Below are 144,179 nucleotides of genomic sequence, written 5' to 3' on the forward strand. Positions count from 1 at the left end.
TCGCCGTAGGTCAAGGCCAAGGCCTGGGGTTCCCACTCCCCTGAGGGTGAAGGCAGGTCACAGGAGTGATGATCTTGGACACAAGTCCTGTGGGGTTTCACGGTTACAAGCCTAATAGTCCAGACTGTGGCGGTGCCATTACCTGCGGCAGAGCTGCAGGGACCCGAAGACCACCTGGTTTTGCTACACGCTGGAAAGCTCAGTGTGTACTGTCCTCGGCATTCAGAGGGAAGCAAGCGGTCCCCACACTGTGCTGTTTCCTTTCAGGGAGAAATGTGTAAGTAAAGAGAAAATCCACACTCTAGATTTTGACTGATCAAAAGCAGACAGGGGCAAGGAATATTTGTGTATATATATATATACGCTTATACATCCTTTGTGTGTGTGTGTGTCTACACTTGGCAATAAGTTGGTACCTGTTGTTGCAGCTCTAATTCTTTGTTCTGCTAAGTTCATGTACTCATGAACGTGCCCCTTTGTTTCTCATTTTTTAAAGCAACAATTCATTTGTTCCATCATTAGAACATAATTTCATGCATTTCCTTCTATGTGCCAATGCTATGTCTGTTAGACCCCATAAGTTGGAAGAGTGTTTCCAGACCCACTGATCTAGTACGAGAATTAATCGAAGCCCAGCCCATCACTACTTTAAGACAACTAGGGTGCATCTTCAGTGGTAGCCAAAGAAGCCAAAGGAATTAAAGAAGCTCCCAATGGTACCCTCGTGACCCCCAAACCAGACGCAGTGCTGAGGATGAAAACATCATGTTTCGGTTTACAGGTATCAATACACTACCACCTGCATGCAACCTGGGGAAAAGATTTCAGGGAATTGCATGGAGGCATATTGCCACCGATGCAGTGACAGGTGTTTTCAGGTAGAATGAGACCAGTTGTCCAGGTTCACAAGTTGAACTCCACTTGTTATTATTAAAACCTTGGTGATGTTCTGGGTTTATTCATGCCTAGGTTATCCTGCTTGGAGGAATTTGCTTATGTCTGGGAGGGATTCATGTATGAGCCAGTGTCCAGTTTATATTTGGCCAGAGAAGTGAGCTTGTGCATGGGATGTCCTGGCTAATTTATAAATGAGTTAGTTATAAATTTGAGGCTCAGTAGAGTGATTCTACCACTAGAAAAATTAGAGGTGAGTGCCCTCAAGTACTTCCAATAAAACTATTAAAATCCCCACACACTCCTTGTCAGACTGTTGCAGGCCTAGTTCATCATCATGAGAAAACCCTCGCACTTCCCCAGTTTTGGAGACGTGCTGACAATTTATTACTTTTTGTTCACCTGTTGATAGAGCCTGGTATATTCTCGCTCTTCTGCAACAATGGGATTATAGATCGTCCTCTATGCAGGTGTTCCTATATCTCTGAATGCACGCAGTCGTCCTGTTTTTGGACAGTCTTCTTCATTTCTACCATAACAAAAAGGGGAAAATAGCTAAGAGAGCCAACAGGAGTGAAATTATATTGCATGCATATGACAAAATATTTTACAGCCATCATAACTATATTTTCAAAAAATTTTAGTGACATAAGAAATTCTTATGCCGTAATGTTCAGTGACAGACATTCAGTGTGACCTCCACAATGTGCACGTCTGTATCACTAGAGAGATACACCAACCCACTGACAGCGATGACATCCAGCTGGTAGGTTTTACAGATGACGTAAATTTTTCCCTCTTACTTTCCTGTATTTTTTGAGTTTTCAGCAAGGAGCATATCTTTACTCATCTGACACATTTTTAGTGAGAATCTACTAAGTACCAAACACAGGGATGGGTATGGAATAATCATGGCTTTTGTACTCAGGAAAAGAAGCAATGAAAATGCATTTTAAACACCAAAGAAACAAATTATTTTGGAATTTCCGTATACCTGAAATGATCTGAAGCCTGTGATTGCTGTGTTCAGGGAAGTTCTCTTTTCTATTCATGGAGAAACAATGAAAAGAGAAGTGTAAAATGATGGGAATTCCAGCACAACTTAATTTTGCATGCTACTGGCTGGAATTGCTGGCCACGGCAGTCAGATGTGAGGAAGTGGCTGTGAGACCTTGACTATGGGGGCCACTCATTCCTTCCTTGCTTTACTTTGCTCACCGGCAACTTCCTCTGCTTTTTCTTGTGCTGAAATGCATACGCAATCGCAGGAACTCTCCAGATAGCTGCTCTCAAGGGCCTAAAAACCAAACTTTGGTCTCTAAAAGAAAAAGGCCATGTTTTCTGCAAAAGATACGCATCAGGGCTGCAGAAGCCTGATTTCACTTCCTCCAGAAAGAGGTAAGAGGGAAGTCCCACGTCTGCTTTCTTTCTCAGTTTGAGCACGTGCAACCTTCTGAGCCAAACCATGATTCACGTCTGAGGTTCAGTTCTGTGTGGGCTTGGAGCAGGCCCAGCTGTTTCCTACTTCTGCATTTCACCTGAGGTCTGACATGGGCAGGAAACCCTGGCTGTGTTTGTGGGGACCAATCCCTTTCTTATTTTTAGCAGGGATCCAGGAAACCAGTCAAATGGTCACCAAATGGGTTGAGGAACAATGACTTGTATAGACTCTGGAATAAACTCGGTTCTGGAAAACCCAGGAGGTATCAGTTAACAAAGTGACAGTATTTTCTTTTCTGAACAGTGGATTGCTAACCTGATGTTTTGAGAGCTACTTTGTTAAGCCCTTCCCCTCTGAGACTGCTCTTCCCACCAGGATTGTTTGCATTCTGACCCCAAAAATAAGAACACTGTGGTTCCTTGAGTCCTTTTAATCTTGGTAAAAACAGAAGGCCCATGTGAAATGCCGCACATTCCCACTGAAATCTAGGTCAGGATTTAGCAGCCTATGCCATTTTTTTTCTTTTCTCCGTTAACGTTTTTCCCTTCCCTCTTCCTCCCAATTTTTCTAATGCTTTTTCGCTTCAACTATTCCCTTTCTGCTCTTTTTTTCTCTTTGCCATTTCCATATGTAGGTTTGAGGGACACAAGTCTGTGATGTAAGGTGACATTTCCACTGCATTGAAGAAGAAACAAACACTGACTCCATCTTTAGGCTGCGCTTCCTTATTCCACATCATGGCAGACATCACTCATCAGCCATACCATTCATTCCCGCTGAGTTCTGAGGCTGCTTTCATACCCTTCCCAACACGGTTCTCCAGGACATTCTAATGGAAGCCTGTTTCATCCACCCACTAAATAAACACTTATTTTCTTAAATTTAAATTCATTAGCCAACATAGAGTGTATCATTAGTTTCAGAGGTAGAGTTCAGTAATTCAACAGTTGTGTATAACACCCAGTGCTCATCAAGTCATGTGTGCCCTCCTTAATGCCCATCACCCAGTTACCCCATCCCCCCAACCCACCTCCCTAAATAAATACTTATTGAGCATCTATTATTTGTTGGGCACCCATTGTAGGTGCCATATTTGGAGTAGCCAATACCAAATTTAATGCTCTTTTAAGAGTCTGGGTGAACAAGTGAACCCTCCAAGCTCTCTTCCCTTTCCATCTCCTTTCTAATCTAAGCTCTGCAGAGACAGAGCAGTTAGGACCAACACATTCCCCCTCCCCATCTGCCTTTGAGGTTCCTAATGACATGAGTCTAATATGAAGAGTGCTTCTTGTATTCTCCTTCAGCTGAAAGCATCTTCACATGAAGGGCTTTGTACACAACGGGACTGGAAATACAGTGGGATTCCTCTATGTCCTCGATCCTCAGTCCCCACGTCTTTCCTGTCATGTAACTTCCTCTTTGAGGAATAGCTGAACAAAAGAAATAACTGAGTGGCATTTGACCTCCCTGAGTCAACAGCTGGCAGATTTCATATTTCTATATTTGTTTCATTATTGGGTAACAAAACCAGTCTAACATTCAATCTTTCCCTCTTTAACCACAGGATCTTCAGATGGGACTTTGAGCAGAGACATTTTTCTTTCTACCCAAAATAATCACGAATAGGTTAAGGTAAAACAAGCAAATTAGGTGAGGTGGTTCTTCCAAAATTATGTGGAATTGGGAGCTTGGGGTCCTCCAATGAAATATTCCTATTGTCTCAGAGGTGCCTGGGTGGCTCGGTGGGTTGAGCTTCCAGCTCTTGTTTTTGGTTGGGGTCATGATCTCAGGGTTGTGTTATTGAGACCTACACTGGGCTCCTTGCTCAGTGGGGAGTCAACTTGAGATTTTTCCTCTCCCTCTCCTTCTGCATTCTCTTGCTCACTCACTCTCTCTCTAAAATAAATAAGTCTTTTTAAAAAAAGAGATATTCCTACTGTCTCTCTCTCTCTTTTTTTTTTTTTTTGGTGTTCTAAATATGACATGAAGAACATGGGCTGGGTTGTGGGTCTATTCAGTCTACATTTTGTTCTGCTTAGTATTGTCACTCAAAATATCTCAAGTCTGGACTGATAAACATGGATGTGAAACAGAGTTTTCAGAATTGAAATGTAGGCAACATCCTGGCTCCATATGTGACTTTGGGCAAATTCTGGAGCCTCCCTAAACCTCTGTCACCTCAACTATGAAACATAAGCAGTAGCATCTACCTGTATGTAACAGGTGAGGTTGTAAATCGTCCACGTAAATCTCCATATGACCCAGGTAGGAGCTCAGTGTGTATCTGCTTTCAGCTTTGCTGAGCTTGCTGCCGTGTTCAGGCTGACTCTGTAGTTCAGTCCTCTCACAATGGAAGTAGGAGAAAAGGCATGTTATAGCAAATCAAGAGCTTGACTTTCCTCTTGTTGTCCATTTGACAGCATGGGAAGCCGTACCGACCCTGAGGGATCACCTGAATATTTTTTACTAAGATCCTAAACAAAGATAGGCATCTCTTTAAGGAAAACAATCTAGTAGCCATGCCATCTGGATTAATGACAAAGGTAAATTAGAAGTGATTGGTTGCTTTATCAAAGAATTCATCCTAGGAGTCTTTCAGAATGGGGTTCACAAATTTTTGCTGTAAATGGCCAGTGAGCAAAAAAATTGAGGCTTTGCAACCAAATGATCTCTGTGGTAACTACTCAATTCTGCCCTTGTAAATCAGAAAGAGATGATATGTAAATGCATGGGCATGCTGTGTGCCAATAAATCTTTATTTACAAAAATGGGGTGGGGGCGGAGCTGAATTTTGGCTGTGGTCTGTAGTTTACTGATGCCCAATTTAGAATCATAGAATTATAGAAGCCCATGATTGGAGTGGACCTGCCCTCCCAGCCAAGGCTTGAGCCACTTCCAACTCTTACAATCCAATATAACACAACCTCTGCTTAGATGCCTCCAGGGCAGGGTGGCTCCCTACCTACCGTTTGCATACAATTCTGGTTCTTAGAAAACATTTTCTTCAACTGAACCCAAATTGTCCGTTTAACCCTCTGGTGGCTGAGATCAGACTTTGTGCTATCGCCATCTTGACAGCGATGCTGTAAACCAGATGCAAGCAAGAGAAGGTGGTTGGCTTACGTGCCCACCATCCTGGAAGTCCTGTGGGAGTATGAGTAAGTCTATCTTGTTTAATGACTAATCCGAATGGATTCAGACCATAGTGTGAGGGTCCTAGAGGCCTCTTGTTGGCCCAAGTATTCCTTTATTGGTGGGTCATGAAGAATTTCAAGGTTTCCAAGGCAGGGATCAGAGCAGATAGGGTACTTGATAGGCTTGGAAAAGTACCTGTTAACCTACAAGGAGAACATATTTCAATTATTTTCACAACCTATCCACATGAATACCAGTCTTCCGTAGAAAAGTATCTGACACACAGTAAGTGGTTGATAAATATTTGTTGGAAAAAATAGCTGAATAAAAGAACAAATGTAGTAAGAACTTTGCAGTCTTAGAACGCTATTAATGAGGTCCCAGAACAGTCAGTGGTAGAGACTTACAGGCCCCAAGGTGATGGAGCCAACAGGGCAAGACATTCCATTTATGACGGGCATCCGATTTATGTTTGAAGTTGAAGAATTCACATCCCAGAAATTATTTTATGCCAGTGTTCTGAGGCTTGTCAAATTTGGGACTAGACAAACAAAAAAGGACCAATACTGTATGATTCTGCTTATATGAGGTTCCTAGAAGAAGCAAATTCGTAGAGACAGAACACAGAACGGCATTTACCAGGGATTAGGGCAGGGAGACATGAAGAGTGTGAAGACGTAAGAAAATTTTGACCATGTGTACTTGTTAGTGGATGTTGTGGAGGCAAACCAAGCTGAAGAGTTGTCTTTTGACATCCTATGTTGTATCTGGAGACCATAAACACTGCTGGACCCAAAGAGACTTTGGCTCCTTCCTCAGTTTTGAGCTCAGCGGTAGTACTGGGCCATGTGGGATATGGCTTCTCCAGCAGTTGGCAAGAGGAAGTGGATAATGCAGCCCTGAAGTACAGAGGACTTAATTCCACATGCCAGTGAACGTGAATGAGTTAGAGACAAGAGATAGGTGGGATCTGGCAAATAATTTGCTCTTCCTTCTAATGGACCGTTTGGAGAACTGGTGGCTTCATGTGATCTGTCCAAAGATACTAGACGACTGTATCTTTCCTTAAGCTGTGATCAGCTCAGTGATATACCCCCTTAGTTTGCTTTGTCTCTGTCCCGGCCTTAGCTCCCTTGTGCCTTTACCTTTGCTGCCCTGGGATTGTACCTCTAATGAAACATTAATTAATGTAGAACATCGGTTAATGTTATAATGTCTCTCTCATGTGCTCCATAGCATCCCTTGCATTTGTCATGGTATATTTTAATGACCTTTTTGTTTGACTCTTTCTTCTAGTAAAATGTGAGCTCCTTATGGGAAGAGACTGTATCCTTTCACTTCATTGTTGTATTACAGGGTCTAGCGCAGTATCTGGTACTTAGCTGATGGGCAACCAATACTTGCTACTATTGAATGAGTAAGTAAATGAATAAAGCAGACAAAGCTGACCACAATTCTCAAACACACCCCGGGAAAATCAGGCCATGAATGGTTGGGAATGAATATTCAAGCTGAAGCAACATTATTATGGGATTTTCATTACAATGTACACCAATATTTCTGAGCACTTACTCTGGGCCTACTGTGTGCTCTTTGTTACTTCTTATTATAAAATAATTTGGTTTTCTTTTTTTTTTTTTTTTTTTTTTTAGTCCTGAATGGGTTGGATTTCATTTCTTTTTTTTTTTTTTTTTTTAATGATTTTTTATTATATTATGTTAGTCACCATACAGTACATCCCCGGTTTCCGATGTAAGGCTCAATGATTCATTAGTTCTGTATAACGCCCAGTGCACCATGCAATACGTGCCCTCTTTACTACCCATCACCGGTCTATCCCATTCCCCCACCCCCCTCCCCTCTGAAGTCCTCAGTTTGTTTCTCATAGTCCATAGTCTCTCATGTTTCATTCCCCCTTCTGATTACCCCCCCTTTCTTTATCCCTTTCTTCCCCTACTGATCATCCTAGTTCTTATGTTCCATAGATGAGAGAAATCATATGATAGTTGTCTTTCTCTGCTTGACTTATTTCACTTAGCATTATCTCCTCCAGTGCCGTCCATGTTGTAGCAAATGTTGAGAACTCGTTCTTTCTGATAGCTGAGTAATATTCCATCGTATATATGGACCACAACTTGTTAATCCAGTCATCTGTTGAAGGGCATCTTGGCTCCTTCCACGATTTAGCTATTGTGGACATTGCTGCTATGAACATTGGGGCGCATATGGCCCTTCTCTTCACTACGTCTGTATCTTTGGGGTAAATACCCAGTGGTGCAATGGCTGGATCATAGGGTAGCTCAATTTTTAACTTTTTAAGGGACCTCCACACTGTTTTCCAGAGTGGCTGTACCAACTTGCATTCCCACCAACAATGTAGGAGGGATCCCCTTTCTCCACATCCTCTCCAACAATTGTTCTTTCTTGCCTTGTCTATTTTTGCCATTCTAACTGGCGTAAGGTGGTATCTCAGTGTGGTTTTGATTTGAATTTCCTTGATGGCTAATGATTTTGAACATTTTTTCATGTGTCTGTTAGCCATTTGTATGTCTTCATTGGAAAAGTGTCTGTTCATATCTTCTGCCCATTTTTTGATTTGTTTATTTGTTTCTCGTGTATTGAGTTTGAGAAGTTCTTTGTAGATCTTGGATACCAGTCCTTTATCTGTAGTGTCATTTGCAAATATATTCTCCCATTCCGTGGGCTGCCTCTTAGTTTTTCTGACTGTTTCCTTGGCTGTGCAGAAACTTTTAATCTTGATGAAGTCCCATAAATTCATTTTATCTTTTGTTTCTCTTGCCTTTGGGGATGTGTCATGAAAAAGGTTGCTTTGGCCGATGTCGTAGAGATTGTTGCCTATGTTCTCCTCTAGAATTTTGATGGATTCCTGTCTCACATCGAGGTCTTTCATCCATTTGGAGTTTATTTTTGTGTATGGTGTGAGATAGTGGTCAAGTTTCATTCTCTTGCATGTAGCTGTCCAATTTTCCCAGCACCATTTATTGAAGAGACTGTCTTTTTCCCACCGGATGTTTTTTCCTGCTTTATCAAATATTAGTTGCCCAAAGAGCCGAGGGTCCATTTCTGGGCTCTCTATTCTGTTCCATTGGTCTATGTGTCTGTTTTTGTGCCAGTACCATGCTGTCTTTGTGATCACAGCTTTGTAGTACAGCTCGAAATCCGGCATTGTGATGCCCCCAGCTTTGTTTTTCCTTTTCAACAGTTCCTTGGAGATTCGGGGCCTTTTCTGTTTCCATACAAATTTAAGGACTGTTTGTTCCAGTTCTTTGAAAAATGTCTTTGGTATTTTGATCGGGATAGCATTGAAAGTGTAGATTGCTCTGGGTAGCATGGACATTTTAACTATGTTAATTCTTCCGATCCATGAGCATGGAATATCTTTCCATCTTTTTATGTCTTCCTCAATGTCTTTCAAGAGTGATTTATAGTTTCTAGAATATAGGTCCTTTACGTCTCTGGTTAAGTTAATTCCAAGGTAACGTATGGTTTTTGGTGCTATTGTAAATGGGATGGATTCCCTAATTTCTCTTTCTTCAGTCTCGTTATTCGTGTATAGAAATGCAACTGATTTCTGAGCATTTATTTTGTATCCTGCCACGTTACTGAATTGCTCTATAACTTCTAATAGTTTGGGAGTGGCTTCTTTTGGGTTTTCCATATAGAGTATCATGTCATCTGCGAAGAGAGACATTTTGACTTCTTCTTTGCCAATTTGAATACCTTTGATCCCTTTTTGTCGTCTGATTGCTGTTGCAAGGACTTCTAGTACTATGTTGAATAATAGTGGCGAGAGTGGGCATCCTTGTCGTGTTCCTGATCTTAAGGGAAAGGCTTCCAGCTTTTCCCCATTGAGAATAATATTTGCAGTAGGCTTTTCATAGATGGCTTTTATGAGATTGAGAAATGTACCTTCTATTCCTACACTCTGAAGGGTTTTAATCAGGAAAGGATGCTGTATTTTGTCAAATGCTTTTTCGGCATCGATTGAGAGGATCATATGGTTCCTGAGTCTTTTCTTGTTGATATGATGTATCACGCTGATTGATTTGCGAATATTGAACCACGCTTGCATCCCAGGTATGAATCCCACTTGATCGTGATGGATAATCCTTTTAATGTATTGTTGGATTCTATTAGCAAGTATCTTGTTGAGGATTTTGGCGTCCATATTCATTAGGGAAATCGGTCTGTAATTCTCCTTTTTGATGGGGTCTTTGCCTGGTTTGGGGATCAAGGTAATATTGGCCTCATAGAATGAGTTTGGTAGCTTTCCTTCTGTTTCTATTTTTTGAAATAGCTTTAGGAGAATAGGTATTATTTCTTCTTTGAATGTTTGGTAGAATTCCCCAGGAAAACCGTCCGGGCCTGGAGTTTTGTTATTTGGAATGTTGTTTATCACTGACTCAATTTCTTCATAATTAATTGGCCTGTTTAAGGAATCAATTTCTTCCGGTTTCAATCTTGGTAGTTTATAGGTTTCCAGGAAGGATTCCATCTCTTCCAGATTGCTTAGTTTATTGGCATATAGCTGTTGATAAAAATTTCTAATAATCCTTCCAATTTCAATGGTGCTCGTCGTGACCTCTCCTTTTTCATTCATAATTTTAATAATCTGGGTCCTTTCTCTTTTCTTTTGGATAAGTCTTGCCAGTGGTCTGTCAATTTTATTGATTCTCTCAAAGAACCAGCTTCTAGTCCTGTTGATCTGCTCTACTGTACTTCTGGTTTCTGCTTGATTGATTTCAGCTCTAATTTTGGTCAACTGCTTCCTCGTGCGTGGATTAGGCCTGTCCCTCTGTTGCTGTTCCAGCTTCTTGAGGTGAGAATATAAAAACTGCATTTTAGATTTTTCTATTCTTTTGAGTGAGGCTTGGATGGCTATGTATTTCCCCCTTAGGACTGCCTTTGCAGTATCCCATAGGTTTTGGACTGTTGTATTTTCATTCTCATTGGTCTCCATAAATTGTTTAATTTGATTTTTGATTTCCTGGTTTATCGAGTCATTCCTGAGCAGGATGGTTCTTAGTCTCCAAGTGTTTGAGTTTCTTCCAAATTTTTCCTTGTGGTTGAGTTCCAATTTCAGAGCGTTGTGGTCTGAGAATATGCAGGGGATAATTTCAATCTTTTGGTATCGGTTGAGACCTGTTTTGTGTCCCAGAACATGGTCTATTCTTGAGAATGTTCCATGGGCATTAGAATAGAATGAGTATTCTTTGGTTCTGGGGTGTAGTGTTCTATATATATCTATGAGGTCCAACTCGTCGAGTATGACATTCAAAGCCTTTGATTCTTTGCTTAGTTTTTGCCAGGGTGTTCTGTCTATTTCTGATAGTGGAGTGTTGAGGTCCCCTACTATTAATGTATTTTTATCTATGTGTCTCTTTATTCTGGTTAAGAGTTGGCTTGTGTATCTTGCTGCTCCCCTGTTGGGGGCATATATATTTATAACTGTCATATCCACTTGTTGAATACTTCCCTTAAGAATAATATAGTGCCCTTCTGCATCTCTAACTATAGTCTGTAGTTTAAAATCCAATTTATCTGATATGAGAATTGCTACCCCAGCTTTCTTTTGAGGTCCATTTGCGTGAAAGATGGTACTCCATCCCCTTACTCTCAGTCTGAATGCATCTTTGGGTTTGAAATGAGTCTCTTGTAGACAGCAAATGGATGGGTCATTTCTTTTTATCCAATCTGCAACCCTGTGGCGTTTTATCGGATGGTTCAAACCATTTACATTAAGACTGATTACTGAGAGATATGATTTTAATGTTGCCATGTTGCCAGTAAAGTCTTTGTTTGTATTGGCTGTGACTTTCTGTTCTGTATCACTCTTGGGGCCTTTTGACTTTTATAGAACCCCCCGTAATATCTCCTGTAGGGCTGGTTTCGTGGTTACAAAATTGGTTAGTGACTGGCGATTCTGAAATGTCTTTATTTCTCCATCAATTCTGAATGACAGCCTTGCTGGATAAAGGATCCTTGGCTGCATGTTTTTCTCTGAAAGAGCTTTAAATATGCTCCCCCAACCCTTTCTCTCATTCCAGGTCTGTGTAGACAGGTCTGACGTAATTCTGATGCTTTTGCCTTGGTACGTGAGAAATTTCTTTGCCCTGGCCGCTTTCAATACTGTATCCTTGCATCTAATATTTGCGAATTTCACTATGACGTGACGTGGCGTAGGTTTGTCATGGTTGAGCTTGGGAGGGGTCCTCTCTGCCTCTTGGACACGAATGTTTGTTTCCCTTGCTAGATTAGGGAAGTTTTCAGCTACAATTTGTTCAAATATCTCTTCTAGACCTCTGTTTTTCTCCACCCCCTCGGGGATGCCGATGATTCTAACATTGGATCGTTTCATTGAGTCAGTAATTTCCCGTAACCTACATTCGTGGGCATGGATTTTTTTAAGACCATCTTCTATTTTCATTTTTTCCTCTATTAACCCATCCTCCAATTCACTAACCCGTTCCTCTGCTTCTGCGACCCTGGCCGTCAGGGCCTCTAGTTTTGCCTGCATTTGGCTCATAGAATTTTTAATTTCTGTCAGGTTCGCTCTCATTTCTGTCCTTAAGGATTCTATATTCTCAGTAACCTTTTCGTTAATAGTTTTTTCAATTCTACTCATCATTTTGACCATCGTTACTCTGAATTCCATTTCTGATAATTTGGTTACATCCGTATCCATTATTTCTGTGGCAGAGGCCACAGACTCACTGTCTTTTCTTTGCTGGGGGGGGCTTCTCCTTCTTGTCATTCTGATGAAGAGAGGTTGCGGGGTTTCCAGAGCCCAAATTCTTGACTGGGTCCCAGGCCGTGCCCCTTGTTTTATAGGGATCTTAGGGATGTGGGCTTCTTCTTTAAAGATATTATTTATTTATTTATGTGGCAGCCAACCAGCGAGAGAGGGAACACAAGCAGGGGAGTGGGAGAGGAAGAAGCAGGCTCCCAGCGGAGGAGCCCGATGAGGGACTCCTTTCCGGAACGCCGGGATCACGCCCTAAGCCGAAGGCAGGCGCTCAATGACTGCGCCACCCAGGCGCCCGGGTTGTGGGCTTCTTGATTTTTCAGCTTGCCTTCTGTGTTCTGGGGGAGGGGCCTGCCGCGCCGATACTCAGGCAACCCTGTTTGGGTAGAGTCTCCGCGTCCCCTGCGAGGGAGGATGGGGATGGGCACTCCCTGAGCCGGTATTTCCAGGCTTTTGTTCTCTGGCGGCTTTCCCTGGCGGTTTGCTGTGCCTCTTCTGAGAGTCAGAGCAGCAGCGGCCGAATTTCAGCCTCTGTCACAGAACAGAGGGATTGTGGCCCGTTCTCTACTAATGTTCTGGCCACTTTAACTCTGTTTCTGTTGGTGCTGCTCAACCCTGCAGCGTCCCGGGATGTGCGCCCCACACCCGGCGTCCCAGCCCTCACTTCCAGGGCCGGCGTCTCTGTCCTTTGTGTTTCTAATGCCGCCAGCCGCCAGCCGCCCCGCGCGCGCTCCGGGATCTCCCGGTCTCAGTCTGGATCCAGTGAGCGCACCGGGATTCCGGGGTTCCGTGAGATGCCTGGTGGCGCGCACCCGGCTCACGGTCTCAGTCTGCTGTTTTGCGGGTGCCGACCTCGAGCCCGCCCGCTCCCCCGTGCAAGTGGCTACCGCTTCCCGGTGCCCGAACGCGGCGGCTCCCTCCCCCTTCCGTTTATCTTCCGATATCTGTGCACAGTTTCATGGCTCCCCGCTTCGTACCTCAATACTCAGCGCTGGAGATGTTCATTTGTAGAGATCCAGATGCGTCTTCCTGCGTCTCAGGCTGGTTCCGTGGTTGTTTAGGCTGGTCTGGTACCTATCCAGCTCGACTCGGAGGACCGGCTGAAAACCATAATTTGGTTTTCTGATCTATAATTATATCCTGGGTGAATCTGGGATTGTGTGAGCCTAGTGTCTTATGTAACAAATGAATTATAAGAGCCCAGAGGGAGTACTCCTATGTGCCAAGAGCTTTTGCCTTATTTATGTTGGAACCAGCGTTTAAAGCTCTGTCCCTGAAGGACTGAACCCATATCCACTTCCATACCCACCTTTATCCCCATCCCTGCCAAGTACCTGCAGCTAGTGGGGCTGGCTTAAAGGTACCAGGTCTCACCCCTCCCCCCCATCCTTCTGCGCAGTGTGCAGGCAGGGTCTGCCTAGAGGGTAGGGTAGAAGTTGGGTAGGAAGGAGGAACTATTGGAACTGACTTGCCCCAATTCTGATGACAATTCCTTCATGCTGACAGGACAAGGACTAAGAAAGGTGGAGGAAGAATAGGAAAGAGAAACAGGTCAGCATAATGCAAAAGAAACTAAGAGGGGTTTTATTTAAAATTTCTAGTTGTTATACAACCAAATCTGAGCTTGGCTAATGAGACCGAGGGCCTTGGCTCTGGTTTTAAGGTCTTAAGAAGGTCTTTCTGTCCCTCTTTCCTCTTGGTCCTCTCTTGAAGCTAGGTTTTTCATGTCTAACTGGGAAATTAGGGCATCATTGGGGTAGTAAAAGTAGCACAGGGTTAGAATTCTGGAGATTTGGGTTCTGTTCCTCATCTGCCACTAACCTGCGGTGACCTCAGTAAGTCCCTTCCTCTCTCTAAATCTCTGTTTCTGAATCTATACAATAAGAGTTTGTTGAGCTCCTTTGCAGCGTCTGCATGGTGCAGGGTCCACGAGTCTACAACCCAATTAACTTGCTCCAGCTGATAACTACAGCTGTGATCATTTACTAATAGATGTTGAGGCGAGTCTGTCCCATAGGGGTCTTGGCATGTACATTTTCCCACTTGTTGTTCCCACTGCTACTTCCTCTTGCTGGCTTGTTTCCTTGTGTGGTTTGTAACTTATGACTCTTGAGCTCCTTTTCCACTGGGGTTTGCTGTGGGAGGCCAGTTTGTTCTGGTTCGTGCAGTTGTCCCTCCAAGGTGGTTCTAAATTTGTCTCTGCTGAGGCCTGATACCTCCTCCTGGACCAGTGTTTGGCATCAGTGTGAAATAAAACCTCACATCTGCAGGCACACAGGCCTGGGGTTCTGGTAGATCTTAGAAGGTGGCAAGCATCTCAACTATTTCCCACAAGCCAGTGGGTAGAATTTTTCTCATCTGCAGGTGGTGGCTGAGACAGATGGCCTCTCTTGACTGCCAGTCCCCTGTGAATATTGTACACAGGTCCAGTGACCTGGATCACCTCCCACAGCCCCTGATGTCCCAGTACCCCGCTATGACTCAGAAAGCCCCTTAGCCACAGAACTTCAGTTCCCACTAATCGCTCTGATTTTGAGTTCTCTCTTTCTGGCATCCAAATATTTCCTTTCCTTGGTTTTGAGCTTGAATCTTTGTGTTTGAAGAAATGTGTCCCTGCCTGTGTGTCCAAGGGGCAGGGGAGTCCTCCACTGGTTGACTCAGCTCAACCAGCCACATTCTGCCTTGTTGTGGTTATTTTGTATGGCTGATTTTTCATAGATATACTGGGGGACCACCCATGCACTGTGGTATCAGGGCTCCGGGAGGCAAAATTTCCTGCTATCACACCCTTCCTCCCAGTAAGAGAACTTCTACTGGAGTCCGAAGTCCTTTCTCCAGGGGCAACAACTCTGTTTCCACTGGAAAAGCTCAGGTTTCCAATGTGACCTGCCTTTCCTGCTTGCTGCACCCCCAGGAAAAGATGGAGAATAGCTATATGCACAAAGGGACAAGAACAGAACTTCTCCTGAGCAGGAAGAGGGAAGGAGAGCAGCTGGTCACTGCACAAGTAGGATGGAGAGAGGGAAGAATGAAGCAAGCCAAGCTCCTGGGGTGGAGAAAGCCCTGAGCCCCACTTTATTGGTGTCAGGATGTTAACAAGAACCACCTCCTCCCTCCTTCCCCTTCACCTCCATGGGGTGTGTGTGTGTGTGTGTGTGTGTGTGTATTTATATGTTGTGTGATTGTGTATGAGTGTATTGTGTGTGTGAGAAAGTATTGTGAGTATGCCTATGTGAGTGTACATGTGTTTGTGTGAGAGAGTACTGTGAGTTTGTGTGAGAGTGTGTGTGTGTGTGTGTGTGTGTGTGTACGTGAAGTGCACAGTCAAGGCACCAGGAGTCAGGAGAAGTAAGCGTGAATCCCAGTCTTGTCATTCTCTTGTGAACTGCTTCTCTTCCTCAGCCTGTCACTTCTTCACTCACAAAATTAGAGAACTGTATTAAATTTACAGATTATAAGCATAATTTTAGCAGTGGAACCTTTATTTTCAAATGCAAGTTTACACAGAAACTAATATTTAAAACATGTATGGTGACTAACATAATATAATACAAAATATTATTATAATAAAAAAATAAATAAGTGAAGATAATAAAGAAAAAATATTTATTTAAAAAAAATAAATAAAACATGTAAAAAAAAAAGGGGGGGGGGAACTGCCTCGATTGATTGAACAAGGGCCAGGGCCCCAAAGCCCAGTGGTTTCCTCCCTGCCTCTTAGAAAAGGCCTGTACAGATCCCTGGGACCTCTGGAACATGGCATGAAAACAGCCAGTCCACACGTACTTTCTCCAGTTTCTTCCAGTGAGGCATTACAATTATGATCAGACGGAGAACAGTTTCCCTAGCCATGAAATTCATGCAACAGAGCTGGGTGGCATGATTTCCCCGAAAACAAGAAGTCAGAGTTACCAAACTGTGAAGCAAAGATCCTTGACCTACACTGTGTTCTTGGTTCAAGCAGCTTCAAGCTGTTGACACGCCACCGCCAGCTGTTGTGGAGTGCTCGGAAGGCTGCTGGGCTGGAAAGGGGGTGCTTTCACTAACCAGCTGGGAGCCATTAGCAAATTACTCCCCTCCGCCCCGGAGCTTCAGGTCTTTATTTGTGCAAAGAGGGGAGTGGAAGAGATTAGTCACTGATAGGTCCACCGGCAGCTCTAAACCCTTTCTGAGATACAGTCACATGATTAACGTACTCACAAAAATTAATTGTGCATATAGTACGTGTCAGGCACCACGTGCTTTGCCGTGGAGATTGTAGTCGAACGGGAAGACAGACATTGAACAAGGATGAATTGTATGAGAGGGAAGTACGGAGGTCTAAGAGAACATTTGGGAGGACCTCAACTTGGACCAGGGGGTCAGGATGGTTCTCCAAGACGGAGAGAGAGAGAGATACACAGAGGCTCAGAGAGAGACAGAGACAGAGACTGAGAGGGAACCGGGAGAATTATGGGGAAGAAGTCTAGAATGACTACAAAGTAGGAACATGGGTGGGATTGGAGCAGAGGTCAGAGACATCAGCGACTACATGAGTAATTCACTTTCAAATGCACCAAACCATTTCTTGACTGGGTTGGTCTAACAGCACAGGTAAAACTGTTCCACATCACTCGGCATCAGGGAAATACAAATCAAAACCACAATGAGATGCTACCTCACACCAGTGAGAATGGCTAAAATTAACAAGTCAGTAAACGACAGATGTTGGTGAGGACGTGGAGGAAGGGGAACCCTTCTACACTGCTGGTGGCAATGCAAGCTGGCACAGCCACTCTGGAAAACAGTATAGAGATTCCCTAAAAAGTTAAAAACAGAACTACCCTATGACCCAGCAATTGCACTACTAGGTATTTACCCAAAGGATACAAACATAGTGGTTTGAAGGGCACCTGCATCCCAGTGTTCATAGCAGAAATGTCCACAATAGTCAAACTATGGAAGGAGCCCAGATGTCCATCAACAGAAGAATGGTAAAGAAGATGTGATATATATGTATATATATATATAACTAAATATATTTATTAATACAAATATATATAACGGAATATTACTCAGCCATCAAAAAGAATGAAATCTTGCCACTTGCAAGGACGTGGATGAAAGTAGAGGGTATTATGCTGAGCAAAATAATTCAGTCTGAGAAAGACAAATACCATATGATTTCACTCATATGTGGAAAGAAACAAAACAGATGAACATAGGGGAAGGGAAGGAAAAATAAAATAAGATAAAAACAGAGAGGGAGGAAAACCATAAGAGACTCTTAACTGTAGGAAACTAACTGAGGGTTGCTGGAGGGGAGGCGGGTGAGACTTGGGGTAATTGGGTGATGGGCATTAAGGAGGGCACTTGATGTAATGAGCACTGGGTGTTATATGCAACTGATAAACCACTAAATTCTACCCCCAAAATTAATAATATATGTTACCTAAATTTAATTTAAATAAAATTTTTTAAAAAATGCACCAACCTGGTGTGTAAAGCAAACTCTTAGACATTTTTGTATTCTACTTTGCTCCCAAATATTTGAGCAAGCAGTTTGCAGAGATACATAAAATATACATGGTAATAGAATAAAGAACAGTGAGAGACACAGAGCAGGGATACAGAAGAGAACCAGGAATAAGAATCGGAGTGTGTGCCAGATGACCCAAATTCTTGCTACAGATGAGTCACAGATTTTGATCAGAACTTTTCAGCAGCCAGTGTAGACGGAGTTCATGTGTCCGTGTTCAGTGATACAATTCACAGTGTTAATAAGGGGAATACAGAGAAGTTGTTGCTATGAAAGCAGTTGTTGGTATATTTCTTCTAGAGTCCTCCAGTAAAAACAATTCATTGTATATGTATATATGTATAATTCATTGTATAATTCATTGTATATGTATATATGTTGTCTCTCTTCTTATCTGGCATATACAATTCATTGTATATGTATATATGTATAATTCATTGTATATGTATATATGTATATACATACATGTGTATATGTATATACATATATGTATATGTATATATGTATATGTATATATGTATATGTATATGTGTATATGTATATATATGTATATATGTATATGTATGTGTGTATATGTATATATGTATATGTATATGTGTATATGTGTATGTGTATGTGTATATGTGTATGTGTATATGTATATGTGTATATGTATATGTATATATGTATATGTGTATATGTATATGTGTATATGTATATATGTATATGTATATATGTATATGTGTATGTGTATATGTATATATGTATATGTGTATGTATATATGTATATGTGTATATGTATATGTGTATATGTGTATATGTATATATGTATATGTATATATGTAGTCTCTCTTCTTATCTGGCATATACAATTCATTGTATATGTATATATGTATAATTCATTGTATATGTATATATGGATATATGTTGTCTCTCTTCTTATCTGGCTTAATCCAGGGTAGACTTTAAAACATCAACCCTCCTCCTCCCTTATCACCCTCTTCACCCCAGTGTTTTGATATTGCTGCTCGAGACGGTTCTCCTTCACCAGAGACTCCAGCACAACTGGACATTTTTCGTCTAAATCTAGATGTAAATGACCTAAGTTGGGATGGAGCGTCATCACCACTATTACCTTGAAAAGCATTACAAATTCATTATTAATTCCATTCTGTTTTTGTTTTAACATTTTTGTCTCTCCCTTGTTTCCAGGTCACTTGGGAATAAAACCATTTATAAAACTGTCCCACTGAGAAATCTATTTTTGAATAATGCTGTTTTAAGTAAAGCCTGTCATTCCTGATATATGACACAAGTGATGATCTTATCAAAGCTGGCCCTAGCTATTTAACAGAAGTCAGTTCTCCTTTCTTTTTCTGCACTTAAATTATGAATGACTTGAGAAAATAGTTTTTGATAGGATTTGCTTTAATATTTTCTTCTTCATTTCTGGACAATGCCAAACATACATGTGAGAATGTGTATTTTCAATTAATTTCTTAGCGTTGTGTAGATATGCACGTAGGATCTCCTTCACTTCTTAGTGTGTGCCTTTATGTTTGCTTGACCTCCTTCCTGAGCCTTAACTATTTCATTTCTTGGATAAAAATGGTTAAAACCTCTATTTTGTGTTAATATGTGGTTGTAAGAACTGAAAAAAAGAGTGTGTATAATCTTTATATAGTAGGTAGTACATTGTATGTACATGAAAACAATAAACAATCTTATCTAGCAAGATCATTTTAAGAATTAAGAGAATATGGGGCGCCTGGGTGGCACAGCGGTTAAGCGCCTGCCTTCGGCTCAGGGCGTGATCCCGGTGTTATGGGATCGAGCCCCACATCAGGCTCCTCTGCTATGAGCCTGCTTCTTCCTCTCCCACTCCCCCTGCTTGTGTTCCCTCTCTCGCTGGCTGTCTCTATCTCTGTCGAATAAATAAATAAAATCTTTAAAAAAAAAGAATTAAGAGAATACGTATAGAGAGGTTATCAGGTAAGAAAGAAAGTTAAGTTTTGTTAATATCGTCCTTCATCTAGGGTATGAGGAGACAGGTGCCCTAGAATGTTGGCAGGAATAGCCATTGGTAGCCACTTTAGAGAGAGTTTGGCAGTGTCTGTGAAAGTTTAAAAATAGACAGACCTTATAAATAGCAATTCAACTTCTCTGTTTCTACCAGAAAAATTGGGTATTAGCACGAAGAGGTATGTATAAGCACGTATATTGCAACACTGTTTGTAATAAACTAACAAAAACTGGAAACTACCTAAATGTCCATCAACGCAGAATAATTACATAAATTTTGGTGTGACAATTCTGTGAAATAATTTTAAAAAACTGAGGTAGATTTATATGTGGAAATATATAGCATGGAAAGAGCTCCAAGAAATAACATTGAAAGAAAAAAAAAGGGGTATGGAAGCATCCTTCAGTATGATACCATTTATGTAAATACAGAGCCACATGAAGTAATATTATATATTGGTACATACATGAATATGCAGAAAAATTGTAAATTTACATACTAACATAACAGTCGTTACCTCTTGGGGAGTGCAGGAAGGAACTGAAACTGAGAACTATGGTCAAAGGAGACATTTTCTTACCTCTAATGTTATAATCTCTTTTTCAGCAAGGAATCTGTGCATATGTTATAGAATTGAAACAGAATTTTGGGTCACAAGGGTGGCTCAGTTGGTAGAGCATTTGACTCTTGATTTCAGCTCGGATCACGGTCTCAGGGTCCTGGGACGAGCCCCATGTCAGGCTCAGCACCTAATAGGAGGATTTCTCTCTCCCTCTGCCCCTCTCCCTTCTCTCTCTCTCCCTTTCTCTAAAATAAATAAATAAATCTTTAAAAAAATAACTGAAACAGAATTTCTTAAAAACTGCTGGGCACAATGCCTGACATATAATAAGCATCTATTAAGTGTTAATTCCCTTCCTTTGGCATAAAATCTCAAAATCATTTGCCAAGTGAATTTGGATTTTATTCATTTATTAACCAAACATTAAGCACAGAGTTTGCCCCAGTCATGTCTTATGTTTTAATGGAGAGGAGTTTACACAGATGTTAACAACTCAGGGAGAAGACTAATAACTGAACAAGAAAAAATAAGAAAGCATCACAGGTGCTGGTAGAAATAGAGGATGTGATGGGAGCACATTGCTATAACTCTTTTTTTTTTCTTGTTCAAAACCAATTTAATAGCGATGGAAAATAAAGCCATCTGTGGGAACTTGTAGAGTAGTAATTGTCTGCCACATGAGCAATATATAAAAAGCACCAAATGAACCCGAGCACATCACACTCAAAGAAGAGTAACAACAGCAGCTTAAATGAACTGTCTGAGGACATCAGGCCTCAGAGTGTCTCTTGCTTACATGTCATTCCGATGAGCATTCTGGCCACATCCCGATGTGAGTGGAGTCCCTCATGATGGCACCCAGCAGCACTGACTGGAGGCAGGTCGCACAACAGGGAAGAAAGCTCACCTAGTGGAGGGGTCAACAGCATGGGTTTGGGGCCAAAGAGTTGAGGTTTGCATCTGCATTCTGTCAGTTACTAGCTGTGTGACATCGGGCACGTCACCGTTTCTCACTGTCCTAATGCATAAAAATGGGATAATATGTGTTTGTGTTCTCTCCAAACCCAGCTAAGAGCATTGGTTTCCTGTTCTTTCTTTTTTGTTGTTGCTGTTTCATAGTTTATCACTTATTTTTAAAAGCTTTATCAAGGCACAACTTACATGCATTAAATTCACCCATTTTAAATGTACAGTTCAATGAGTTCTTAGCAAATTTATATAATTGCACAATTACCTCCACAATCCAGTTTTAGAATACTTCCATCACTCCCCAGGGTGTCCTCATTCCCATTTATGGCTGAAGCCTGCTCCTACCAGTCTAGGTGACCACCAATATGTTTCCATTTCTACAGTTTGTCTTTTCTAGAAATCTCCTGTAAATCAAATCATACAACAGGTAGTCTTCTGTGACATTGCCGTAACTCTTAACCTGGTTTGGAGAAGTCAAGGAACAAGGAACACTTTACAAATAATGCAAGTGGTCAGAGACTAGATCAAATAACAGCATGAATTGAAAGAAGGCTTGAGGCAGACTATTTATAGCCGACGCTGATATGATTTAGGGATGGCTGTCATGACTCACTACAACTTATACACACAACCATTAAAGAAGCAGGACTTCAGAAATGTTTGTCCTTTGCTGAAGAACCATCCTGTAAAATAGGATCAAAGATGATTTAAAATCCACATTCAATTCTGCTCACTGACTCGGTTGTCCCATCTCACGTCCTGGAGTGGGGTCCCTTCTGAGATAATGTATAAAAATGAAAGCAGGGATATCAGATTCGTGGGACAGGCTGAGATTAAATTCCAGAGATACAGGAGACAAGATAAGAACTCTAGAACACGAAGTGAAAGTAAGCTGGGGGATGGGGTGAGGACAGAGAGGAAATATCCATACAGCATCAAGACTGAGAACTATCCAGGGAGCAGATATGGAATTAGAGTTTCCAGGGGAAGCCTCTCTTCCCTGATCCTATTCCTTAAACCAAGTGGTCTCACCCAGTCACTAGGTGGTTTCAGTCATGAAAGTGAAATGTTTGGCACTCTACTCTCCTTTAGAATTTCTTACTTAAACTTATCTCTGCTTTTTGCTCACTGTGACTTCACAACTTTAGATCTGCTGGTTTGGGCTCCTATTTCTGGCTCAGTGGACTTCATGACCCCACACATGTGACCCTTGGCTCATCTTGGACATAGCGTAAAGGTACCCTATTGCTCTCCTGGCCCTGAGCAACCATTGCTAGACCCAAACCATTAGAGCTCTCAGGATCCTGAACCAGGGTTAGCCTTCCTGGTCAGTATCAACCCTTGGATAGGTAGGAATCCAAGGCAAAGTGATGAATGGATTGGTATGAGCCATATTGTATTGTGAAGAGGTCTGTAGTGGATGCTTGTGGTCCTGGGGTTATGACCCAACTGGCTCTAAGATATGGCATCCTGGACCCAGCGCCTGATGCCATAAAGCTAAAGAATGTCATCAAAAAGAATATTTGTTTTCTATCACAAGTGACCAAAATCAAAGCTGCATCAGTTCATGACAAGAAAGATAAAGGGAAGAAAAACCTTTGTTGAGCCTAACTGTGCAGTAGACATGTAGGTTGGGGATCTTGCTTGAAATACCTTCTTCATTACTCAAATTCTGTGACCTACTTAATGTTATGCCTATTTGCATACAGTAGAACTTAAGTTGTTCTTTCTTTTTTTAACTCAAGGAACTATAAGACACAGAGAGGACATCTGCTTCTTTCTGTCCTTGAGTTTTTTCAGTGCATCTTTGATCTCCTTGTTTCGCAAACTATATATGATGGGATTCAGCATGGGAATCACAGCTCCATAGAACATGGACACCAGCTTGTCTTGGTCCTGTGAGTAGCCAGCACTAGAATGGAGATATGAGAAGAGACCAGAGCCATAGAAGAGAATCACTGTGGTCAGATGAGAGACACAGGTGTTGAAAGCCTTCATCTGCCCTTGGGTTGAATGAATCTTCATGACAGCAGCAATGATGTAGCCATAGGACACCAGGACAAGACTTGATGTCCCACCAACTGCACACACAACAAGAAAGTTCACTACCTGGCTGAGGAAGGTACTAGAGCAAGAGAAGACAAGCAGAGGTGGCAGGTCACAGAAAAAGTGGTTAATGACTCATGGCCCACAGAAATGCAGCTGGAATATGGAGCTCATTTGGACCAATCCAGTGAGCAACCCTCCAGTGTATTCTATAATGACCAACCCCAAGCAGATGGTGGGTGACATGAGGGCTGTGTAGAGAAGAGGGTTGGAGATGGCAGCATACCGGTCATATGCCATGGCCACCAGGAGACAGCATTCAGTGCCCCCCATGCCAATGAAGAAGAAAAACTGAGCAGCACAGCTCACAAAGGAGATTGTCTTCTGTTGCTTGAAGAAGTCGCAGAGCATCTTGGGGGCAATGGAGGATGTATATGAGATGTCAACAAAGGACAAGTTTCCAAGGAAAAAATACATGGGAGAATGGAGGCATGACTCCATCCTGATCAAGACAATGAGGCCCGGGTTCCAAGCCAGAGTCATGGAGTAGATCCCCAGAAACAACACAAAGAGGACAACCTGTAGCTCTGGATGCTCTGAAAATCCCAAAAGGATGAAACTGGTTGTCATGCTGACGTTCCTTCCCATGGCCATGGATCTTCTCTCTGCTGCCAGCGGAGCCCCAAAGGGAGATTCCTGGGGAGTGAAAAACCAGGTGAAGAAAACACTTTGTTCTGCCATGGAATCATAGCATCCCCGAGTCACAAGAGACACAGGAAAGCAAATGTCCAACCTCTACCTTATGCAGAATTCCTCTCTACAGCATTTATTGGGTCTTTCATGGAGAGCATTGTCATCCCGATTCTGATGCACTATTCCTGCAAAACTGACAGCTCACGAAGGACTGGCATTTTTGCATTGTCTGGATCATGACCTTCACTGCCAATGCCACCACTTTACTGAAGGAAGTTATTGATAGAACTTGGACTAAACACCCCCTTTTTTTCTCTTGCTTCTAGGCACTGTGGTTGGATTATTGAGCCACTCAGATTTATGTTAGATACTTCTTTCCTTTTTTAAAGAAAATAAATATGTCAGCAGTTAGAATACCCAGAGAGGCAATTCTGTGTTTCTTGTCATCATAGTTTGTTCTGACCAACTTTTATGGGGTCAAAGTGTTCTCCTTTAATCAGTGGAATGAAGCACATAGAGGTGTAAAACACTGGCATCCCCTTTAGAGATTAAAGATAGGAGTTAAAAATAAAAGTTCAGGGGCGCTTGGGTGGCACAGCGGTTAAGCGTCTGCCTTCGGCTCAGGGCGTGATCCCGGCGTTATGGGATCGAGCCCCACATCAGGCTCCTCCGCTAGGAGCCTGCTTCTTCCTCTCCCACTCCCCCTGCTTGTGTTCCCTCTCTCGCTGGCTGTCTCTATCTGTGTTAAATAAATAAATAAATAAAATCTTAAAAAAAAAATAAAAAAAAATAAAAGTTCAGGACACCTGGGTGGCTGAGTTGGTTAAGCATCTGACTCTTGATTTCTGCTTAGGTCATGATCTCAGGGTCATAAGACTGAGTCTCACACTCAATAGGGAGTCTGCTTCTCTCTCTCTCCCTCTGCCACCCCCCCATCTCTCTCTACTATAAATCTTAAAAAAAAAAAGTTCAACACTGGAAAGTGCCAGTGTTCATTTTGCACAAATATTATCATTTGATCACAAACCTTGCACCATATGTTTGATAGAGCTAAATGTGGGTGATGTAGAAAGTAATAAAACATGATTATTAAGTTCAAAATGTTCAACATAAGGCATGGGACAGACAGGAAACGGATAAACCACAGCACAACGTGACAGGTGCCCTGAGGGAAGTATTCGTACATTGTGTGGGTCCTGGGCACAGCAGCTGGAGACTTCCGAGAGGTGTGTTTGAGGAGGTTTCCAACAGTGAGTAAAGGGTTAGCAGGATGAAAATCTGGTGTGTGAGGGGATTGGTGGCAGTTGGTTCAGAGAACTTTATGTTAAAGATGGGAAAATCATTTGCAAAAGTGAAGGAGAGCATAGTACTTGGGACACCTTAAAAATGTCATCATGGCAGAAGCGCGGGGTGAGCAGGGTGAAGAGAAGATGAACAGAAGTCTAGTTTTGAAAGGCAGTGGGAGGTGGGCAAATTGTGAGAGATCCTTGAAAGCAAAAGCAAAAATGGCAAAAACATTTGTTTAATTGTTTCATATGTATGTATGTATATAATTGTATCTACTATGCATGTAATTGCATATGCTATATATATAATTGCATACATGTACATACATATTCAATTTCAGCCTTCTCTCCACTTCCAAATTTCTGTCCCCTTTACCCTGTTCTGCTCTTTTTATAGGACTTATCACCTTCTCCCATTGCATGTAATCGATTGGTTGTTGATAGTTGATTATCTGTCTCCCTTTACTAGAATGCGAGCTTAAGGAAGACCAGGATTTGTAGGAATTTTGTCTCTTTTGTTCATTGAAGTATTGCAAGTACCTACACCAATACCCGGCACATAGTGGGTGCTCAACAAATATTTGCTGGGTAAATATCATGCTAAGGAGTTTGACTTTTCTCCTATGGGCAAGAGGGAAAACAGAAGTTTTGGTCTGGTTTGTTTTTAAATTTTTAATTATTTCTTTGTAAACAGGGAACTAGTCATCAAATATGATTTTAACAATATAACAGAGCAGTGTTCCAGTGTGGAAGCAGGTGTGGAAGCTGGATAGCAGTGAAAAGAAACTTAGGAGACCAGACAGTTGCTTCAAAAGCCAGGAGGAAAGCTATTGCTGATTTAAGATGAGACGAGTAGTTTTAGAAATGCACGCTTCCCTGAGATGCAAGAACACCATTCTTTCTGCAGTGCAGCAGGGGAGAGAAACCATAAATGGCCAGACAAGTAGTCCCTGCTCCCTTATTTCTCACATTCACGGTCACCATCAAAGGTATATGTTAGCGAGATGCACCATGATTCTTTCCCGTATCAAGCCAGAGTCTATCATATATAGTCTAATACATTTTTGAGAGTGATAAAAGTGAATTAACAATCATTTTATATGATGACTACATCAATAACCTGGTTATTTTGGCCTGAATTATCTGGATGTAAGATATAGAGTATATGGCATGCATTAAATGTCCTTATAAGGATAACTATATATAATGTATATTACATGAATATATTGCATATTATATTTTATATGGATGTGTATATATGTGTATATATAATATATACCATAGTTTTCATGGTCTGAAAGCCACCACCACTACTTAGACAGCTTTTTTGAGTTGACACAGCCTCCCCACACCTGTTACCTCATCTGTGGGCATCTAAAGCCGGGCTCTGATGTCAGACAGAGCCAGTCTCTAATCCTGCATCCCCACTCGCAGGCTGTACAGCCTTGGGTAAGTGGACACATCACTCTTAAATCTCCTCTTTTCATTTCTCTCAACTGCAAAATGAAGACGATGATAGTATTGACCACCTCATAGAATATGAGGATTAAAAGAAATAAGTTACATCAAGTTTTGGAGAGAAAAAAAATAATTTTTACTGCTTACAAATGATCAGCACTGTCAGGATTTGAATCCAAGACTCTCCATTCCTAATCCAGAGTCTGCTCTTCACTGCACCTGCTGCTTAAAGCCAGGTGCACGTACTTGTACATAACAATAGCTACATTGACCATATGCCTTTTACTTATGTTATTGCCAATATTTACGGCAATATGTTGACTTACTTCATAACACTTACCGCGCTTTGTACTTCCTTTTGTTTGCGGACTTGTTCTGTCTGTATCCTTAACTATAAAGTCTGGGAAGACATTATAAGCTCAGTGCCTTCTACAGTTTCTGGCACGGAGTAGACATAAAATAATATTTGCTGAATGAGCTCAATTTACAGCAATTTGAAAAGACACCTATTACAGACCAGGAGCTCATTGAGGTTGTAACAAGTCAAGGACTCAAGTGACCAAGCCAAGATTTAAATCACTGATTGACTGCGGAGACTGTTCCCTTTCTTGAATGCTATAAAAGAATTTGGCAGATGGTCTGAGCAACTTACAGGACCATATTATGGGTGTGGCTACATTAGGTGTTTGATTTCCCCAACCTAACTGACTAGACAAGATTGGTTATGTGGAATCTGAATTCTGAAAATCACTGTAAGAGTTTTCTTATCCTCTCCTGGGAAGGTCTGCTTACCCTTTGACAAGGTCGAAGCTACATACCAAGATAAAGAGAAAGGAAGTTCTAATATGGTAACTCCCAAATAAATCCTATAACTGAGGTGCAGAGGATATGTGCAGTTCAGACGATTTTGTAGGGTATTAAAAAGAAAACCTAGAAAGACTAGCTTGTAGGGAAAGAAATAAGTTTTCTGCTTTTACCGATTTTTTTCTTCTCATCTGTTATAGTGCTTGGCACTTTATAGGTGCCCAGTAAATATTTGACTGGCTCAATAAAGGTTTATTACATATTCACTATAAACCTGCCCCAATCCCAAGATCATTGGACCTATGTTATTTTAAATGCTGCATGGATGTCCAGAAAATTCTGGAGATATACTTAAAATAATAGAAGTAGAAACCAGTTAGCCTAGCCTTTCCCCCATTATAAATAGTAAAAGTAAAGCCAAAGAGAAAGAGTGAATGTCTATACAGCTGGTTGGTAGGAGAGGTGAAACTGGGACCTGTATCTCCTTTTCCAGGAGCAGCTCTTTCTGCTTTACCTTATTCTAAAAGCTGGAGTCTCAATGGTAACTAGAGAGCATCCAAGGAAACTAGATGATTTGTTTTGAGGCAAACATATCCTCATGCATATCCTCATGAGTCTTGAATAGTATAAAAAGCACTGGACTGAAAGCTTTAAAAACAATGCTGATTCAAGTCCTGTTTCTCCTGCCTTTTTGCTGTGTGACCTTGGGAAAAATTTTTATGCCATTCTGAGTCTTCATCTTCTTATCTCCTGTCTACACAATAAAGAGTGTTTTCTAGTCCACTTTCCTTCCTTATTTCCACTTGAAAAGAGCAGAACCTTTTTAAAAACAAAATTTTCTGCAGAAGTCCAGAATATAAAATAGGTGAAGTCCAGCTCCTCTGGTTAAAGTCAGAGCAGTAGGGAGAGCGGATGCCAGCATCCTGCCTGCTCCATCTTCCCTTCCTTCAAAAGTCTTTCCGACTCTCCCATTCTGTGATTCCAGGATTCACCATTCTTAAAGAAAGACAAAGTGTAGACTCACCTACAACTCCTTAAATTCTGGGCTTCAGTCAGACGGCTAAGACCAGACACTTGGAATTACAGTGAAACCATCTCTGCTGGCGCCTGAGGTACTGGTCTTGGACAAAGAGATAAATAAAATTTAGGTGTAGCTACTTTAAATTGGCCACCAAGGGAAGGACTTGACAGGGCTTTCAAGGAAGGCCAGTTCTCTCCTAAGTACCATTGGGTCTCTCTAGGTTGTGGGATACGACATGTCCCAGAGAGCACTACTGGCAGCCTGACTGGCCGTCTGGGCCCAGGGGTAAGGAAGTGCCAGCTTTGGTTTGGTGCAGTTGATTTCCACTGACCCTGCTTCCATTATAATCCTAGTCTCTGGTCCGGTTCCAATAAGATGTCTCCAGAGGCAGTGAAAGCCAAGAGTGCCTTTTGGCTTCAAAATGATGTTTCAAACAACAGTGGTTACCTTTGTAAATCATCAGATATTTTACAGAACCTTTCAATGTAGAAGTATCTTTTGGGTGACTCCAAGGTTTGGAACTGGGACTAAATGAGTAACATCAAGGGAGAGGGAGAGAGAGAGAGAGATTATAGGAAAGCAATAGGACAGTCCAAAGGTGGAATGGATATTCTAGAAAGGCATGGATTTTCTATCACTGAAAGTAAGGAGAAAATATTATACTCGACAGTGGTGATCTCATATGTGGCATTAGAAACAAACGACCTCACAGAAACAGAGAACAGATTGGGGGTTGCCAGAGGCAGGGGGTGGAGGGTGGAAGGAATGGGCAAAGGTGTTCAAAAGGTACAAACTTCCAGTTATATGATAAATATATCCTAGGAATGTGGTGTACAGCATGGTGAATATGGTTAACAACACTGTATTATATATTTGAAATTTCCTAAGTGAATAGAGCTTAAAAGTTCCCATCACAAGTAAAAAATTTTAACTGTGTGAGGTGATGTTAACTAAGCCTATTGTGATAATTATTTCACCATATATAAAATATCCAATCATTACGTTAAACCCCTTAAACTCATACAATGTCATGTGTCAATTATAATCTCAATAAAACTGGGAAAAATTTTAAGATAGGCTATCAGAGAGAGAGAGAAAGAGAGAGAGAGAGGGAGAGAGAGAGGGTCTGCACTAGTTGATCTTAGGGGTTCCATAAAATTCTAAGATTTTATGATTCTGTGAAATAAAGAGGAAAGAAGACAGATATTACCATTTTTGGTTGTGTGGATTGGGCTTTTTGCATACTTTATTTCATAATATCCTCACAGTAGCTCTGAAAGGAAAGCATTCTTTTTTTTTAAAGATTTTATTTATTTATTTGACAGAGAGAGAGACACATCCAGCGAGAGACAGAACACAGGCAGGGGGAGTGGGAGAGGAAGAAGCAGGCTCCCAGCGGAGGAGCCTGATATGGGGCTCGATCCCAGGACTCCGGGATCACGCCCTGAGCCCAAGGCAGACGCTTAACGACTGAGCCACCCAGGTGCCCCTGAAAGGAAAGCATTCTTAAACGTATTTTCAGATGAGAAAATGGAATTTTGGAGATGTGCTTGCCAAAGGTCACAAAACAGATTGAGGCAATGCTGGAATTTGTGCTCAAGTCTTCTAGAAACCAAAGTCCATGCTCCATCCTCTACATCCCATTTCCTCCCAGAAGGACATGAAAAATGGATGGCAATGGGGGGAAATCATTTGGTAGACCTCATTTTTCAAAAGATCTATGTGAAGGGGGAATGAAACATGAGAGACTATGGACTATGAGAAACAAACTGAGGACTTCAGAGGAGAGGGGGGTGGGGGAATGGGATAGACCGGTGATGGGTAGTAAGGAGGGCACGTATTGCATGGTGCACTGGGTGTTATACACAACTAATGAATCATCGAGCCTTACATCGGAAACCGGGGATGTACTGTATGGTGACTAACATAATACAATAAAAAATAATTAAAAAATATTAAATAGCAGTATTTTCTCTTCAGAAATCATTTTCACCATAATATCCACCTCTTTAAATGTACTTACTGATTATTTTTATTGTAAATCTTAAGCTTGTAGCTCTTAAAATTCTTTAAGCTACTACTGATTGTTTTCTACTACTACAATCAGCTACTACTGATTGTTTTCCAACTGTATTTCTCATTAGTTTTCAACTTATAGTTTACTTTTTTTGGTCAAGTTAATCTTTCTTCAATTCCTAGAATATGGCTTTTGTATACTTCTTTTTATATAACCTGGTACACCAATCTCTTCTCTGCCAGTTATTAGATTCCATTCTTTTTAAAATCTAGACCAAGGCTCACCTGGTTCGGGAAGACTGTCCCGATTCATCTTAGCTAAGTAATCACTCTGTTATTTTCCATTTCTTCTGTAATGTTTGTATTCAAGCTCTTTCATTCATTTATTCATTCATTTTCTCACAAATATTTATGAGGTGTCCACTATGTGCCAACCCCTTTAATAAACCCTAGGAATACAACAAAAAAATAAAAAAATAAAAAATAAAAGAAAATAACCTTTAGCTGTTTGATTAGGGCCAGATTTCCCTCATGTATGTTCTGTTTATGCTTTATCAAATATCCAGCTTGAAAAGACTTGAATTCTATTTCTGTGTCCTCGGGAGGGACATGCAAGGAACAGAAGGAAGTGAGCATTGTGCAAACCCACAGGACACGTGGCTTCCTTCAAGGATTTGTGAGAGATGTAGGCCACACCCTATTGATGTTGGCAGCTCTGCAGCTTGCATCCAGATGAGAAAAATCTGCTATAGCTTCCCTTCTCCAACCACAAACCTCACCCGCTTCTCTTCTACCAGGGCCATATTCCCCCAGTATGAGGCTAAAAAATTTAGGTCCCTTCCTTGAATTCCCAGCTCCTGACCTTATGCCTACCTTCTTGGAGTTTCTCTAAGGCTTGATACTGGGGAGAGGATCACCATGGCCAATGCAGTAGTTTGTATGCAATTAATCTTTTCTAGATTAAAAATAATAAAAATAAAATCAAAACACTCCTTCCTGCAGATTGAAGGGTAAAAGGACAGGATGCTGGAAGACTGTGATTTTAAAAAAAATTCCCACCTCTCTCCTTCCCTCCCCCTGTCCCTCTTCTCCAAGACAAAACTTCAGAAAGGACTCTCTTTGACATTTGCAGAATAAAAATACCATCAATAGAATCAAGGCCTCCTTTTGTGACATCTCCACCCCAGTCCCTTTTTGTCAGGGGGTTATAACCTGATTTTTCATGATTGGCCACTTTCCCTTTAATGGATCTTTCTGACTTTAGACTCTCTAATTCAGTCCTTCCTCCTTAAACTGCACATGGATTTCCCTAAAGCACAGATCCCCAATCACGTCATTCCTTGCTCAAGAATATTCATTTGTTTGTTGTTCAATAATATCCTGATGACATCCAATTTCCTTATCCTGATTCTCAGAGCCCTCACCATTCAGTGATGCTTGGTGAACATGGCATGGTAATCAAAGAGGAGAAAACAGGAACAAAAGGCCATTGGACATGGCAAGTAGGAAGGAGGCTGTGATCTTCCCATCACAGTTTCAACAGAAGCCCATCCATCCCAGATGGGGTACTTGGAGTGGGGACCAGGGCATTTGAGTAAAGCCAGGTGCCAAAGAAAGTGAATGGTAGTTTGGTAGTTAAAGAAGAGAATGAAATGAAAAGTAGGTACAGTGGCTGGCAGTGTCAAGTGAAAGAATCCTCAAGATTGAGGAAACTGGAACAGATTTGGAGACTGAAGGAAAGGCCATGGCGAGGGATCTCTATAGCAGTTGTCCTCAGTTGTGGCTGCTCCCCAGATCATGACCAGTAGTTGGCATAGCCATAATGGAAGCCTGTGCCAATCACAAGAGATGAAGGAAGGCTGCATGAGAACACAGAGGCAAGCAGTAATGAGAAAGACAAGGAACCCAGAAATAGGAAGGGAGGGGTTATAATGGGAGGGGGTGCACAGAGGGCAAAGTTGTAGGAGGCTGGTCTTGTCTGTCTATGTAAATAGTTGTTTTAGCTCATTGAAAACAGAATAAAATTTTATTTTTCTGGATCCAGGGTAAGTGGTGAAGGTGGTCTCTTGGAATCTATTCTTAGTCTTAGACTAGACCTAAAAACAAGCAAGGTGGTGAAACCTAGAAAATAGTCACCCAACCACATGTGTCAGGCAGATGTGGCCCTCCCCAGTGTCTACTGTCTGTTCTTTAAAGAGATTCTGATTTTTCAGTCCTGTTTGGAGTGATGGGAGGGATAGAGCCTCTTCTAGGAAGCCACATTGCTATGTATCCCCTGCTGAGTAAGCCCACCTCCAAGCTTTTCCCAAGGAAGCCTTGCTAAGACCAGGAACACAGGCAAGCATGGAGCCTTTGGGAATCATGTATCCAATTAGCTGCTGTGCATTAAAATACTGAGATGTCCCTTAAAATAGATCTGAAAAAATCCAGAGCTGATGTGACTTGGAAAATGCACAACCACCCTGAACTTGATTGATCTTAGTACTTCTAAGCATTTTGTCAGTGGGGCTCAATTTCAAGAAGAGGCATCTGTGACCAGAGGCAGGCCATTAGGCTGATGAATGTCTACTGGAGAGTACTATCCAGCTGGATCCCAGATGGTGGGAAAGGCCTGGTTATGAGGCCATAAAAAGCCAGACAAATAGGGGACACTTCAGTCTACATGGATGTTGATGGTTTGGGGAGGCAAGAAAAGAAGAGAGGGGAAGAGAGCTATGGATTATCAAGCATCCTTTCATTTTACTGAATTATTAATGAGACTTGAAAATCCAAACTTAGTGTTGAAATTCTGTCAGGTGTGGCAGACAGAAAGGTAGAGGGGAAAACCCAGTGGGTTCCCTCTGTGCACTACCTCTAGTGTATCTCTGATGTCTCAAGACAGCACTCTTCTCAATTTGGTCAATGAATGGGTTTGGGCAATCAGCTACACATGGCTAGGAATGACAAGGAATGACCTATTGCTCACTCATTTATTGCCTCTCCCTAAGACCAAATTTCTTTTTTTTTTTTAAAGATTTTCTTTATTTATTTGACAGAGATAGAGACAGCCAGCGAGAGAGGGAACACAAGCAGGGGGAGTGGGAGAGGAAGAAGCAGGCTCCTAGCGGAGGAGCCTGATGTGGGGCTCGATCCCATAACGCCGGGATCATGCCCTGAGCAGAAGGCAGACGCTTAATCTCTGTGCCACCCAGGCACCCCCCTAAGACCAAATTTCAAGTTCAATAATGCAAGAAATATTTCTAGATTGATTTCATCTCACTGTGATTATCTCATTCTTCTGCATGTTTCTCAAGTACACATTTATTTAACCCTCTGTGTTTAAGGTCAACCAGAAAGATGAACTAAATGGTTTCAAGATTGATTCCCTAGCTTTGCATTGTCTTGACCTCTATACCCCCACCAACTTGAAACTCTATGCTACCTCAGTCACATGATTTGGCAGCCCTAACCCAGACCTCACCAGAATGGGAAACTGCTTAATTTCAAAATCTTGAACTCTAGTATTTCCCTTTAACAAAACTTCCTGTTTTTCTACTGTGCAACTCCCAGTGAATCTATTCTTGGTGACTTCTTGCTCCTTAGACCCTCCCAAAATCATGGGTCCATTGCTCTGTCTCTGAGTGGTTCCTACCACCACCAGTCACCACCTCCTTCTCTTTCCAGGACTAGTCCCAGATTTAGGTTGCTGATGGGATCATCTATTTAAATGTGGTCTCTAACTCCACATAGATAGTCACTGCTGCATGAAATCCTTCCTGAGCCTCTTGTTGATGCCCTATCATATTCCCCACAGCCATTCCAGGATAACCTTTCTTGACACCCTCAATTCTCCCGAACCTAAATTCTCACAGCTTGTGTCTGTTATTCCTTCGTGGCTTCCAACTCTTTCTGACTCAGATAACAGTTATGCATCTACTTGTATTACTCCTCTTTGAGGATTTTTAGAATTTTAACCTATTCAACTTTGTGTTCAGTGCCTGGCATCAAATAGATAATGACTATTTACTGAATTGAATAGGACAACCTTTCTACAAAGAAACCTTAAGAAGATGATAGCTTCATTGAGATATCAACTGCAACGTTTGCAGGGGGTAGCTTTACAAAGAAGCAAACTAAAACTTGCAATGAGAATATTAGTTTTCTATTACAGCATAATGAATTAACCCAAATTTAGCAGCTTAGAACGACAGACATCTCAACTTCTTGGGTCAGAGGTCTGGGCCTAGTGCAGCTGGGTTATAGTGCAGCTGAGTTCTCTGCTTACTGTCTTCCTCCTGAATAGGGTAAGACAGGGTATTGTGTTGTTTAGCTCCACCTACCTCTTTCTGCATCTTATGAAGTAGGGAGAGAGGATAGTTAATGTCCCTTTTTGCAGATGAGAAGTAATAGGTTGAAGTCACTTGAAAAGAACTTGTTGCTTCATTCAAGGAGGAATTTTCTTACAGTCAGAATTTTCTTATCTTTATACAAATATAAAAGAGACTGAGAGGTTGTGAGTGCTTGGGATGAAGAGAAGTGTCAAAGAGAAGTATTCCTATCTCCTGTGCACAACACAGAGGTGGATGTATTCAGCCTCTCACAGGTATGCATGCTAAGGTATTTGAAGGGAGCGGTAATCCCAACTAAAGTGGCAACTATTGGGGAAAAAGAGTGTCTTTTCTGACCACTATAGGAGAGGTGTTAACACCCTGTCCCCTTGGGTGATGCTTGTAAACACGCAAGCCTTGCCCTTCATCCGCTGCTCATTTGCTAGGTCACCTCGGCAAGTGGAGCTGAGGTTCTGCCTCCTCATCTATCTGCCAAGCTGTCATGAAGACCAAATGTTTGTGGATATAAACTGCAAAGAGTTACACACCCTAAAGTCAGTATCATCACTGTCACGAGTCAGATCTGCCTAAGGCCATGTCTGTGTTAACTTCTCAATCACTACATACTCTTGCAATGGATCTCCCTCTACTGGTTAATGAAAGTCTAACAGGATTTCACATTTTGATGTCTCATTGTAATAGATACATCATACATATGTAAGAAATATTCTTCACATATTACAAAATTTAGTCCAGTTTACTTGCCTTTGGCTAATGTGGTCATCTTCATAGCCATGTAACATATTCCTGGCAATCCATATATAACTCTAATCGGTACAAGCCATATTTTAATTGCATAAAGAGAGGGAAAAAAAGGCTATTTCTAGGAAACCTATGGCGAATCTCTTCATTTCCACTTCTGATCAAAGGGGCTGCCCCCTCCTCCTTCTCAGTTCCTCACTTGGCTCAGTTCTGTCCCAAGAGCATGGAGCTATCCAGTGTGTCTTGTTGGTGAATGATAATCTGTACCATGCCACAGCACAACAGGTGGGGGGATTGCTAGGATCCTAGGAGTATTAATCAATCATGGTTTACCAGAGCCTGAGGTCTGAGAGTCTGAGACTGTGTTGGGCTATGCAGGAATCACGTATGGTTTTAAGTGTACTATGTTTCTTAGTAAAAGTGTGTCCTCTTATGTTGGTATAAGAAGGGCAGTTCGTAAACAGAAGGGGAAATGAACCATGACAGACTATGGACTCTGGGAAATAAACTGAGGGCTTCAGAGGGGAGGGCGGTGGGAGAATGGGATAGGCTGGTGATGGGTATTAAGGAGGGCACGTATTGCATGGTGCACTGGGTGTTATATGAAAGTAATGAATCATGAAACTTTACATCAAAAACTAGGGATGTACTGTATGGTGACTAACATAACATAATAAAAAACTTTACTAAAAAAAAAGAAAAAAAAGAAGGTCAGTTTCTTTTATATATGATGACTTAGGAATGGAGATAGGGTTATGTTTTACTTGAGTTTTAAAATTTTCTTAGGACCTTTAATTTCCATGGTTCATTTCCTTTTTCACTACCAAATCTCTATGGGATACCCATCACAGAAACAGTGCCTTTCCAAGAGATTCACCTTTGGTCCTAAGCACTTTCCATCCTCATTCTCCATTTTTTTAAAAAGCTTTATTGAGATATACTTCACATATTATAAAATTTACCCATTTAAAGTGTGCAATCCATTTAAAGTGTGGCTTTTAGTATATTCACAGTTTTGTTACCATTACCACAATTTAATTTTAGAAAATTTTCATCAAAACAAATTCCATACCCATTAGCAATCACTCGTCTCCCCCTGTCCCTAGGCAATCACTAATCCACTTCCCATCTCTATAGATCTCCCTACTCTGAAGATTTTATTAAAATGGAATCATGCCATATATGGTCCTTTGTGACTATTTCACTTAGCACGATGTTTTTGAGGTTCGTCCATGTTGTAGCATGTATCACTACCCCATTCCTTTTTATGGCTGAATAATTCCACCACACGGATACACCAAGGTTCTTCCCTTCGCTTTTTTTTGAGATTATAATTGACATACGACATTATATTAATTTCAGATGTATAACATAATGACTGGATGTTAACATGTTATTGTGAAATGATCACCGTTTACATACATCTAGTTAACATACATCTTAATTTTTTTCCTGTGATGAGAACTTTTAAGATCTACTCTGTTAGCAACTTTCAAATATACAATACGGTATCATTAACTGCAGTCACCATGCTGACCTTTACATCTCTACAATTTATTTGATAAATGGAAGTTCATGCCTTTTGATAAACTTCACCTATTTTGCCCACACTCCATTCCACTCCCTCTGGAAACCAGCAATCTGATCTCTGTATCTATGAGTTTGGGGTTTTGTTTCTGTTTTTTTAGATTTGACATATAAGTGAGATCATACAGTGTTTGTCTTTCTCTGACTTATTCCATGTAGCATAGTGCCTTCAAGCTCCATCCATGTTGTCGCAAATGGTAAGGCCTCCTCCTTTTGCTGCCCTTGTTTTCAGCGCTCTGATTGGCCAGGTCTCAGATCTGTTCTCAGTATTTCTCCCTTTGAGGAGCAAATATCTTCCTTCTGGGGGAGATTTAATCTGTTTCACCATGGCTAATCCTTTTTTTTTTTAATGGTTTTTTTATTATATTATGTTAGTCACCATACAGTACATCCCCGGTTTCCGATGTAAGGCTCGATGATTCATTAGTTGCGTATAACACCCAGTGCACCATGCAATATGTGCCCTCCTTACTACCCATCACCGGTCTATCCCATTCCCCCACCCCCATCCCCTCTGAGGCCTTCAGTTTGTTTCTCAGAGTCCATAATCTCTCATATTTCATTCCCCCTTCTGATTACCCCCCCCTTTCTTTATCCCTTTCTTCCCCTACTGATCATCCTAGTTCTTATGTTCCATAGATGAGAGAAATCATATGATAGTTGTCTTTCTCTGCTTGACTTATTTCACTTACCATTATCTGCTCCAGTGCCGTCCATGTTGCAGCAAATGTTGAGAACTCGTTCTTTCTGATAGCTGAGTAATATTCCATTGTATATATGGACCACAACTTCTTAACCCAGTCATCTGTTGAAGGGCATCTCGGCTCCTTCCACGATTTAGCTATTGTGGACATTGCTGCTATGAACATTGGGGTGCATATGGCCCTTCTCTTTACTACGTCTGTATCTTTGGGGTAAACACCCAGTAGTGCAATGGCTGGATCATAGGGTAGCTCAATTTTTAACTTTTTAAGGGACCTCCACACTGTTTTCCAAGTGGCTGTACCAACTTGCATTCCCACCAACAATGTAGGAGGGATCCCCTTTCTCCACATCCTCTCCAACAATTGTTCTTTCTTGCCTTGTCTATTTTGCCATTCTAACTGGCGTAAGGTGGTATCTCAGTGTGGTTTTGATTTGAATTTCCTTGATGGCTAATGATTTTGAACATTTTTTCATGTGTCTGTTAGCCACTTGTATGTCTTCATTAGAAAAGTGTCTGTTCATATCTTCTGCCCATTTTTTGATTTGTTTATTTGTATCTCGTGTATGAGAAGTTCTTTGTAGATCTTGGATACCAGTCCTTTATCTGTAGTGTCATTTGCAAATATATTCTCCCATTCCGTGGGCTGCCTCTTAGTTTTTCTGACTGTTTCCTTGGCTGTGCAGAAACTTTTAATCTTGATGAAGTCCCATAAATTCATTTTATCTTTTGTTTCTCTTGCCTTTGGGGATGTATCATGAAAAAGTTTGCTTTGGCCGATGTCGTAGAGGTTGCTGCACCATGGCTAATCCTAATCACCTTATCCTCTTTACTGATAATTCCAATATCTGAAGTTTTTAGGTCTGTTTATATGGACAATTTTTCCCCTACTGGTTCTCAGTTACGGGGGCTTGACTCTGTCTAGCGGTTTGTGCCTTTAGTTACTATAAACTGCTTTTTTTGGTGGTTGTTTTTTGAGCATAATCGGTGGGATTCTCACTTATTTACACTGAGGGTATAGTCGCCTGGCTTTATGTGAAGGTTGCCGTCCAAATCACCTGGAGGCATGTCCCGAGTTCTGTCTTCTAGCCTTCACCACCTGTAGTCAACATAGCAGAAGCTAAAACCTCCAGCGTTCAGCAGGGCTCTCCAAGAAGAAAGCCATTTTTAGCACTTATTTCCTTCCCTGGGTTCCTGGTTTCACTTCATTCAGGGTCTTAGCTTGTTTCTCCTTTACATTAAGTGGAAATTCACTTAATAGATGATTTTATTTCAAATCCAACATTTTAGTTGTTTCAGTTATGAGGGTCATTTAGGGATCTATAATTCACCACACTTCCAGATGCAGAAATCCTCAGGAAACTTCATTCTGCTTGTCTTTAAAGATATTTCTAATTCCCCTTCTTTTTGAACATCTTGGTCCATCTATTTTATATTTGTATTGAGACAGTTGCCATTCCTGACATCTTTATAGGTCTGACATGGCCATGTCTTCTTGGTTTTCACCCATTAGGTCTTGTTTCCTTGCGTACTTTGAGATTTGTGTTACCCAGTTTTCTTTAAAAAGTTATTTAGGAAAATTATTTGAGCCTGGGTTTAACATTCTCTCTTAATCTTAAAGGGGGATTTGCATTTGCTTCTGATTGGTACTTGAGGGTACTACCAACACGGAACTACTTTAAATAAATTCTCAGCTAAAGATTCCTTCAACTGCACAGGTAGTATGAATTCAGACCACAAACTTCCACTAAGGCATGTGGTTACCATTTTTCAGTTTGCCTTTTGCCATACCCAGCATGAAGCCTGAGAGAGAGAAGATTTCCTTTTTGTGAGATAGAATTTTTTTTTTCTCTTAATTTCTTCTCATACTGAAGTATAGTCGTTTGGACCCTCATATGCATATCTGGGTCTCCTGTCAAAGTCCCAGGCAGTCCCAGGAAGCCCCAGGCTTGGTCTCTCTTTCCCCAAGCCTCACATGCCTGTCAAAATAAAGATCCTTTCAGATTTCAGCAGATTCTCCCACTGTGAAAGCCATCTTCAGAGCTGCCTTTACTCTCAGGATTCCTGATTTTACTTTATATTTGTGTTCTGAAGGTTTCCTATTTTCTTGCCTTCTCAGAAATCTATTTTAAAATATTTTCTTCAAAATTGTTCCAGTATCTTCAGCTTTGCAGTGATGGATACATTGATGCTCTCCAGTCTGCCGTAATAACAATAATTTGGACTCTATCTTAGAGTCCAAATGATCATTTCTTTCCTTTGTATTTTAGCTTTCCCAGATCAGGGTAGTACCATGGAAACCCCCCTGTTCATTCACTTACAAGCTACTGATGTTGAGTTTTAGAAATAAAAACCCAGAAAACAAACTCTAGACCAAACTCCCTATGGCAGATCTCCCTTCAGGGAAGTTAGGTCACAGTCTGAAGTAATGCTTCTCTCCATTTCCCCATCTCAATTAACTGGAAATTCCTCAGGTACCCAAAGAGTTTGAAGTCTGGGATGAAGTGGTCATGATTCTGCTTGTGATGTATATGAGAAAGACGATTGGTCTTGTGTTTAGCCCTAATCTCTCCAGTCTGCAGGCAGAAGTTCTGAAAGAATATGTAAGTGTCAAACACCCAGGAACTGAAGGTTTACATTAATATAACAATTAATATATTAACTGCTTTGTGAGGTCATTACCAGTATATAAGAGAAGAGCTAACTGTCAAGATTCAAAGAAGCCATAGGATTTGCATCACACTGAGCCAGTCCTGGATTTAGATGGGTTGACTCATTTGCAATCTCTCCAGAGGATCAGTAGGATTGAATAAAGTTAAATGCATTTCTCTTGCATAGTCTAGAACTTCCAATCACCGGGGCCACCAGCCTACCAGACCTTTAACTGTGACAATGGGAAAATGCTCTCTTCTTACACCTCTTAAGGGCATCTTTGATTTCCTTGTTCCTCAGACTGTAAATCAAAGGATTCAACATGGGGATCACCACTGTATAGAAGACTGATGCCAATCTTGTCATGACCCAGAGAATTATCAGTGCCGGGGTGCATATAGACAAAGAGTCCTGATCCAAAAAAACAGATCACTGCTATCAGGTGAGAAGTACAGGTGTTAAAAGCCTTGGACCTGCCTTCAACAGAGCTGATCTTCAGGATAGTAGCAACAATATAACCATAAGATATCATGATGACAAAGACAGATATCATACCAAAAATCACTGCTATCACAAATTTCATGACTTTCAGGAAAAAGGTTTCAGAGCAGGATAGGACTAATAATTGAGGCAGATCACAGAAGAAGTGGTTGATAACATTTGGTCCACAGAAATTGAGCTGAAGTAAAGCACACAGTTGGATCAATGAACCAAAGAGACCAGTTATATAGGCTCCAACCATCATCTGGGCACAGAGGGTGGGTGACATGGTGGCATTGTAGAGCAGAGGATTACAAACGGCAGCATATCGGTCATAAGCCATGGCTGCCAGGAGACAGCATTCAGTCAGACCCAGGCTAGAGAAGAAGAAGTACTGCATAGTGCACCCCAAAAATGAGATGGACTTAGGCTTCTGGAAGAAGTCGGAGAGCATTTTCGGGGTTGTGGAGGTAACATAGCAAAAATCTAAGAAGGATAAGTTGCTGAGGAAGAAGTACATAGGTGTATGTAGGTAAGAGTCCATCCTAATCAGGATGATGAGGCCCAGGTTCCAGGCCACTGTTAAGAAGTAAGAACCCAAGAACACTGCAAAGAGAACAATCTTGAACTTGGGATAATCTGAGAATCCCAAAAGGATGAATCTGATGACTATTGTATTGTTCCTTCCTCCAGCCATTGTCTTGAGGTAACTTCAATCTGCAGAAAGGTCCCTGGGTTAATGATTGACTATCTTAATATTATGAAACTTACTTGTTTTGAATATGGCTTCATCATTTGAACAGAAAGTTATCCATAGTCGAGACAACGTTTTTTAACAAAAAAAAAAATTATTTTAAAAACCATTGGAGAGCCCTTTTCACAACTACTCCTAATAGTTTGGAATACATTTTTTCAAATATTTCTACACACACACACACACACACACACACACACAAATGTTGCCAAATTGTTTCTAAAAGTTGGTACCGATTTACACAAGTATCAAGATTTTATGACAATATCCCTAGCCATTCTATTGTCAACACTACCCATAATTTTTCAACTTTAGTCCTTGGTGATCTTAGATGAAAAAAATTATATCGTTTTTAATTTTGCATTTACTTTACTGATTTGCTCATATAAATTTTGTGCCTATTTGTCTAATTGGTTGTTTGTCATTGCTTTGTAGGAGCTCTTTATATACCCAGATGATAACTCTCTTCCTCAAAAATGTTGCTAATTCTTTTCCAAGTTTATTATTATCAACACTGTTTATGCTGTATTTTGCTATACAGATTACTTTTATTTTTAGTTAGTCAATTTTCAGTGATATATATGGTTCCTAGCTTTGGTTTTACCGAAAAAGATTTCTTTGCACAACCCAAAAATACTTTTCTTATTTTTTGTTCTTTTGTATTTTTATATTTACATTTAAATTTTCTAGAATATTTTAGTACATAATGCGAGGCATAAATCTAAGATGACTTTGGTTTTGTCATTCCAAACCGATTGCCACTTGTCGCAGCACAATTAATTGAACAATTTCTCCACTGATTAAAGTCACCTTTATGAATTTTTTTAATAGATTTCCTATTTTGCTCAGTTTTTAATGTGTCAGTCCATGTGCCATCTGTCCAGTCCTGCACATTTTCTAAAGATTTACAATTATATTTTATTAATAAATTATAGAACATTTTGATAACTGGTAAAAATTCCCTCATTTTTTCACTGAGATTGTTTCAATGGTTCTTATATTTATGTCTTTAGAAGATCTGTATGATGAACTCATCATACAAATAAAATAGTATTTTTATTGCATTTTATTATCACATTAATTGGGGGAGAAATAAGTTTTCTTTTTGCTAATCTGTTGAATTAAGTTACAGAAGAGATAATACCAGAGGTTCTTATAAATATTATAATATTATGACTACCAATTTTGACCAAAGCACCTGGCTCTAGGGACATATGTGAGATTCCAAGCTCTGTCCCTACATTGGTATGACTTCTCTGTGTCTTCAGTTTCCCCATCTGTAAAATGAGATCATTGTGGCAATTCTCCTTGTACCACAGGGACATCCATTATTCTTTGATATTATTAATCTGATTTTAAATACTCAAAGAAGAGGATTATTTAACTACCTGGAAGGGAAAACTGTGCTGACTCAATATTATCTATCAGTGTCCCTGATGAGGCCACAAGATCCAGACTATGTTTCCACAGTAAAATCTGAATCATAGGTTTATATGTTTAGAACACCCTTCAGTAGAAATAGAAAGAGCCCATCAGCAAAATCCATAAAGAATTTATAATTCAAGAAATTTAGAAAAGGTTTCTTTGGAAACACTAGCTGCTGTGGTATATTTTGTCATGTTTGTTTTGAAGGTACATGTGACCTGGCCATCCTGAAATCTTAAGGTTATTTTTGAAATTACAGGAAATGCTTTCAGTCAAGTTGATTTGCTTTTATCCTTTTATATCATTGACATATTTTAAATAAAAGGTGTTTTTTAATGATAAGACAGAAACAGTAAAATATACATTATATTTTTTCTTATTTTCTTATTTACCGATGGGGGAAAATGAAATAAAGTATTTAGATAAAGATGATGATTAAAACACCCAGTAGTAGATGATAAACTTTTGCCAGCTCTGCAGCTTTATGTATCCCTCCTCCAAGCTACCAGGAAAAACAGACACCTATGAACATTAATGGGACATTAATGGAAGAAAAGTATGTGAATACTAAGTCCGGAGAGCGATCTGTCCCAGCCAGTATTTCCCTCAGAGCTACAGAACAGACCAAACTGATCTGACGAAGATTGAGGCCATAAACAGGAAGCTACCTATTTGCTTCCTATGGAAGTCTGAACATTCGACCAATTTGAATGCGTCCTATTAATCATCAGTTTTCAACAGGAGTGAAGTGCTGGAGTCCCGAAGGTCTGGCCTGGGTTTCCTTGGGATAGCTTTTTGAAGGATGGTGCTAATAACTTAAATATATTTCTGAGCTGGGGCACCTGGGTGACTCAATCAGTTAACCGTCTGCCTTTGGCTCAGGTCATGATCTGAATCAAGCCCCGAATCAAAATTGGGCTCCCTGATCAGCAGGGAGCCTGCTTCTCCCTCTCCCCCCCTCCCTGCCCCTGCTCATGCTTTCTCTCTCTCTGTCAAATAAATAAAATCTTTCCAAAAAAAAAAAAAACAACAACAACAAACCACCCAGTAGTAGAGAAAAGTTATATAAGTGGAAAACAGAGAGAATCTCATATTGACTCCTAAAGTTATTTTTACTTTTTTCCCTTTTGTTGTTGGTTTTCACTTCCTATTGTTCATTCAAAACCAAACATACAACAGTCAAGATCATTGGCCATGATTAGAAAAAAAGAGCCCCAAATAGCAGGATAAATGCTGCTCCCTTACTTTCCTTCAGGCATATGAAATGCGTGGGCTGGCCAAGCAGCCCTTGCAATCTTATCACCTATGATCTCAAATGGATGACATCAAGAACAGTAAATATACTGAACCTTGAAGGGGCAATATTACGGTCTTCTGGAATCGTTTACTATGCAAATTAACTGCACGGAGGACCACAGGGGAAGGGAGGGAAAACTGAACAGGAAGAAATCAGAGAGGGAGACAAACCATGAGAGACTCTGGACTGCAGGAAACAAACTGAAGGTTACAGAAGGGAGGGGGGTGGAGGGATGATGTAACTGGGTGATGGGTATTAAGGAGGGCATGTGTTGTGATGAGCACTGGGTATTATATGCAACTAATGAATCATTGAACACAACATCAAAAACTAATGATGTACTAAATGCTGGCTTACTGAACATACTAAAAAAAAAAAAGTAAAGAAATTAACTGCAGACATATTTTAAGAATCCCATGCAAAAATAAAATGTAAAAATAGACTTAGAAGTTTGAAAATAAAGGCAGGTGAGCAGTGGCTTTACATGTAAACACCATTTGTAAACTTTTGGAGAACAAACAAATAGCAGTAATAAATTATTCATATGTTTACAACCCAAGGGAACAGTACATGGTACCAAGAAACAGTCATTCTTCTGTTCTTGCTTTCTACCTTTTTCCCTTAATACCATGTTATATTTCCCAAATAAAATTTTATATCCCACGAGCTAAATGTTTTACTTTTATTTCTCCTTAATAATAAAGCTCAAATTAAATCACTATTTATGAGCTACAGAGAACGTTTCTCTGTGGCTCAGAAAATAATTTGATGTTCACTGAATATCTAACATCTGTAAGGCACGAGTAAGACTATCATTTGGGAAGCAGTAGAAAGAAGATTAAATAAGTATTTCAAATGGCTCCTGGGACAATTCATTATAGCTCTTCATACATTTTCAGAAAGGCAGGCAAAGAAAATAGTATGAACAGAGAAATACACAATGTATAAAGGAAAGAGTTACTCTGGAAAGCTTTCCCTATTTTGAATTTGAATTCTTTCTTCTAAACTCCCACTACCCCTATATTTTTCTAGTAGAATAAGAATTTCACTATTTTTATTTTACTTTCATGTGTTTTTCCACTAGACCTTAGCCTGTGCTTTTGGCCAAGAATAAAAATTTTTAATATTTAACACCTAATATATCGGTTATGAATGGTTATGTAACAAACCAAACTTATTGGCTTAAAACACCAGTGATTTATCATTTCTTATGTTTCTTTTGGTTGACTAGTTTGTCTGTTAACCTTGCTTGGATCCCAGATGTGGCTGCATTCTCCTGGTGGCTTGAATGGGATTGGATGGTCTAAGATGCCCTCACTCCCTTGTTTTGGGCTTCACCTGTGATGGCTTAAATGACTGGGGGCAGGGGGCTGAGATTCTCTCTCCACATGAGAGAATCCTAGATTCTTCTAAGTGTGATCACAGGGTTCCAAAAGAGCCAGCCCCAAGGACAAGTGCTCATCAAGCCTCTGCCTGCATCATATGTGTTGATGTTTCATTGGCAAAAGCAAGTCACATGGCCTAGCAAAGAATAAATGTATAAGGGGACAATACAAGAGGACAGATATAAGGAGATATGATTCATTGGTGTCCATTAGTGTAACAGTATACCACACCTAGGCTTAGTTCATTGGCTGAACCAAACAACGTAAGTATGCATTAAATATTTGTGGAATTGTAATTTATTCAATTTCCTCTTCTGGAACAGTGTAGAGAAAGTACTTGCTCTCTAGAAAGGGAAATTACTTTCTTCAAGCAACAAACTAAAGCGTGTCTTCAATCAGAAGGGAAATGAGGCAGTGTCTCTAGAATAGACAACTAATTGATTGCTCTTGGCTCCTAAAATGGAAGAATCCAACATATTTTACCACTCAGGAGTCTGTAAGGAAATTGAGTATATCAAGAAGCAGTAGAGTTAGTTGATACTGTGCTAGCACCTGCTTATAAACTGTCAGTAGGGTTTTTATACTCACTTTCCTGTGTAATAGATCTAAGCCATCATTTGCAATCTAAGCCAGTTAGCAAAAAGGTAAACACACTGTGATCTCCATTTTACCTGAATACATTTTGTATTCAAAATCAAATGCACAAAAAACAAAAAGCTAAAGAGTTAACAAGTAAATTATGATATATTAATGCTCCTACCCTAATACACTTCATAACAGTAATTACCCAAAAACTCACAGTAGGTCATAAATATCCCAATTACGCCTAATCCTAGATATTTGTCAAACAAGAACTATAACTCACAATAGGTCATTAACATCAAAATTATGCTTAATCCTAGATTTTCGTCAAACAAAAACTATAGTGTATTTTTCCAGTATTTAAAGTATTTTAAAACATGTTATTTTCCTGGGGCGCCTGGGTGGCACAGTGGTTAAGCGTCTGCCTTCGGCTCAGGGCGTGATCCTGGCGTTATGGGATCGAGCCCCACATCAGGCTCCTCCGCAGTGAGCCTGCTTCTTCCTCTCCCACTCCCCCTGCTTGTGTTCCCTCTCTCGCTGGCTGTCTCTATCTCTGTCAAATAAATAAATAAAATCTTTAAAAAAAAATTTAAAAAAACATGTTATTTTCCTAATATTTATAAATATCTCTTTTTGGCAACAAGCCAAGTCATAAAAACATTCATATCTTTTGATGCAATACCTTTTTTTAAGAAAGGCCTTTTTAGGAAATATTATAAAATATTTCAAGAAAATATTATTTAAAAATAATTTTAAGCATGAATATATGCATTTTAAAGTAATTCATTACATTTTATTAATATTTTACGAATTGTCCATTTACTAGCTCCATCCTACACAGTAATCGTATTTCATCTTCCTGGAAACTCCCTTATGTCTGAGTTTTTTCACTCCATGATTGCTTGCCTTATCCACTTAGATAATAATCACTGTCATCGTGATCAGTATAGAAAATGCATGTAGACCTTGGTATAGTCCAGGTACTAATCTAACCCTAATTAAGTGTCTTTTTTCCAGTGAGTGGAGAAGAGAAGAAACATTAATGTGAGATCTTTGAAAATATTCTGTAGTATAACATCAGATATCAATGATAAGAGCTAACATTTACTTAGCACAAACTAGGTGTCATTAAAATTAAATTTCATTCAATACTATTAAAGGATCTCATGTATGAATTAACTCAGTTTTCACAGCAAAGTAGGGGAACAGATGATAAACAATAAATATAAGTAAGTTTTATAGTTTGAAGATGATTGAGTGCAGTGGCAATGAGTTGAACAGGGTGAGGGGAGTCAGGGTGTTGGGGAGAGGGAGAACAGGTTGCAGTTCAGATCGGGGGTCAGGGAGGGGATCAGGGAGAACTCACAGTGGAGTAGAAGCTTGAAGTTGCTGAGGGAGGTGTATATAACTGGAGGAAGAGCATACTCAGCAGAAGGAACAGCCTATGCAAAGATCCCAAGGTTGGGAATAGCTGAGGTGTTCAAAGATCATAAGTGTGGCTGGGACAAAGTGCATAGGAGACAGAGATTAACTTAAAGGCTACTGCTGAAATCCAAGTGAGAACTGATGGTGACTCACCCTGGGGTAGTAGCAGAAGTGGTGAGAGGTGGTCAGGTCCTGGATATATCTTAATGATTGACCCCAAATAATTTCTTATAGACTAGATTAGATTCAGATCATGAAAAAACAAAGGGATTTGAGAATGATCTCAAGATTTTTGCCCTGACCAACTGGAAGAATAGCGTTGTCATTAGTTAAAGTGGGGAAATGGGGAGGAGGAGCAGATGTAGATGGTGGTAGAGGAGAATCAACAGTTCACTTTTAGACACGTATAAGAAAGATCTATAGACATTTAAATACAAATACTGACCAGGTGGTTTGATACAGAAATACGGAGCTTAGGAGAGGGGTTTCTGCTAAACATTTACACTGAGAGTTGTCAGCATCTGGGTAATGCTAAAAGCTGAATGAGATCATTGAGGGAATGAATGAGGGAAGATTGAGCCTAGATCTAGGCTGCTTGGAAGAGGTCGAGGATGACAGGAAGAGTCAGCAGTGCAGGCTGTATGGACTGGAAGCCACGTGAGGACAGTGTGTCCAAGAGGAGGGAGTGGTCAGCTGGGCTAAATGAAACAAGGATTGATTACTGGACTTCACAATGCAGACATCGCTGGGAGTCTGGACAAACAGGTGCAGTCTCCATGAATCATGGGCTGATGGCCTGAAGAGAGTGGTTCAAGTGAGACAGGATCCTGAGAGCTGGTAATAGTACAGATGGTTTTCCAAGAAGATTTACTGGACAGGGAACAGAGAAATGAGGCTGTGGCAGGCAGAGCACGTTGGATCCAGAGAAGTTGGTCGTTGTTGTTTTAAGATTGTTGAAAGGACAGAATAATTTTATTCTTTTATCACTGATTAGACTTTCATGCATAAAACATAAGAGGTTTTACCTAAATGAATGAGAAAGCTAAATCACTTTATGTCTCTTATTTTCAGATTGAATATCCCTTCAAATACCTCTATAAAGACAAAATGAAAACCAGTCCATTAAAATTTAAGGAAGGACTGGCTTCTGAGAAGATGGACTAAACATACTTAACCCTATTCCTCCCACTGTGTGTAACCAAACCCTGGACAGTACATACCTATAAACATAAAAGGACTCTGTAAGATGGAGAGAGAAGGCAGACTGGCAAGGGACCTCGAGACTCCAGGGATGACACAATAATGAGCTCCCTGGTTTTCTTCTTGCCTCGTCTATCCCAAGCCTGAACTGGGAGAGGCCAGCAACCTGGAAATGTTAGGCACAGACAGAATAGCTCTGCCATAGCTCTCTAGGCAAAAGGCCAGGAAAGGGGCAACCCAGCAATCAGAAAACATTTACAGAGTAAACACTCAACTCTAGCCATAGGGAGCACTGTGTGGCCCCACCTGCACCCAAGCCCGCAAAGACCAAATGGGGAGTACAGACTTGGCACACATTCAGTTATAACATAGCACCCAACACCCTTGATGAGGTGAAAGTAGGGAACCAGGACCTCCATACCTACTGGCCAGTAACAAAAATGACACCACCACAGTGTGGGTAGAAACCATGTGGAGAGCACAAAATGCTTACATTAGAAAAGAGGAAAAATCTCAAATCAACAAATTCAGCTCCCAATCAAGACACATAGGAAAAAAAAGGAAAAAAATACAACTCAAGCAAGCAGAAGGAAATAAATAATAATAAGAGCAGCAGACATTGAAAGGACATTAAAGAATACTATGAAAAAGTCAACGCACATATATTTGACAAACTAAATGAACCACCTCAAAAAACAGACACTACCACAACTCACCCAACATGAAATAGATAATCTGACTAGCCATATAATGATTAAGAAAATTGAATTTGGAAAAAGAATTGAATTTGTAATTTAAAAATACTCCAAAATAAACTCTCTGCTTGCCCTAGATGATTTCATTAGAGAATTCTACCAACTGTTTAAAAAAGAATTAACACCAATTCTGTACAGGAGAATTGGAGAGGAAAACAGGAGAGGATGGAACGCTTCCCAATTCATTTTATGAAACTAGTATTATCCTGATACCAAAAGCACACAAAGACAGTACAAAAGGGGAGAGAAGAGGAGAGGGAGAGAGGAAGGGAAAACTAGCTGCAGAACAATATCCTTTATGAAGATAGGCCCAATAATCTCTAGCAAAATATTAGCTAATGTAATTCAACAATATATAAAAGAAAATATACCATCACCAAGTAGGGTTTATTCTACAGATGTAAGCCTGGTTCAATATTCAAAATTCCATCAACACGATTCACCACGTTAACAGGTTAAAAAAGGGATATCACAGGATTATGCCAATTGATATGTAAAGAGCATTTAACAAAATTCAACATCCATTCATAATTAACAAAAAAACCCTCAGAATAATAGGCACAGGGGGAGTTTATTCAATTTGATAAAGAGTATCTACTACCAAAAACCTACAACTAACATTTACTTAATGATGAAAAACTGAATGCTTTTCCCTTGAGATCAGGAAAAAGACAAGTATACTGCTCTCACCACTTTTTTTCTAAAGATTTTTTTTTTTACTTATTTGAGAGAGAGAGAGAAAGCACAGGCAGGGGGAGAGGGAGAAGCAGACTCCCCCCTGAGCAAGGAGCCCAATGTAGGTCATGATCCTCCTGGGATCAAGACCTGAGCCAAAGGCAGACGCTTAACCAACTGAGCCACCCAAGTGACCCTGTTCTCACCACTTTTATTCAACACAGTTCTTGAAGTTCTAGCCAATGCAGTAAGGTAAAGCAGGGAAACAAAAGGCCCAAAATAGGTGTATATCAAACAAATTAGGCACAGAACTTTTAAACTGAAAACCACAAGAATAATTTAAAAAAATCAAGATCTAAATAAATGGGGAGATACATCATGTCCGTGGATTTGCAGATTCAGTACAATAATGGTGAATTCTTGCCAAATTGATAGCTACTTAACTCCAAGGCTCAGTTTCCCTTGTCTGTAAAAGGATCACAATGCTAGCAACTTCCTCGTTTTATCTTTCAGTCTGCCACATTAAATTTGAAAAAGGTGTTTCCTATAATTATTTCACAATGATCTACTTAAAAACATAACTTCAATATCCCACATGGTTATCCTAATTTAAAGAGGCTAATTACACTTTCAACTTAATCTTCAATCATAAGCTAACATCAAATGTATATGTTCATTGAGAAATACCACAAGTTATCAAGAACTCTGAGAATGACCTTTTCAAAAAGGGGTTCTAAGTATGATCTTGAATAAATATGAACCTCAGAACAGACTTGGAAGAGGAGGAAGAACATGAGTGTTAGTCTTGGGTCAACATCACTTACTGTGTGACCTTGACCAAGTTACTTAAATCTTTCTGAACCTTAATTTCTTCAATCATCAAATGGGATATAAGGATTGTCTGTAGGGTCATGGCGACAGTAGCACAGGATCATGCATATAAGACACCTTACACAATTCCTGGCACAGAGTGGGAGGTTGCTCTCTAGTGGCTATTAATATTATGATGAAATTATCTGGGACTGGGGCACCTGGGTGGCTCAGTCGTTAGGCGTCTGCCTTTGGCTCAGGGCGTGATCCCGGCGTTCTGGGATCGAGCCCCGCATCAGGCTCCTCTGCTAGGAGACTGCTTCTTCCTCTCCCACTCCCCCTACTTGTGTTCCCTCTCTCGCTGTCTGTCTGTCTGCCAAATAAATAAATAAATAAATAAATAAATAAATAAATAAAATCTTAAAAAAAAAAAGGAAATTATCTGGGACAGAATAGGCTTTCAATAAATGATCCATTATTTACCTCCTCTCTGTGACTCAATTTATATTAAAACTCCGGAGAATTTTATCTTATGTTGTTCTTATGACACCAAAAATAATATACAGTGATTTCCCCAGCTAGGTTTTAATTTCCTGAAAGCCAGAGACATTTTTGTATAACCCTGGCCAAGCTCTCTGTTCTCTGGCCCTGAATATTGATCCTAGACAATGACACTGAACACACAGAAATAGATGTGGTTGAATTTTTCTACTATTTATGATATGTTTAATATACATTTTAAGTTCACAAAATATGCTTAATAAATATTTTGAATTGGGCATTATCTTTTTGGAGTATAAAAACAAATATTTCATTTCTGCACCCACTTCTATTGTCATTGGGTGAGTTTAGAAGGCTTGTTCTCAGACACTTCTTCAAAGAAGACATACAAATGGCCAACAGACACGTGAAAAAATGCTCAATATCACTTGCTATCAGGGAAATACAAATCAAAACCACAATGAGATACCACCTCACACCAGTTAGAATGGCTAAATTAACAAGATAGGAAACAACAAATGTTGACAAGGATGTAGAGAAAGAGGAACCTTATTACATGGCTGGTGGGAATGCAAGCTGGTACAGCCACTCTGGAAAACAGTATGGAGGTTCCTCAAGAAGCTAAAAATAGAGCTACCCTATGAGCCAGCAATTGCACTCCTGGATATCTACCCCAAAGATACAGATGTGGTGAAAAGAAGGGCCACATGAACCCCAATGTTCATAGCGGCAACGTCCACAATAGCCAAACTATGGAAGGAGCCAAGATGTCCTTCAACAGATGAATGGATAAACAAGATGTGGTTCATATATACAATGGAACATTACTCAGCCATCAGAAAGGATGAATACCCACCATTTACATCGACATGGATGGAACTGGAGGGTATTATGCCAAGTGAAATAAGTCAATCAGAGAAAGACAATTATTATATGGTTTCATTCATATGTGGAATATAAGGAATAGTGCAGAGGAAAATAGGGGAAGGGAAGGAAAACTGAATGGGAAGAAATCAGAGAGGGAGACAAACCATGAGAGACTCTTGACTCTGGGAAACAAACCGAGGGTTGCAGAAAGAGGGGGGCGGAATGGGGTAACTGGGTGATGGGCATTAAGTAGGGCACGTGATGGGATGAGTACTGGGTGTTATAGGCAACTAATGAATCATTGAACATTATATCAAAAATGAGTGATGTACTATATGTTGGCTAATGGATTAAAAAAAAAAGTCTTGTTCTCTCTAGGCACCTACCCAGAATCAAATGTTTGTAATAAAAATTTACCAGCATTTTCCAAAGGCTGAATAGGGTTGACAAAAACAATTTGGAACTGTGAAGCCATTTTTCTAAAAACTTAAGACAACTGACTACTCAGGAAAAACAAATCAAGCAAACTAAGTACTTGGTATCTTTGCAGACTAAATTTTAATTGATAAGCCATTTCGTTTTTCAATTAGGTCTTGTAGTGTGATCGGAATAGTGCGGAGGATCACAGGGGAAGGGAGGGAAAACTGAACAGGAAGAAATCAGAGAGGGAGACAAACCATGAGAGACTCTGGACTCTGGGAAACAAACTAAGGGTTACAGAAGGGAGGGGGGTGGGGTGATGGGGTAACCAGGTGATGGGTATTGAGGAGGGCACGTGTTGTGATGGGCACTGGGTGTTACATGCAACTAATGAATCATTGAACACGATATCAAAAACTAATGATATGCTAGCTAACTGAATATTAAATAAATAAATAACCATGGGAAGAGTTATTATATGTTATTATCATTTAAAATTGAGGCCACGGGTTCTCGTTATTACTGTCAATCATATATTTTTTTTTAATTTTCTTAAAGATTTTACCTCAGGGTAGAATCAAATGTTACTGAAACACAGTCATTTTCCCTGATTCTTTTTCCTGTTCCATACAATTAGAAGACATTAGAGATAATGTGTAAATGATTGGTTGAAAAACAGGAAAGTTGATCTTGCAAAGCAGGTATCTTAAGAAATGGTAATTGGTCACAAAGTGATTGGTTTCTTAAGCATGTTAAGTGCATGGAGAGGAGTGGCTAACATTGTCAAATTAGAAATTCCACAGAATTTTCCAACTAAAATACCAAGCAGGGGTTCTAAAGAGGTAAGAACTAAAAGGATGGTTAAGAATGTAGGAAGCCACTTCTCACCTCAATTATTTCCAAACATACCAGAAATGCTACAGGATCTTGGAAAGTAGGAATGCAGAGCAATTCTCAATGTTCCTAATAATAAATAAGGATCTACTGTATCCAGGATATGAATAACATAGAATCACTAAAATGTCAATATTCTTTCTTTGGGTTAGAATTATATTAATTCAGTTGGTGTTAGTTTACCTGTTTTAAGTTAAATCATTGCTGTTTACTGATTGCTTAGTTTGTGCCAGGCACCATTCTCAAAAATTCACGTACATCTCATTTATTCTCACGCAACCCTATGGGCATTGTTTTCCTTAATATATATATATATATAAACTGAGGCACAAGGAGACTAAGTAAATTGTTCGAGGTCAAGCAGCTGATGAGTGACAGTGCTGAGATTTTGGACCAGGTCTGCTAAACTCCAAAATCTTTTGCTCCTGATCATACTGCTAAAGCAAATAGAAATTAAAACACTGTTTTAATTATAGTAAATGAACTAACTATTACTTAATAAATACAGTCTTGATAAACACAACCTTTCCAAAGCACTGCTAGGGGGTGTGAGGTATTAAAAAAAATCACACCAAACTCTCAATACAATAGCAAGTTCCTAACTATGCAAGATATTATTCACGTCACTCTTTCTTTTTGTTTCTGTTAAAACTTTCCATTGAGGGGAAACATTTTACTCCCCAGTAGAAAGGACCTGAGCTCTGAGCAAGTCTAAGTGGAGAGAAGACAGCCTACAAACAGGAAGATGGTGGGAATATATGGCTACATGGAGGAAAGAGGTTCCCAAATCTGAAGTGGGGTCCCTGAACACCAACACTAGCACGCTGCCCCCACACTGCCCTTGCTGCCTCCAACCGCAAACCTCACCAAGATGTGTCTGCAGGAGGTGGGCTACTGCTGGTTGTTTATGGCCTGGGAGTCTAGCAGCACCTGTGACCCCCTGCAGGTCTGGACTCTTGCCCCAGATTCATTGAACACCATCTTTCAAGCGTCTTCTAAAGGAAATTTCCTCTCCTGTGCAGCCGTGATAAGAGAGGTACTTTCACCTGGGGTTCATTTAAATGCCTCCCTAGGATCCGAGGTGGAGACAGGATAGCTAATTAACCTGTCCAGGGTAATTGTTCTCTTAGAAAAACATGAGACGTCCCCTGCTGATTCCATTTTCACTTTATGGAACCTTCAAGTTTAGAAAACTTCTTTAGACCGAAGAATCACTAGAATGCGGATGCATTTCATGCATCATCTTAATCTAAAATCTTTCATTCCAGGTTGATATTTTTCAGTCTTTCCTGTTACACATGAATGTTACAATGTATGTGTTTCACTCAAATGTTACAATGCATATTTAAATGACTCATAAACATCATCATAAACTTAAGTATTGGGGGTTATATAATATTCCACCTGAAACAATTCACCTCTGTTAGATTTTAAATGGAATCTAAGTTTTTGCTATGAAAAACCATTCTGAATCAATGTCTAAAGTTTCAAATAATTTCTGAACTTCAGATCATTTCTGTAAAATAAATTTCTAGAAAGGAGCATTACTCCATTGCTGCAAATGCATTTTCCTAGCTCTTCATTTGCACTTGATTTTATTTAAAATCTCCTAACATTAAAAAGAATCTCATTTTTTTCACAGTGACTCTTGCTGCTCTAAGTTCGTTCATTGACTTTAAGCAAAGTTCTTCCCTGTTCAGAGTCCAGATAAGTACTTGCCTATTTGTCACTGACTTTTTCTTGGCTTAACATTTTTTAACTACTTAAACAATCCAAAATTTAATTTATGGTTGAAGACCTAACTTTTTTCTTAAGTATCCTGCCATCAAATTTAAAAAGCAATTATATTTTTCAATGATGTGTGGCAAATTCTTTATCATATATTTAGTGGTTATGAGCTCTTTTGGTTATAATGGTCTGTATCTACCTTGAACATTACAGGCAGGATTCAAAAACTGTTACCTATTTTACATATACTTTAAATTTTGCATTTTATCACATTGCATTAAAATTATTTATTTTTATTTACATCATGCCCCTTACTAGACTGTGAGGTTCTTAGGGAAGGATCTGTATGGTATTAATCTCTCTCAGCACCCGGCCCACTAGTAAGTGCCCACTAAATACTGACGTAAGTGAAAAGATGAGTGAGTATCAGTTAGGTTTGATGATTAAAGAATTTTATACTAAGCTCCTTTCTGTGGTTTGGAGCATAATAGGATATATTCATGTTCTTTTAGCCAGGTACTGCTTGAAAACATTTCTTTTTTCCTTTTTTCATATTATTTTTGTTTTCAAGAGTATTATAGAAGCATAATTTACATATCATAAACTCCACCTATTTTAAGTGTACAGTGATTTTTAGTGGATTTATAGAGCTGTGCCATTATCACCACAATCCAATTTTAGAATATTTCCATCACCCAAAAAAAGATCCCTTACACCCACTGCAGTTTATTGGCATGTTGACTATAATTTTTGAATGGGAAGAAATCAGAGAGGGAGACAAACCATGAGAGACTCTGGACTCCAGGAAACAAACTGAGGGTTACAGAAGGGAGGGGGTTGGAGGGTTGGGGAACCAGGTGATGGGTATTAAGGAGGGCATGTGTTGTGATGAGCACTGGGTGTTATATGCAACTCATGAATCACTGAACACTACATCAGAAACTTATGTTGTACTAAACGCTGGCTAACTGAACATAATAAAAAAATCAATTAAAAAATTTTCGAACAAGGTACTGCTGTCTCTGAACTTCTGTCTTTCATGTATCATCTGGGATGGTATGAGTCCTTAACTCCAAAAGAAAGATGCAAGTGTCATAGCCATGGAAAATAAAGGAGAGTGTCAGGTGCTTATGGAATGTACACATTTGTGGTCTCCCCACCCCAAATACCAAGGAAAACTGCAAAACCAGATGCTGCTGAAATTACATGTGGAGTCTTTAATTGTGTAGTTTTAGAATGCAGCGTATTATTCCTTTTTAGTAGATGCCTTTGCCCTTATTTTTCTATGATGACAGAGCCTCTCAGGCTTTTTGTGGCTCAGCTCCTAAGTTAATCAGCACCAGTGTTCATCCTTACGTTACCCGTGTGTATCTCAAATAAAGAATTGCTGTCCTCCCCTCCACAGGTAAAATTATTCACTTGCAGTCCAACTGGAGCTTGGCTCCACAGGTGATTCACTTTCTGTCATTCATTTTCCAAGGCGAGCTGTCAAGTCCTACTTTATCTGCCTGTGAATATACCCAAATCACTGTCTCCCTTTTTCCGTCATCCATTCATTTGGCAGGGAACAACCCTCTTCCACAATGGTAAGAGCAGAGAGAATGATCTAAGCAAGAGGGTGCCTCTGCAACCACAACGCCTGTCTGCTCATGGAATGAGCCTTTGTCTTCCCTGTGTCACATGGTCGGCTGGCATTTCTTCACCCAGCTGTATGTCAGATGTTGTTGTCATCAATTCCAGATATAAATCTCTTTGGTGATTTATAAGGGCTGTTCAGATGTTCTTGGTAACTTTTGAATGGCCAAGAGGTTCTGAACATCCTAAAACAGCTGGAACACCACCACAGTTGGCTGGTAGATGGGACGTCAGGTGTGTGTTTTACCATCTTCAGTCTACCCCCCTTGGCTCTTCTCTGTTCTTGATTCTTTCGAATTTAATTGAAAACAAATACACAGGAAACTTGAAGAATACAGTACAAGAAAAAATTTACCTGTAGGGGCGCCTGGGTGGCTCAGTTGTTAAGCGTCTGCCTTCGGCTCAGGGCGTGATCCTGGCGTTATGCGATCGAGCCCTGCATCAGGCTCTTCTGCTGGGAACCTGTTTCTTCCTCTCCTACTCCCCCTGCTTGTGTTCCCCCTCTCGCTGGCTGTCTCTATCTCTGTCAAATAAATAAATAAAATCTTTAAAAAAAAGAAAAGAAAAAATTTACCTGTAATCCTGCTACCAAGAAACTACTACTAATATTGTTGACTCTCCAGGGGAGCTCAATGCTTTATCTCCCCTGTATTCATCACCTAAGGCTCTGTGGCAGTTTTGTGCCTTATTCACCAAGAAGTGCTGTTCAGTGCTGCTGGGCTGGACGAAGTGATCACGAAGGCTCTCTTTGGTGGATGTATAGCTAAGGTTCTGGACTAAACAGAGACGCCAAGGGCCTGTTAACCTTAAAAATAAAACTATCCGTTGTTCTAACAGCAAAAATGGGTTTATTCTAGTAACAAAATTGCAATTTGGAACATGCAAGTTATGGCAAAACCAAAGTCCAACAAAGGAGAGGAATGTTATTTTTTAGAGAAGAAGAAGGAAGTTGGGAGGAGAAGTTTTGAACAAAAGTCCATTGAAGAGAAGCAAGAATTCAGTGCCATGACAGTTTCTCATTGGCTAAGTTGCAGAGGCAATTTCTTGTAGGAGATAAAACCTACCCTCTTTTCCCTGTCGGGGCCTGTAATTGATGCTTCTTTCCAGTTGATACTTCTTCTATTGGGGTCTGTAATTGACACTTCCGTTGGAGTCTGTAGCTGATAATTCTTCCTGTAATTAACATTTGAGTGATACTGCACCCACTTCTGGCCTCCCGATTCCATTTTAGTGAGGTTACCCTTTGTTTTCGAAGGCCTAAATCTTCTAAATGTTATTATTTATTTACTTATTTATTTACCTTAAACATTTTAAATCCTTCTTTGGTCAGGTTCCCAGAATCTGAGATGGCTGTGTGTCTTACTCCCTTAAACTTCCAGATTTTCTGCACTGACAAGATAAGAATCTGGCCAAAAGAGGAGACCATGAAACCATATCCAGAGGGACTTCTTGCTAGGCTGACTCCTGCTTGTAAAGACTGAGTAAATACCAATGAATTAGACACCTAGGCAAGCTCAAAGAGAGTACTAAATCCCGACTTCTAATCTGGACTAAAAAATACAGTCGGCACAGCTTGGTTAACTTCCCACCACTATGGTCGCTGAAAAGTCTAAATGAGGCAGTCAAGGACTGGCCACAAGTTAGAAAGAGTCTTTGACTCATTTCTGGGATGTGGGAGGCCATGCCATACTTTGATTGAATCTCCTGTCAGCTATGTAAAGATGGGTCACCAGAACATACTGGTGGCCGCAGTAGCTGAGTGGTATCTGTAGTAATAATAAGACGTGGGCAACTAGTTTTGGAGGGTCTTTCAATAAAGTCCTAGGATATGGTGGCTAGAGCCCTCACCAAAAGTTTACTACATAAGTTTGGCTCTTCTACTCCTTGCTCCCTTGCTTCCAAGATGGTAGTATGTCTGGGACCTTTTCTCAGCTGGAAAATAGTTTTTCTCTCCCTCCCCCCAACCTGCCTGCCATATTCTCTCTCTTTCTCACCCTCCCCTCTCTTCTTCCCTCTCTCGTTTTGCTTCCTTCTGCGTGGCAACCTCTCCAAGGGTAGCCACCCAGTCTAAGTAATTAAGAACATATAGTTCATAGTTTTAAGGAGAGAAGCCAGTTCTTGGGGTGCCTGGGTGGCACAGTTGTTAAGTGTCTGCCTTCAGCCCAGGGTGTGATACGAGCCCCACATCGGGCTCCTCCGCTGGGAGCCTGCTTCTTCCTCTCCCACTCCCCCTGCTTGTGTTCCCTCTCTCGCTGGCTGTCTCTCTATCTCTGTCAAATAAATTAAAAAAAAAAAAAAAAAGAAGAGAAGCCAGTTCTTTCTTTTTTTCTCTTTATCTCTTGTGATCATGGTCTATGGATATGCTCTGAACTCTGAATTTAGTCCTAGGAGAAATAGCAGACCACTAGGTTGTGGCCCATTTCTGTCAACTTCATGTAGAACAAGATATTTTCATGCCACAAACTGAAGTGTGCAAAAATGCGTTTTCCTTATTGCTTTTTAATATAATTTCTATTTTGAGGCTGTATTCCATCCAATGACAGAAACTTAATGCATTCACCTTTATTTGTAAATACTTCCAAGTAAAGTTACTCACCTCATGATTGTCTCCCCAGTTACTGAATATCTATAAATCTGTCAGTTAAGATGTTCTCTTTCTTTCACATCCCGGGGTTATTTCGAAGCTCCAGAGCTTGTGATAAGCTATTGGAGAGAGCACTTTCAGCTTTCAGACCTGCATTGTCCGCCATCCCCTCAATGTGCAGTTTTCTCACATGGCTCTTAGGCAGGATCTTTCTTTGACCATTGACATTTAACCAGTTACAGCCCCATCCCCAGCCGTGGACTGAGCTGTATGTGGTCCTAATAGTCTCTGTCATTAATCCACATATTTTGCATTTTCCTCCTTCTAACCATCTGGCTCTTTTGACCCACCAACACTTTCCACTCCCTGTTGGGGTGCATGGGAAACTTCATGACCCTCCTACATGCTTTTCTGCAGCTGTGGAAAACTCAGGATGACTTTGTCAAGGCTTTTCTCAGCTTGGGTTTTTTGGGCTTTTTGTTTTGTTTTGTTTTCGTTTTTCTGCTCCATACTCTAGGCCACCACCTTGTATTTATGTGGTAAATAGGCAAACTCTAGGACCTGTGTTGCTTGCTCGTATTCCAGTCAAGGAGCACCCATGAGTATCTTCTTTGGAATCTTCAAAAAGCTTTTTTATCTCTCTGGACTCTGAGTTTAACCCAAAATGATCAGGGAGCAAGGGCACAAGAACCCAAACACATCCGCACCTTCTGAATTCACACCCAACTCTTGGCTTCTACTATTTACCAGTGAGGAAGATCTTTACTTGGTTTTATTAAGTTGAACCAAAGCTTTTGAATTTTAAAAGATAAGAATTTTCAACATTTATTCCTTGTTCTATTGTGGCAACTTTCTCCTTAATATGAGTGACTAGTGTCTGACTTTCCAGATTAGGGAAAGTCTCTCAAGATTTAAGCAAAGAAATTCAATGAAGTACAAAGAGGTAAAACTACACTGGTAGATATCATACTGCCACCATATAGAAAGGCACAAAAATGAAATTCCCACTGTAGTAAATAGTTAATTCTAGTCATACTCCCCAGGTTTCAACCTTATCTATACCACTCATGAACTATTAAACATTGGGACAATTACTTAAACTTTTTGCTCCAGTTTTTTTTCCATGTTAAAAATGAGTACATAAAAATAAAGCATCTCTCATGGGATTGTAAGGACCTCTACGACATCGGCCACAGCAACTTCTTTCATGACACATCTCCAAAGGCAAGAGAAACAAAAGAAAAAATGAACTTGTGGGACTCCATCAAGATAAATCTTCGCACAGCCAAGGAAACAGTCAAAAAAACTAAGAGGAAGCCCACGGAATGGGAGAATATATTTGCAAATGACACTACAGATAAAGGACTGGTATCCAAGATCTACAAAGAACTTCTCAAACTCAATACACGAGAAACAAATAAACAAATCAAAAAATGGGCAGAAGATATGAACAGACACTTTTCCAATGAAGACATACAAATGGCTAACAGACACATGAAAAAATGTTCAAAATCATTAGCCATCAAGGAAATTCAAATCAAAACCACACTGAGATACCACCTTACGCCAGTTAGAATGGCAAAAATAGACAAGGCAAGAGACAACAATTGTTGGAGAGGATGTGGAGAAAGGGGATCCCTCCTACATTGTTGGTGGGAATGCAAGTTGGTACAGCCACTTGGAAAACAGTGTGGAGGTCCCTTAAAAAGTTAAAAATTGAGCTACCCTATGATCCAGCCATTGCACTACTGGGTGTTTACCCCAAAGATACAGACGTAGTAAAGAGAAGGGCCATATGCACCCCAATGTTCATAGCAGCAATGTCCACAATAGCTAAATCGTGGAAGGAGCCAAGATGCCCTTCAACAGATGACTGGATTAAGAAGTTGTGGTCCAGGGGGCGCCTGGGTGGCAGAGCGGTTGAGCGTCTGCCTTCGGCTCAGGGCGTGATCCTGGCGTTATGGGATCGAGCCCCACATCAGGCTCCTCCGCTATGAGCCTGCTTCTTCCTCTCCCACTCCCCCCGCTTGTGTTCCCTCTCTCGCTGGCTGTCTCTATCTCTGTCGAATAAATAAATAAAATCTTTAAAAAAAAAAAAAAAGAAGTTGTGGTCCAACCGGGGATGTACTGTATGGTGACTAACATAATAAAAAATCATTATTAAAAAAAAAAGAAGTTGTGGTCCATATATACAATGGAATATTACTCAGCTATCAGAAAGAACGAATTCTCAACATTTGCTGCAACATGGACGGCACTGGAGGAGATAATGCTAAGTGAAATAAGTCAAGCAGAGAAAGACAACTATCATATGATTTCTTTCATCTATGGAACATAAGAACTAGGAAGATCGGTAGGGGAAGAAAGGGATAAAGAAAGGGGGGGGTAATCAGAAGGGGGAATGAAACATGAGAGACTATGGACTATGAGAAACAAACTGAGGGCCTCAGAGGGGAGGGGGGTGGGGGAATGGGATAGACTGGTGATGGGTAGTAAGGAGGGCACGTATTGCATGGTGCACTGGGTGTTATACGCAACTAATGAATCATCGAGCTTTACATCGGAAACTGGGGATGTACTGTATGGTGACTAACATAATATAATAAAAAATCATTAATTAAAAAAAAAAGTAAAAAAAAAAAAGAACTCATTGTGTTTCTTCCCTCGGACGAAAACAGGGTTAATGAGTTCTGAACGTCAGGTGAATCGTTCATGTTCCTGCCACTGTGCTTGTGTAGGTATAGAAACCCACTGAGCCTCATCTCTGGATGTATCTGAACTCGGAAAACTTAGAAACATTTTCCAAACTCCACTTTTTTTTTTTTTAAGATTTTATTTACTGGAGAGAGACAGAGAGAGCAAGCAGGGAAGGGGTAGAGGGAGAAGGAGAAATAGAATTTCAGGGAGACTCCCCACTGAGCACAGAGACCAACACAGGACCTCGATCTCACAACCCTGAAATCATGACCTGAGCTGAAATCATGAGCCACATCCTTAACTGACTGAGCCACCCAGGCGCCCCTCCAAAGCCCACTTTTATGTTCACTTTCAGAAAGCTGCTTTCATTCAACAAAAATAAATTAGTAGAGTGCTTATGAAAAATAGGACACATATGCGTATAAAATGAACATTATTTTATAATTTTAAGATATGAAATAATTAAGATGCATAGTGATGAACAAAACAACCAATCGGGAATCTGCACTGAATGAGGAGCATTTAGCTTATGCCCAGAGTCCTAGGGGCTATTAAATCTCATCCTCTTCTGCTTACACAGCAAGGAAAATATAACTTCTCAGGAGACAGGATTTACTCCTTATCTCAGAGTACATCCATTCTCAGTCATAGTGCTAATTCCTGCAGCAACCCAGAAACCCAGGAGATATGGCATAATAGAATTAATAGATGCAGATGTTTCCCTTAGCACAACATCACATAAAGTATACTCATTTCTTTAAAAATATCAAGACAAAAATGTTAATTACATGTAGTTACACAAAAAGAAACACACAGTACTGTCCAGAAGTCTGTCTAACCACTGAGCCTCTATATGACTAATTAATCTCTGTACCACGGTTCCTCCCGCACAAGGATACGTATCCTGTACACCCACATGTTACAGGTGATTTAAGGATCAGAATGAAAAGGAGGCTGGTCTTCTTGGAAATAGGCCCTTTTGAGTTAAGACCCATATCACTCTTTTCTGAGGATTATATTTTTCATAATTGAGATTTTGAATTTTATATATTGAGGCATTGCTCCTGGCTACGGCCTAAGATTATGGGAATCAGAATCTGAGGATAAACAACAGGAGTGTGATTTCTGTCCCAGTCTCAATTCTCCAGGACTTCTCTTCACCTTGCAGCAATTCCAACCAAGGGTATGAGGGAAACAGCCAAATGTAGACTTCCTTATGAACCAGAAGTTTAGCTTCTTATATCTAATTTCACCAACCACTTCCCATTTGTTAATTATTGGTAAACAACTTCCTGATGGAGCCTGGTTCTACTTTAAAAAAATGAAAAAAGTAGCATGAAGACATTGTTGTTGGTGCCAAAATTAGGCACTAGATCACCTCCTCAGCAGAGTGCCAACTTCTGGTTCCCTTTTCTGGTTACACAGTGAAGATGGATGACTACAGCAATAACAGACGAGGAATTTTCTAGGGATTGCTAATGAGCCAACTAGTCAACCAAACCTTAACTATGCCAGACATACATGTTCAGCATTCCTATTACAACAAATTTCTTTTTGTTTGAAGTTAACAAATCTTTGATCAGGTAGAGTTACTCTTGCTTTGGACAAATCCACAAATGAAGAAATTCATCCATAATTTCCAGAGGTGAAAAAATAGGTTTAATCTGAGAAACTAACCTAATTAGACAGGAAAGTCTTTTGACAGAGATCTCTCAATACTAATAGTAATCCCTGTCCTAACTAAAATGAGATGCTATAAAGACAGGTACTGGTCTCCCGGCAGCCTTGACCAGTACTGGTATCTCTGATCCCTGAGGCAGTATGCATTAGGTAGGGATGGAATATTGAAGGTGAAGGGTTACACCACCACAACTAGCTACAAAAATAGTTGTGGATTATTTGGCCTATTGATGTATTAGGTCATAGCTGATGAGGGATGGAGATATTGAGCTTCCAGTTACTTCTCCTGCATTTTCCTGTCCTTGTGCCAGTCATGGGTTTATATTGGGAGAGTGAAGTAACTATAATTTATCCCACAATTAGGAAAGTTGTGGGTCAATATTTTAGTTGCCATTTTCCTATACTGTACATCTGAAATAAATTTCATAATTAGTAACAACAGAAAAAGATTCTCCTCTTCCATCTGTTTAGGGCATCTTTGATTTCCTTGTTCCTCAAGCTGTAGATCAATGGATTTAGCATGGGGATCATAACAGTGTATAAAACTGATGCCAACTTGTTTTGGCTCGGGGAATCACCAGAGTTAGGATACATATAAACACAGATACCTGAGCCAAAGAAAAGAGTCACAGCTGTCAGGTGAGAAGCACAGGTGTTGAAGGCCTTGGACCTGCCTTCAGCTGATGTGATCCTTAGAATGGTTGCAACAATGTAACCATAGGATATCATGATAACCAAGACAGATGTGAGTCCAAAGATCACTGTGAGAACAGAGGTCATGATTTGAAAGAAAAAGGTATCAGAGCAGGATAGTTTTAGCAGCTGGGGAAGATCACAGAAGAAATGATTGATGACATTTGGCCCACAGAAATGGAGCTGAAGTAAGGCACAGAGTTGGATAAATGAGCCAAAGAATCCAGTTACACAAGATCCTGCCACCATCTGCACACAGAGGGTGGGCGACATGATGGCGGTATAGAGCAGAGGATTACAAATGGCGGCATATCGGTCATAAGCCATGGCTGACAGAAGACAGCATTCAGTCAGACCCAGGCTAGAGAAGAAGAAGTACTGCACAGTGCACCCCACAAAGGAGATGGATTTCTGCTTCTTGAAGAAATCCGAGAGCATCTTGGGCGCTATAGTGGAAACATAGCAAATGTCCAGCAAGGACAGGTTACTGAGGAAAAAGTACATAGGTGTGTGCAGATGGGAGTCCACCCTGATGAGTGTGATGAGGCCCAGGTTCCAGGACACTGTCATGAGGTAGATCCCTAGGAATATTGAAAAGAGGACCACGGTGAGCTTTGGAAATTCAGAGAATCCTAAGAGAATGAACTTCGTAACTGCTGTACTGTTCCTTCCCCCAGCCATTGCATTAGTAATCCTAGGATCTGTAGACAAAGAAGAGAATAAATCTTTAAGTCAGTTGTTATCCCCATTTCTATTAACAGCTTCTACTCACACTAAAAACAAAACCAAGAGAAATACTGAGCCATTTTGAAGAAATAACCGTGCTTAACTTTGCCCCTAAATAGCTACAATGGTCCTGTGCATCAATATTCCCACATGTAAAAGAGGATAATTATGGTTTTCACTGTTAACCCACCAGGCTCTTACAAGGACAAAGGAAAGCATAATAACATTTGGAAAACTCTTCTTAAAGATGCTTTAGAAATTTCAGGATATTATTAAAGGGATTATAACTCCTATGTATAGCTTAGCGACTAAAAAGCATGGCCTTAGATGTCACATAGCTATCTTTGGAATGTGGCTCTGCTATCTGTGAGCTTTAGGACTTTGAATATGTTGTCTCGTCTCTTTCTACCTAAGTTACTTAATTGTCAAGACAGAGATAATAGAACCTACCTCATAGGGTTCAGCTGAAGTTAAATTAGTTTAGTTATGTACAGTGCCACTCACGCATATAGTAAGTATTGAGTGAAGTTGTGTCATTAGCTAATACCTATGTAATATAGTTTTGAAGCACTCCTTTGGTTTGTGAAAAACTTTTAAACTTTAAGGGTTGGTCATACATGCAACATTCTCTGACTACAGTGGGATTAAGCTAGAAATCAGTAATAAATTGGTAATTAAAGAACCATCATAATTGGAAACTAATCACATATTTCTAAACTATTCAGAAGTCAAATAATGCATTAGAATAGAAATTAGAAAACATTCCTAACTTAAATATAATGAAAAATACTATTCACCAAATCTTGTGGATTTTCTAATCGAAATATAATGGGTATACATAGGATTTCACTCATGTGGAATTTAAGAAATAAAACAGATGAACATAGGGGAAAGGGAAAAAAAAAACAGAGCGGGGAGCAAGCCATGAGAGACTTAACTATACAGAACAAACTGCTGGTTGATGGAGGGGAGGTGGGTGGGGGGTGGGCTGAATGGGTGATGGGTATTAAGGAGGGCACATGCTGTGATGAGCACTGAGAGTTACAAGTAAGTGATGAATCACTAAATTCTACACCTGAAACCAATTTACCATATATGTTAACTAACTAGAATTTAAATGAAAACTTGAAATAAAAAAAAAAGGAGAAAAAAGGAAAAATAATTGGTATATAAATATTGTGTGAGTTTAAGGCATACGATGTGGTGATTTGATACATTTATATATTACAATATGATTATCATTATACATTTATCTAACACCTTTATCATGTCACATAATTATCATTTCGTTTTTGCAGTAAGTTAAATACTGTGTATTTAAATAAAGATGGACTTAGATATAGTTGTCTTAAGTGCATAGAAAAGATAAAAGAAACAGATGATCTGACCATAATTCTTAGACAGTTAGGAAAGAACAAAAAATTTTTAAATATCAAGAATTTCAAAGTAAAACATGAAAATCAAATGTTGATTCTTAACATATCTGCTGATGTCAAGCAAAAAAAAATTTTTTTTTAGTAATGGAAAGGGGGATATAACTAGCTCTTCCAAAAGCCAGCAGAATGGTTGAAAGTGGTTGTATCTTAGGAAAGCAAAACCACACTTAGCACCTATGTTTTTTGTGAACACCTCCAACGGCTCACATATTGTAGAGGAGGGGCACACATTTGTTAAAGGAAAGCTTCAGCCTTTGTCAGACCTTGAGATTAAAATAATGCTTCCAACTGATATTACCATTTATTTCTACTAGAGCATAAATCTTCCAACTACGTAGAACCATGATGGATTTTCTTTAATGTTGGAAAATGATCACAATCATGGGACTAAAGGAGAATTTTAGGAGGTTCTTTCACTCACTGAAATATTATCATCCTATTTTGGGGAGAAATCATATTCCTATTATATGTAAAAAAAAAAAACCAAAAACAAAACCGTCTCTCATGGTTTGTCTCCCTCTCTGCTGGACTGGAGGTGGATGGGGGTTGGGGTAACTGGGTGATGGGCATTAAGGAGGGCACATGATGTGATGAGTCCTGGGTGTTACATGCAACTGATGAATTATTGAACTGTACATCTGAAACTAATGACGAATGATATGTTGGCTAATTGAATTTAAATTAAAAAAAACAGTCTTCTATCATAGAAGGAGAAGGAGAGTTTGAGTTTCTCTAAGATAATAGCTGGAGCAAAAATGGGAAAAATATCCGGTGTCTCTGTGGGCACCACTGTGTATCCTCACAACTTCTGTTGAACCAGCCTCAGGGGTTAGAGGATCCAGAAATCCTGAGATAACAACTTTCCCTTGGAATCTGAGGGTATTGCTTTTAATGAGATTGATTTAGCACAGGCCTTTCATGTAGCAAATTGTGTCACTGTGATTTACAATGTTCACAGTAACAGGTTAGAAACTACTGCCCAATATAAACGTCTTAAGTTAGCAAAGTTGTTTCTCTTTACATACTCCTTGCAATTAGGGAAGGAAGGAAGAAAGGAAAGAAGGAAGGAAAAAAGAGGAAGAAAGAGAAGGAAAGAAGCTCATATTTAGAAAATTCAAAGAACAAACCACTTAAAATTTAGGACATGCAGACCAACACTAGGGAACATTTAGCCCATTGATTCCTGAAGCTCTTCATATTTCAGGATTTGGGGTAGGGAGTGGGCTTAGGCTTGTTCACTTTTAGGTCATATGCTTTACATCCTAACTAGGTCCTTAAATGAATTTAATTGGAAATGAGAAGCTACAAAGTGTGAAATAAATGTTGACTCTTACTGAAACCCTTAGGCATTATGAAATGAGGTATGCTAATTTGATCATAAAAAGAGTTTGCATACTGACAGATTTTGAACACCAAACAGATAAATCAATTGTTAATTTTTAGGGATAGTATTGTAAATGTCTGCCCTTTTGTTTGTCTGTCTTCATCAACAATAATTGAATAATACTTGTTGACCACTTACTGTTCTAGTCATTCTTCTAATACATATATTAACCCAAGTAAGCCTTACAAAAATCCTATTTTATTTTATTATTTTTTAAAGATTTTATTTATTTATTTGACAGAGAGAGAGACAGCCAGCGAGAGAGGGAGCACAGGCAGGGGGAGTGGGAGAGGAAGAAGCAGGCTCCCAGCAGAGGAGCCTGGTGTGGGGCTCGATCCCAGGACTCCGGGATCACGCCCTGAGCCGAAGGCAGATGCTTAACAACTGAGCCCCCCAAAATCCTATTTTAATACGAGGCACACGAAGTTAGGGAATTTGCCCAGGGTCCCAATGCCAACAAGTGGCAGACGGGAACCCACTCAGGTGGAGTGGGTCTGGGGTTAGGCATTTAATAATTACATTATCCTACAAATTTACATTAAAAGTTTGTGCATCTTCATCTTTATTTTCCTAGTTATTAGCATTGTAGTATTTAATTAGATTTATAAGTTGCTTAAAGCTTCAAGATGATACTTAAAGTTTAAACAAGTAAGAGTAGTTAAGGTCAAAAGGTCACATTGGCCTAGTATCAACTGTAGCTAAAGTAAGTGACCTTTTACATCAACTATTACAATGATTAATAGCCACTGCAAAGATGGGTCTGGAAAGATGGCAGTCAAGGACAATTTTTAATATTTCAAAAAGCTATAAAAATTGTATATTTATGCAAAATAACACCATCAAATTGCTTTGGAGTGAAATTATATCAACTCCCTCCAGCTACTGCATTTCAGACTAAGCAACAGTTTCAACTATTCCTAATGAATATAAATGGAAAATTAAATTAATTACTGAGAAGCAGAGTATATTTGGCTCCACCATTTACCAACTTTATGCTATTTAGCAAATCACATCATCACTATGTGCCTCCATTTCTTCATCTGTAAGGGAAGAATGACCACCACTTCACTGGGTTTTTAGGTGAAAACCTATTTAAATATGGTATGTAAAGTATGTATCAGAGTGCTGGTCACAGTAAGCTCTTGAAAATGGAGATTTACATTAATAATAAATAATATTTAATAATGATTATATCTTAAATGTGTTTTGCAAACTAAAAATCTCTTATAGGGAAAAAGTGGGATTATATGGTGATAAAAATTTGGGGCTCCTTGAGCTATCAGAAAACCTCCATGCCCTCTATCCCTCATTCTACCCATTTGTCAGTGCCTGAAATTCCATGGGAGATGCTTTTCCTTCAGTTAAAATACCTGGGATTCTGGTAAAATTCAAATAATCCCATGGGGATAGGGAAGAGGGAACATAGTTATTATGAAGAAATAAAAAAGTAACAATAGTCATTGAACCTGGATGCATGAGGTCTCTGAATTGAGTGTATAGGAGAGCAGGGTTGCAAGAAGACAGAAAGCCAAGGGTGCCTGGGTGGCTCAGTTGGTTAAGCATCTGCCATGGGCTCAGGTCATGATCCCAGGGTCCTGGGATCAAGCTCCCTATCAGGCCTGCTGCTCCCTCTGCCCCTCCCCCTGTTCACGCTTTCTCTCTCAAATAAATAAAAATTTTAAAAAAAGAAGAAGAAGAAAGAAAGCCAAATTGTCCCATTCTGATTTTACCTACCCAGGTATTCTTATAGATGTTCTGACAGGTGTGTCTTGGTGAAATCTGAGAAACGCTGCTACCATGGCTGCCTTGTCCTGGACCTGTGCCTGGACCTGTCCTGTCTTCTTGACTGCACTCCATATGCCCAGACATGCACAGAGTTCTCTAGGGATTTGAGGACACAAACATCACAATATGAGCATTTCAGAATGCGGATGTTTACTTCCCCTAAGCTCTGTGCTTTCAGCCATGGCTCCTACTAGCCATTGCTTCAAGAGAGGTGCTTCCAACTCAAGATTCTCTTAAAGGTCTCCTTAGGGTCTAGTGTGGCAAGAGAGGAGGTAATTAACAGAAGGTGTTGTCGTCATCTAATTATTCTCCAGAGTGAGGGATGGAGAAAACACATGGAGAAATATTCCCAGCTGAGTCCATTTCTCCACACTATCATGTGCCCCTCATGACCTAAGTGAATCAAATTCCAATTTTCCTTTCCGGACTTTCAGAATCAAGAGATCTACTAGGGGCTCTCAATGCAGGGAGATCATATCATTTACGAAAAAAGAATTATTGATAATCATGTCAGGACAACAGGCATAAATCAGGATTGTCCCAGGCAAACCACATTCTATGCTCACCCAGTATTTGAAACATTTATCAGAACAGCCATTCATTGTAGTTTTCGTGGTAATGTGCTGAGGCTTTGGACAGAACTGCCTGGGTTGAATTCTGACTTACTTATGAACTCTATGACCTTGACCCTTTTACTTAATCTCACTGTGTTATGAGCAAAATGGACGTGATAATAGAACAACCAGCTGAAAGGGTTGTGGTGAACTTGAATAAAATAAACCTGTACAGTGCTTGGGAGTGTTCAATAAATGGTAGCAATTTTACTATTTTTAATATTATCATTGTTGTAATTTCTCCAATTTTTGTTTATATTTTTACAAAAAAACGTACATGTTATATACACAATTCCCTGATATTCAGCTTTTGTTACATGATATTATTTTTATATGTTTTTAAAACTTTGTAAATAATGTTTTAATAGGCTATATAATATACTATTTTTTAAAAGATTTTGAAGATTTTTAATATACTATTTAAATTTTTAATTGAGGTAATGGTTTTCTTACTATGTCAGACCTTCACCATATATTTTATCTTTAACAATAGCAGTGCAACCCAGATATTCTTGATCTCACCAACCTTAACTATGATATATATAGGAGAGAGAGTTAAGATAGCAGAGTAGGGGATCCTAATTTTGTCTGGTCCCTGGAAATCAGCTAGATAGTTGTCAAATCGTTCTGAACACCTGCAAAATCAACCGGAAATCTGAGAAAAGAATTGCTACAATTCTACAAATATAATATCATATCATATTTGCTTTTTATTTTTTAAAAGTTGAAAATATCCTGGTGATGGGTCTTAAGGAGGGCACATATTGCATGGTGCACTGGGTGTTATATGCGACTAATGAATCATGGAACTTTACATCAAAAACTAGGGATGTACTGTATGGTGATTAACATAATATAATAAAAATATTATTAAAAACAAAAGTTGAAAATATCCAATGGAAAAAAGACAGTCTCTTCAATAAATGGTGCTGGGAAAATTGGACAGCTATATACAGAAGAACGAAACTCGACCATTTGCTTTCACCATACACAAAGATAAACTCTAAAGAGATGAAAGACCTCAGTGTGAGACATGAATCCATCAAAATCCTAGAGGAGAACATAGACAGTAACCTCTTCAACATCGGCCATAGCAACTTTTTTCAAGTCACCCTCCAAAGGCAAAGGAACCCAAAGGAAAAGGAACAAAAGCAAAAATGAATTTTTGGGACTTCATCAAGATAAAAACCTTCTGCACAGCAAAGGAAACAGTCAACAAAACCAAGAGGCAGCCCACGAAATGGGAGAACATATTTACAAATGGCATTACAGATAAAGGGTTGGTATCCAAGATCTGTAAAGAACTTCTCAAACTCAACACCCAAAAAACAAATAATCAAGTCATAAAATGGGCAGAAGACATGAATAGACACTTCTCTAAAGAAGACATACGAATGGCTAACAGACACATGAAAAAATATTCAACATCATTAGCCATCAGGGAAATTCAAATCAAAATCACATTGAGATACCACCTTACACCAGTTATAATGACCAAAATTAACAAGACAGGAAACAACAAATGTTGGAGAGGATGTGGAGAAAGGGTAACCTTCTTACACTGTTGGTGGGAATGCAAATTGGTACAGCAACTTAGGAAAACAGTATGGAGGTTATTCAAAAAATTGAAAATAGAGCTACCCTATGACCCAGCAATTGCACTACTGGGTATTTATCCCAAAGACACAGATGTAGTGAAAAGAAGGGCCACATGCACCCCAATGTTCATAGCAGCAATGTCCACAATAGCCAAACTGTAGAAGGAGCCAAGATGCCCTTCAACAGACAAAGGGATAAAGAAGATGTCGTTCATATATACAATGGAATATTACTCAGCCATCAGAAAGGATGAATACCCACCATTTGCACTGACATGGATGGAAATGGAGGGGATTATGCTAAGTGAAATAAGTCAAGCAGAGAAAGACAATTATCATATGGTTTCACTCATATGTGGAACATAAGGAATAGCATGGAGGACATTAGGAGAAGGAAGGGAAAACTGAAGGGGACAAAATCAGAGGGGGAGATGAACCATGAGAGACTATGGACTCCAGGAAACAAACTAAGGGTTTCAGAGGGGAGGGGATGAGAGGATGGGTTAGCCCAGTGATAGGTTTTAAGGGGGGCATGTATTGCAATGAGCACTGGGTGTTATATGCAAATAATGAATAATGGAACACTACATCAAAAATTAATGAAGTGCTGTACGGTGACTAACATAATGTAATAAAAAATAAAAATAAAAAAATAAAAAGACACTGGGCCCTTAAAAAAATTGAACCTATTGTTAAAAATAATCAAATACAGAAAACCATGTAAAGACATATGACTTAATGATTTACATGGAGAACACCTTTGTGGCCACCACCCATACGAGAAGAGAACATTTTGCTACCTGCCTCAGAAGTCTTCCACATGTTCCATCCTAATGGAGCCCCTCCTTCCCACCTAAAGGTAGCCATAATTCTGATTTAATGATAATCATGGTCTTACTTTTGTTTATACTTTCATCACTTGAGTGTGTATACCTAACTGCTAAGATGGGTTTTGGTTTTTTTTTTAATGTGTCGATTCTGTCTCTTCATCTCTCTGTCTCTGGATCTCTGTATGTGTGTATATGTGTCTCTGTCTCTCTCTTGGTCTCTTTCTATGAAATTTATCTGATTTTCCTTTGGAACTTCTCAGAGTCTGCGTTTTGCTAATTCAGTCCCCATAATACAGTTTAGTATGTTTTTCTGTCCTCTGTATTTCATGTAAATTGGTAGTTGGATATAGGGGCTTAATATGATTTAGTTCTGACACTGTAAGTAAGACTATCCCATAGGTAATATTGCACACTTTTTAATATCCACATTTAGAAAGCACAAATCTCCATCCTGTGTCACGTCATAAGTGCAGTGCTTTGTCTGGCTCCCCTCTCTGAGCACCTACAGGAAGGCATGAGAAATGGTTACATGTCCCATAGATTCATCCTGGTAGTTACATGCCCCTTCAGTGGATTTTAAAAAACTTTCTCTGCCTCTATTTTCCTCTCCAGTAAGTAAATTTCACAGAAGTTTATTCTGATTATTTAAATTAACTTCTAGTTTTAAACTTGTGCATCTATCATGTAAATGATTATTCTCTCTTCTTACTCTAACATTGTCCACTGCAATGTGAAGAGATAGCTCTTGTTAAAGAATGTGTACATACCTGTTCAAATATTTCAGAACAAGATAATAGAAAAAGACAAAAGCAGGTTTTTTTCTCTCGTAGATCAAATACAGTTAATATTTTGTGTGAAATAGGGAGTGAACGTGAGGCAAGATACTGTCAGGTTGCACCCAAGTGAAATGGGTGTGAAGTCTTGCAGATTGCTAATTACAGCAATAACTGGCGCTATAACAAAAAGGCCCAGAAACAGGTGAGGTTAAGAAGATCCTAAGAGGGGCACCTGGGTGGCTCAGTTGTTAGGCATCTCCCTTTGGCTCAGGTGATGATCCCAGGGTCCTGGGATCTAGCCCCGCATCAGGCTCCCTGCTCGGCGGGGAGCCTGCTTCTTCCTCTCCCACTCTGCCTGTTTGTGTTACCTCTCTCACTGTATCTCTCTTTGTCAAATAAATAAAATCTTAAGAAAAAAAAAGAAAAAATCCTAAGTAGTGGATAAGAAGTATTTGATATAGATAACCCTTTGTACCACTCAGATTTGTTCATGCCTTCTCATTTTACCCCTCCAATATTACAATATGGAGGATCATTTTTTGTGGGAACTAGATGCCCTCAGATCCTCCCAAGAGGGGAGGTTCAGTCAATAGGGTTAGTGAAGCAAGTGTCTGTCCTTGACACAGTAGCTAGTTCTGAGGTCCCAGCAGATTAATCTTATCTCTCCACTACTGATTTCAGATTTCCCTCACTCTGAGCCATTATTTCATCTGGTGTAGTTTGCTCATCTAGAGAGAGAACCCACACCTACATTCCTAAAGAATCTGAGTCCTTAGTTGCCTTGCTCTTAATAGTTCTTGGTTGCTGCAGTTGCCCATTAACAGTTCTCCTGGGCACTGAAGCATCAAGAGATGCCCCAGTGAATCCCCTGGGCTCCAAACACACTCCTTCTAGCTGACTGTGTAGCAGCAACCCTAACTCCTCATGATAATCAAGTCAATTATCCCCACCATATAGTAAGTCCTTTCTTTGCCTGATGGTCTACTAGTATCAGGTGAAAATCTCAGTTTTGAGCTCAATGGACTCCTTTTGTGTCCCCTGACAGTGTTTCCACCTGGGATCTAGGGCCTCTAACTTGGTAGAACCTGTTTATGGGGAAAGAAAGCACACATTATAAAAGTGGGTCACTGGGAATGATGGTGAAGGGGTGAAAATCCTATTCTTTGGTTCCTGGAGTCATGTACTTAAGGTACTGGGGAAAAGCACTATATATTATCTGTTCACATACAGCTTCCTGGAAGATAGTACCTTAGCTATAAGGAATTTTTTTCTAGCTGACACCCTTAATTCAGCTTAAACCAGATACTTCTGCATAATGACACACAATAAAAGATCAGTGGATCTCATGATCATACTCCCATTAGCTCATCTCCTTTGCTATAAACTGTGTCCTTTTAGCTGAGGCAATGTTACATGGGATAGACTGGGTGTTTTTTAATTTTTTAAAAGATTTTATTTATTTGACAGAGACAGAGAGATTGAGAATGAGCAGGGGGAGCAGCAGGCAGAGGGAGAGGGAGCAGAGAGCCAATATGGGGCTTGATCCCAGGACCCTGAGATCATGACCTGAGCTGAAGGCAGACGCTTAACCGACTGAGCCACCCAGGAGCCCCTAGATGTTTTGTAAGCCCTCAGATGGTGGTACTGGAAGATATACTGCACTCATGGAAGGCAGACCTTTAACTAAAGAATCTGTCAATTCAAGTAAACACAAATCACTCTCCCTTCCAAAATGGTGTCATTCACTATAATATACCTATCACCAAGTGGTTGGCTGGTATACTTGAGTACTATTGAGGGTTCAGGTTTAGCTTATTTGTTAGCACATTGGATATTCAATGGTGTCAGTAATTTGGCATTGATGAGAAGGAGCTAAAGCATTGCCTTCTGCCAGTCCACCGTGCTCACTCTCTGTTCATGGTGGCCATGAACTGGAATATAAAGAGAGAGGCTGGATGACATTCATAATCTTTGTCATCCTGTCCATCTAAGTGTGAGAACTCCCACTGCAATGGATATTTTTTGGTGAGTATTAATATGTGACAAAAAGATCCACATGCTTTGTGCCCATAGGTTCATCCATATACTTCTTCTCTGGATGTTTCTTTCACCAATCTTCCAATCTTCCTCCTTCTAGGCTCCTGACCAACCAGTAAAGCTATCTGACACTACTTAAGAGCCGATGTGTATCTTTAAACCAGGAATTTTCTCCCTCAATGCAAATTGGACAACCAGGTGCGCTTCTTGAACTCTGCCCCCTAGGAGGATTTCCCTTTACCACTGTCCTTTAGAGTCCCTTTATTGGACAGTGACAGGCTGCTTTCCAAAGTAGATGTACCATTGTACACTCTCATCAGCAGATGAGGACTCCATAACTGCATACTCTAGTCAACACTTGATATTGTCCTACCTGATAGTTTTTACTTAAATGATAGGTGTGAAATTGTATTGCTCTATAATTAATGAGGTTTAAAACCTTTAATATGTTTCAAGATCATTTGTACTTTGTCATGTAATTCCTATTGATTTACTTAGCCCATATTAATTCAGACACTTGCCTTTTTTAATTCATGGAGTCCATTATATATTCTAGATGCTAATCAGTCATATTTGTCTTAGTGTATTCTCCAGTCAGGACTGGATCTTTGAGGGATTCCTAGCAGTCTCTTAATAATGTCTGTATGGTTCTTCTTAATTTAGAAGCATGTGGACTAAACAAGTTGTCTCTTTTCCACATACCCAATATTAAATGGTGGAACCTGGATCAGGAAATGACAATAAATACACCTCTTTTGAAAGTGGAGGAGGAAGAGAAATATAGCACTCACTGGTCTATAGCAATCCCAAGATTCTACTAGGCAGATTTTATGAGGAACTCCCACACTGGGAGTGTGCACTATTCCATGACTAGTGATTAGTTCCATTCTCCCCAGTCCATTGTTTTCCATAGTTAGTTCCATCTTCTCTAAAGTCCTTACTTTGATATTTCTCCTCTTTGGCCACATTTGAAGAGTAAATTGAAGAATGTCTCCTCCTTAGGAGTCTGATCAACTGTCTCAGACTGCTTCCTGGCCATTGAAAATTGATGGCTCAAAAATTAAGTCTCAAATAGCCAAATTTCTGCTAGTCCAGATTAGTAGTTGACTTCTTACTATTCAGGTAAGCTCCACAGATCAGTAGCCACATTCACAATTCTTTTCTAAATATCTCTGTCTCTGTCTGAAATATAAATGAAATATCAGTCCTATCAGGCTTCTCTGTGAGAATCACACTCTAAGTCCCTAAATTTCTTTTACATGAACCATTTTGTCAAAATGAAAGATTTACTGAGCATAACCTTCAACCATTTAGAGTTTAAAACAATGGGAGATGATAATCACATCCTTGATATGGTCCTTAATGCAAGGCTGAGCTTTATTACCCTTTTTTCCTGAGTCCTAATTTTTATCTTTACTGGTTGAAGATGAAAATAAGTTTTCCCTTCTAGTTCTATGAGTCTCCAAATTTCTTTTTTTAAATTATCTCCAAATTTTAATTTAAATTCCAGTTAGTTAACATACAGTGTAATATTAGCTTCAGGTAGGTGTAGAATTTAGTGATTCACCGCTTACATACAACACCCAGTGCTCATCACAAAAAGTGCTCTCCTTACTACCCATCACCCATTTAACCCATACCCCTGCCCACCTTCCCTCCAGCAACCCTCATTTTGTTCTCTACAGTTGAGAGTCTGTTTTCTGGTTTGCCTCTCTCTATTTCCCCCCTCATGTTTATCTATTTTGTTTCTTTTTTTTTTTTTAAGATTTTATTTATTTATTCTACAGAGATAGAGACAGCCAGCGAGAGAGGGAACACAAGCAGGGGGAGTGGGAGAGGAAGAAGCAGGCTCATAGCGGAGGAGCCTGATGTGGGGCTCGATCCCATAACGCCAGGATCACGCCCTGAGCCGGAGGCAGACACTCAACCACTGTGCCACCCAGGCGCCCCTATCTATTTTGTTTCTTAAATCCCACATATGAGTGAAATCATATGGTATTTGTCTTTCTCTGACTTTTTTCACTCAGCAAAATACTCTCTAGATCCATTCATGTTGTTGCAAATGGCAAGATTTCATTCTTTTGATGGCTGAATAATATTCCATTTTATTTATATATAAATAAAGATACATGGTGTCACATATATCAGTATATGCATATATGTATATGTATATATACATATCCCACATCTTCTTTATCCATTCATCAGTCAATGGACATTTAGGCTCTTTCCATAATTTGGCTATTTTGATAAGCTGCTATAAACACTGGGGTGTATATATCACTTTGAATCACTATTTTTGTATCCTTCGGGTAAATACCCAGTAGTACAATTGCTGGGTTGTAGGGTAGTTCTATTTTTAACTTTTTGAGGAACCTCCATACCATTTTCCACAGTGGCTGCACCAGTTTGCATTCCCACCAACAGTGTAAGAAAGTTCCCCTTTCTCTGCATCCTCACCAACATCTGTTGTTTCCTGTGTTGTTAATTTTAGCCATTCTGACTAAAGTGAGGTGATATCTCATCAGAGTTTTGATTTGTATTTCCCTAATGATGAATTATGTTGAGCATCTTTTCATGTGTCTGTTGGTCATCTGTATGTCTTCTTGGGAAAAATATTTGTCCATGTCTTCTGCCCATTTTTTAACTAGATCATTTGTTTTTTTGGATATTGAGTTTTATAAGTTCTTTATATATTTTGGATACTAACCTTTTATCAGATAAGTCATTTGCATGGGGTGCCTGGGTGGCTCAGTCATTAACTGTCTGCCTTTAGCTCAGGTCATGATCCCAGCATTCCATGATTGAGCCCTGCATTGGGCTCCCTGCTCAGCAGGATACCTGCTTCTCCCTCTCCCACTCCCCCTGCTGGTGTTCACTCTCTTGTTGTGTCTCTCTCTGTCCAGTAAATAAATAATGCTGAGAGTGGGCATCCTTGTCACATTCCTGATCTTAAGGGAAAGGCTTTCAGCTTTTCCCCATTGAGAATGATATTTGCAGTAGGCTTTTCATAGATGGTTTTTATGAAATTGAGGAATGTACTCTCTATACCTACACTCTGAAGGGTTTTAATCAGGAAAGGATGCCGTATTTTGTCAAATGTTTTTTCTGCATCAATTGAGAGGATCATATGGTTCTTGACTCTTTTCTTGTTGATATGATCTATCACACTGATTGATTTGCGAATGTTGAACCATCCTTGCATCCCAGGGGTGAATCCCAATTGGTCATGATGGATAATCCTTTTAATGTACTGTTGGATCCTATTAGCTAGGATCTTGTTGAGAATTTTGGCATCCATATTCATCAGGGATATCGGTCCGTAATTCTTCTTTTTGATGGGGTCTTTGCCTGGTTTGGGGATCAAGGTAATACTGGCCTCATAGAATGATTTGGTAGTTTTCCTTCTGTTTCTATTTTTTGAAACAGCTTCAGGAGAATAGGTATTATTTCTTCTTTGAATGTTTGGTAGAATTCCCCAGGGAATCTGTCAGGCACTGGACTCTTGTTTTTGGGGAGGTTTTTGATTACTGCTTGTATCTCTTCATAATTAATTGGTCTGTTTAAATAATCAATTTCTTTCTGTTTCAGTCTTGGTAGTTTATAGGTTTCCAGGAAGGCATCTATTTCTTCCAGGTTGTTTAATTTATTGGCATAAAACTGTTGATAAAAGTTTCTAGTGATCCTTCCTATTTCATTGGTGTTGGTCGTGACCTCTCCCCTTTCATTCATAATTTTATTAATTTGGGTCCTTTCTCTATTCTTTTGAATAAGTCTGGCCAATGGCTTATCAATCTTATTTATTCTTTCAAAGAACCAGCTTCTACTTCTGTTGATCTCTCACCATTATTATTCAACATAGTACTAGAAATCCTTACAACAGCAATCAGACAACGAAAAGGGATAAAAGGTATCCAAATCGGCAAAGAAGTCAAACTGTCTCTTTTCACAGATGACATGATACTCTATATGGAAAACCCAAAATACTCCACCCCCAAATTACTAGAACTTATAGAGCAATTCAGTAATGTGGTGGGATACAAAATCAATGCTCAGAAATCAGTTGCATTTCTATACACGAACAGTGAGACTGAAGAAAGAGAAATTAGGGAATCCATTCTATTTACAATAGCACCAAAAATCATACGTTATCTCGGAATTAACTTAACCAGAGTGGTAAAGGATCTATATTCTAGAAACTACAAATCACTTTTGAAAGACATTAAAGAAGACACAAAAAGATGGAAAAATATTCCATGCTCATGGATAGGAAGAATTAACATAGTTAAAATGTCCATGCTACCCAGAGCAATCTATACTTTCAATGCCATCCCAATCAAAATACCAATGACGTTTTTCAAAGAACTGGAACAAACAGCCCTTAAATTTGTGTGGAACCAGAAAAGGCCCTGAATCACCAAGGAATTGTTGAAAAGGAAAAACAAAGCTGGGGGCATCATGTTGCCAGATTTCAAGCTATACCACAAAGCTGTGATCACAAAGACAGCATGGTACTGGCACAAAAACAGACACATGGACGAATGGAACAGAATGGAGAACTCAGAAATGGACCCTTGGCTCTTTGGGCAACTAATCTTTGATAAAGCAGGAAAAAATATCCAGTGGAAAAAAGTCAGTCTCTTCAATAAAGGGTGCTGGGAACATTGGACAGCTATATGCAAAAGAATGAAACTTGACCACTCTCTCACACCATATACAAAGATAAACTCCAAATGGATGAAAGACCTTGATGTGAAACAGGAATCCATCAAAATCCTAGTTGAGAACATAGGCAGCAACCTATATGACATCGGCCACAGCACCTTTTTTCATGACACATCTCCAAAGGCAAGAGAAACAAAAGAAAAAATGAACATGTGGGACTTCATCAAGATAAAAAGCTTCTGCACAGCCAAGGAATCAGTCAAAAAAACTAAGAGGCAGCCCATGGAATGGGAGAAGATATTTGCAAATGACACTACAGATAAAAGATTAGTAACCAAAGAACTTCTCAAACTCAATACATGGGAAACAAATAATCAAATCAAAAAATGGGCAGAAGATATGAACAGATACTTTTCCAATGAAGACATACAAATGGCTAACAGACACATGAAAAAATGTTCAAAATCATTAGCCATCAGGGAAATTCAAATCAAAACCACATTGAGATACCACCTTACTCCAGTTAGAATGGCAAAAATTGACAAGGCAGGAAACAACAAATGTGGAGAGGATGTGGAGACAGGGTATCCCTCTTACAATATTGTTGGGAATGCAAGTTGGTAGAGCCACTTTGGAAAACAGTGTGGAGGTCCCTTAAAAAGTTAAAAATTGAGCTACCCTATGATCCAGTCATTACACTACTGGGTATTTACCCCAAGGATACAGATGTAGTGAAGAGAAGGGCCATATGGACCCCAATGTTCATAGCAGCATATTCCACAATAGCTAAATTGTGGAAGGAGCCGAGATGCCATTCAACAGACGAATAAATTAAGAAGATGTGGTCCATATATACAATGGGATATTACTCAGCCATCAAAAAGAATGATTTCACAACATTTGCAGCAACATGGACGGGACTGGAGGAGATAATGCTAAGCGAAATAAGTCAAGCAGAGAAAGACTATTATCATATGGTTTCACTTATTTATGGAACATAAAGAATAGCAGGGATATCAGTAGGGGAAAGAAGGGAAGAATAAAGGGGGGGGGTAAACAGAAGGGGGAATGAACCACGGGAGACTATGGTCTCTGGGAAACAAACTGAGGGTTTCAGGGGGAGGGGGTTGGGGGATTGGACTAGGCTGGTGATGGGTATTAAGGAGGGCATGTATTGCATGGAGCACTGGGTGTTATACACAAACAATGAATCATGGAACACTACATCAAATCTAATGATGTACTGTATGGTGACTAACATAACATAATAAAAAATTTTTAAAAAATTAATTAATTAAAAAAATGAAAATGGAAGTACAACATACCAAATCTATGGTATGCAGCAAAAGTAGTTCTAAGAAGGGAGTTTATAGAAATAATTGCCTACGTTAAGACAAAAGAAAGATCTGAAATAAGCAATCTAACTTTACACCTCAAGAAATCAGAAAAAAAAATGAGAAACTAAGCCCAAATTTATCGAAAAGAAGGAAATAACAAAGATCAGAACAAAAATAAATGAAATGGACACCAGAGAAACAATGAAAAAAAGGTCAAAAAAATTAAAAGATGGTTTTATGAAAAGGTAAAACTGACAAATCCTTAGCTAGATTAAGAAAAAAGAGAGACAACTCAAATAAATAAAATCAGAAATGAAAAAGGAAACATTAAAATTGGCAACAGAAATACAAAGGCTCATAAGAGACTGCTATAAACAATTATATGCCAGAAAATTAGAAACTCTAGAAGAAATGGATTAATTCCCAGAAACATGCTCACTACCAAGAGTGAATCATGAAGAAAGAGAAAACCTGAAAGACAAATAATGATGAAGGAGCTTAGAGCAGTGATCAAAAACTCTGCCACAAAGAAAAGACCAGGACCAGATGACTTCATAGGTGAACTTTATCAAACATTTAAAGAAGGGTTAATACCAACCCTTCTCAAACTCAAAAAGCAAAAGAGAAGGAAACACTCCCAAACTCATTATATGAGACCAGCATAACCCCTAAACCAAAGCTAGATGACGACATTACAAGAAAAGAAAACCATAGACAATATCCCTGATGAACACAGATGCAAACATTCTCAACAAAACATCACCAAACCAAATTCAACAGCACATTAAAACAATCATAGCCCAGATCAAGTGGGATTCATCCTGGGTACAAGGACAATTCAACATACATAAATCAATAAATGTGACACATCACACTAATAGAATGAAAAGATAACAATCACATGACCATCTCAACAGATGCAGAGAAAGCATCTAAGAAAATTCATCATTCTGTCATGATAAAAACCCTCAACAAATTGGATATAGAAGAATTACAGCATGGTGATTATAGTTAATAATACTGTATTATATACTTGAAAGCTGCTAATAGAGTACATCTTAAATGTTTTCACCACAAAAACAAAGGTCATTATGTACGTGGATGGAGGTGTTACATTAACATTATGGTCATCTTTTCACAGTATATGCATGTATCAAATCTTCACATTGTGTACCTTTAACTTACACAATGTTAAATGTCAATTATATATCGTTACAAGTAGAAAAAAATGATGAAATAGGAAAGGCACTCAAAAATAATTCAATAATATTTTCCTAAAATTTACTGAAGTTAGACTTAGAGATTGAATGTGCATATCTTGTTTGGGGAAAAATTAGTACATAATGATCAATACCAAGTCATCTCCCGGTGAAGTTACAGGACTTCAGTGATAAAGAGAGAATCATTTGGACATCCAGGGAAAAGAAAAATAGCAAGCTACCTGTAAGGAAAAATGTCAGATTGGCACTGGACTTCTCCATCATAACATTCAACATCAAAAGGTTGTGGAGCAATACTTAACAAAACTTGCTTCCTAGAAAAGTGTGCTAAAAAGTTTTATAACCAAACTGTCATTCAAATATTAAGGCCATAGAATATTTTTCACCATGAAAAAACTCAGGGAACACAGTATCCATTAACCCTTGATGAAGAAAAAAGCTACTAGAATATGAATACAAAACAACAAAGACATTTAAAAAATAGTAACATACTAGTGATAGCATTTCATTCAGTTAAAACAACTATGGTAATTACGGTTACAGGATACACAAATGTAGAATAAAGGGGATTATTTAAACACTTTCCATTCATTTGAAATGATAATATAAGCCTATATTTACTGACAAATATATGCAAGAAAAATCAGTTTACAGAAGAATGCATATTGAAAAATAAAACACACACAAATATATACACATGCATAGGTAAGAAAAATTTCCAAGGTATTTACATGAAGATATTAGCAGTGGTTATATCTGGATGGTGAGAGCGTGTATGATATCATTATCCTCATAATGCCTTATCTGTATTACCTACAAATTTATAGTGGGGATATTTTTTGTTAACTATTAGAGGGGAATTTAAGATATTTTTCTTAAAAAAAGATGCATTCCATATAACTCATGTTTTACCTGTTACAGATAAGGTGAATTAGGTAAAAGAGTCATAAAGTCATACAAGCTTATCAATTTCCAGTGCCTACAAAAATGGAAATAGAAAGCCATTATCAATATTTCAAAAGTTAATGAAAATGTGTACATCTCCATTATACCACACAGATTTTAAACTACCAAATTCCTTTGCTTTGCAGGAGAATAGTGGCAATTTACTTTTGCTTCTTCGTTTCAGACTAAGAGGAAGATTTTATTATCTTTAATAAAAAATGAAGAAATTAATTATTAAGAGAGCGGTTAGGAGTGCCTGTGTGGCTCAATTGGTTAAGCGTCCAACTCATGATTTCAGCTCAGGTCACAATCTCAGGGTTGTGGGATCGAGCCCCACTTTAGGCTCCATGCTGGGCATGGAGCCTTCTTGAGATTCGCTCTCTTCCTCTCCCTCTGCTCCTCCCCACCCCTGCTCACATGCTCTCTCTCTCAAAAAAAGAGAGGTTAAACCGTTACTTGCCCATGGTGTGTCTTTTGATTAAATTTCTTAACCCCTCTGAACTTCATTTTCATCCTGTATAAAGTGGAATCAATGGCTTGTATTCTTCATACTGTGAGAAAGTCAAAGACAGATAAACATATAAACTTCAGATTCTGTGATGATAATGACTAACTGGGAGCTTGAAGGAACCAGTCTTTCACCTACTGTGGGTCTCTCTGCTGCAGAGAATCATGCAGACTGTCCAACCAAGTCCAATGCTCACAAAATCCAGGTAATTCATAAAATAATAATGATTTCTTTCATACATAGTTCTTTCTCTAAATTTGGATGCCTGTTTTCTTGCAAACTGTGCCATAAGCCTGTATATATTTTTTTAAGTTTTCATTTAAATTCCAGTTCGTTAACATACAGTGTAATATTAGTTTCAGGTGTACAATATAGTGATTCAACACTTCTATACAACATCCCGTGCTTATCACAATAAATGCCCTCCTTAATCCCCATCACCTATTTCACCCATTCCCCCAACCCCCTCCCCTTTGGTAACCGTCAGTTCTTCTCTAAGAGTTTGTATCTTGGTTTGCCTCTCTCTCTCTTTTTTTCCCTTTGCACTCATTTATTTTGTTTTGTTTTGTTTGGGTTTTTTAGGGTTTGAGAATGATTTCTTGCTATGACTGGACCAGAAATACAAGACTCCACTGAAAACTGGGACAGTTGACAGAATATGGTTGAACTTAATTAAACCTCTTCGATGTGGTCTCTTTAGTTGTGGAGTTTGATCTGACAGCCTTCAGGTCTATTTCTGGGGTATTTAAGATGATTTGATAGTTATCTAGTTGTGTTTGTGAGATGAAGTGTGTCTAGAGTCCTCCTACTCTGCCAATGGGTTTAAAACCAAACATGGTCTCCCGTTTTGGCTCAGGATAAATTTAATTTCCAATTATTAATTATACTGATTTACTCTTGTTGCATAACAAACCACCCTAAATCTCAGTGCTTACTGCAGCGTATTTATTGTCACTTATGCATCTTCAGGCCAGCTGACAGTCCACTGGGATTTAGCCAAACTAGACTGATTGGCTGGGATTCAGCCAAACTAGAAGAAGCTTAAATTGATTACTCCTCTGAAGTTGGCTAGTCATCGACTGTGCATCAGCTGCTCTAGGTTGAGCTTGGCTGAGACAGTTCTGACGCATGTGTCTCCCATCCTCTTCCTAGGACCAACAGCCACCCAGGACATGTTCTTCTTATAGCAATGGCAGAAGCACAAGGAAGTAAGTGGAAACACACAGGCCCTAAGGCCTATGATGAGAACTGGCACTCTGTCAATTAAAGCAGATCACTAAAGCAAATACCTTACGTTTAAATTCAATCTTTGTCAACTCTGGGTCTTAAATTGATTAGATGTAAAATTCATGTAATTTTAATTGTGTTACCATAGCTTTCTTTTTGCATTTTTGATAATTAACTTCATATTTTTTGTGGCTGTTGTTCAATGCAGTTGTTTTAGGACTATTATATCATCATTATGAACTGGGATTTTTTTGGTCAATACTTGAATTAGTTCACTCTTTCTCAAATCCTATTTTGCTTAAACTAATACTGCTACTCATTTATAGTAGTTGTTTCTGTATGCTATTATGTATCTTCCCCCACCATCTTGTGTTTAATTATTCTGAGTCATTTGCTTTTAGGAGTATCTTTAATAAGCAGAATATCATGGTGGCTGGATTTTCTTTTAACCCTGTGAGACAACTGAAATTTTGTTTGTCTAACTGATAGTATTTTCAGGTCTTTACCTTTCTAAGAAGTGGGTTTAACACACACACACACACACACACACACACACACACACACCATCTTCTTGTTCTTGAATGTCTTTTTCTGTTTGGATGTCATTAGTTAATTGTTTTGCTTTTTGCTTGTTTTTATTGTTGACGTTCTCCTGATTATTCCTCAGCTCAAATTCATTTAGTACTATTTCAAGTAGAAGAGGTCAGTGGACAAGTATCAAAGTTTCTCCCTCACTTACTTCCACACAAGAACTTTAGTCTAATGTAATCAGTACAGTGACATTAGAAATTTCTCAAATCTCCTGGCATGTAGACTCTCATTATCTCTCATTTCTAGTAGCAATAAAGATAATTCACTATTTGCAAATTTTGCAAGTCATTTTAGCAGGAATGTAATTGAGAATGAGCAAGACACCAGGGTAAAACCTGCCATCATGTCTAGAATCCTCCAATAGGTGCATTTTTAAAAAATACAGCACATTTCCAACTTTAAAAAAATTACACAATGACTTAAGGGAGTGATGTCAGTATCATTGTGACATAAGACATTTTCTTTATTATCTTTCATTTAACAATTAAAAATCAGCATCTATCTATGAACAAAAGTAAGTTTGGGGAAGTAGTAGGATCCAGCGCCATCTGCCAAGGGGCCTAGGAGGAATCTTTCCCACCTGCGCATCAAGTAATAGGCAGACAGACCTTGGTGTGGGCTGCAAAACCAGACAAATCCAGAAAATTGGCCCCAACCCCTTTCAGTCATGGTTGGGGAAAACCATAAGAGCGGTTGGCTTGGGCAGAAACCCACAGATGAGAGAGAATTTACAGAAGTCCAACATTAGGAGATATTGCAGTACTCAGTTGCAGAAAAAAAATGAGTTTGAATCCATCGGAGAAGGTGAGAGGTACTATGCCAATGCCACCCCTCCAAAAAGGCAACACAGTACAGGACTGAACTAGCCAGCAACAATCTCTCCCAGGTGGCAAAAGGAGAATGGTGAGTGAGTGCCTGGCTACTCTAGTTGTGTAAACTTATTTCTCTCCTGCAGCACCTAGAATATTGAGACAGGACCTCCATTACAGGGTGAGGAGAGTAATCAAAAACATACCAATACAGAGAATGGATTCTCTGGTGAATTTTTAGATAATAATAATAATTAAGAACAATTAACAAAAATCTTTCTCAAAACATTCCCCAAAATCAAAGAGGAAAGAACACTTACAAACTCATTTTATGAGACAAGCATTACCCTGGTACCAAAGCCAGATAAACACGCTACAAGAAAAGAAAAATACAAAGCAATATCCCTCATGAATGTAGATGCAAAAATTCTCAAGAAAATAGTAGCAAACTGAATTCAACAATACATTTTAAAAAATCATGCACCATGAACAACTGGAATTTATCCCTGGGATGCAAGGATGGTTCAACATACACAAATAAATGTGACACATCATTAATAAAACAAGAGATAAAAATCATATAGTCCTCTCAATAGATGAAGAAAAAGCATTAGACAAAACACAATACTCCTTTATGATAAAAACTCTCAACAAATCGGTGCAGAAAGAACATACCTCAACATAATAATGGCCATATTTGACAAACCCACAGTTGACATACTCAATGGTGAAATATTGAGAGCTTTTCCTCTAAGACCAGGAACAAGATAAGACTGCCCACTCTCACCACTCTTATTCAACACGGTATCGGAGTCCTAGCTAGAGCAATCAGGCAAGATAAAGAAAAAAAAGCATATAAATAGGAAAAGAAGAAGTAAAATGATCTCTATTTGCAGATGATTTGATCTCACATATAGAAAATTATAAAGAGTCAAGCAAAACACTGTTAGAATAAATGAATTCAGTAAAGTTGCAGGATATAAAATCAACATACTGAAATCATCCTTTTTTCCATACACTAATAACAAATCATCAGAAAAAGAAGTAAAGAAAACTATCTCATTCACAATTGCATCAAAATCAATAAAATACTTAGGAATAAATTTAACCAAGGAAGTGAAAGATCTACACAATGAAAACTGTAAGACATTGATGAAAGAAATTGAAGAGAACATAAACAAATGGAATGATACCTCATGTTCATGAATCAGAAGAATTAAAATTGTTAAAATAACTATACTAACCAAAGCCATCAATTGATTCAATGCAATACCTATCATAATTCCAATGGTATTTTTCACACAAAAAGCAATCCTAACATTTGTATGGAATCACACACACAAAAAATTGCCAAAGCAATCTTGAAAAAGAACAAAGCCAGAGGCTTCCCACTTCCTGTTTTCAAACTATACTAGAAAGCTACAATAATTAAAACAGTATGGTACCAGCATAAAAATAGATACATAAACCAATGGAACAGAATAGAGAACCCAGAAATAAGCCCCCCCCCACACACACACATAGTCAATGAATATTTGACAAAGGAGCAAAGAATACTCAATGGGGGAAAGGATAGTCTGTTCAACAAATGGTGTTAGAAAACTGGATAACCATATGCAGAAAAAAAAAGGACCCCTATCTTATACCACCTACAAAATTTAACTCAAGATGGATTAGAGGCTGAAACACATGACCTGAACTTATAAAACTCCTAGAAGAATACATGGCAGAAGAAGCCCCCTTGACATTGGTCTTGGCAATAATTTTTTGGATATGACACCAAAGCACAAAAAATAAAAGCAAAAATCATCAAGTAGGACTACATCAAACTAAAAATTTCTGCACAGCAAAAACAACAACAACACACAAAAACCATCAACAAGATGAAAAGGCAACCTAGGAAATGGTAAAAGTATTTACAAACCATTTATGGTTAAGAAATTATCATCATTTAATTTTCTCTGTCATCTCTTGGCTCTCTATGTAGATATTTCTTTCATATTCAGGTAATATATAGCTGGTAACACTCATAAATTACTGTTTCACCAAAATGTTGAAATAATGGAACAGAGAATTATCAAATGTGCAGATATTGTGACTAAAATTGTTTAGACCTTCTAAATTCAGGAGAGAATAAGCAAGAGTTACTTCTAATATGAGTGGAACATTGAACTAGTTAACCATTAATCAAAATAAAATGCTTGGCCAATCTAGTCACTTGAGCCTGCTATGCTCACCTTCTTTCTTTATTTTTTTTTAAAGATTTTATTTATTTATTTGACAGAGATAGAGACAGCCAGCAAGAAAGGGAACACAAGCAGGGGGAGTGGGAGAGGAAGAAGCAGGCTCCTAGCCGAGGAGCCTGATGTGGGGCTCGATCCCACAACACCGGTATCACACCCTGAGCCGAAGGCAGACGCTTAACCGCTGTGCCACCCAGGCGCCCCTCACCTTCTTTAAATCAGTTACTCCCGAGTAGGAAATGTGTGCTTTGTTTACAGATATGTGACCTTCATTTATGGTTATTTACTAGCAGGAATGGATGATGACTACAGGACTGTTAAATGCTAACTACCTTTAAAGTTATTTGTGGCAGAGCAAAATAAAAAAGGAAGACAATTTTGAAAGATAATAAAATACAAATCATGTATTCTTAAGAGATTTAAGTTAAAATTCAAAATTATAAATCAATAATTGTCTGAAAAGATTACATCACCTAGAGACCTCAGTGCCTCTGGATTACCATGGTTGAGTTAGTGGTGTTTTGAACTCGTATATGTCTTATTTTTATTTTGTTTTATAGTTATTCTTGTGTTGTGTTCCTTTGTATGTTGTTTGGTCTTAGATCTCACTTTGCTTTTATGAAATGAGACTTAGAAAATAAACATCACATTGATCACTAAAAATTCTTTATATAAAAGAAAAGAAGTTATCATCAAAAATATATAAAGAATGCATACAACTCAATAACAAAAAAAATAATCTAATTTAAAAATGGGCAGAGGAACTTAATACATTTTTCCAAAGAAGACATCCAAATGGCCAACAGGTACATAAAAGATGCTCCATGTCACTAATCATCAGGGAAATGCAAATCAAAACCACAATGAGATACCACCTCATACCTGTTAGAATGGCTATTATCAAGAAGAGATAATTACTACTGATGAGGATGTGGAGAATAGGGAATCATAATGCACTCTTGTAGGAATGTAAATCCAACCACTATTAAAAACAGTGTGGAGGTCCCTCAAAAAATTAAAAATGGATCTGCCATATGATCCAGCAATTCCACTTCTGGGTCTATACTCAACAGAAATAAAAACAGGATACTGAAAAGATACCTGCATTCCCATGTTTATTGCAACATTATTCACAATAGCCAAGATATGGAACCAATGTAAGTGTCCATCAGTGGATGAATGGATAAGGAAAATGTGGTGTGGGGGCACCTGGATGGCTCAGCTGGTTAGGCGTTTGCCTTTGGCTCAGGTCATCCTGGGGTCCTGGGATCCAGCCCTGCATCCAGGCTCCCTGTTCAGTGGGGAGCTTGCTTCTCCCTCTCTCTTTGCCCTTCTCCCACCTTGTGCTCTCACTCTCGTGCTCCTTCTCTCACAAATAAATAGTCTTAAAAAAAAAAGATGTGGTGTATGTGTATGTATATAGGTATGTGTAAATACACAAAATTATATACTATATATATTCAAGTGTGAGAAAAAAGGAAACCCTGCTATTTGCAACAACATGGATGGAATTTGATGGCGTTAAGCTAAGTGAGATAAGCCAGGAAAAAAAAAAAGGCAAATACTCTATCATATCACTAGTATATGGAATCTAAAAATGCTGAACTTATACAAACAGAGTAGAATGGTGGTTACCGGGGGCTGGGTGGCAGAATTGGGGAGACATTTGTAAACATACAAATTTGCTCTTAAAAGATAATATTAAGTTCTGGAGATCTAATGCACAGCATAGCGATTACAGTCAACAATACTATATTATATACTTCAAAGTTACTAAGAGACCAGATCTTAAATGTTCTCACCGCAGACTAAAAATGATAATTATATAACATAAAGGTATCAAATCAATATATTGCACACCTTAAACTTACACAATGTCGTATGAAAATTGTCTCAAAAAATAAAATTTTAAAATAAAATAAATTGCAAAATGATATTACTGTAACTTGTATTTTTTTAAACTCCAGTCTTACCTAGTGTCATTCAAATACCTTCCAAATGTGTTCTCCTAAACTGTTGCTGGAGGGGAGGTAGGCAGGGGGGTGGTTTAAATAGGTGATGGGTAGTAAGGAGGGCACTTGCTGTGATGAGCACTGGGTGCTGTATGTAAGTGAGGAATCACTAAATTTTACACCTGAAACTAATAATATACTATATGTTAACTAATTGAAAATTTTTTAATTATGTTGTTAGCCACTGTATTAGTTTTTGATGTAGTGTTCAATGATTCATTAGTTGAGTATAATACCTAGTGCTCATCACAACACATGTCCTCCTTAATACCCAGCACCCTGTTATCCCATCCCTCACCCACCTCCCCTCTGAAACCCTCAGTTTGTTTCCCAGGGTCCACAGTCTCTCATGTTCGTCTCCCTCTCTGATTTCTCCCCCTTCAGATTTCCCTCCTTCCCCTATGGAATTTAAGAGAAACTTGAGAAAAAAAAAAAAGAAATGCTAAGTCTTTATGCTAAAATTCATGCTCAACTTTTCATCTTTATGGGGCATGGCTCCAATGATACCCTTCTACACATTCAAACCACTCCACTTTGTTAATTACTCTGACTATGGAGAATGCTGTTCTATTTTGTGAAATAAATCCTATGAGGTCAAAATGAGGTCAAGCCCCTCCACCTGACTGAACTTTCCATTGACTTCCTGATAATCCACGAGTTATTCTTTTCAAGTCCCTTAGTCTGTGGGTCTGTTTCAATCATCTTACATTGAACTATACCAAAATGCATAATTTATTATTTCATATATGAGTCTGTCTCCTAACTAGATATGAGGACAAGAAACTGTCCTAACTTCTGTTTTCATCCTTACCACCCACCTTGATGTATTCATCTAGCAAGCCCTTTGTGAGGGCCGGCAGATCAGCTGCTCCTATGTGATATTACATGGCAAAATCTCTGTGCAATTACTGTGGGCAAGCTAAACTTCTTTCTTAGTACCATAGACTGACCTAGTTTAGAATATGTGGTTCATCTAAGAGTAGACTCTGGCATATACCATTGGTCTAAATATCCCTCAGGGGCAAGTCTGAATAACCATGTTTTATTTTCCCCAAGGTTTTTTTCTTTAAAATAATACTTTAATGGCATTTCCCATCAGTACCTCTAGCTAATGGTTTTCAACAGCAGCTGATAAAGGCAGTTCTTGGAAGATAGCAGTTCCTGGGAACCTAACCCATCCACAGCAGCTCCCAGAAGGTTAACTTCCAGTTACCATCAGCAGCTCTTATTAATCACCTCTCTGAGCTCATCTGAACCCATCAAAAGTTAAATCTGTGCAGTATTATAGAAATATCTTCCACTAACATCTAGCAGAGTTTTGTCTCCTGATGAAACCCTCAAAGTACCTTAGCAATAGACTTCCCATACATTCTTATACGTAGGTAATGAGCAATGCCACAGAAACATACTTTTACCTGGACTGAGGGACAAACATCCTTTATTCATATTACACTTTCCTTGGCATGGGGTAAGCCCCCACACTCCCTCCTGGAGATTTCAATAATTCCCCTTGTCTCAATTCTATCCAAATGTAAACTCACGGAAGATTTGGCAAAGGCTTTAAATACCTCTTCACTTAAAGTCTTTAATTAAATAGAATAATTCATGTGACTCATCAAAATTGAGAACCAAAAGCATTCATTAAGAATCCATTAAATCTCTGAGGATAATATGTAAATATAATGACGTCTGGTTTTTATCATTTGGTTAAAGTCTGAGCAATCTAGCAAGTCAGCAGTCAGTGCTGGGACACATCTTGTTCCTCTTTTTAACTAGACCTCTAGGACCAAATATTCTATTTTCTCCTCCAAACATAAACTCGCTAGAGATGAGAACCCTGCCTATCCAACTATTTCCCCTCCTAGCCCTTGAGGCTTCCTAGAAAATATCAGTATTAGAGTAATTCTGACCATCTACTCCAACCATTGTATCACCCATACAACCATAAATTTCTACGACATAAAATACTGAACACACACAAGAAAGAATGTGTATCACCTTTCCATATTTGTTCCTAGTCTCTGCAAATATTGAACATTCAGTAATTATATTATTACAATGAATTATCACACAAATGTCCTCACATAAAATTTGAACAGATGCTTAAAATAACCAGAAACAATTTGGTAATGTGATCCCATTGGCTATGCCAAGCGAGGGCAAATTTTCCAGATTTAATGGAGGAAGGAGAGAGGTTTGAGTCCCACAATATCAGAAATTGCTATTAGCTGACATGAATTTTGCACACCATCTCCGATCAGAAATCCACATTGGACATGAGATGTTAAGAATTAAAACATTACACTCATAAGTAAATGGTACTGAAGGGATGACATTCTTCATTCCATTCATCTTTATGATTCAAATCACCTCCTGTTTCCTTAGATTACTCCTGGTGGAGACTGGGATGTGACAAAAACTTAATAGGTGATTAGTTCTGAAAGAGGCCTTAAACAAACATTAGCCATCTCAGACTGCTCTTCCCAGGAGACACAACCACGCCAATTGTATACTTTGTTTCTACTCAAGGGCACATCCCCTCTATTTATTCCCATTATGGTCAGAAATATAGAATAAACATTGATCACCCTCTTGTCTGGATCATGCTGCATCAAAATATTTGGGAGATAAGGTCTCTACACTCCTAGGGACCTCTGTCAGGTATCACTCCTTCACGGTCAGAGGTCTGAGACTGAACAGGGATCAATGTCTGAAGCAAAAAGAAGTGAGGAGTTTCTAAACCTTAACATTTTACAAATACTTGCAGACTATTAATAAATGATGAGGCCACTCCTCACGTAGGGTGAAAGTAAGAACCTCCAGGACTTAGAGGTGTTGGGATTGTGTGGAATCAAGTCAGCTGTCAGTCCATTTGGCATATAATCTGTGTCAAATTAAGCTTTCTTTATCCAAAGGCAGTAGGAATTTTGTTAGAGTCCATTCATGTGCATATTACTGGGGGTTAAGGTTTCTGATAGGACGGATCTGGGTAGGACCTCAGCAAGACCATCTCTTCTTTTGCAACCTCTTTAAGGCATCTTTGATTTCCTTGTTCCTCAGACTGTAAATCAATGGATTCAACATGGGAATAACCACAGTGTAGAATACGGATGCAAATCTGTCAAAGCTGGAGGAACCACCAGAGCTGGAACTCAAATAGACAAACATACCTGAGGTATAGAAGAGGGAAACCGCTGTCAGATGAGAAGCACAGGTGTTGAAAGCCTTGGACCTGCCTTTAGCTGAAGTGATCTTCATGATGGACATGACAATATAGCCATAGGATATCATGATAATGAGGGCATTTATTATCCCAAAGAGCATTGCTAATATAGCAATCAACAGTCGTACAAAGAAAGTGTCAGTGCAGGACAGATTTAACAGTTGGGGCATGTCACAGAGGAAGTGCTTGATGACATTAGGCCCACAAAAGTGGAGCTGAAACATGGTACACAATTGGGATATAGAAGCAGAGAGTCCAGCCAAATAGGATCCCAGCACCATCCGAATACAGAGGGTGGGTGACATGATTGCTGAATAGAGAAGTGGATTACAAATGGCAGCATATCGGTCATAAGCCATGGCTGTCAGGAGACAAGACTCACTCAGTCCCATGGTTGAAAAGACAAAGTACTGAACAGCACAACCCACAAAGGTGATAGTCTGCTGCTCTTGAAAAAAGGTGGAGAGCATCTTGGGAGCTGTAGAGGTCACATAGCAGATATCTATGAAGGACAGATTACTGAGGAAGAAGTACATGGGTGTGTGGAGGTGAGAGTCCATCCTTATTAAGACGATGAGGCACAGGTTCCAAGTCAGAGTCAAAATGTAGATCAGCAGGAATACAACAAAGAGCACTGCTAGGATCCCGGGAAAATCAGAGAATCCCAAAAGGATGAAATAAGTGATCTCTGTAATATTTCCTCTCCCAATCATTGACTTGCTGCTTCTAAAATCAGAAAAGAGAGAAGAGAATGCACCGCTGACTCAGGTGAAAGGACAGCATTACAATTCTCATATGTGCCAATTTTGTTCCTCCAATGAGTACAGGGAAAGAAGCAATGCCTCACTGTCCTGATGAAAAGACCCAGTTTTCATCTCAAATTATGAAGAAGTGCCTTTTTAAAAGTGCTTCAGGTTCTCAATTATTTCATGAGGTCTCATAAAAATTAAAAAAGATATTTAAAAATTGATGAAAAACTTTAAAAAAAGGCAATAGAAATCATGTGGTTCTTATAAATAAGGTAAGTCACCTTTAAAATAATGTTTTTAAAAGACCTCTGAAAATTCAATATATAACTGCAGTTATATAATAGCAAAGGATAAGTGGCATCATTATAGAATAAATTTGGAATAGCTCTTCTCCCCCAGATGGTCAACTAGATAGAGTTCTTAAAATAACTTATCTCACCCATAAGAAAAATAACCCTGTTTATAATAACTTCTCAAACTTTTCTTTTTAAAAAATATTTTATTTATTTGACAGAGAGAGACACAGCGTGAGAGGGAACACAAGCAGGGGGAGTGGGAGAGGGAGAAGCAGGCTCCCCACTGAGCAGGGAGCCTGATGCAGGGCTCGATCCCAGGACCCTGGGATTGTGATCTGAGCCGAAGGCAGACGCTTAATGACTGAGCCAGCCACCCAGGCACCCCTTTCAAACTTTTTAACAAATATACTTAATAAAACATATCCAAAATGGCCTGGAAAATTACACCATATTATGTAATTCTGATAACATTCTCTTGGGGCACAGTGTGTGCTCAATAAAATTATGGAATACATTTTCTTAGGGAAGCCTTCATATGAACTATTCCATACAGAGGCTAGCACAACTCACTATTGCCCCAACTATCGTCTCAATTTTAGAGTATTTGTTTTTTAGTAAACAGCATAGTACTGTAGTTAAGAGTTCAGACTTTGGAGTTTTAGTTCTAAGCAGTATCATCAGGATGGTACCATAGGTCATTCCTGACATCAGTCCCCTCCCCAAAAGTACAACTAGCAACTATTCATAGACAAGACAACATTGTGACAATCCTAGGACATGGCAATGAGGCAGAAACACCTACCTTGGATTATAGAGACCAAGAAGGACCACATAGAAGGGTAGAGGTCAACCACACTCTGATAGTATTTATTGCCACTCTCCCGTGCTGACACAGTGCCACACCACAGGATATGGTCCCTTTTGCCTATGGTTTCCCCAGTAGAGAAAAAAAGAGAGAGAGATCCCAAGGTGGATATCCAGCTCCCCTAGAATTGTAGGTCACTTCTTGGGATATCCAATCTGGTCTTGCCTCCTGGGGATCACAGGGGAATCTGTGCAGTTTGGCCACTGGGAATCAGATTGTGATGGAGGTGGGGCAGGACTTATAGCAACCAGTGTTCAGATCTTGGCAGACTGAGTTCCTATTCACATTAGCACCCAAGTAGAAATCCCAACCGGAGGTGGCCCCATCTGACCTCCATGGAATTTGATGGGCAGTTCTGACTGATTTAGGATCTGAAACGGTAAGCTTCCTGGACTTGGAGCTTGTTCTGCCACTCTGCACAAGCAGGAAACTAATTCATAGACAGTCTACTGCTGAGTTTATCCTCTCAGGCCCAGCCCAGCCAGGAAACCTGGCCAGAGCACCTAGAAAGGAACATAGTCCAGCAGCCAGCAGTGCTGCCCAGCTGCAGAGCCAGGACAGCAGCTTCATTTTTCCAGGGAACTAAAGCACATAGTTCTGCCTGATTCAGAACCTCAAACAATGAGCCCTGTTGGCCTTAGAGCCTGTTTCCACCCTGTCCAGGCAGAAAAATCAATTCATGGCCCCACCTACTGCTGAGTGTATCCCTCAGCACCATCCAACCAGGAAGCCTGGCCAAAGCTCCTGGGAAGCTGCCAAACTCAGGAGCACTCTAGCAGAGTACAGCCAGTGGCTTTATACATTTAGGTGCAGCCCAGAAACGGAACCATGCCTATATGATCAACTAATATTTGATAAGAGAGCCTAAAATACTTAATGGGGAAAGGACAGTCTCTTCAATAAATGGTGTTGGGGAAATTGGATATTCTTTTGCAAAAGAACAAAACTAGACCCAAATCTTACACCACTCACAAAAATTAACACAATATGAATTGAGGACTGAAATATAAGACCTGTAACCATAAAATTCCTATAAGAAAACATGGGGGAAAACTTCTTGACATGGCTTGGCAGTGATTTTTTGGATATCACACCTAAAGTACAAACAAAAAAAATGGGATTATATCAAACTAAAAAGCTTCTGCACAGCAAAAGAAATGATAAACAAAATGAAAAGGAAACCTACGGAATGGGAGAAAATATTTTCAAACCACATAACTGATAAAAGGTTAATATCCATGGCATCTGGGTGGCTCACTCTGTTAAACAACCAACTCTTGCTTTTGGCTAAGGTCATGATCTCAGGAATGTGGAATCAAGCCCTGCATCAGGCTCTATGCTCAGCATGGAATTTGCTTGAGATTCTTGGGATTATTTCCCTCTTCCGCTCCCACCTCCTCTCTCCCTCCTCCTTTGTCCCTTCCCCAACTCACTCTTTTTTCTCTCTCTCAAATAAGTAAATAAATAAAATCTTTTAAAAAGAGAGGTTAATATCCAAAATGTAAAACAAACTCAAACAACTTAATAGCAAGAGAGGTTAATATCCAAAATGTAAAACAAATTCAAACAACTTAATAGCAAGAAAATAATCACCAGGGGAATGCAATGAGATATCAACTCACATGTGTCAGAATAACCATCACCAAAAAGCTAAGAGATAACATATGCTGGCAGAGATGTGGAGAATAGAGAACGCTGTGCACGGCTGTGGAAATGTAAATCGGCACAGCCACTATGGAAAACAGTGTGGAGATCCTCAGAAAATTAAAAATAGATCTGCAAATGATCCAGCAATTCCACTTCTGGGTATATATATCCACAGGAAATGACACTAGTGTCCTGGAGAAATATTTGTACCCCCATGCTCACTGCAGCATTATTTACAATAATCAAGACATTGAAATAACCTAAGTGTTCATCAAAAGATGAATGGATAAAGAAATCATGATATAGCTATTATATTATATTGTTATATATATTATTTATGTTAATATTCAATATTATATATACGAATATAATTCAGGCATGAAAAGAAAGAAATCCTGGCATTGTGACAACCTGGATGGCCCTTGAGAGCACTATGTTAAGTGAGATCAGTTACACCAAGAAAGACAAACATTATATGATTTCACTAAATGTGAAATCTAAAAAAACTGAACTAATTGAAACAGAGATCAGATTTGTGATTGCCAGGGTCAGGGGGTGGGGGATGGGGGAATTGGGTGAAGGTGGCCAACACTTCCATTTATAAGATAAATAAGTTCTGGAAGTGTAATGTGCAACATGATGACTATAGTTAACAATACTATATTGCATATTTGAAAAGTTGCTGAGAGAGATCTCAAAAGTTCACATCACAAGGAAGAAAACTATAACTATGCAAAGTGATGAATCTGTGGTAATCATTTTGTAATACATACATATATGAAATCGTTGTATTCCTCAAATTTATACAATGTATTCTGTCAATTATATCTCAATAAAATGGAAAAAAGAGTTTTAATTTTGATACCGTCCCTCTCTAAGAACTTGTCCCAGTGGCTTAAACACACTAGATCAGATTTACTCATAATAAAGTATGGACAACAAGAACCCCTAAACTATAAGGTTAATGGGACAGTTATCTGAGGAAATTCATGCACATGTTCAGCATGCAATTAAGTACACATTCATTGTTCAATAGGTGTTGGCTATTACTATCATTGATTGCTTAAGATAACCATGAAAGACAGTTGTGCCTGTGGATAGGCATGCCAGGGATACTAGAGTTTTATGGGTTAATTTGGGGAAATTCCTGGGACATCATCAGTCCTGCAGACAGTCAGGCATCCTTCCCTCTAGGCAATACAGATTCAGACCTTATGTAGAAGCAAGTAAAAGCACCTGGGGCCATGGTAAATTATTTAGTTTTCTTTTTTTTTTTTTTTAAGATTTTATTTAATCATTCAACAGAGAGAGACAGCCAGCGAGAGAGGGAACACAAGCAGGGGGAGTGGGAGAGGAAGAAGCAGGCTCTTAGTGGAGAAGCCCGATGCGGGGCTCGATCCCAGAACGCCAGGATCACGCCCCGAGCCGAAGGCAGACGCCCAACCACTGCGCCACCCAGGCGCCCCTCTTGAGTTCAAATAGACTTGGGTCAATTGGCAACTAACATCAAGCTATATGGGCTTTGATGTCAAGAACATGTCAAAGTTTATATTTTCAGTTACCAAATACTACAAAGGTATATTTCATATTTTTGGTTGATAGAATCGGCATGGTAGAACTCACTAACAGATTTGTAATGGATACCACCCCTTGGCTGTGCGACATACCCAACTGTCCTTCCTTGAGATGAAATAGTAAATTAGTAACAGCCAAATAATTTTAGGTAAAAATTAATAATTAGAAAGGACTTCACTTGCAGATAGTAAAAAGTATTATAATCATAGAAAACTAGTTATTCTTGTGAAAACAGGTATGTCAAAAGAACAAATACATATTTAAGAATAAATTTAAATATTGGTAAGAATTTAACATATGACAAAATTAGTATTTTTTTTAATTTGGAAAGTAGGTTTTCTTTTTTGTTTTTTAACTACCATTTATTTTAATTTTATTTATTTTCTATTTTATTTTTTTGAGTAATCTCTATACCCACTGTGTAACTCAAAAACACAAAGATCAAGAGTTACATGCTTTACTGACTGACGGGTGCCCCACAAAATTAGTATTTTAAATTGACAGAGAAAGGATAAACTCTCTCATAAATGGTCTGTGAGACCTGGCTCACTATAAATACAAATCATTAAAGAATAAATAAACATGCATTTATATAATCTTGGGATGGGAAAAAAAACTCCTGAAATCTAACACCAAAGCCAAAAACTCTGAGAAAAAAATATGATATAAAAATTTAAAACTTGCTTATGGTTGAAGAACCCATTATATAAAATATTTTTCAAATACAATTGATGAAATGAGAAAAACAGTCAGAAAATATGAAAAGACAATATGGATATGTCTTTAATATTAAAGACATTAATCAGTAAGGGATAGGCACTCACATATACTGAGGATGAGTGCACACAAAATAGTTTTACCTTTCTGGATGAGAGAAATGATTTATATAATATCTCTGTCTCTGTCTCTGTCTCTCACTGTCTCTCTCTCTCTCACATACAAAAACATGTGTGAGCCAAACGCAAATGCCAAAAGTATTGAATGGTATGATTTTGATTTCCTTCTTAAACCACACTGTATTTGATCAATTTTTGACAAACCTATATTTATAAGAAGAAAAGTTATTAAGATATATATATCCTTAAAAGTAAGCAGAGTAAGACAGAAAGGGAGAGGTGAAGGAGGGGAATTGAAGAAGAGAGAGAATCACAGAGAGAACAGACTTTCAGAATTTCCTGGCTTTGACCTACTGGCTGGGTCATCCTTAGCAAGTTATTAACCTCTCTGTGCCTCAGTTGCCTCATCTATAAACAGCACTAAGAGTACTTATCACCTCAGAGAGCTGTTGCAAGGATTGGTTGACATAAAGGGCTTAAAACAGTAAGGGCTCAATAAATGTTAGCAATTATCATCCCCATTATTGTTCCTCTCTGTGAAAGAAAAATAAAGCAAACTAATACTGAAGGAGCTCTTTAGATCAATTATTTTCTAAGGTCTCTAAGCCTAGAGTCAAGAATATCGTTAGGCAATGACTGTATTTATTTCTATCTCGGATTACACCGTTACCTCCCAGTCAGCTGGACTGTAAACTCCTGATGTCCCTTTTTATGTGCCACCACCACCAGGTACTCTGAGCTGACGAGGCTCTACACAGTACGTGCTCTACTGGAGATGCCTCACTACTTAACGATAAGCACCTTGTATACTAATATTTGTGTTACTGAATAACTACATATTGAGCAATGGTTCTTTAACCCCTTTTGGATGCAAAACTGAAATTATCTTAAATCATTTCAATCATGGTTTTATGAGATTGGAAATCTTTCTGTTAACTCCTAAAGTGTTGCAAATATGATTTCTCCACAATTTTATCCATGATGAGTTGGAGTCAATGAAAATATTTTGAAAATATAAACTCTCAAGCACAATATCACCCAATACACCAACATAATTGATTAGTTCAGTGAAAAGAAGTCAAGCTTCTGATCAATCACTTGCAGTAAAGCTCTTCACTTTCTTATTACATTCTGGTGACAAAGGCAGCCAGAGGTAAAGGTATTTTATGTGGCTTATCATTCCAAAACAGATAAAGAATTGTGGATTGTTTAATTAATCCATGATAAAATGTATCTTGTTAAACTTTGATAAGGTATAGGAAAAGGGGGAAAATTCACTTTTTGGTTAAGTTTTTGCGTGGGTACATCATTTCTCAAGGTAATTTAAAGAAAAGATGACTGATGTAAATATTAATTGGAGATTTTACTATGTGCATCTAGCTAATCAAAGTCTTTCCAATTCTGACTAATGAGGACATGGCCAGTTCATAAGGTTCTGAAGAGTACAAAATCAGGTAAGGAAAGCCAAAAAGTTGCAATGAAGAAAAATGTAAGTGTAAAAAAAAAAAGTTAAAAGAGATAGACCAACAATGCCTTGAAGTGAGGCATCTCTGATATGTCTGTTGCCCACACCTATGCCTCCAGATCTGCAGGAAATTAAAGATGACCACAGAGAGCTATTTGAAATATTTCAAAAGGCCAAAGGAATTATACATGAGTACTTGTTATATCATTATTTAGTGACCTGCTTGCCTTTTGCTACTCAGAAATTATCAATCAAAGCTATATACTAACACAAAAATCAAATTAATTACTATTATTATAACATCACACTCCTTAAACAAAAGAAAATTCAAAGAGTCCTTGGGATGAAGTTGGAAAATGTAGATAAGAATATGGGATATCTTAAGAAATTCCCCTGAAAGTCAGTAATTTGCTATTTTTTTTAAAGATTTTATTTATTTATTCGACAGAGATAGAGACAGCCAGCGAGAGAGGGAACACAAGCAGGGGGAGTGGGAGAGGAAGAAGCAGGCTCATAGCTGAGGAGCCTGATGTGGGGCTCAATCCCACAACACCGGGATCACGCCCTGAGCCGAAGGCAGATGCTTAACCTCTGTGCCACCCAGGCTCCCCAGTAAATTGCTATTTTTAATTTAGTGTTCTGTTATTGACGTTTAATATTTGTTAGCTTTTACAATAATCGTCTCTTTAGATTCTAAAGAATCCCACTACCCCCACTTTACAGGTGAAAATAAAAACAACAGGAGGTAACAGAGCTCAAGGTCACACCCTTCAGAAATTGCAGAACTGGAACTCAACATACATCCCTCATCCCAGAATTATCCCTGAAATTTTAGATTAGACATTTTCAATGAGGGTCAGAGAAGTTAGGTAAGAAGAAAGAGAACCCAGGAAAGAGACCACAGTAGAGGGTGTGGGAGTGAGGAAGAGGTGAAGAATGCAAGAGACTGAGGACCATAAACCTTGCTCCACACAGCTCCTACTGGAAGAATTACATGACTTTTGGGATAGCACAGAATCCACTGTTCTTCTCAAGTCTTGCCCTCTCACCTTGACCCAGATTCCCCAAGAAAACAGAGCTCTTGCCAGAGGCTGAAACTTCTTATTTCTTTTCCAAAGGAATTTTCCAGGTGGGTTCTATTGCTCTCCAAGATGGGAGCCTTTGGCCATGAAATAGACTGTCCACTCAGATTAAGAGAAATGCCCACAACTGGATATCCTCTTAAATGTGTCATTGTTAAGGACAGAGATACTAGGAGAAAAGACAATTAGAGGGAGAAAACCCTCTAGGTACTTGTTCTCTGGAGTCACGGTTGTCATGGAGTTTTTGTCCCTGCTAATTTCATGTCCCATTTTGCCATCTCCCTTCTGGCTCCATTCCCCACTTCCCCCATTGTCCAATCATGTCCATATGATTATAGTTCTTCTATTAGAAACTGAGGAGTCATTAGAGCTGGAAAGAACTTAGGAATCATCCAGTCCAATACCTTCAATTACCAGGTGAGGAACCTAAAGCCAGAGGATCTAAAAGCTTTGCACAAGATGACACTGGTAACATATTACCTGGTAAAATACCTTAATTGAAATAAATTAGATATCTGAACATTTCCCTGTACACAAAGCACTTTCATTTTAGATGTATACATTTGTACATTTTCTCAAATATCTGACCAGATCCAAACATCACAGCAGCCTGTGAGGCAGACATGGCATTATTTCCTATGTGTAAGCAAGGAAATTGAGGTAGTAAGGAAATCAGTAAAACTAATTCATGACAGAGCCATGACTAATCATTGTTACAACCTGGGGCATTGGTATCAACCAATCTGGGTAGAATTCTGACCCTTCCACTTGATGACTGTGTGACCATGAGCAAATTCACCTCTCCCAGCCTCAGGATTATCACCTGAGGATTACCATAAAAGGGGGCTGAGAGTAGTAGCTACTTCATAGAGTAGGTCTTCATAGAGAGAAGCAAATTGGATAATACCTATAAAGCACTTAATGGGGATGCATTACAAGCCTGCCTTCTATTAATACTCATTGAATTTCTATGTTCTGATTTGGAGTTATTTCCAAAGTTATGCTACATTACTAATCCTTCACTAAAAATATCTACTTAACATCATTACCACAAACATTTTTTGCTTCTTTCTTTCTAGGGTTTTTGTTTGTTTGTTTCTAGTTTTTTGAAAATGAAAGTCATCTACCCTACCAGTGACTAGGGATAAAGAGATGTTTTAGATAAGGTCCCATTCTTGATTTGATCTACTTCAACTATTCTCACTTCTAGGGAGAAAGGGGTGGGGAGGCAATGAATTATTTAACTCTTGCTGATAGGTTAGTACTTACATATTCCCTTTGATAAGACCTGTAATAACTTAATCCTTAAACTGAGCAGGTTCTTAAGATAGTTTAAAGGTATAACACCAAAAGTATTAGAATGTGGGCACCATGGCCACAAAACAGACGTCATGTTTTGGTCACAAAGAACCATGTATGTTCCACAAATCACACTTTGTGATATTGAAATGAGTTGTTGCTACAGTGGGAAGACTGTGGCCGACCTCTATGTGCCCAAAGGTTCTATCTGTAGTATCTGCAGTATAGTTTCTCACCTGCCATCTTCATATGATAACAGAAAAAAATATCAAATCTAAATGATGCAACTATGTGAAGTATAATGTTCTGTATATATAATAATGTAATATGTATGAAATTAGTCCATAATGTCTTGAATGGAAAAAAAATCATTTTAAATTTTTCTTGAAAATCTCTTAGTTGGACTCTGTGTCTTCATGGAAGTCCATGTCTCCTAGCTCTTCTGCTCCTGATCAACTTAAGGTCCTGGAATCCCTAGGAAGCTCAGATCAGGGACTCACTTCCTGCACCCTAAACACACCCTGACAGCCATCATATCTTGTGAAGCTAACTAACTGAGGTCTTACACATTCTCTGGAAACATACCAAGCAGCATGATCCAGGCCTGCCTATGCCAAGAAACTAACGACATTATATAACTTTCAGGTGTACAGTATAAGCAACATCTATATACACTACAACATGATCACCATCAAAGGTCTAATTACCAGTCATCACCACATAATTTACCCCCTTCACCATTTTAACACTCCCCACTCTCCTTCCTCTCTGATAACCATCGGTTGTTCTCTGTACCTATGAGTTTGTTTTTGTATTATTACGTTTGTTTATCTTGTGTCTTTGGATGGAATATATATGAGGGAAATCATATATTTGTGTCTCTCCATCTGTCTTATTTCACATAGCATAATACCTTCAAGGTCCATCCATATTGTCACAAATGGCAAACTTTCATTCTTCTTCATGGCCGATAGTATTCCATTTTGCATATATTTTTTTATTAAAGATTTTATTTATTTATTTGAGACAGAGAGATTGCTCATGAGCAGGGAAGGACAGAGGGAGAAGGAGAGAGAGAATCCCAAGCAGACTCCACACTGAGCATGGAGCCCAACGCAGTGATTGATCCCACGACCCTGAAATTATGCCTTGAGACAAAATCAAGAGTTAGACACCCAACGAACGGAGCCATCCACATGCCCTCACATCCTTTCTACCCACTCATCCACTGATGGACACTAAGGTTGTTCCCCAATGTTGGCTATGGCAAAGAATGCTGTGATTAACATAAGAGTACATATATCTTTCTGAATTTGTGTTTTTGATATCTTTGGATAAATATCCAGAAGTAGAATAGCTGGATCATATGGTAGATCTACTCTTAGTTTTCTGAGGAACCTCCATACTGTTTTCCAAAGTGGCTGAACCAACTTACATTCCCACTAACACTGCACAAGTGTTCCCTTTTCTCCACATCCTCTCCAACACTTGTTATTTCTTGTCTTGTTGCTACTAGCCATTCTGACTGGTGTAAGTGCTATCTCATTGTGCTTTTGATTTGCATTTCCCTGATGAACAGGGATGTTGAGCATCTTTTCCTATGTCTGTTGGCCATAGGTCTTCTTTGGAATTATGTCTGTTCAGGTCTTCTGCCCAGTTTTTAAATTGGATTGTTTGGCTTTTTTCTGTTGTGTATCAGTTCTTTATATACTTTGGATATTAACCTCTTGTCAGATATATCATTTTCAAATACTTTCTGCCATTCAGTGAGTTGCCTTTTCATATCAATGATGGTTTCCTTCACTGTTTTTCCTTCACAAGCTTTTTCTTTGATGTAGTCTCATTTGTTTGTGTTTGCTTTTGTTTCCCTTGCCTTTGGCATCAGATCCACAAACACATCAGTTAACTCTGATGTCGAGGAGCTTGCTGCCTATGTTTCCTTCTAGGAATTTTATGGTTTCAGGTCTTACATTCAAGTCTTTAATCCATTTTTTAAAATTTTTATTATGTTATGTTAGTCACCATACAGTACATCATTAGTTTTTGATGTAGTGTTCCATGATTCATTGTTTGCATATAACACTCAGTGCTCCACGCAATATGTGTCCCACTTAATACCCATTTTGACTTACTTTTTGTGTATGATATTAGATAGTGGTCTAGTTTCATTTTTTTCCATGAGGTTGTTCAGTTTTACCAGCACCATTTATTGACGAGACTGCTTTATTGTTCTATTGTATGCTCTTGGCTCCTTTGTTGTAAACTAATTATCCATACTGTGTGAGTTTTCTCCTAGGCTCTCAATTCCATTGATACGTGTATCTGTTTTTGTGCCAATATCATACTCTTTTGATTGCTATAGCTTGTTAGTGTCATTTAAGTTAGGGAGCATAATGCCTCCAGCTCTGTTCTTCCATCTCAAGGTTGCTTTGGGCTATTCACAGTATCTTGTGGTTCCATATAAGTTTTAAAATTGTTTATTCAGGTTCTGTGAAGAATGCTATTGGAATTTCGATAGGAATTGTATTTAATCTGTAGATTGCTTGGGAAAGTATAGATATTTTAACAATACTAATTCTTCCAATCCATGAGCATTATGTATCTTTCCATTTATTTGTGTTCTTCAATTTCTTTTATAATTGTGTTATACCAGTCTTTCACGTCCTTAGTTAAATTCATTCCTAAGTATTTTATATTATTTGATACAATTGTAAATGAGAATTCTTTCTTAATTTCTCCTCCTGCTAGCTCATTATTAGTATAGAAATGTCACAGGCTTTTATTTTATTGATTGACTGATTGATTGATTTTTGTCCTGTAACTTTACTAAATTTGAAATTAGTTCTAACAGATTTTGGGCTGTAGAATACATGATTCTACAAAGACCAAAAATTTTACATCATCTTTTCCTACTTGAAAGCATTTTATTTCTTTTTCTTGTCTAATCACACTGACTAGTACTTCCACTGCTAGGTATAATAAAAGTGGTGAGAGGAGGCATGCTTGTCCTGTTCCTGATTTTAGAGGGAAAGCATTCAGCTGTCTACCATTGAGCATAATGTTATTAGTGAGTTGCTTTATATGGCCGTATTATGTGGAGATGGTTTATGCCAAATTTGTTGACAGTTGTTTTTTTTTCATGTCTGGATGTTGAATTTTGTCAAATGCTTTTTCTGCATCTATTGGAATGAACATATGTTTACCCTTCATTTTGTTACTGTGTTATGTCACACGGATTGATTTGCTGTTGTTGATCCATCCTTGCATAATTGAAATAAATCCCACTTGATTAGGGTATATGATAATTTTTTAAATAAAGATTTTATTTATGTATTTGTCAGAGAGAGAGAGAGAGAGAGCACATGCACAAGCAAGTGTGCAGCAGGCAGAGGGAGAAGCAGACTCCCGAGCAAAGAGCTCTATGTGGGACTTGATCCCAGGACCCTGAGACCATGACCTGAGCTAAGGGCAGATGCTTAACCAACTGAGCCTTCCAGGTGTCATAGTATATGATCCAGTTAATGTATTCTTGAATTCACTGTGCATTATTTTCTTGAATATTTTGCATCTATGTTCATCAAGCACAATAGGTTGTATTTTACTACTCATTTGGTGTCCTTGTCTGTTTTGGTATTAGGGTAATGCGGCCCACGTAAAATGAGTTTAAAAGTATTCCTTCCTATTTTACTTTTTGGAAGAGTCTGAGAATAAATGGCATTAATTCCTTTTAAATATTTGGTAACATTCACCAGAGAAGCTCTCTGGTTCTGGACTTCTGATTTGGGAGGTTTTTGATTACTGATTCAATCACCTTACTAGTAATTGGTCTATTCATATCTTCTATTTCTACATGGTTCAGTATTGGTAGTCTGTACGTTTACAGGAATTTGTCCAATTCTTCTAGATTGTCCAATTTTTTGCTTCTAATTATTCATAGTCTCTTAAAATCTGTTGTATTTCTGTGGTATCCAACTTCTTTTCTTTCATTTCTATTTTATTTACCTCATTCTTCTCTTTTTTCTTGGTGAGTCTAAGGAAATGTCTGTCTTGTTAGGTTTATTCCTAGGTATCTTATGGCTTTTGGCCCAATTGTAAATGGCATCAATTCCTTGATTTCTCTTTCTTCTATCTCATTGTTAGTGTATAGAAATGCAACTGATTTCTGTGCATTGATTTTATATCCTGCCATGTTGCTGAGTTCCTGCTACAGTTCTAGAATTTTGGAGTCTTTTGGGTTTTCCACACAGAGTATCCTCTCATCTGTGAAGAGTGAGAGTTTGCCTTATTCTTTGCCAGTTTGAATGCCTCTTATTTCTTTTTGTTCTCCGAATGCTGAGGTCAGGACTTCTAGTACTCTGTTGAACAACAGTGCTGAGCATGGCCATCCCTGTCCTGTTCCTGACCTTACGGGAAAACCTCTCAGTTTTTCCCCATTGAGAATGATATTCATTGTGGGCTTTTCATAGATGGCTTTTATGATATTGACTTCAATATCATCAAAGAGTTTTGATCAAGAAAGGATGCTGTATTTTGTCAAATGCTTTTTCTATACCAATTGAGAAGATCATATGGTTCTTCTCCTTTCTTTTCTTTCTTTTTTTTTTTTAAAGATTTTATTTATTTATGTGACAGAGAGACAGCCAGAGAGAGAGGGAACACAGCAGGGGGAGTGGGAGAGGAAGAAGCAGGCTCACAGCGGAGGAGCCTGATGTGGGACTCGATCCCGGTACGCCGGGATCACGCCCTGAGCCGAAGGCAGACGCTTTAACGACTGCGCTACCCAGGCGCCCTTCTCCTTTCTTTTCTTAATGTGATGTACAATGTTGATTGATTTGCAGATGTTGAGTCACCCTTGCAGCCCAGGCATAAAACTCACGTGCTCCTGGTGAATAATTCTTTTAATGTATTGTTGGATCCTATCAGCTAGTATCTTGGTGAGAATTATGGCATCTATTTTCATCAGGGATATTGGTCTGTAATTCCCCTTTTTGATGGGTTCTTTGTCTGATTTTGGGATCAAAGTAATGCTGGCTTCATAGAATGAGTTTGGAAGTTTACCTTCCTTTTCTACTTCATGAAACAACTTCAGAAGAATAGGTATTAGGTAACTGTTTGAATGTTTGGCAGGATTTCCCTGGGAAGCACCTGGCCCTGGATTTCCACTCCTGGGAGATTTTTGATTATTGCTTCAATTTCCTGCATCTCTTCAGGTTTTCTATTTCTTCCTGTTTCAGTTTTAGTAGTTTATAAGTTTCTAGTATGCATTCATTTCTTCCAGATAACCTACTTTATTGGCATACACGTGCTCACAATAAGTTCTAAAAATTCTCTATATTTCCTTGGTGTTGGTTGTGATCTCTCCTCTTTCATTCATGATTTTATTAATTTGGGTCCTTTCTCTTCTCTTTTTGATAAGTCTGGCTAGGGGTTTATGGATCTTATTAATTCTTTCAAAGAACCAGCCTGTAATTTCATTGATCTGTTCTGTTGTTCTTCTGATTTCTATTTCAATGATTTCTGCTCTAATCTTTAGAATTTCCCTTCTCCTGCTTGGTTTAAGCTTTAATGCTGTTCTTCCTCCAGCTCCTTTGGGTGTAAGCTAAGCAATAAAGCATCTCTAGTCCAAAAACTACAGAACACTTGTGAAAGAAACTGAGGAGACACAAAGAAATGGAAAAACATTCCATGCTCATGGATCGGAACAATAAATATTGTTGAAATGTCCATGCTACCCAGAGCAAACTACACATTCAGTGCAATCCCTATCAAAATACCAACAACATTTTTCACAGAGCTGGAACAAATAATCCTAAAATTTATATGGAACCAGAGAAAACCTTGAATATCCAGATGAATGCTGAAAAAGAAAACCAAAGCTGGTGGCATGATGAAGCCAGACTTCAAGCCACATTACAAAGCTGTAATCATCAAGACAGTATGGTACAGTTACAAAAACAGACACGTGGTTCAATGGAATAGAATAAGGAACCCAGAATTGGACTCTCATTTCTATTGCCAACTAATCTTCGACAAAGCAGGAAAGAATATCCTATGGAAAAATGTCTCTTCAATAAATGGTGCTGGGAAAATTGGACAGCCACATGTAGAAGAATGAAACTGGACCATTCGTTTACACCATACACAAAGATAAACTCAAAATGGATGAAAGACCTCATGTGAGATAGGAATCCATCAAACTCCTAGAGGAGAACATAGGCAGTAACGTCTTTGACCTTGGATGCAACAACCTCTTGCTGGACATGTCTCCAAAGGAAAGGAAAACAAAAGCAAAAATGAACTATTGGGACTTCAAAAAAACCAAAAGCTTCTGCAGAGCTAGGGAAACCATCAACAAAACTAAGCAGCAGGGAATGGGAGAAGATATTTGCAGATGACAAACAGATAAAGAGCTGGTATCCAAGATCTATAAAGAACTTCTCAAATTCATTGCCAAAATAAACAAATAATCAAGTCAATATATGGGCAGAAGACATGAGCAGACATTTCTCCAAAGAAGGCATGCAAACAGCCAAAAGCACATGCAAAAATGCTTCCCATCACTTGGCATGCGGGAAATACAAATCAAAACCACAATGAGATACCACCTCATCCTCACACCAGTCAGAATGGCTAAAATTAACAAGACAGGAAACAACAAATGTTGCGGAGGATGTGGAGAAAGGGGTAACACTGCTGGTGGGAAACTAAGCTGGTACAGCAACTGTGGAAAAAAATATGGAGGTTCCTCAAGACATTGAAAATAGGGCTACCCGAAGACCCAGCAATTGCATTAGTAGGTATTTAACCCCAAAATACAAATGTAGTGATCCGAAGTGGCACTTGTATGCCAATGTTCACGATAGCCAAACTGTGGAATGAGCCAAGATGTCTTTCAACAGGTGAATTGGTAAAGAAGATGTGGTTCATATACACAATGGAATATTACTCAGCCAAAAGAAAGGATGAATATCTACCATTTCTATCGACACGAATGGTACTGGAGGTATTATGTTAAGTGAAATAGGTCAATCAGAGAAACACAACTGTCATATGGTTTCACTCATATGTAGAACATAAGGAATAGTGCAGGGGACAGTAGGGGTGGGGTGGGGGAAGAGAACTGGAAGAAATCAGAGAGGGAGACAAACCATATGAGACTCTTCACTTCAGGAAACAAACTGAGTGTTGTGGAAAGGAAGGTGGGTGGGGAGACTGGGAAACTGGGTGATGGGCACTAAAAAGGAGACGTGATATGATGGGCATGGGGTGATATACTCAACTAATGATTCATTGAACATTGTATCAAAAACTAATGATGTACATTACCATGGCTAAGTGAACTCAAATAAAAAAAAATTCCAATTACATTTTTTCACCAGAATACAAATAGAATCCTAAAATTTCCATGAAACATTAACAGATCAAAGCCAAAGCAATCTTTTTTCTTATTATAATAATATTTTTTATTATATTATGTTAATCACCATACAATATATCCCGGGTTTTTGATATAAAGTTCGATGATTCACTAGTTGCGTATAACACCCTGTGCACCATGCAATACTGCCCTCCTTACTACCCATCAACAGCCTATCCCATTCCCCCACACCCCTCCCCTCTGAAGCCCTCAGTTTGTTTCTCAGAGTCCATAGTCTCTCATGCTTCATTCCCCCTTCTGATTACCCCCCCTTTCTTTATCCCTTTCTTCTCCTACTGATCTTCCGAGTTCTTACGTTCCATAGATGAGAGAAACCATATGATAATTGTCTTTCTCTGCTTGACTTATTTCACTTAGCATTATCTCCTCTAGTTCTGTCCATGTTGCAGCAAATGTTTAGAAATCGTTCTTTTTGATAGATGAGTAATATTCCATTGTATATATGGACCACAACTTCTTAATCCAGTCATCTGTTGAAGGGCATCTCGGCTCCTTCCACAATTTAGCTATTGTGGACAATGCTGCTATGAACATTGGGGTGCATATGGCCCTTCTCTTCACTACGTCTGTATCTTTGGGGTAAATACCCAGTAGTGCAATGGCTGGGTCATAGGGTAGCTCAATTTTTAACTTTTTAAGGGACCTCCACACTGTTTTCCAGAGTGGCTGTACCAACTTGCATTCCCATGAACAATGTAGGAGGGATCTCCTTTCTCCACATCCTCTCCAACAATTGTTGTTTCTTGCCTTGTCAATTTTTGCCATTCTAACTGAAGTCAAAGCAATCTTGAGAAAGAACAAAAGTGAAGACATCACACTCCTGATTTCAAACTATACTACAAAGCTATACTAAACAAAAAAGTATGGGTCTGACATAAAAGATACATAGACGAACAGAACCCAATAGATTCCAGAAATAAACTCCCATCTATACATCAACTAACATTTAACAAAGGAACCAGCAATACTCAGTGGGGAAAGAATAGTCTCTTTAACTATGGTTTTGGAAAAACTGGATAACCCTATGCACAATAATGAATTTGGACCACTATCTTCCACCACTCACAAAAATTAACCCTGAATGGATTAAAGACAGGAAGGTTAGATCTGAAACCATAAAACTTCTAGAAGGAAAGATAGGGAACAAGCTCCTTGACCTTAGTCTTGAAAATGATATTTTGTATCTCACACCAAAAGCACAAGCAACAAAAGCCAAAGGCAACAAGCGGAACTATATCAAATGTAAAACCTAAAAGAAACAATCAACAAAATAAATCAACTGACAGAATGGGAGAAAATACCTGTAAACCACAGCTTGAAAAATATTTGCCAAGCATGTATCATGTAAGGGGTTAATATCCAATACATATAAAGAGCTCCTACAACTTAGAAGCAAAACAATCTGCTTAAAAAATGGGTAGAGGAGGGGCGCCTGGGTGGCGCAGTCATTAAGCGTCTGCCTTCGGCTCAGGGCGTGATCCCAGAATTCTGGGATCAAGTCCCACATCAGGCTCTTCCGCTAGGAGCCTGCTTCTTCCTCTCCCACTCCCTCTGCTTGTGTTCCCTCTCTCGCTGGCTGTCTCTCTCTGTCAAATAAATAAATAAAATCTTTAAAAAAATGATAGAGGATATGAATAGATATTCTTCCTAGAAGACACTCATATGGCCAACAGGTACATGAAAAGTTACCCAACATCACTAATCATCAGGGAAATGCGAATCAAAAGAACAGTGAGGTATCAACTCACACCTGTCAGAATGGCTATCATCAAGAAAGAGATAACAAGTGGTGGTGAGGATGTGGAATAAAGGATATACTTGTACACTATTGGTGGAAACATAATTTGGTTCAACCACTATCAAAAACAGTAGGGATGTTCGTCAAAAACTTAGAGAACTACCATATAATCCACCAACCCCACTCCTGGTATACATTCAACACAAATAAAAACAGATATCAAAAAGATAATCTGCACTCCTATGAATATAGCAGATTTATTCATAAGAGACAAGAATGAGAATGATAAAGATGATAAAGACATGGTATTTACACACAATAGAGTGGAATATTATTCAACTGGGAGAGTGAAGGAACTCCTGACATTTGAGACATTATGGATGCACCCTGACAGCATTATGCCAAGTGAGATAAGCCAGACAAGGACAAACAGTGTATGAGATCAGGAATAGGCAGAATCAGAAAGCCAAACTCATAGCAACAGAGAGCACAATGGTGGTTAGCAGGGCCTGGGGGGGCAAGGGAATTGGAGATAACGTTTTTTGAAAAGGTACAATCTTGCAACTAAAGGATGAAGAAACCTGGCAATCTAATGCATAGCATAATGACTATAACCAATAACACTGTGTTACATTCCTCACAGAGACCTTTCTCCTACTGAAGCCCTCATGGTTCCTTAGAAAGACTTCTCAGACATTCTTACACATTTTTAAAGAACAGTGCTCCAAAGAACATACCTATGCCTGCTTGGCAGGGATGAGGGCACACACCCTTTATTCATACTGCACTACTTCTGTGGTATGGGATAGGCCTTCATACTCTCTCCCAGAGGTTCAATGATTCTCCTTCTCTCAGTCCTGTCCATCTGTAAACTTGTGAAAAATTTGGCAAGGCTTCAAATACCTCTTCATTTATAGTCTTAACTAAATGGAAGAATTATGTGACTTATCAGAATTGAGACCCTGTTCCCCCCAAAAAGCAATAAAAACCCAGTGAATCTCCAAGGATAATATGTAATTGTAATGATATATGTTTATATCAGTTGGTTCAAGTCTGAGCAATCTGTATATCAGCAGCCAGTGTTGATACACATCTTGTTCCACTTTTCAAACAGATTATGAGGACCAAAACTTTTATGTTCTACTTGAGACAGAGAAAACTGGCCACAGTTAAAATCCTGCCTATCGTACTATCTATTTTGTCTCTGGCTCTTGAAAGCTTTCCAGAAAATATCAGCATTAGAGTGAGTCTAAATATCTACTCCAGATTTTAGATATTCCCATACAAAACCATAAATCTCTATGACGTAAAATAAAAGACTACCAGATCTCCATATTTGTTCTTAGTCTGCAATATTTAATATTGAGTAACTCTAATATTTATTTAAGATATTTCATTTATTTTCTGAGAGAGACAGAAAACACAGAGGAGAGTGAGAGGGAGAAGCAGACTCCCCACTGAGCACAGAGCCCAATATGGGGCTTGATTCCATGACCCCGGGATCATGACCTGAACATAAGGCAGAAGCTTAACCAACTGATTCACGCAGGAGGCCCACTTGCAGATTATTAATAAATAATGAGGCCACTCCTCATGTAGGGTGAAAGTAAGAACCTCCAGGACTTAAAGGTATTGTGTATGTGTGGAATCAAGTCAGCTGTCAGTGTATTTGGCATATTATCTGTGTCAAATTAACCTTTCTTTATCCAAAGGCAGTAGGAATTTTGTTAGAGTCCATTCATGTGCATACTATTGGGGGTTAAGGTTTCTGATAGGACAAATCGGGACAGAACTTCTGCAAGACCATCTCTTCTTTCGTAACCTCTTCAAGGCATCTTTGATTTCCTTGTTCCTCAGACTGTATATCAATGGATTCAACATGGGAATTACCACAGTGTAGAATACGGATGCAAATCTGTCAAGGCTAGAGGAACCACCAGAGCTGGAACTCAAATAAACAGAGATACTTGAGATATAGAAGAGGGAAACCGCTAGCAGATGAGAAGCACAGGTGTTGAAAGCCTTGGACCTGCCTTTAGCTGAAGTGATCTTCATGATGGACATGACAATATAGCCATAGGATATCATGATAATGAGGGCATTTATTATCCCAAAGACCATTGTTAATATAGCAATCAGCAGTTGTACAAAGAAAGTGTCGGTGCAGGACAGGATTAACAGTTGCGGCATGTCACAGAAGAAATGGTTGATGACATTAGGCCCACAAAAGTGGAGCTGAAACATGGTACACAATTGGGATATAGAAGCAGAGAGTCCAGCCAAATAGGATCCCAGCACCATCCGAATACAGAGGGTGGGTGACATGATTGCTGAATAGAGAAGTGGATTACAAATGGCAGCATATCGATCATAAGCCATGGCTGTCATGAGACAAGACTCACTCAGTCCCATGGTTGAAAAGACAAAGTACTGAACAGCACAACCAACAAAGGTGATAGTCTGCTGCTCTTGGAAAAAGGTGGAGAGCATCTTGGGAGCTGTAGAGGTCACATAGCAGATATCTATGAAGGACAGATTACTGAGGAAGAAGTACATGGGTGTGTGGAGGTGAGAGTCCATCCTTATTAAGATGATGAGGCACAGGTTCCAAGTCAGAGTCAAAATGTAGGTCAGCAGGAATACAACAAAGAGCACTGCTAGGATTCTGGGAAAATCAGAGAATCCCAAAAGGATGAAATAAGTGACCTCTGTAATATTTCCTCCCCCAGTCATTGGCTTGCTGCTTCTGAAATCAGAAAAGAGAGAAGAGAATGCACTGCTGACTCAGGTGAAATGACAGCATTACAATTCTCGTATGTGTCATTTTTTTCCTCCAATGAGTACAGGGAAAGAAGCAATCCTTTACTGTCCTAATGAAAACACCCAGCGTTTCATCTGAAATTGTCAAGAAGTGTGTTGTTAAAAGTGCTTCAAACTAATGATGTCCTATCTGTTGCTTAATTAAATTGAAATTAAAAAAAGAAAAAAAGTCCTTCGGGTTCTCAATTATTTCATGACGTCGTATGAAAATTAAAGAGTTATTTTTGAATTTGACTGAGAACTAAAATAACAGAAATGCTGTGATTATTACAGACATCATTGATTAAAAGTTTTTTTTAAAACTTCTGATAATTCATACATAACCACTGCTTTACAAAAAAATACGTGAAATCACTCTAGATTAAAAATGAGATAGCTTTTCAGTCCCAGATGGTCATCTAGATAATGTTTTAAAATTTCCTCCTTATCCTAAAGAAAAGTTATTTACCGCATTTGTAATAATTTCACAAACTCTTATATGAATGCAGTTAACATATCATTTTCTAAGTGGTCTGGAAAACTATATTATAAGTGATGACTCTGATAATATTTTCTTGAGGCACAGTATATGTGCCCAGTAAAGTTGTGGAACAAGTCTTCTTAGTGAAGTCTTCGTACTAAGTATGCCAAAGGGAAGGTAGTAGAGCTCACTATTGACCCCAACCTTTTTTCAATTTTAGGGTATTTTACTACTTAAGAAACAGCATGGTACTGTAGTTAAAGGTTCAGTCTTTGGAGTTTTGTCTGATTCCCTCTCGCTTTATGAACTTGTCCCAGTAGCTTACACACTAAGATTGATTTACTCAAAATAATGTGAGAACATTAAGAGCCCCTGAACTCTCAGATTACTAGGATAGTTACATGAAAATTCATGGGGATGCTCAGCACACAATTCCGTACACAGTAATTGTTCAATAGGTGTTGGCTATTACCATCATGGATTGCTTACTGATAACCATGAATGACAGCTGTACCCATGGTTAGCAGCGTCAACAGTGCTGTGGGTTAATTTGAGGGATTTCCTGAGGCACCACTGACCTTGTAGACAGTGAGGAATCATTACCTTCTGGGCAGATGTAGATTCAGACCTCATGTAGAAGCAAATCAAACCACCTGGGGCCACGAAGACACAAACACAGAAACAATTTTCCATTTAGTCTGCTTGAGTTTGGGTACACTTGCTCAACTGACAACCAGCAACAAACTATGATGGACCTTGATGCAGAGGAAAAGTAAATAACTTCAATTACCAGGTACTACATAGTATATTTCATACATTTTATTGATACAGTCATCATGTTAGAGCTCACTAACAGATTCGTAATGGATTGCAACTATAGCCTATGCTCCCTAACAAACTGTCGTTCCTTGAGATGAAAGAGTAAATCAATGAGAACAGCTAAGAAATTTTTGAAAAAATATGAATAATTAAAAAGACATGAACTTTCAAGTATTAAAAAGTATTATAAACACTGACAATTCACTATTCTTATAAAAATAGACACATGTCAAAATACCTTGACATTTTAGAAATTTTTAAATATCAGTAAGAATTTAAATATGATAAAATTAGTATTTTTAAATTGAGAGACAAAGGATAAATTCTTGATATGCATGTATGTAATCTTGGTATATGGAAAAAATGTCTGAAATATAACACCAAAACAGTAACTAGAAGAGAAAAATGTAACAATAAACTTGGTTATGAGAGAAAAACCCACTTAATTAAAATACTTCTGAAATACAATTGATAAGGGAAAAAGAGTCACAAAGCATAAAAAGAGAATGTAGCAATGCCCTCAATAAAAAAGGCACTAATCAGATGATGGGGCACTCATATTTAGTACTGATGAGGGTACAAAATGGTTCTACCTTTCTGAAGGAAAAAATTTTTTGCGTTATACAATATCTCTGTCTCTCTTTCTCTCTCACACACACATAGAAACACAGGAAACAATTAAAAATGCCAAAAGTAATGACTGATATGATTTTGATTTCCTTCTTTAGTTTCTCTGTATTTGATCAATTTTTGACAACTGCTCTATATATAGGAAGAAAACTTATTAAGATATATAAATCCTTAAAAGTAAGCACAGAGTAAGACAGAAAGGGAGAGGGGAAGGGGAACTGAAGGGCAGAGAGCACTACTGAGAGAACAGACTTTCAGAATTTCCTGGCTGTGACCTACTGGCTGGGTCATCCTTAGCAAGTTATTAACCTCTCTGTGCCTCAGTTGCCTCATCTATAAATGGCACTAAGAGTACTTATCACCTCAGAGGGTTGCTGCAAGGATTGGTTGACATAAAGGGCTTAAAACAGTAAGGGCTCAATAAATGTTAGCAATTATCATCCCCATTATCATTCCTCTCTGTGTAAGTAAAATAAAGCAAACTAATACTGAAGGAGCTCTTTAGATCAATTATTTTCTAAGGTCTCTAAGCCTAGAGTCAAGAATATCGTTAGGCAATGACTGTATTTATTTCTATCTCGGATTACTCCGTTACCTCCCAGTCAGCTGGACTGTAAACTCCTCATGTCCCTTTTTATGTGCCACCACCACCAGGTACTCTGAGCTGACGAGGCTCTACACAGTACGTGCTCTACTGGAGATGCCTCACTACTTAACGATAAGCACCTTGTATACTAATATTTGTGTTACTGAATAACTACATATTGAACAATGGTTCTTTCACCCCTTTTGGATGCAAAACTAAAATTATCTTATTTCATTTCCATCATGGTTTTATGAGATTGAAAATCTTTCTGTTGACTCCTAAAGTGTTGCCAATATGATTTCTCCACAATTTTATCCAAGATGAGTTGGAGTCAATGAAAATATTTTGAAAATATAAACTCTCAAGCACAACATCGCCCAATACACCAACATAATCGATCAGTTCAGTGAAAAGAAGTCAAGCTTCTGATCAATCACTTGCAGTAAAGCTCTTCACTTTCTTATTACATTCTGGTGACAAAGGCAGCCAGAGGTAAAGGTATTTTATGTGGCTTATCATTCCAAAAAACATAATGAATTCTGGATTGTTTGATAAAATTAATCTTGTTAAACTTTGATAAGGTATAGAAAAAGGGGGAAAATTCACTTTTTGGTTAAGTTTTTGCATGTGTCCACCATTTCCCAAGAAAATTTAAAGAAAAGGTGACTGATGCAAATATTAATTGGAGACTTTACTATGTGCATCTAGCTAATCAAAACCTTTCCAATTCTGACTAAGGAGGACATGGTCAATTCATAAGTTTGTGCAGAGTACAAAATCAGGTAAGGAAAGCCCAGATGCTGCAATGAAGAAAAACAATGTAAGTAAAAAAAAAAAAAGCTTAAAGAGACAGACCAACAATGCCCTGAAGTGAGGCATCTCTGATATCTGTGTTACCCACACCCGTGCCTCCAGACCTGCAGGGACTCCAAAGACGACCACAGAGACCCTTTTGAAAAGGCCAATGGAATTGTACATGAGTACTTGTTATATCATTATTTAGTGACCTGCTTGCCTTTTGTTACTCAAAAATTATCAAAGCTATATAATAACATGAAAATCCAATTAATTAATATTATTATAACAGACTACTTAAACAAAAGAAATTTCAAAGAGTCCTTAGGATGAAGTTGGAAAATCTAGACAAGAATATGGGATCTTAGGAAATTTTTTGGTTTAATTAAATGTTTTTTTATTATATTATGTTAGGCACCATACAGTACATCCCTGGTTTTTGATGTAAAGTTCGATGATTCATTAGTTGCGTATAACACCCAGTGCACCATGCAATACGTGCCCTCCTTACTACCCATCACCAGCCTATCCCATTCCCCCACTCCCCTCCCCTCTGAAGCCCTCAGTTGATTTCTCAGAGTCCATAGTCTGTCATACTTCATTCCCCCTTCTGATTACCCCCCCCTTTCTTTCTATTATTAATTCAGCACTCAATTATTGACTTCTAAAATTTGTTAGCTTTTATAAACATCTCCTCATTAGATTTTTTTTGCCTCAATAGATTTAAATAATCCACTTATCTGCCATTTTACAGGTAAAACAATACAAAACAAAACAAAAAAAAACCCCAGGAGGTAACAGAGCTGAAGTTCACAGCCTTAAGAAATTGCAGAACTGGAACTCAACATACATCCCTCATCCCAGAATGATCCCTGAAATTTTAGATAAGACATTAATCTTTTCAATGAGGGTCAGAGAATTTAGGTAAGGAGACAGAGAACCCAAGAAAGAGCCCACGGTGGAGGGTGTGGGAGTGAGGAAGAGGTGAAGAATGCCAGAGACTGAGGACCATAAACCTTGCTCCACACAGGTCCTACTGAAAGTATCACGTGGCTATCAAGATAACATAAAATCCACTGTGCTTACCAAGTCTTGCCCTCTCACCTTGACCCAGATTCCCAAGAAGAGAGATCTTTTGCCAAAGGCTGAAACTGCTTATTTCTCTTCCAAAGGAATTTTTCATATGGGTTATTGCTCTCCAAGATGGGAGACATTGGCCATGAAATAGGCTGTCCACTCAGATTAACAGAGATACTCCCAACTGGAGATCATCTTAACTGTGCCATTGTTAAGGGCAGAGATAATAGGAGAAAAGACAATTAGAGATATAAAACCCTCTGGGTACTTGTTCTCTGGAGTCACTGTTGTCATGGAGGTTTTATCCCTGCTAATTTCACGTCTCATTTTGCCATGTGCCTTCTGGCTCCATTCTCCACTTCCCCCATAGTCCAATCATGTCCATATGATTATAGAATTTCTGTTAGAATCTGAAGAGTAATTAGACCTGGAAAGAACGTAGGAATATTCCAGTCCAATACCTTTAATTACCAAGTGAGGAACCTAAAGCCAGAGGAGCTAAAAGCTTTGCTCAAGATGACACTGGTAACATACTAGCTGGTAAATACCTCAGTTGAAATAAATTAGATATCTGAACATTTCCTTGTACACATAGCACTTTTATTTTAGATATATACATCCGTACATTTTCTCAAATATCTGACCAGGTCCAAACATCACAGCAGCCTATGAGGCGGACATGGAATTATTTCCTATGCATAAGCAAGGAAATTGAGGCAGTAAGAAAATCAGTAAAACTAATTCATGACAGAGCCATGACTTATCATGGTTACAACCTGGGGCATTGGTATCAACCACTCTGGGTAAAATTCTGACCCTTCCACTTGATGACTGTGTGACCATGAGCAAATTCACCTCTCCCAGCCTCAGGATTATCACCTGAGGATTACCATAAAAGGGGGTTGAGAGTAGTAGCTACTTCATAGAGTAGGTCTTCATAGAGAGAAGCAAATTGGATAATACTTATAAAGCACTTACCAGGGATGCATTACAAGCCTGCCTTCTATTAATACTCATTGTAATTTCTATGTTCTGATTTGGAGTTATTTCCAAAGTTATGCTGCATTACTAATCCCTCACTAAAAATATCTACTTAACATCATTACCACAAACATTTTTTGCCTCTTTCTTTCTAGGGGTTGTTTGTTTCTAGTTTTTTGAAATGGAAGTCATCTACCCTACCAGTGACTAGGGATACAGAAATGTTTTAGATAAGGTCCCATTCTTGATTTGATCTACTTCAACTATTCTCACTTCTAGGGAGAAATGGGTGGGGAGGCAATGAATTACTTGACTCTTGCTCATAGGTTAGTACTTACATATTCCCTTTGATAAGACCTGTAATAACTTAATCCTTAAACTGAGCAGGTTCTTAAGATAGTTTAAAGGTATAACACCAAAAGTATTAGAATGTGGGCACCATGGCCACAAAATAGACGTCATGTTTTGGTCACAAAGAACCATGTATGTTCCACAAATCACACTTTGTGATATTCAAATGAATGGTCGCTACAGTGCGAAGACTGTGTCCGACCTCTATGTGCCCAAAGTTTCTATCTGTAATATCTGCAATATAGTTTCTACCTTGCCATCTTCATATGGTAACAGAAAAAATCCAATCTAAATGATGTAACTATGTGAAGTATAATGTTCTGTATAAATAATAATGTAATACGTGTGAAATTAGTCCATAATGTCTTGAATGGAAAAAAAATCTTTTTAAATTTTTCTTGAAAATCTCTTAGTTGGACTCTGTGTCTTCATGGAAGTCCAAGTCTCCTAGCTCTTCTGCTCCTGATCAACTTAAGGTCCTGGAATCCCTAGGAAGCTCAGATCAGGGACTCACTTCCTGCACCCTAAACACACCCTGACAGCCATCATATCTTGTGAAGCTAACTATCTGAGGTCTTACACATTCTCTGGAAACATACCAAGCACCATGATCCAGGCCTGCCTATGCCAAGAAACTAACATTATATAACTTTCAGGTGTACAGTATAAGCAACATCTATATACACTACAACGTGATCACCAGCAAAAGTCTAGTTACCACTCATCACCATACAATTGACCCCCTTCCCCATTTTAACACTCCCCACTCTCCTTCCTCTCTGGTAACCATCAGTTGTTCTCTGTACCTGTGAGTTTGTTTTTGTTTTACTACGTTAGTTTATCTTGTGTCTTTAGATGAAATATATATGAGGGAAATCATATATTTGTGTCTCTCCATCTGTCTTATTTCACATAGCATAATATCTTCAAGGTCCATCCATATTGTCACAGATGACAAACTTTCATTCTTCTTTATGGCTGAGTAGTATTCCATTTTGCATATATTTTTTTATTAAAGATTTTATTTATTTATTTATTTGAGACCGAGAGACTGCTCATGACCAGGGAAGGACAGAGGGAGAAGGAGAGAGAGAATCCCAAGCAGACTCCACACTGAGCATGGAGCCCAACGCAGTGCTTGATCCCACGACCCTGAGATTATGCCTTGAGACAAAATCAAGAGTCAGACACCCAACCAACTGAGCCACCCACGTGCCCTCACATCCTTTCTACCCACTCATCCACTGATGGACACTAAGGTTGTTCCCCAGTGTTGGCTATGGTAAAGAATGCTGCGATTAACATAAGAGTACATATATCTTTCTGAATTCGTGTTTCTGATTTCTTTGGATAAATATCCAGAAGTAGAATAGCTGGATCATATGGTAGATCTACTCTTAGTTTTCTGAGGAACCTCCATACTGTTTTCCAAAGTGGCTGAACCAACTTACATTCCCACTAACACTGCACAAGAGTTCCCTTTTCTCCACATCCTCTCCAACACTTGTTATTTCTTGTCTTGTTGCTACTAGCCATTCTGACTGGTGTAAGTGCTATCTCATTGTGCTTTTGATTTGCATTTCCCTGATGAACAGGGATGTTGAGCATCTTTTCCTACGTCCGTTGGCCATAGGTCTTCTTTGGAATTACTTCTGTTCAGGTCTTCTGCCCAGTTTTTAAATTGGATTGTTTGGCTTTTTTCTGTTGTGTATCAGTTCTTTATATATTTTGGATATTAACCTCTTGTCAGATATATCATTTTCAAATACTTTCTGCCATTCAGTGAGTTGCCTTTTCGTATCAATGATGGTTTCCTTCACTGTTTTTCCTTCACAAGCTTTTTCTTTGATGTAGTCTCATTTGTTTGTGTTTGCTTTTGTTTCCCTTGCCTTTGGCATCAGATCCACAAACACATCAGTTAACTCTGATGTCGAGGAGCTTGCTGCCTATGTTTCCTTCTAGGAATTTTATGGTTTCAGGTCTTACATTCAAGTCTTTAATCCATTTTTTAAAATTTTTATTATGTTATGTTAGTCACCATACAGTACATCATTAGTTTTTGATGTAGTGTTCCATGATTCATTGTTTGCATATAACACCCAGTGCTCCACGCAATATGTGTCCCCCTTAATACCCATTTTGACTTAATTTTTGTGAATGGTATTAGATAGTGGTCTAGTTTTATTTTTTTCCATGAGGTTGTCCAGTTTTACCAGCACCATTTATTGAAGAGCCTGCTTAATTTTTCTATTGTGTGCTCTTGGCTCCTTGTTGTAAACTAATTATCTATAACTGTGTGAGTTTTCTCCTAAGCTCTCAATGCCATTGATATGTGTATCTGTTCTTGTGCCAATATCATATTCTTTTGATTCCTATAGATTGTTAGTGTCATTTAAGTCAGGGAGTATAATGCCTCCAGCTCTGTTCTTCCATCTCAAGGTTGCTTTGGGCTATTCACATTATCTTGTGGTTCCATATAAGTTTTAAAATTGTTTATTCAGGTTGTGTGAAGAATGCTATTGGAATTTCGATAGGAATTGTATTTAATCTGTAGATTGCTTGGGAAAGTATAGTTATATTAACAATACTAATTCTTCTAATCCATGAGCATTATGCATCTTTCCATTTATTTGTGTTCTTCAATTTCTTTTATCATTATGTTATACCAGTCTTTCACGTCCTTAGTTAAATTCATTCCTAAATATTTTATAATATTTGATACAATTGTAAATGAGAATTCTTTCTTAATTTCTCCTCCTGCTAGCTCATTATTAGTGTATAGAAATGTTGCAGGCTTTTATTTTATTGATTGATTGTTGTCCCGTAACTTTACTAAATTTGTTATTAGATCTAACAGTTTCTAGACTGTAGAATACATGATTCTACAAAGACCAACAATGTTACATCATCTTTTCCTACTTGAATGCATTTTATTTCTTCTCTTGTCTATTCACACTGACTAGTACTCCCAGTGCTATGTATAATAAAAGTGGTGAGAGGAGGCATGCTTTTCCTGTTCCTGATTTTAGAAGGAAAGCATTCGGCTGTCTACCATTGAGCATAATGTTATTAGTGAGTTGTTTTATATGGCCTTATTATGTGGAGATGGTCTATGCCAAATTTGTTGACAGTTGGTTTTTTTATCATGTCTGGAAGTTGAATTTTGTCAAATGCTTTTTCTGCATCTATTGGAAAGAACATATGTTTACCCTTCATTTTGTTAATGTGTTATATCACACGGATTGTTTTGGTGATGTTGAACCATCCTTGCATAACTGAAATAAATCCCCCTTGATTAAGGTATATGAAAATTTTTTAAATAAAGATTTTATTTATGTTTTTGTCAGAGAGAGAGAGAGAGAAGGACAGCATGCACAAGTAAGGGTGCAGCAGGCAGAGGGAGAAGCAGACTCTCCCTTGAACAAAGAGCCCTATGTGGGACTCGATCCCAGGAGCCTGAGACCATGACCTGAGCCAAAGGCAGATGCTTAACCATCTGAGCCTTCCAGGTGTCACAGTATATGATCCAGTTAATGTATTCTGGAATTCACTGTACATTATTTTCTTGAAGACTTTTGGATCTATGTTCATAAGGCACAATGGGTTGTATTTACTACTCATTTGGTGTCCTTGTCTGTTTTGGTATTAGGGTAATGCGGCCCACGTAAAATGAGATCAAAAGTATTCCTTCCTATTCTACTTTTTGGAAGAATCTGAGAATAAATGGCATTAATTCATTTTAAATATTTGGTAACATCACCAGAGAAGCTCTCCGGTTGTGGACTTTTGTTTTGGGAGGTTTTTGATTACTGATTCAATCACCTTACTAGTAACTGGTCTATTCATATCTTCTATATCCTCAAGGTTCAGTCTTGGTAGTCTGTACGTTTACAGGAATTTGTCCAATTCTCCTAGATTGTCCAATTTTTTACTTGTAATTATTCATAGTCTCTTAAAATCTGTTCTTTTTCTGTGGTATCCAACTTCTTTTCTTTCATTTCTAATTTTCTTTACCTCATTCTGCTCATTTTTCTTGGTCTAAAGAAATGTCTGTCTTGTTAGGTTTATTCCTAGGTATCTTATGGCTTTTGGCCCAATTGTAAATGGCATCAATTCCTTGCTTTCTCTTTCTTCTGTCTCATTGTTAGTGTATAGAAATGCAACTGATTTCTGTGCATTGATTTTATATCCTGCCATGTTGCTGAGTTCCTGCTTCATTCTAGCAATTTCAAGGTCCTTCTGGTTTTCCACATGGAATATCATGTCATCTTTGAAGAGTGAGAGTTTGCCTTGTTGCTTGCCAGTTTGAATGCCTCTTATTTCTTTTTGTTCTCCGAATGCTGAGGTCAGGACTTCTAGTACTATGTCGAACAACAGTGCTGAGCATGGCCATCCCTGTCCCCTTCCTGACCTTAAGGGAAAACCTCTCAGTTTTTTCCCATTGAGAACGATACTCACTGTGGGCTTTTCATAGATGAAAAGTTTTAATAGTTTTAATCAAAAAAAGGATGCTATATTTTGTCAAATGCTTTTTCTGCACCAATTGAGAAGATCATATGGTTCTTGTCCTTTCTTTTCTTAATGTGATGTATAACGTTGATTGATTTGCAGATGTTGAGCCACCCTTGCAGCCCAGACATAAAACTCCCTTGGTCTGGTGAATAATCCTTTTAATGTACTGTTGGATTCTATTAGCTAGTATCTTGGTGAATTATGGCATCATGTTCATCAGGGATATTGGTCTGTAATTCCCCGTTTTGATGGGTTCTTTGTCTGGTTTTGGGATCAAAGTAATGCTGGCCTCATAGAATGAGTTTGGAAGTTTACCTTCCTTTTCTACTTCATGAAACAACTTCAGAAGAATAGGTATTAGGTGGCTGTTTGAATGTTTGGTAGGATTCTTCTGGGAAGCCACCTGGCCCTGGATTTCTACTGCTGAGAGATTTTTGATTATTGCTTCAATTTCCTGCATCTCTTCAGAATTTCTATTTCTTCCTGTTTCAGTTTTGGTAGTTTATAAGTTTCCAGTATGCATTCATTTCTTCCAGATAACCTACTTTTTTGGCATATATGTGCTCACAATAAGTTCTTAAAATTTTCTGTATTTCCTTGGTGTTGGTTGTGATCTCTCCTCTTTCATTCATGATTTTATTAATTTGGGTCCTTTCTCTTCTCTTTTTGATAAGTCTGTCTAGGGGATTATGTATCTTATTAGTTCTTTCAAAGAACCAGCCTGTAATTTCATTGATCTGTTCTATTGTTCTTCTGATTTCTATTTCAATGATTTCTGCTCTAATCTTTAGAATTTCCCTTCTCCTGCTTGGATTAAGCTTTAACGCTGTTCTTTCTCCAGCTCTTTTGGGTGTAAGCTTAGCAATTAAGGATCAATAGTCTACAAACTACAGAACACTTATGAAAGAAATTGAGGAAGACACAAAGAAATGGAAATACATTCCACAGTCATGGATCGGAACAATAAATATTGTTGAAATGTCCATGCTACCCAGAACACTCTGCACATTCAGTGCAATCCCTATCAAAATACCAACAACATTTTTCACAGAGCTGGAACAAATAATCCTAAAATTTATATAGAACCAGAGAAGACCTCGAATATCCAGATGAATGTTGAAAAAGGAAACCAAAGTTGGAGGCATGACGAAGCCAGACTTCGAGCCACATTCCAAAGCTGTAATCATCAAGACAGTATGGTATTGGTACAAAAACAGACATGCAGATCAATGGAATAGAATAAAGAACCCATGGGGCGCCTGGGTAGCACAGTTGTTAGGCGGCTGCCTTCGGCTCCGGGCGTAATCCCGGCATTCTGGGATCGAGCCCCACATCGGCTCCTCCACTGGGAGCCTGCCTCTTCCTCTTCCACTCCCCCCTGCTTGTGTTCCCTCTCTCGCTGGCTGTCTCTCTGTCAAAAAAATAAACAAAATCTTAAAAAAAAAAAAAAAGAATAGAGAACCCAGAATTGGACTCTCAATTCTATTGCCAACTAATCTTCGACAAAGCAGGAAAGAATATCCTATGGAAAAATGTCTCTTCAATAAATGGTGCTGGGAAAATTGGACAGCCACATGTAGAAGAATGAAACTGGACCATTCGTTTACACCATACACAAAGATAAACTCAAAATGGATGAAAGACCTCATGTGAGATAGGAATCCATCAAACTCCTAGAGGAGAACATAGGCAGTAACGTCTTTGACCTTGGATGCAGCAACCTCTTGCTGGACATGTCTCCAAAGGAAAGGAAAACAAAAGCAAAAATGAACTATTGGGACTTCGAAAAAACCAAAAGCTTCTGCAGAGCTAGGGAAACCATCAACAAAACTAAGCGGCAGGGAATGGGAGAAGATATTTGCAGATGACAAACAGATAAAGAGCTGGTATCCAAGATCTATAAAGAACTTCTCAAATTCATTGCCAAAATAAACAAATAATCAAGTCAAGATATGGGCAGAAGACATGAGCAGACATTTCTCCAAAGAAGGCATACAAACGGCCAACAGACACATGCAAAAATGCTTCCCATCACTTGGCATGCGGGAAATACAAATCAAAACCACAATGAGATACCACCTCATCCTCACACCAGTCAGAATGGCTAAAATTAACAAGACAGGAAACAACAAATGTTACGGAGGATGTGGAGAAAGGGGTAACACTGCTGGTGGGAATCTAAGCTGGTACAGCAACTCTGGAAAACAGTATGGAGGTTCCTCAAGGTGTTGAAAATAGAGCTACCCGGGGAGGAGTTAAGATGGCAGAGGAGTAGGGGACCCCTTTTTCAGCTGGTCCCCTGAGTCGAGCTGGATAGGTACCAGACCAGCCTGAACATTCACGGAATTAGCCTGAGACGCAGGAAGATACATCTGGATCTCTACAAATGAACATCTCCAGCGCTGAGTATTGAGGTACGAAGCAGGGAGCCGTGAAACCGCGCACAGATATCGGAAGATAAACGGAAGGGGGAGGGAGCCGCAGAGTTCAGGCGCCAGGAAGCAGTAGCCACCTGCACAGGGGAGTGGGCGGAGTCGCGGACCTGCAACCGGGAGAGAGCGGACTGTGACCACGAGCGGGGAGCTTGCACCGCCAGACTTCTCACGGAATTCCGGTGTGCTCACTGGAACCAGACTGAGACCAGGAGCTCCGGGAGCGCACAAGGGTGACTGGCTGCTGGCGGTGTTAGAAACACAAAGGACAGAGACACGATGGCCCTAGAAATGAGGGCTGGGATGCCGGGTGTGAGGTGCACATCCCAGGACGCTGCAGGGTTGAGCAGCACCAACAGCAACAGAGTTAAAGTGGCCAGAACATCAGTGGAGAATGGTCCACAATCCCTCTGTTCTGAGACAGAAGCTGAGATTCAGCCACTGCTGCTCTGACTCTCAGAAGAGGCACAGCAAACCACCAGGGAAAGCCGCCAGAGAACAAATGCCTGGAAATACCGGCTCACAGTGTGCCCACCCCCATTCCCCCTCACAGGGGACACGGAGACTCTACCCAAACAGGCTTGCCTGAGTATTGGCATGGCAGGCCCCTCCCCCAGAAGTCAGGCTGAAAAATCAAGAAGCCCACATCCCGGGGTGCCTGGGTGGTGCAGTCCTTAAGCGTCTGTCTTAGGCTCAGGGTGTGATCCCAGCGTTCCTGAATCGAGTCCCACATCGGGCTCCTCCGCTGGGAGCCTGCTTCTTCCTCTCCCACTCCCCTGCTTGTGTTCCCTCTCTCGCTGGCTGTCTCTCTGTCACATAAATAAATAAAATCTTAAAAAAAAAAAAAAAAGCCCACATCCCTAAGATCCCTATAAAACAAGGGCACACGGCCTGGGTCCCGGTCAATAATTTGGGCTCTGGACAACCCTGCAACCTCTCCTCATCAGAATGACGAGAAGGAGAAATCCCCCCCCCCCAGCAAAAAAAAAAAAAAGACAGAGTCTGTGGCCTCTGCCACAGAACTAAGGGATATGGATATAACCAAATTATCAGAAATGGAATTCAGAGTAACAATGGTCAAGATGATGTGTAGACTTGAAAAAAGTATTAACGAAAATGTTAATGAGAATATAGAATCTCTAAGGGTGGAAATGAGAGTGAATCTGGCAGAAATTAAAATTATATGAGCCAAATGCAGTCAAAACTAGAGGCTTTGACGGCCAGGGTGATGAGGTAGAAGAACGTATCAGTGAATTGGAGGATGGGTTAGTAGAAGAAAAAGCTAAAATAGAATCTGGACTAAAAAAAATCCACGCTCAGGAATGTAGGTTACGGGAGATTACTGACTCAATGAAACGTTCCAGTGTCAGAATCATCGGCATCCCCGAGTGGGTGGAGAAAAACAGAGGTCTAGAAGAGATATTTGAACAAATTGTAGCTGAAAACTTCCCTAATCTAGCAAAGGAAACAAACATTCATGTCCAAGAGGCAGAGAGGACCCCTCCCAAGCTCAACCATGACAAACCTATGCCATGTCACGTCATAGTGCAATTTGCAAATATTAGATCCAAGGATACAGTATTGAAAGCAGACAGGGCAAAGAAATTTCTCACGTACCAAGGCAAAGGTATCAGAATTACATCAGACCTGTCTACACAGACCTGGAATGAGAGAAAGGGTTGGGGGGGCATTTTTAAAACTCTTTCAGAGAAAAACATGCAGCCAAGGATCCTTTATGCTGTAAGGCTGTCATTCAGAATTGATGGAGAAATAAAGACCTTCCAGAATTGCCAGTCATTGACCAATTTCGTAACCACGAAACCAGCCCTACAGGAGATATTAAGGGGGGTTCTATAAAAGTAAAAAGGCCCCAAGAGTGATACAGAACAGAAAGTCACAATCTATAGAAACAAAGACGTTACTGGAAACATGGCATCATTAAAATCATATCTCTCAATAATCAGTCTCAATGTAAATGGCCTAAATGCTCCCATAAAACACCACAGGGTTGCAGATTGGATAAAAAGACTTGACCCATCCATTTGCTGTCTAAAAGAGACTCATTTTGAACCCAAAGATACATTCAGACTGAAAGTAAAGGGATGGAATACCATCTTTCATGCCAATGGACCTCAAAAGAAAGCTGGGGTAGCAATTCTCATAGCAGACAGATTGGATTTTAAACTAAAGACTATAGTTAGAGACACAGAAGGGCACTATATTATTCTTAAAGGATGTATACAACAAGTGGATATGACAATTATAAATATATATGCCCCCAACAGGGGAGCAGCAAGATACACAAGCCAACTCTTAACAACAATAAACAAACATATAGATAAAAATACACTAATAGTAGGAGACCTCAACACTCCACTATCAGCAATAGACAGATCACCTAAGCAAGAAATCAGCAAAGAAACAAGAGCTTTGAATGCCATACTCGACGAGTTGGACCTCATAGATATATATAGAACACTACACCCCAGAACCAAAGAATACTCATTCTATTCTTTTTTTTTTTAATAATGATTTTTTATTTTATTATGTTAGTCACCATACAGTACATCCCTGGTTTCCAATGTAAGGCTCGATGATTCATTAGTTGTGTATAACACCCAGTGCACCATGTAATATGTGCCCTCCTTACTACCCATCACCAGCCTATCCCATTCCCCCACTCCCCTCCCCTCTGAGGCCCTCAGTTTGTTTCTCATAGTCCGTAGTCTCTCATGTTTCATTCCCCCTTCTGATTACCCCCCCTTTCTTTATCCCTTTCTTCCCGTACTGATCATCCTAGTTCTTATGTTCCATAGATGAGAGAAATCATATGATAGTTGTCTTTCTCTGCTTGACTTATTTCACTTACCATTATCTCCTTCAGTGCCGTCCATGTTGTAGCAAATGTTGAGAACTCGTTCTTTCTGATAGCTGAGTAATATTCCATTGTATATATGGACCACAACTTCTTAATCCAGTCATCTGTTGAAGGGCATCTCGGCTCCTTCCACGATTTAGCTATTATGGACATTGCTGCTATGAACATTGGGGTGCATATGGCCCTTCTCTTTACTACGTCTGTATCTTTGGGGTAAACACCCAGTACTGCAATGGCTGGATCATAGGGTAACTCAATTTTTAACTTTTTAAGGGACCTCCACACTGTTTTCCAGAGTGGCTGTACCAACTTGCATTCCCACCAACAATGTAGGAGGGATCCCCTTTCTCCACATCCTCTCCAACAATTGTCTCTTGCCTTGTCTATTTTTGCCATTCTAACCGGCGTAAGGTGGTATCTCAGTGTGGTTTGATTTGAATTTCCTTGATGGCTAATGATTTTGAACATTTTTTCATGTGTCTGTTAGCCATTTGTATGTCTTCATTGGAAAAGTGTCTGTTCATATCTTCTGCCCATTTTTTGATTTGTTTATTTGTTTCTCGTGTATTGAGTTTGAGAAGTTCTTTGTAGATCTTGGATACCAGTCCTTTATCTGTAGTGTCATTTGCAAACATATTCTCCCATTCCGTGGGCTGCCTCTTAGTTTTTTTGACTGTTTCCTTGGCTGTGCAGAAATTTTTAATCTTGATGAAGTCCCATAAATTCATTTTATCTTTTGTTTCTCTTGCCTTTAGGGATGTATCATGAAAAAGGTTGCTTTGGCTGATGTTGTAGAGGTTGCTGCCTATGTTCTCCTCTAGAATTTTGATGGATTCCTGTCTCACATCGAGGTCTTTCATCCATTTGGAGTTTATTTTTGTGTATGGTGTGAGATAGTGGTCGAGTTTCATTCTTTTGCATGTAGCTGTCCAATTTTCCCAGCACCATTTATTGAAGAGACTGTCTTTTTCCCACCGGATGTTTTTTCCTGCTTTATCAAAGATTAGTTGCCCAAAGAGCCGAGGGTCCATTTCTGGGCTCTCTATTCAGTTCCATTGGTCTATGTGTCTGTTTTTGTGCCAGTACCATGCTGTCTTTGTGATCACAGCTTTGTAGTACAGCTCGAAATCCAGCATTGTGACGCCCCCAGCTTTGTTTTTCCTTTTCAACAGTTCCTTGGAGATTCGGGGCCTTTTCTGGTTCCATACAAATTTAAGGACTATTTGTTCCAGTTCTTTGAAAAATGTCCTCGGTATTTTGATCGGGATAGCATTGAAAGTGTAGATTGCTCTGGTTAGCATGGACATTTTAACTATGTTAATTCTTCCGATCCATGAGCATGGAATATCTTTCCATCTTTTTTATGTCTTCCTCAATGTCTTTCAAGAGTGATTTACAGTTTCTAGAATATAGGTCCTTTACGTCTCTGGTTAAGTTAATTCCAAGGTAACGTATGGGTTTTGGTGCTATTGTAAATGGGATGGATTCCCTAATTTCTCTTTCTTCGGTCTCGTTATTTGTGTACAGAAATGCAACTGATTTCTGAGCATTGATTTTGTATCCCGCCACGTTACTGAATTGCTCTATAACTTCTAATAGTTTGGGAGTGGCTTCTTTTGGGTTTTCCATATAGAGTATCATGTCATCTGCGAAGAGAGACAGTTTGACTTCTTCTTTGCTGATTTGAATACCTTTGATCCCTTTTTGTCGTCTGATTGTTGTTGCAAAGACTTCTAGTACTATGTTGAATAATAGTGGCGAGAGTGGGCATCCTTGTCGAGTTCCTGATCTTAAGGGAAAGGCTTCCAGCTTTTCCCCATTGAGAATAATATTTGCAGTAGGCTTTTCATAGATGGCTTTTATGAGATTGAGAAATGTACCTTCTATTCCTACACTCTGAAGGGTTTTAATCAGGAAAGGATGCTGTATTTTGTCAAATGCTTTTTCGGCATCGATTGAGAGGATCATATGGTTCCTGAGTCTTTTCTTGTTGATATGATGTATCATGCTGATTGATTTGTGAATATCGAACCACTCTTGCATCCCAGGTATGAATCCCACTTGATTGTGATGTTTCGCGGGTGCCGACTGCGAGTCCACCCGCTCCCCCGTGCAGGTGGCCCGCCAGCCGCCAGCCACCCCGCGCACGGTCCGGGAACTCCCGGTCTCAGTCTGGATCCCGTGAGCACACCGGGGTTCTGGTGTTCTGCGAGAAGCCTGGTGGCGTGTGCACCCGGTTCAGGGTCTCAGTTCGCTGTTTCGCGGGTGCCGACCACGAGTCCGCCCGCTCCCCCGTGCAGTTGGCTGCCGCTTCCTGGCTCCCAAATGCGGCGGCTCCCTCCCCCTTCCATTTATCTTCCGATATCTGTGCGCGGTTTTACGGCTCCCCTCTTCGTACCTCAATACTCAGCGCTGGAGATGTTCATTTGTAGAGATCCAGATGCATCTTCCTGCGTCTCAGGCTGATTCCGTGGTTATTTAGGCTGGTCTGGTACCTATCCAGCTTGACTCAGGGGACCGGCTGAAAAAGGGGTCCCCTACTCCTCTGCCATCTTAACTCCTCCCCCCTACTCATTCTATTCTAATGCCCATGGAACATTCTCAAGAATAGACCATGTTCTGGGTCACAAAACAGGTCTCAACCAATACCAAAAGATTGAAATTATTCCCTGCATATTCTCGACCACAACGCTCTGAAATTGAAACTCAACCACAAGGAAAAATTTGGAAGAAACTCAAACACTTGGAGACGAAGAACCATCCTGCCCAGGAATGACTCGATAAACCAGGAAATCAAAAATCAATTTAAACAATTTATGGAGACCAACGAGAATGAAAACACAACGGTCCAAAACCTATGGGATACTGCAAAGGCAGTCCTAAGGGGGAAATACAAAGCCATCCAAGCCTCACTCAAAAGAATAGAAAAATCTAAAATGCAGTTTCTATATTCTCACCTCAAGAAGCTGGAGCAGCAACAGACAGGCCTAATCCACGCATGAGGAAGCAGTTGACCAAGATTAGAGCAGAAATCAATGAATTAGAAACCAGTAGTACAGGGGCGCCTGGGTGGCACAGCAGTTAAGCGTCTGCCTTTGGCTCAGGGCGTGATCCCGGCGTTCTGGGATCGAGCCCCACATCAGGCTCTTCCGCTATGAGCCTGCTTCTTCCTCTCCCAGTCCCCCTGCTTGTGTTCCCTCTCTCACTGGCTGTCTCTATCTCTGTCGAATAAATAAATAAAATCTTTAAAAAAAAAAAAGAAAAAGAAAAGAAACCAGTAGTACAGTAGAGCAGATCAACAGAACTAGAAGCTGGTTCCTTGAGAGAATCAATAAAATTGACAGACCACTGGCAAGACTTATCCAAAAGAATAGAGAAAGGACCCAAATTAATCAAATTATGAATGAAAAGGGAGAGGTCACAACCAACACCAATGAAATTGGAAGGATTATTAGAAATGTTTATCAACAGCTTTATGCCAATAAATTAAGCAATCTGGACGAGATGGAGGCCTTCCTAAAACCTATAAACTACCAAGACTGAAACAGGAAGAAACTGATTTTTTAAACAGACCAATTAATTATGAAGAGATTGAGTCAGTGATAAACAACCTTCCAAATAACAAAACTCCAGGCCCGGATGGTTTTCCTGGGGAATTCTACCAAACATTCAAAGAAGAAATAATACCTATTCTCCTAAAGCTATTTCAAAAAATAGAAACAGAAGGAAAGCTACCAAACTCATTCTATGAGGCCAATATTACCTTGATCCCCAAACCAGGCAAAGACCCCATCAAAATGGAGAATTACAGACCGATTTCCCTAATGAATATGGGCGCCTAAATCCTCAACAAGATCCTGGCTAATAGAATCCAACAGTACATTAAAAGGATTATCCATCATGACCAAGTAGGATTCATCCCTGGGATGCAAGCGTGGTTCAACATTCACAAATCAATCAGAGTGATACATCATATCAACAAGAAAAGACTCAGGAGCCATATGATCCTCTCAATTGATGCAGAAAAAGCATTTGACAAAATACAGTCCTTTCCTGATTAAAACACTTCAGAGTGTAGGGATATAGGGTACATTCCTCAATCTCATAAAAACCATCTATGAAAAGCCTACAGCAAATATCATTCTCAATGGGGAAAAGCCAAAAGCCTTTCCCTTAAGATCAGGAACACAAGGATGTCCACTCTCGCCACTATTATTCAACATAGTACTAGAAGTCCTTGCAACAGCAATCAGACAACAAAAAGAGATAAAAGGTATCCAAATCGGCAAAGAAGAAGTCAAACTCTCTCTCTTCACAGATGACATGATACTCTATATGGAAAACCCAAAACTCCACCCCCAAACTACTAGAAGTCATAGAGCAGTTCAGTAATGTGGCGGGATACAAAATCAATGCTCAGAGATCAGTTGCATTTCTATACACGAATAATGAGACTGAAGAAAGAGAAATTAGGGAATCCATCCCATTTACAATAGCACCAAAAACCATACATTACCTTGTAATTAACTTAACCAGAGACATAAAGGATCTATATTCTAGAAACCACAAATCACTCTTGAAAGACATTAAGGAAGTCACAAAAAGATGGAAAAATATTCCATGCTCATGGATCGGAAGAATTAACATAGTTAAAATGTCCATGCTACCCAGAGCAATCTACACTTTCAATGCTATCCCGATCAAAATACCAAGGACATTTTTCAAAGAGCTGGAACAAATAGTCCTTAAATTTGTATGCAACCAGAAAAGGCCCCGAATCACCAAGGACTGTTGAAAAGGAAAAACAAAAACTGTGGAATGAGCCAAGATGTCTTTCAACAGGTGAATGGGTAAAGAAGATGTGGTTCATATATACAATGGAATATTACTCAGCCAAAGGAAAGGATGAATATCTAACATTTATATCAACACGAATGGTATGGAGGTATTATGCTAGGTGAAACAGGTCAATCAGAGAAACACAACTGTCATATGATTTCACTCATATGTGGAATTAAGGAATAATGCAGGGGACAATAGGGGTGGGGTGGTGGAAGAGACCTGGAAGATATCAGAGAGGGAGACAAACCATATGAGACTCTTGACTCCAGGAAACAAACTGAATGTTGTGGAAAGGAAGGTGGGTGGGGAGACTGGGAAACTGGGTGATGGGCACTAAAGAGGACACGTGATACGATGAGCACGGGGTGATATACTCAACTAATGATTCATTGAACATTATATCAAAAACTAATGATGTACATTACCATGGCTAAGTGAATTCAAATAAAAAAATTCCAATTACATTTTTTTCACCAGAATACAAAAGGAATCCTAAAATTTGCATGAAACTTTAACAGACCGAAACCAAAGCAATCGTGAGAAAGAACAAAAGGGAAGACATCACACTCCTGATTTCAAACTATACTACAAAGCTATACTAAATAAAACAGTATGGGTCTGACATAAAAGTTACACAGATGAACAGAACACAATAGATTCCATAAATAAACTCCCATCAATACAACTAACATTTAACAAAGGACCCACCCATACTCAGTGGGGAAAGAATAGTCTCTTTAACTTATGGTTTTGGAAAAACTGGATGACCCTATGCACAATAATGAAATTGGACCACTACCTTCCACCACTCACAAAAATTAACCCTGAATGGATTAAAGACAGGAAGGTTAGATCTGAAACCATAAAACTTCTAGAAGGAAAGATAGGGAACAAGCTCCTTGACCTTAGTCTTGAAAATGATATTTTGTATCTCACACCAAAAGCATAAGCAACAAAAGCAAAATGCAACAAGCAGAACTATATCAAATGTAAAACCTTCCACACAGCAAAAGAAACAATCAACAAAATAAATCAACTGACGGAATGGACGAAAATACCTGTAAACCATAGCTTGAAAAATATTTGCCAAGCATGTATCATATAAGGGGTTAATGTCTGATATATATAAAGAACTCCTACAACTCCAAAGCAAAACAATCTGATTAAAAAATCGGTAGAGGAAATGAATAGATATTCGTCCTAGAAGACACTCAAATGGCCAACAGGTATATGAAAAAGTTCCCAACATTACTAATCATCAGGGAAATGTGAATTAAATGCACAATGAGGTATCAACTCACACCTGTTAGAATGGCTACCATCCAGAAAGAGATAACAAGTGGTGGTTAGGATGTGGAATAAAGGGTATACTTTTGGTGGAAACATAATTTGGTTCAGCCACTATCAACAATAGTAGGGATGTTCATCAAAAACTTAGAGAACTACCATATGATCCACCAACCCCACTTCTGGGTATACATTCAACACAAATAAAACAAAATACCAAAAAGATAATCTGCACTCCCATGAATATTGCAGCTTTATTCATAACAGGCAAGATATGGGAATGATAAAGATGATAAAGAAGACATGGTATTTACACACAATAGAGTGGAATATTATTCAACTGGGAGAGTGAAGGAAATCCTGACATTTGAGACATTATGGATGCACCCTGACGGCATTATGCCAAGTGAGATAAGCCAGACAGAGAAAGACAAATACTGTATGAGATCACGAATAGGCAGAATCAGAAAGCCAAACTCATAGTAACAGAGAGCACAATGGTGGTTAGCAGGGCCTGGGGGGCAAGGGAATTGGAGATCGGTTTTTTGAAAAGCTACAGTCTGGCAACTAAATGATAAAGAAACCTGGCAATCTAATGCATAGCATAATGACTATAGCCAATAACACTGTGTTACATTCCTCACAGAGGCTCTTCTCCTACTGAGGCCCTCATGGTTCCTTAGAAAGACTTCTCAGACATTCTTACACATTTTTAAAGAACAGTGCTCCAAAGAACATACCTATGCCTGCATGGCGGGGATGAGGGCACACATCCTTTATTCATACTGCACTACTTCTGTGGAGTGGGATAAGCCTTCACACGCTCTCCCAGGGGTTCAATGATTCTCCTTCTCTCAGTCCTGTCCATCTGTAAACTTGTGAAAAATTTGGCAAGGCTTCAAATACCTCTTCATTTATAGTCTTAACTAAATGTAAGAATTATGTGACTTATCAGAATTGAGACCCTGTTCCCCCCAAAAAGCATTAAAAACCCAGTGAATCTCCAGGGATAATATGTAATTGTAATGATATCTGTTTATATCAGTTGGTTCAAGTCTGAGCAACCTGTATATCAGCAGCCAGTGTTGATACACATCTTGATCCACTTTTCAAACAGATCATGAGGACCAAAACTTTTATGTTCTGCTTGAGACAGAGAAAACTGGCCACAGTTAAAATCCCTGCCTATCGCACTATTTCATCTCTGGCTCTTGAGGCTTCCCAGAAAATATTAGCATTAGAGTAAGTCTAATAATCTACTCCATAAATTAGATCACCCCATACAAAACCATAAACTTCTATGACGTAAAATGTTGAACACAGACAATAAAAAAGAATACCAGCTCTCCGTATTTGTTCTTAGTTTGCAATATTTATTATTTACTAACTCTAATATTTTTTATGGTATTTCATTTATTTTCTGAGGGAGAGAGAAAGCACAGAGGAGAGTGAGAGGGAGAAGCAGACTCTCCACTGACCACAGAGCCCAATGTGGGGCTCCATTCCATGACCCTGGTATCATGACCTGAGAATAAGGCAGACGCTTAACCACCTGAGCCAACCAGTAGTCCCACTTGCAGATTATTAATAAATGATGAGGCCACTCCTCATGTAGGTGAAAGTAAGAACCTCCAGGACTTAGAGGTGTTGGGTTTGTGTGGAATCAAGTCAGCTGTCAGTCCATTTGGCATATTATCTGTGTCAAATTAAGCTTTCTTTATCCAAAGGCAGTAGGAATTTTGTTAGAGTCCATTCATGTGCATATTACTGGGGGTTAAGGTTTCTGATAGGACGAATCTGGATAGGACCTCAGCAAGACCATCTCTTCTTTTGTAACCTCTTCAAGGCATCTTTGATTTCCTTGTTCCTCAGACTGTAAATCAACGGATTCAACATGGGAATAATCACGGTGTAGAATACTGATGCAAATCTGTCAAAGCTGGAGGAACCACCAGAGCTAGAACTCAAATAGACAAACATACCTGAGGTATAGAAGAGGGAAACCGCTGTCAGATGAGAAGCACAGGTGTTGAAAGCCTTGGACCTGCCTTTAGCTGAAGTGATCTTCATGATGGACATGACAATATAGCCATAGGATATCATGATAATGAGGGCATTTATTATCCCAAAGACCATTGCTAATATAGCAATCAACAATTGTACAAAGAAAGTGTCAGTGCAGGACAGTACTAAAAGTTGGGGCATGTCACAGAAGAAGTGCTTGATGACATTAGGCCCACAGAAGTGGAGCTGAAACATGGTACACAATTGGGATATAGAAGCAGAGAGTCCAGCCAAATAGGATCCCAGCACCATCCGAATACAGAGGGTGGGTGACATGATTGCTGAATAGAGAAGTGGATTACAAATGGCAGCATATCGGTCATAAGCCATGGCTGTCATGAGACAAGACTCACTCAGTCCCATGGTTGAAAAGACAAAGTACTGAACAACACAACCCACAAAGGTGATAGTCTGCTGCTCTTGGAAAAAGGTGGAGAGCATCTTGGGAGCTATCGAGGTCACATAGCAGATATCTATGAAGGACAGATTACTGAGGAAGAAGTACATGGGTGTGTGGAGGTGAGAGTCCATCCTTATTAAGATGATGAGGCACAGGTTCCAAGTCAGAGTCAAAATGTAGATCAGCAGGAATACAACAAAGAGCACTGCTAGGATTCTGGGAAAATCAGAGAATCCCAAAAGGATGAAATAAGTGATCTCTGTAATATTTCCTCCCCCAATCATTGGCTTGCTGCTTCTGAAATCAGAAAAGAAAGAAGAGAATGCACTGCTGACTCAGGTGAAATGACAGCATTACAATTCTCGTATGTGTCATTTTTTTCCTCCAATGAGTACAAGGAAAGAAGCAATCCTTCACTGTCCTAATGAAAACACCCAGCTTTTCATCTGAAATTATCGAGAAGTGTGTTTTTAAAAGTGCTTCAAATAATTATGTACTATTTGTTGACTAACTGAATTCAAAATAAAAAGGAAAAAAGTGCTCCAGCTTCTCAATTATTTCATAAAGTCTCATGAAAATTAAAGAGTTTTTTAAATGTAATTTTTAAAAAGGATTTTCTTTTGTTTTCTTTATTTTTCAACAGAGATAAAGACAGCCAGCGAGAGAGGGAACACAAGGAGCGGGAGTGGGAGAGGAAGAAGCAGGCTCATAGCGGAGGACCCTGATGTGGGGCTCGATCCCATAACGCCGGGATCACGCCCTGAGCCGAAGGCAGACGCTTAACCGCTGTGCCACCCAGGCGCCCCTAAAGAGTTATTTTTGAATTTGACTGAGAATTAAAATAGTAGAAATGCTGTGATTATTATACAGATCATTCATTAAAAGGTTTTTTAAAACCTCTGTAATTCATACATAACCGCTGCTTTACAAGAACATAAGTGGAATCACTCTAGATTAAAACTGAGATAGTTTTCAGTCCCAGATGGCCAGCTAGACAATGTTTTAAAATTCCCTCCTTTATCCTTAAGAAAAATTACTTACCCTGTCTGTAATAATTTCACAAACTATTATATGAATACACTTAATATATCATTTTCTAAGTGGTCTGGAAAACTATATCAGAACTGATGACTCTGATAATATTTTCCTGAGGCACAGTATATATGCCCAATAAGGTTATGCAACAAAAATTCTTAGGGAAGTCTTTGTACTGAGTATAGCAAAGGGAAGGTAGGATACCTCACTATTGTCCCCAACCTTTTTTCAATTTTAGGGTATTTTACTACTTGACAAACAGCATGGTACTGTGCTTAAAGGTTCAGACTTTGGAGTTTTGTCTGATTCCCTCTCGCTTTATGAACTTGTCCCAGTAGCTTACACACTAAGATTGATTTACACAAAATAACATGAGAACATTAAAAGCCCCTGAACTCTCAGATTACTAGGATAGTTACATGAAAATTCATGGGGATGCTCAGCACACAAATCCGTACACAGTAATTTTTCAATAGCTGTTGGCTATTACCATCACGGATTGCTTACAGATAACCATGAATGACAGCTGTACCCATGGTTAGCAGCGTCAACAGTGCTGTAGTTCTATGGGTTAATTTGAGGGATTTTCTGAGGCACCGCGGACCTTGTAGACAGTGAGGAATCATTACCTTCTGGGCAGATGTAGATTCAGACCTCATGTAGAAGCAAATCAAACCACCTGGGGCCACGAAGACACAAAGCACAGAAACAATTTTCTATTTAGTTTGCTTGGGTTTGGGTACACTTGCTCAACTGACAACCAGCAACACACTATGATGGACCTTGATGCAGAGGAAAAGTAAATAACTTCAATTACCAGGTACTACATAGTATATTTCATATGTTTTATTGATACAGTCATCATGTTAGAGCTCACTAACAGATTCGTAATGGATTGCAACTATGGCTTATGTTCCATAACCAACTGTCCTTCCTTGAGATGAAAGAGTAACTCAATGAGAACAACTAAGAAATTTTTGAAAAAATACGAATAATTAAAAAGACATGAACTTTCAAGTATTAAAAAGTATTATAAACACTGACAATTCACTATTCTTTTTTTTTGGTTTTAGCATACATTTTATTTTTTTTAATTTTTATTTATTTATTTTTATTTTAATGTTTTTTTTATTATATTATGTTAGTCACCATACAGTACATCCCGGGTTTCTGATGTAAAGTTCGATGATTCATTAGTTGCGTATAATACCCAGTGCACCATGCAATACGTGCCCTCCTTACTACCCATTTGTAATACAATTGATAAGGAAAAAAGAGTCGCAAAGCATAAAAAAGACAATGTAGTAATGCCTTTAATAAAAAAAGGCACAAATCAGCGGATGGGGCACTCATACTTACTTCCGATGAGGGTACAAAATGATTCAGCCTTTCTGAAGAAAAAATGTTTCTGCTTTATACAGTATATCAGTCTCTATGTCTCTCTCTCTTACACACACACACACACAAACACAGGAGACAATTAAAAAATACCAGAAGTAATGACTGGTAGGATTTTGATTTCCTTCTTTAAGCCTCTCTGTATTTGATCAATTTTTGACAACTGCTATATTTATAGGAAGAAAAGTTATTAAGACATATAAATCCTTAAAATTAAGCACAGTGTAAGACACAAGGGAGGGGAAGGAGGGGAATTGAAGAAGAGAGAGAATCACAGAGAGAACAGACTTTCAGAATTTCCTGGCTTTGACCTACTGGCTGTGTCACCCTTAGCAAGTTATTAACCTCTCTGTGCCTCAGTTGCCTCACCTATAAACGGCGCTAAGAGTACTTATCACCTCAGAGGGTTGCTGCAAGGATTGGTTGACATAAAGGGCTTAAAACAGTAAGGGCTCAATAAATGTTAGCAATTATCATCCCCATTATCGTTCCTCTCTGTGAAAGAAAAAGGAAACTAATACTGAAATATCAAGGAGCTCTTTAGATCAATTATTTTTTAAATTACATGGTCTCTAATCCTAGAGTCAAGAATATCGTTAGTCAATGACTGTATTTATTTCTATCTCGGATTACTCCGTTACCTCCCAGTCAGCTGGACTGTAAACTCCTCATGTCCCTTTTTATGTGCCACCACCACCAGGTACTCTGAGCTGACGAGGCTCTACACAGTACATGCTCTACTGGAGA

At 39.1% G+C, this 144,179-nt stretch overlaps 6 protein-coding genes across 6 annotated transcripts; all 6 read right to left on the minus strand.

Moving 5' to 3' along the window:
* Positions 1 to 5,115: 5,115 nt before the first annotated feature.
* On the minus strand, positions 5,116 to 24,120 carry LOC123784983 (olfactory receptor 5A1-like). The gene is given in 3 exon segments (XM_087854899.1): positions 5,116 to 5,673; positions 21,115 to 21,225; positions 21,553 to 24,120. A coding segment is annotated over 1 exon segment (1,047 nt). The 5' UTR covers positions 24,075 to 24,120; the 3' UTR covers positions 5,116 to 5,673; positions 21,115 to 21,225; positions 21,553 to 23,027.
* A 16,730-nt stretch (positions 24,121 to 40,850) lies between these two features.
* LOC123784985 (olfactory receptor 5AN6-like) lies at positions 40,851 to 41,799 on the minus strand. Its single transcript, XM_045786518.2, is given in 2 exon segments — positions 40,851 to 40,979; positions 40,981 to 41,799. Coding segments are annotated over 2 exon segments (948 nt in total).
* A 23,014-nt stretch (positions 41,800 to 64,813) lies between these two features.
* Positions 64,814 to 65,790, minus strand: LOC123785334 (olfactory receptor 5AN6-like). The gene has a single exon (XM_045787067.2). The coding sequence runs from the start codon at positions 65,788 to 65,790 to the stop codon at positions 64,846 to 64,848; it is 945 nt and encodes a 314-aa protein (XP_045643023.2). The 3' UTR covers positions 64,814 to 64,845.
* Positions 65,791 to 94,849: 29,059 nt separating this feature from the next.
* LOC123785336 (olfactory receptor 5AN1-like) lies at positions 94,850 to 95,788 on the minus strand. Its single transcript, XM_045787068.2, has one exon. The coding sequence runs from the start codon at positions 95,786 to 95,788 to the stop codon at positions 94,850 to 94,852; it is 939 nt and encodes a 312-aa protein (XP_045643024.2).
* Positions 95,789 to 115,814: 20,026 nt separating this feature from the next.
* On the minus strand, positions 115,815 to 116,798 carry LOC123784986 (olfactory receptor 5AN1-like). Its single transcript, XM_045786519.2, has one exon. The coding sequence runs from the start codon at positions 116,796 to 116,798 to the stop codon at positions 115,815 to 115,817; it is 984 nt and encodes a 327-aa protein (XP_045642475.2).
* Positions 116,799 to 140,344: 23,546 nt separating this feature from the next.
* LOC123785337 (olfactory receptor 5AN1) lies at positions 140,345 to 141,283 on the minus strand. Its single transcript, XM_045787069.2, has one exon. It carries the CDS (start codon positions 141,281 to 141,283, stop codon positions 140,345 to 140,347), a length of 939 nt encoding a protein of 312 aa, XP_045643025.2.
* Positions 141,284 to 144,179: the final 2,896 nt, after the last annotated feature.

Source organism: Ursus americanus, chromosome 24 (assembly GCF_024610735.1).
Source record: "Ursus americanus isolate L20-20 chromosome 24, mUrsAme1.1.p, whole genome shotgun sequence".
NCBI lineage: Eukaryota > Metazoa > Chordata > Mammalia > Carnivora > Ursidae > Ursus > Ursus americanus.

Excerpts from the sequence above, each read along its gene's own strand:
- LOC123785334 (XM_045787067.2), bottom strand. The coding sequence starts at position 65,790 with ATGGCTGGGGGAAGGAACAGTACAGCAGTTACGAAGTTCATTCTCTTA.
- LOC123785336 (XM_045787068.2), bottom strand. The coding sequence starts at position 95,788 with ATGATTGGGAGAGGAAATATTACAGAGATCACTTATTTCATCCTTTTG.
- LOC123784986 (XM_045786519.2), bottom strand. The coding sequence starts at position 116,798 with ATGACTGGGGGAGGAAATATTACAGAGGTCACTTATTTCATCCTTTTG.
- LOC123785337 (XM_045787069.2), bottom strand. The coding sequence starts at position 141,283 with ATGATTGGGGGAGGAAATATTACAGAGATCACTTATTTCATCCTTTTG.